Source organism: Myxocyprinus asiaticus, chromosome 32 (assembly GCF_019703515.2).
Source record: "Myxocyprinus asiaticus isolate MX2 ecotype Aquarium Trade chromosome 32, UBuf_Myxa_2, whole genome shotgun sequence".
Lineage (NCBI taxonomy): Eukaryota > Metazoa > Chordata > Actinopteri > Cypriniformes > Catostomidae > Myxocyprinus > Myxocyprinus asiaticus.
This window is the reverse complement of record NC_059375.1, coordinates 21,157,134-21,273,943: the sequence shown is the minus strand read 5'-3', so window position 1 is coordinate 21,273,943 and position 116,810 is coordinate 21,157,134. Positions and strand designations below refer to the sequence as shown.

Below are 116,810 nucleotides of genomic sequence, written 5' to 3'. Positions count from 1 at the left end.
ATGTATTATTATTCATCATTTTACATAGTGGTTTGTCCATCTATCACTGAATATCACTTTTGAGTTGAAATTTTGTATCCTTCAGTGTTTTAAAAAATGTCCTGCTTTGTAATTTTGTAATTAAATGCCCTGTTTGCCCACGGCCTGTCTTCTGTGAGGGCAGCAGGTAACTCTGCAGCCTGATCTCATAGTGGAATCAGAAAGAGTAGACCGACTTTTCTTTTGTCAAAATCGGTATACGGTGACCGAAATTTTGAAACACTGCCCCAGTGGCCAAAACGGTAAGCTGTAGGGCATATGGGCACGTGTGAGCTCCATTTATGTCCAGGAGAGGTTGCCAAAAGCTAGTAATGAAGGTAAGCTGTTTTCAGCTTTACAGGACGTTATACAATGAAGAGAAAAGCATATATTTATAGATTCTATCCCCCAACCCAAACCCAAACCTTACCTTAACCATTAGTGGAGTAAAAAAGTAACGTTAGAGAGGGAAAAGTGAAACCTCTGAATCGAGCTCGTCATTGATTATTCAAATGTTATTTCTACCTGACATTGAACCCCAGTCTCCCACACAGCTGATGCAGTGCACTGCCAATCGTGCCAGGTGGAAAGGTAAACACGCTGAAACCACTGCAAAAATGTCTGATAAGAATGCTGCACATCAGCGCATCGGCATATAGTCACCGATCCTAGGGTACTGAAACTATCGGAAACGTCATGTCGACTTCACATGTGATCATGTTGAACTCTTCTGTGGTGAATTTACATAATTCACTGTGTTGGACAGTAATTATTGAGTGGCAACTTCAACATGGTCTTCAGAGTGATAATTTTCATATTTATTTCAACTTTAATTTTAGTCTATTCATTTGTCTGAATTCCGCTCTCGACTGTCAGTGTGACACTGTGGTAAATTTGTTTTTATATTGGATATTCGTTAGACATAAGGCAGGCAAAGTTAGGGAGTGTCTCTAAAGTATGAAATGGACAAAGACTGGTAAAAAACAGATTACTCTGTGGCTATAAAAAACATGTGTAGCTTAATATTGTCAAACAAGTTAAGTAGAAATTTATGGTACAAAAAACAAACATTTAAAGCCATAAAAGGCTTATTACCTAGGATATGTAATGATGTTATCACAATGTAATGTAACTGAAATTGCATTTAACTTATAGCTAACAGAAACAGATTAATGTCAGACCTCCTATAGCACATGTATACACAACACCTTTCCACCTTACATTACTTTTATTTTGGAATCGTAACTTTATAATTTTTTTTATGATTTGTAACTTTTATTTTCGAAAATAAAATCTGGGTGTGACCTGATGATGTCACACCACCTGTAATATATTTACAAACACCTATAACACATCTTACATGACTTGGATTTTGGAAATATGATTTTGTGTATTTTTTATGAATTTTGGAAATTTTCTAATCCATATATCTTCCTGGTCATGTGACCTGATGACGTCACACCACCTGTTATAACTTTACAAACACCTATAACACATCATACACGACTTGGATTTTGGAAATATGATTCTGTGTGTTTTTTTATGAATTTTTGACATATTTAAATCCACTTAACTTCCTGGTCATGCGACCTAGTGATATCAGACCACCTGTAATGCATTCACACACATCCGACACACATCTTACAGGACTTGGATTTTGGAAATATGATTTTGTGTGTTTTTTATTAATTTTGGAAATGTTCAAATCTATATAACTTCTTGGCCATGTGACCTAGTGATGTCAGACCAACTGTAATGCATTCACACACACCTGACACACATCTTACACAACTTGGATTTTAGAAATATGATTTTGTGTATTTTTTATGAATTTGGGAAATTTTCTAATCCATATAACTTCCTGGTCATGTGACCTGATGATGTCACACCATCTGTTATATATTTACAAATATCTATAACACATCTTACATGACTTGGATTTCCGTAATCGAAAGGGAACAATTGACACTCATGTGAATGAGACCATTTTAAATGTAGGGAAACTTGTTTTCATTGGGTTTTCAATTAATTACAACCTAAACTTTTATTAGTTCCTCACTCAAATGTATATACTTATGCATTATATGGCCTTAGTGACTTTAGCACAAGTTATAAGGACAACTGAGTATTACTCTTTTGCTTCCTGTTTGGAGAATGACATCCATTAGCATCTGCTTTCATTGTATGGAAAACATCTGCTTGGATATTCAGCTAAATAACTTGCATGTAAGTAACTTTTGTGTAACATGAAACAAGCACAATATTAAGGGTTTCACATGAGCATACAATGGTATTAATGACAGAAGTTTTAGTTGTGGGTAAACTGTCCTGTGAATTAGTAATCCAGATGCCATGAAAGCCTTCCAAATCATGTGGAATAAGTGCTGTAGCTCAATGGATAGAGTAGGGTCTTGGCAACATGAAGAGCAGGGATTCAAATCCCATGGCAATCATCATCCAAACTAGAAGTTATGGTCACTTATAAAAAATTTTGATTGCTGTATATTAAATAGCAGCAAAGCAGGCTGAGATGTGGGTAGTGCAAATGTTTTGCCGTGATTCATTAAGGTAGGCATGCTGATAACACAAGCTGTATTCTGGCCTATGTCAGAAGAGGTTGATTGTTTTTAAATATTTTAGAAATTAAAATTAATAAACAATACACAATTTAAACCAAAATCTAAGTCGTGTAAGATGTGTGTCAAGTGTTTGTGAATATATTACAGATGGTGTGACATAATCAGGACACATGACCAAGAAGTTATATCGATTTCAAAATTCAAAAATTCATAAACAAATACACAAAACAATATTTCTAAAATCCAAGTCGTATAAGATGTGTGTCAGGTGTGTGTGAATGCATTACAGGGGGTCTGACATCACTAGGTCACATGACCAGGAATTTATATGGATTTGAAAAGTTCAAAGATTCATAAAAAACACACAAAATCTTTCCAAAATCCAAGTCGTGTATGATGTGTTACAGGTGTTTGTAAATGTATAACAGGTGGTGTGACATCATCAGGTCACATGACCAGGAAGTTATATAGATTTGAAAATTTCCCAAATTCATAAAAAACACACAAAATCATATTTCCAAAATCCAAGGCATGTAAGATGTTTTATAGGTGTTTGTAAATAAATAACCTGTTAATTCTGTATAATTCTAGAATTTACATTCTAGAATATAAAGAGCTCCCAAACTTTGATGGTCCAAAAGGCACATTTGGGCAACATAAAAGTAATCCACACGACTTAATGTCTTAATTAATTAATATCTTCTGATGCTAATCGATAGGTTTGTGTTAGAAACAAATTGATAATTAAAACTTTATTAACTTTAAAAAAATCGCTTCCTGCCAGCACTTGACTCATCATGTAGCTGTCATGTGACGTAAGCGTGTTGGCGCGTTCACACGAGAAGTTGGAAGAGCCACTTTTGACAGAAGCATGATCGTCACACGAGAGTTACATCAATTCATCCAGCATCTGAGCACTGGTTGGAAGCGCCAATTTAAGATTAAAAACTTTTTAATTATCGACTTGTTTCTTACACAAACCTATCGATTCACTTCAGAAGACATTAATTGATCAACTGGAGTCGTGTGGATTACTTTTATGCAACCTAAATGTGCCTTTTGGACTGTCAAAACTTGAAACCTGTTTACTTGCATTATAAGGACAAACAGAGCTCTATCTTCTTCTTAAAATCTTTGTTTGTGTTCTGCTGAAGAAGAAAGTCATATACATCTGGGATGATATGAAAGTGAGTAAATCATGAGAGAATTTTCATTTTTGGGTGAACTATCCCTTTAAGACTTTATATTTTTATGAAATGACCCATTGTTGAAATACAGTTTCACTGTTATTAATGTCTTTTTCTTTTACCTTTAGGAAGGAACTCCTCAACAGAGCAACATCGCAGCACATTAGTAAATGGTAAAGGCTTTCTCTTGTGTAACATGACAATTTTCCACCTTTGCAAGCTTATTGTACAGTAGGGCTGGGTAATATAGGACGATGTAATTGGATATCAGTGATATTTTACAAATTTCCGGATGCCGATTGCAACACTCATTGACAGACTATGATTGACAGTATCGGGAAATGGCAAAACCATGGATCTGTGAAGTCACAAAATATATTAAACAGGGTGTGAAACTTGCACCCGCCAAATGCGACGAGGCTGAATCCATGAATTTCATGCGTGGGTAATTTTGCTCATCTACCCGCAACAGGCAAGTATCACATGATAAGAAATGCTGTTAGTCACAAAGAAACACGCTTGAAGAATCACACTTTATTGTATTTTTAAGAACAGACAAAAGAAAAGCTGTCAGTGCTCCTGTCTGATTCGCTGTTTGTTAAGAGGCATGCAGCACGAGCCTGTCATGCGGAACACACTCTTGTGGAACAAGCGCATGTAAAGAGTTTTCGCTCTTTTTTTCTCTGTTTCATTAATCTGAAAACTGTTTCCAAGAATAATGTCGTCTATGAGAATGCTGCAAATTATCTCCGATCATCATGGGAGGTGCTGTGGATTAGCATGCATTGTGAATGCAACTCTGCAGGTTCAGTAATATATATCTTTGTATTAAAGATACAAAGACAAAAGTGATTAAATCATAAATAACACATGACACGTTCACCTTGAACCTAAAATTGAGTTCTATTTTGTTTTCTTTAGGCAGCATTAACTGTATTACTAAACGCAATACAAACACATTTGATAAGAACACACAACATTATTTTAGGAACACAAGGGAATTTATTAGGCTTATTTATTTAGATTATTATTATTATATTTACATTTATAATTGCCTTTAGTTCTTAATTTGTAGCTATTAGTAATTTTCCACCTGTTGTCATTGACAGATACTTGCGTGATGGAAAATGGGGCCATTAACGGTAAATGTTTGGATTTGGGGAGGTGGTTATATATAATGTTTTTTGATAATTAATACGTTATTTTAATTGCTTTTTCGTTTCGTTTAAAGTGCAATTTGAATTTGGAATTGTCTTTTAAGTTTTTCGTGTTTCAATAAATGAATTTTTTTTTAGGGGGGATTTTTCCCCTTTTTCTCCCAATTTGGAATACGCTCTAAGTCCTTGTGGTCGCATAGTGATTCGCCTCAGTCTGGGTGGCGGAGGACGAATCCCAGTTACCTCCGCGTCTGAGACAGTCAACCCGTGCATCTTATCACGTGGCTTGTTGAGTGCGTTGCCATGGAGACATAGCATGTGTGGAGGCTTCATGCCATCCACTGTGGCAACCACGCTCAATTCACCACGTGCCCCACCAAGAACAAACCACATTATAGCGACCACAAGGAGGTTACCCCATGTGACTCTACCCTCCCTAGCAACCGGGCCAATTTGGTTGCTTATGAGACCTGGCTGGAGTCACTCAGATTCGAACTAGCGAACTCCAGGGTGGTAGCCAGCGTATTTTACCACTGAGCTACCCAGGCCCCTTCAATAAATGAATTTAATTTTTTAAGCGAAATCAGTAAAACAGAAATATTCACCGACCTTCGGCAGGGGGGTTGACGATGTAAACGGATATTGCAGTATTTTTTATGCCGATTATCGATAAAATATTTCTTACATATCACCCAGCCCTATTGTACAGATAATGGAAAAGGAAATAAATGTTGCCACTACACTTACTAAAGCACATGAATTACTGTAGAAAAAATACTTCTTTTATTTTAATATTTTTTAAGCTTGCTAATCTTTAACCCTTAAAAAGGCAAGAACATAAAATTACCTCAAATTACTTTAGAAAAACATACAATAATATATTGCTTTATTCTAACACATTACAGCCCAGATAATACATTTTCAATTTTTCTCTTCAAAATACTGCTTTTATTGACAATTTTACAGCATGTATCTTTCATGAAAATAACATGTTGGAGGTAGGAACATTTGCCATGAATTCAGTGGACTTCTCACATTGCTGCCATGTTACTTTGAATTTAAGATTGTGAGTTGATGAGGAGTTTTAATACAAAATCACATGACCTCAGTATATGCAGGGACCCTTGCAGGGATTTTTAATAATTTTCACAGAAACTTAGCCGACTCACTCACTGCTCCTGACCTCAGCCTCTCAAATGCTTTTTCAAAAAAATGTGTAGGTTTTTACAAGGCATCATAAGAGTTGTTACAGTTATGGGAATACTCCTGTGACCAGATGAGATTTGATACTTTGAAATAGGGATGGCTATGTTTGAATTGCATTGTTTTTATTGCAGGTCTTCTGTGAGCCTCAGTTCACGACACAGAGAACTTAAAGATTTTGGACATAACCAGTTGACAACCTGGACAGATGTCTATTCCAGTCCTACCCTTCACCCCACCAGACTGCTTTTATATGGATGGCTGTTTACTAGCATGTTCATTGCTAGATTCGATGTATGCAAATGTAACTCAAGGACATAAAGAACTAAATATTGCAAGGAATAATTCTCTCATCATTTACTCACCCTTATGCCATCTTAAACTTGTTTGACTTTCTTCTGCGGAACACATTCAAAGATGTCATAATGGAGATATGATATCTATACATACATTCAGTATATTTGTCCACACAATGCAAGTAAATGGGGACCAAATTTTCAAGCACCAAAAAGGGCATAAAGGCACCGTAAATGTAGTCCATACAACTCCAGTTGTATAATCCATGTCCTCTGAAGCGATACAGTCGATTTGGGGTGAGAACAGACCAAAATATAACTCCTTTTTCACAACAAATTTTGCCATCAGCAGTCTACTTGGCAATCATGATTTTAAACTCTGTGCATGCGTGAAGCACTAGGAAGTGTAATCAAGTTTACAATCGTGATCATGCCTAGAGACTACAATGGCAAGATGTACAGGGAAAAAGGGGTAAAATTTTGGTCTGTTGTCTCCCAAAACAGATTCACGAGTTCTCTCATATAGTCCTGGAGCGCATTAAGGTAAACAGATTTGGCATGCTGTCCATAACGAAGGGGCTCGAGTTCAGGACTGGGCTTGCACTCTGAGATCCCCCAGGACTAAGTGACTAGAGCAATAAATAGACAATTTTGAAATTATAATTGGTAAAACTTCTGGTTGCATGGATTACCTTAATGCTGCCTTTAAAATATCTCTGTTTGTGTCTGCAGAAGAAAGTAAGTCATACAAGTTTGAGACGACATATGGTTGAGTAAATGATTTGAGAATTATAATTTTTGGGTGAACTATTCCTTGAATTGCTAAGGAAGAGTTTTTATCCATTCATTTTTTCTGTCCTCTAATTTTAAGGGTATCAATTCTTTATAATGTGCCTACTGTGTGAGGGATAATTTTAAAAAATCCTGTCATTTACTCACAATCCTATATTTCATATGGAGCCCCTTTCTGAAATAGTTTTGCATTCCCTCACATTATGTTTTGTGCTTTCATGCAATAAATGTATCATGGTTTTACTACAGTAATATTGTAGACTGAAGTAACCATGTTTTCTTTTTGTTTTATCACAAATGAAATCTGCCCTTAAGCCGTTTCCATACAGAAATGTGTGTTTATCACTAATTGTGTACCTTTCGCCTCCCAGATGTCCCTAATATTTTTTCCTCCGAAGTTTTGGTAAAATGTGGAGATTATTGAGACAATTCATTGAAATTAGACAGCTCACTGTCATTTTAATTTCACAAATAAATGCAGCCAGAAGAGGAGGAATTGCAATCAATAGGGAACAGTTGTCCTTCTAATAGGACTGTAATATTGGTCCTGATGTTGCGCCTATCGCAGGTTGCCACCGGTTCCAACCCGAAAGCGAATCGTCATGGCCCTGTTCAAGCTGGCAACCTGCACCAAGTAGTGGGGGAAACTTTCAGTCTTAGTAAAAGGACCATCCATTGATGTGTATGTGCTGTGTGCACAGATATTAAAGAAAAATGTATGCGGTGTAATATCAGGGTTTACATATATGATACATTCCTGATATTCAGTAGGCTATTTTTAACAATCATCTAATCTAAAGCATCACAACTGCATTATGTCCCGCAACTTTTAACGACCAACTGAACTTGACTTTCATCTACAATTAATTTTAGTGTCATAAATCATCCGACATTTTCTGAAGAAGCTCAACAAATGCGATCCGAGGTAAAGAGGGTTAGATTTAAAATATTTAAATGTTTTAAAATGTTCAAAAGCTCGTTTTCTGAAAGTTAACTCAGTATTGAACAAATAGTTCTGATAGTTTATAGTCTTGAAAAAAGTGCAGAACATTCTGATAATGTCATTCAGCCGACTTTTTTTTTTTTTGTCTACAGAACAGGGTAAAGCTAATTTAAGTTTGTGTAAAGAAAAGGCATATATATAAATATAGGTCTAAAAATAGTATTTTTTTCGTTTGGTAATTAATTATTTTATTTAATGCTTTATTAATTTGGTAGGCTAATTTATTTTATTTACTACAGAGAATTTTGCCGGCATTTTTTCAAAAGTAAGCTAAACAATAATTTTATAGAATTGGGCTGTTAGTGTTCCAAAAAAAGCACACTGATGTTTTCTCCTAGTATTGTGTGTTTATTTTATTTTTTTGTACTGTGGGCTAATTGCGTGACTGCTGTCTATTATTTTGAATGGTATGGAAAAGCAACTTTAATAAATAAAATAATTTGTTCTCCGTGCACTTGTCGAAGTGCATGATACGAGATATTTGTGTTGGCACTCCTGGAAGTGTCATGTTTGCAGCATCAGATCTGTGCAATGCTGTTCAGATCAATTCATAATCATGTACAATAAATTGTCTTTCAAGGATGTATACTGTCGTCATGATTAACACAGGCTAACGATTGGGGTAAACTCTGTCATGAGTTTTCTCAACAAAAAGTGTTTCCAAACTAGTTTTTCACAACATTTGAAGTATCGACATAGAGTTTATGGGCTACAGTTAAACGGAAAAATATTATGTTGACACTTGTGAAATTGTAGCAATAATTTGCATTTCCATCAGCTTTATTTTGATGCGCTATACTTTTTTCACAAAAAATCCTTGGATGGAAATGTAGTTAATGACAGCTTATTTTGAAAAAGTAAAAGTGACAGTAATGATTATATTGTTACTGATATTTTAAAATGAATATTTGCTGAATATAAGCAACTTGTGCTTGGTTAAAATTTTGTATATTATTTTATTTATACCCCCCTTTGAAATAGGCTTTTGAGGTATATCTCTCAATCACCATTACATTCATGCCCACCACAAAACAAAAACAAAAAAATCACAGAGCTTTGAAAATTCTGACACATTTTATAAGACGTGTGAACTAATACTGTTTTTCTGTGTATTTTCATATATGCAGCCTGCCATGTCATTATAAAGATCTCATTATTTTACATAACAAGCTATTATGATGTCATCTTACCTTAATAGCCCAAGTCTCTCACTCCTGCAAGCACACACTGCTTGGGCGTCTTTAGACTTAACATCATGTTATGTGGGCTGAATGTAATAATTAGCTATTTAATAAATAATTTATTATTTTATTTAAAAATATATTTTTTTTATTACAGATCTGCTTCTTGGTTAGAGCCCGGCAGCATCAAATCTGTCTTAATGCATCATATCTAACAATAATTCAGTGAAGACTTGGAAACAACTGAGAAATTTACATTTTTACCTCAATATTTTCCTTGTATCTGGATTAACCATGCATGTATACATAGAAATAGTTATCTAAAAGGTCTTTAGGATGTCACAGAAGGCAACAAAGAAATGTGTGATGCAGCAGTTTCCTGTCAGAATCGACTAAAAAGAGAGACACCCCATTTTTTGGGCAACAGGAACTTGTGTAATTCTGAATATTTACTGTAATAAACCATTTAGACTTTGGTTTCATTAAAATATATATATAAAATAAACCGGTTACCAGTATTTAAAAATAACTCTGGAACAATTGAAAGGGACTTCGTTCCTGTTTTCAGTTACGTAAAAAATGTCATTCATTTTTGTTTTTTTAGTCCTTGGAACGTTTTCAGTCCCTGTTTAAAACTATAATTTGCCGGAATATTCTGGATTCAATACAAGTTAAGCTCAATCAACAGCATTTTTTGCACAATGTCGATTACTACAAAAAAGTTTTTCAACTCAACCCTCCTAGGGGCAGTGGTGGCTTGGTGGTTAAGGCTCTGGGTTACTGACTAGATGGGCAAGGGTTCAAGCCCCAACACTGCCATGATGCCACTGTTGGGCCCTTGACCAAGGCCCTTGACCCCATCTGCACCATATCATGGCTGACCCTGTGCTCTGACCCCAGCTCAGCTAGGATATGCAAAAGGGGGCAGTGGTGGCTCAGCAGTTAAGACTCTGGGTTACTGACCAGAAGGTTAGGGGTTCAAGCCCCAACACTGCCATGATGCCAAGGGTTGAGCATGGCCCTTAACCCTATAGGCTTCTTTTTCTTCTTTTCATAAAAAAAATTAAAAAAAAGCAGCAAAAATTGAGGTTACAGTGAGGCACTTACAATGGAAGTTTATGGTAACAATTTTTGGAGGGTTTAAAGGCAGAAAGTTGAAGCTTATAATTGTATAAAAGCACTTACATTTAAAGTTGTTTAAATCATAATTTTTTACAGTTTTTTCTAGGGTTTTAAAGTTTACAGCGCTATGTCATCATGGCAACAAAGTTGTAAAATTGCACACAACTTTACACAGAAAAGGTTAGAAAGTGATTTTATCACACTAAAATCATGTTAACACACATATTGTTTATGTCTTGTGGCTATACTTTTGAAACAGCGTGTATTTTTACGCAATGGCCCCATTCACTTCTATTGTAAGTGCCTCACTGTTACCCAGATTATTATTTATTTATTTATTTATTTATTTTTTAAAGAAAAGGAGGGATGAGTCAAAATACATTTTTGTGGTAATCAACATTGTGCCATAAGTGCTGTTGTTTGAGCTTAACTTATTGAACCCGGTATATTCCTTTAATAATGCAGAAAAACTACTTAAGTTTTAGGCTACTATTACTTTTAATATACTACTATTCTTGGGCTCTACCCCTTACAAAAAGTACTATGTTGGTACCATGGTACAGAGATGTTAATACCATGGTACTTTGAAATATATAATGGTACTACATGATTACCATATTCATATACCATGTTATTTACATGGTACTCTAAAATACTTCAAAGAATACCATGGAATCACCATGGTTCATGGTTTATGTTTTTTAGTGACATTGGTAACACTTTACAATAAGGCTTTATCAGTGACTAGGTATGCAGAACTAACAACGAAATAAATATTTTTACAGTATATACTAATCTTTGTTGATTTTTTTTTTTAAATACAATTGTTTATTGAGATAAAAATAAAAATATAAAAATCAGCTTGAAAGGTATAAACCTCAAAAAGATTTCATTTTTTCAGTACATGAGTATCCTCATATTTACATCAAGGTTGCGATGTGTTCAGGTTGTGGAACTACAAAGTCTTGCATTTTAAAATTCAAATAAAGCATCCCTGTTTGAGGGTTTTTTTCTTCTTCTTTTTGCATAAATTGTAAAAGGCCTATGATCAAAGTCTAGTTTTGATGTCACTACTGGGTCACGATAATTCATAACCCAGAGCAGTGTTGTTGATGTAAGCAAATCAGTAGATCAATGAAAGGCCTGCAGTTTGTATCCACAAGCTATGCATAAGCACCAGTGGGAAATTGATTGTGATTCAGAACAGAGAATAGCCCAGAATAATACAATGATCCATTCAAAACCACTGCTGCAGCTGAAAGATTATGACGAGTTTGAGGTTAGAAAAAGCCATTTAAATAGGTGGTTGTAATAGTATAATTAAAATTATGCTAGAATAGAACTTAAATTCTTACAATCCAAGACAAGTTTCTAAACACATCCTTTTCTGACACATATCATTTCATCTGTATTCTCTGTTCAACTTTCATTGTCCCATCAAGCTTCTCTATCTTGATCTTGATCTTCCCAGAGTAAACAATCCCTAAGCTCAAGCATGCCAGCTATTTGCTGTGAATAACATGTAGCTTTTGGATGCTGTTCAGATGTTGGTCCCAAAAGGGAGGCAAGGATATAATTTTAGGTTTTTCTCTCCCCTTTTGCCTTCAAAACAGTCTATCTTTTTCCTTTGTCCACCCGAGTACCCCCCCCCCACCCCGCCACCCCCAGTTCCTCTGCTTCCTTTCAAATAAGTTCAACGCCTTGTTTTTAACGTTATGAGTTTCATCTGATTAGCACGCTCAATCATAATTTGCTCCTCCCTCAGAGCCTGATTTGTTGTTTGCTTCTATAATGAAGTGATAAAAGGAATAAATAGATGTGTCTACTACTTCCATGTGTTTTTCAAGTAATTTCAGTCTCCCATGGTTGCATAGAAACCACTGGTGTTCAGGCCCGTTAACTGTGATTCCTGTCTTGAACGGTGCCAAAAAGGGAACGGGTCCAGCAGAGAATTCTTAGCTTATCATGGCAATGTTTATTGAGTTCAGATTTGATGTCCTGGGGCTGGCTTTCCTCTACGCATGCTACCTCTTAATGAACTCTGGGCTAACAGATAGTGAGTGTTGAAGTTTGTTATATCATGTTTCACTTCAAAAGCTTTTAATAGTCCACAAAGGCATTTTAACATGCATCAAGTTATTTTCACCCATGATTTGATGATGACAAATGTTTTTGAGAAAACAATGTGATTCTTTCTTTCCCACACTTGATGCTTGTTCTAGATTGAGAGGTGATTATTAAGAAATGTAAGATAAGCTTGTAATTGAGCATAGTATACACATTGTTGCAAGTAGTGTTATCAGAGTTTCCACCCATGCTGTTTTCTCCCTTTGGATTTTTGTTTATTTCCTCTATGACAGTGGACATGTTTTGTCCTCTGAAAGCTTGCTTCACTCTCATCCTGTTCTTGTCAAGGCCTATAAGTGTGTTAAAAGTGTATTCTTGCATGAAAGTAGTTTAAATCTGCTCCCCTTACTATCAATCTTGTCTCTGTGTTTAGACTAGGCCATCATCTCTTTGCTGAGATACTGATCATCCTGTAGTTTCCACGATGAGAGTATGATGAGAGACTAATTACCCCATTCCAAAGAGAAACAGCAAGGCATGTCTTTAAGTAGACACACTAGGTTTGTGTCCTCACATGGATCAGTCTTTATGCCCATCCAGTGTTTTGACCATGTGACTGGGTCTGTGTTTTTTTGCTAACAGCAAAATACTGTTATTAGGCCATTAGATGTCAATAATATTAGCTAATGTGTAGTTGTCTTATTCCATCATTGTGACAAGGCTTTGGATAAATTCTACATGCAAAAAGATATATTCAGTTTGCAGGTCTTAACCCTAGAATGCATATACGACTGTACCCCCTAAAATGCAAATGTGGGTCAAAAAAGACCAGGTGAAATTTAGATGCTTAGTCTTCATATAACTACTTTTTTTCATGGAAAATGAACTGTAATGATAATTTTATTAATAATTTATTGAATTATATTAGGACATATTGAAAATGGATTAGGAGTTTTGGGTGACAGAATTAAAATGGTTATTATACAGTTATATGGGCAATTTCCATGTAAAATATATTAAATATCTCATCAACTCTACTTACACAAACATATACATATAAGATAAGATAAGATAATTTTGAAAGTTTATAAGTATAAACTTATAGTTATAAACTTGTGACAACCTTATGTAGGATACATATTGTTATATTACGCTATATTGTTATATTACTCTACGTAGCTATATTTGCTGTTCAGAGTGGTGAGGCGTACTGAAAAAAAGAAAAATCGCAGGTTCAAACACACTATGGAGTGGTCGAGGAGCTCTTACCATTGTGTACTTACTGTAAACTAGGCATCAAACCTCAGGTTGCTCCATGGGGACTGTCCAAATGGGTATAATATCATGCACTTTGTATAAAAGCATCAGCTGAATGACAACTTGCTGTACTTGCATGTTTAACATAAATATGAAAATGAATATGGCATTTAACATACATTTAATAACACAACATATGGAAAATGAAAACCATCAATGTATTACAAGAATACCAGTGTTAAGTGCATTGAATATCACAGTAAATACATAGGGTTCATATACAACCCACATATGCATTCTAGGGGTAGTGAACTAAATTTAAAAGAAGTCAGTTCACATGATCAAACACACCTTAAAAATTCTCTCATAATTTACTCATCCTCATGCCATTCCAGATGCGTATGACTTTCTTTCTTATGCAGAACACAAACAAAGATATTTAGAAGAATATCTCAGCTCTTTAGGTCCATACCATGCATACCAAGTGAATGGTGGCCAGACCTTCTAAGGTCCAAAAAGCATATAAAGGTCACGTAAAAGTAATCCTTATGACTCCAGTGGTTAAATCCATAGCTTAGTTCTGAATGGCATACTACCCATACTACTCTACACTGTAAAACAAAATTGCCAGGATGTTACAAGATTTAACAGTAATTACTTACAATAAAATACAGTTTTCAATATTTTACTGTAAAATCAGTGCAGGCTAGGCCATTTTCTGTCACAACACAACAAATTACTGTGAAAAAATACATTTGAATATCGCACTGCATTATGGGAAAATTGTGTTTTGTTTGAAGTCACCATTATGATGTATAGTGTTCCCTTTGGATGGGAGCTTATCTTATTCATTTCTAATCAAATTTCTCCCAGTTGGTGCAATTGTATTTAAGAACAAAATGTATTGTACTGTAATGTATGGAGAAAATAGTCAATTTCGTGGTTGACTTTATGTTAGCCCATGATGTATAAACTACACCAAATGATGCGTTTGAAAATAAAGAAATAATATTATTTTAAATAAACAATGAGGAAGGGATGTTTGCAAAGCTAGGCTATAATATGGTTGGTTTTATTGCTGATTAACTCTCTGTCATGAATTGTCAATAAGGCACACAAGATATCAACACCCAGCATACAAAACTTAATGTTGGTGACAATTAACAAACACTGATATATATATATATATATATATATAAATACAGATGATCATTGTGATACTACAAAACAGCACTGCTACATTACAGTAATTTATTGTTCCTTTTCATTGTGAAGTTACAGTATACATTTTTCTATTATTTGTAATAAATGATAGAAACAGTACTGTAAAATATACTGTGAAAGTCATGCAACTAGTAGCCAGGAATTTACTGTAAACTCACACTAATTTTTTTTACAGTGTACTATACTGTATTAATCACTGCAATAATAATCAAATTATAGTCTCTTAAGTATCTGCTTATTTAAATCCAAACTGACTTTTTTATTTTATTTTTTTGCCGTAGCAGTGAAGTTCTGTCATATCTATCTATGGCAGAAATATTAAGAGTAGTATGGTAGTATGCCATTCTAAATTCGGCCCATGTCTTTAGAAGCGATATGATAAATGTGGGTGAGAAACAAATCAATATTTAACTCCTTTTTTACAATCAATCTGTCACGATCACACCAGGCTCTCCCTCACTCACTCAGCCTTCACACTCACCGGAATACTAATCATGCACATCTGACACTCATCAGCCCTCATCACCAGCACTATAAAAAGAGCACACACAGCCTCAGTTGTCTGGCCTCGTCTGATGCTACAGACTACTTACCTCAATGCCTACCTCTACATGCTTCTATTGTACCTACCAGCATTGTTACCTTGATCCAGTCATTCCAAGTCATCATCCAGTCATCCCTGTCGTCATCCAGTCTTCCTTTGTCTCCTCGTCTTCTCCCTTGTGTTTGTGTGTGCTCTGGAAACCTGTAAGACAAACCCACAGTTACTATCAGACCATCCTGCATTTCAAGAACCTCTCCATTGATCATCTTACCTGTTTAAATACTGTGTTCCAGCCGATTCATTAATAAACTTACAGGTGCATCTCAATAAATTAGAATGTCGTGGAAAAGTTCATTTATTTCAGTAATTCAACTCAAATTGTGAAACTTGTGTATTAAATAAATTCAATGCACACAGACTGAAGTAGTTTAAGTCTTTGGTTCTTTTAATTGTGATGATTTTGGCTCACATTTAACAAAAACCCACCAATTCACTATCTCAACAAATTAGAATACATCATAAGACCAATAAAAAAAAACATTTTTAGTGAATTGTTGGCCTTCTGGAAAGTATGTTCATTTACTGTATATGTACTCAATACTTGGTAGGGGCTCCTTTTGCTTTAATTACTGCCTCAATTCAGCATGGCATGGAGGTGATCAGTTTGTGGCACTGCTGAGGTGGTATGGAAGCCCAGGTTTCTTTGACAGTGGCCTTCAGCTCATCTGCATTTTTTTGGTCTCTTGTTTCTCATTTTCCTCTTGACAATACCCCATAGATTCTCTATGGGGTTCAGGTCTGGTGAGTTTGCTGGCCAGTCAAGCACACCAACACCATGGTCATTTAACCAACTTTTGGTGCTTTTGGCAGTGTGGGCAGGTGCCAAATCCTGCTGGAAAATGAAATCAGCATCTTTAAAAAGCTGGTTAGCAGAAGGAAGCATGAAGTGCTCCAAAATTTCTTGGTAAACGGGTGCAGTGACTTTGGTTTTCAAAAAACACAATGGACCAACACCAGCAGATGACACTGCACCCCAAATCATCACAGACTGTGGAAACTTAACACTGGACTTCAAGCAACTTGGGCTATGAGCTTCTCCACCCTTCCTCCAGACTCTAGGACCTTGGTTTCCAAATGAAATACAAAACTTGCTCTCATCTGAAAAGAGAACTTTAGCCCAGGTAAGACGCCTCTGACGTTGTCTGTGGTTCAGGAGTGGCTTAACAAGAGGAATACGACAACTGTAGCCAAATTCCTTGACACGTCTGTGTGTGGTGGCTCTTGATGCCTTGACCCCAGCCTCAGTCCATTCCTTGTGAAGTTCACCCAAATTCTTGAATCGATTTTGCTTGACAATCCTCATAAGGCTGCGGTTCTCTCGGTTGGTTGTGCATCTTTTTTTTCCACACTTTTTCCTTCCACTCAACTTTCTGTTAACATGCTTGGATACAGCACTCTGTGAACAGCCAGCTTCTTTGGCAATGAATGTTTGTGGCTTACCCTCCTTGTGAAGGGTGTCAATGATTGTCTTCTGGACAACTGTCAGATCAGCAGTCTTCCCCATGATTGTGTAGCCTAGTGAACCAAACTGAGAGACCATTTTGAAGTGCTCAGGAAACCTTTGCAGGTGTTTTGAGTTGATTAGCTGATTGGCATGTCACCATGTTCTAATTTGTTGAGATAGTGAATTGGTGGGTTTTTGTTAAATGTTAGCCAAAATCATCACAATTAAAAGAACCAAAGACTTAAACTACTTCAGTCTGTGTGCATTGAATTTATTTAATACACGAGTTTCACAATTTGAGTTGAATTACTAAAATAAATGAACTTTTCCACGACATTCTAATTTATTGAGATGCACCTGTATATGATCCATCTCTCTATCGTCATTGTGTCTAAGCCGGTACGTGACAGAAGGCCAGACCATGTCAACGAATCAGGCAGGAACTAATCCTAATGATCCTTTTAAAGAACTTGTTGATGTTTTACATTGAATTCTCACCTCTTCTGTTTCTTCACAGTAACCGAGCACAACCGTCACACTTCCTGGAACCACTTCGTCACTGGTGTTCACCGCCATGGTCAATCCAGCACCCTACTCTGGCTCGGCAGAGGACTGCAATGGCTTTCTGCTTCAGTGTTCATTTGCCCTGGAAATGCAGCCTCAGTACTTCGCTACTGATAGAGCCAACATCCTGTCATTACTTACCGGCAGAGCTCTACAATGGGAAGAATCCTTATGAAATCAATCTAGTCCCATCATACAGTCGCTGGATTCATTCATCGCTCATCGCAACACAAGTTTTCAGACAACCCGCTGGTGACACCACAGTGAGTGAAAAATTAATTAAAATCCGTCAAGGAAAGGATAATATTGTTGATTACTCCCTCAAGTTCTGAACCCTTGCAGCAGCTAGCAGATGGAATGAACCAGCATTACATACCACCTACCACCAAGGGTTGAATCCAGTGCTGCGCCTACGATAACACCATAGGGCAAGAGCGTTTCATTCAGTTATCCATCTGTGTGGCTCATCGAATGAAGGAATGTCTAGAAGACCAGCCAGCCTTGCAGTCACTCCTCACTACCCACCAGCCATTCCGTCAGCTCCTCCAGGGCCAGTCTTAGAACCCATGCAAGTGGATGTGTTTCACCTCTCCCCTGCAGAAAGACTTTGCCAGCTGACCCAGCATCTTTACCTATATTGCGGTGCGAAGGGACACGTAAAATCCTTGTGTCCCGTCTGACCTCCATTACCAGGGGTGAGTGTTGTTTTTTCACCATCAGTAAATAGTAAACCACTTACTACCACTATAACGCTTACTGTCTTTGATGTGTCATCCACAGTCACCACCCTCCTCGACTCTAGGTCAGCCGGCAATTTCATCTCGGGAGCGCTCTGCCAAAGGCTCCAGCTCAAAAAGGAACACTGCTCGTCTGAATACTTCATTCAATCCATAATCGGAATACCCCTGGGGAGAGGCATCATCAAGCACTGTGCCGGTCCCTTGCAACTTCAAGTTGGCAGCCAACATGTGGAAACCATCACCCTACTGGTTCTGGAGCACTCAACAGCTGATGTGATCCTAGGGCGTCCATGGCTCGTCCGACACAATCCACAAATATCTTGGAGTATGGGTGACATGCCTGCCTGTGACCAAACATCTATGTTCACCTGTGTTGCAGATATAATAAACCTCCATTGAGAGCCCTCCAGATCAACTATCTGTGGATATTCATGCATGTTACACCCACTTCCAGGATGTCTTCTGCCTGAGACGAGCCTCTCAGTTTCCACCACACTGACCATGGGACTGTGCTATTGACCTGATTCCTGGTGAACCAGTGCCCAGAGGTAAAATATATCCGTTATCTCTCCCAGAACAGCAAGCCATGGAGGAGTACATTACTGAGGCTCTCAAGCAGGGCTACATCAGACATTCCACATCTCCTGCTGCTTCCAGCTTCTTCTTTGTTTCCAAGAAGGATGGAGGTTTGCGGCCCTGCATCGACTACAGATCTCTAAATAAAATCACAGTCAAGTTCCGATACCCACTTCCCCTCATCCCTGCTGCACTGGAACAGTTGCGTGGAGCTACACTTTTCAGCAAGCTTGACCTGCGCAGCGCCTACAGTCTGATTTGGATCCGGAGTGGGGACGAATGGAAGACCACCTTTGTGACCCCTACTGGCCACTATGACTACCAGGTCATGCCGTACGGCCTGGTCAACGCCCCCTCCGTATTCCAGGGATTCATGAACGAGGTGTTCCGGGAGTACCTCTATCGCTTCGTCCTGGTCTACATTGATGACATCCTGGTATACTCCCGGAACGAGGCCAAACATCGCCACCATGTTCAACTAGTGCTCGCCAAGCTGAGGGAATACCATCTTTACCTTAAGGCTGAAAAATGTTCGTTCCACCAGAGCTCCACCCAGTTCCTCGGTTACATCAGTGCAGAGGGCATCAAGATGGATGAGGGGAAGGTGGAAGCCGTCAAAGCCTGGCCAGAACCCACCACCATCAAAGAACTTCAGCACTTCCTTGGGTTTGCTAACTTCTATCTGCAATTCATACAAAATTACAGCCAAGTCACAGCTCCTCTGATCTCCCTCCTCAAGAACAAGCCCAAGTCTCTATCCTGGTCATCTGAGGCCACCCACGCCTTCAACCAGTTAAAGATAGCCTTCACATCTGCTTCACTGCTCTGCCATCCCAACCCAGAAAGACCCTTCATTGTTGAGGTGGATGCCTCCACCTCGGGTGTGGGTGCCACCCTCTCACAGCAGCAGGGGAATCCAGCCCATCTCCATCCTTGTGTATACATCTCCAAAAACACAAACCGGCGGAGCAAAATTATGACATTGGCAACAGAGAACTCCGAGCAATCAAATGAGCTCTGGAAGAGTGGCAGCACTCGTTGGAGGGGGCCCGTCATCCCTTCCTGGTCCTAACTGATCATTGGAATCTGGAATATCTGAGAGATGCCAAGAGATTGAATCCCTGGCAAGCTTGATGGGCCCTCTTCTTCACCCGGTTTAACTTCTCTATCACTTATCGTCCAGGGTCAAAGAACTGCAAAGCTGATGCTCTTTCAAGATTCTATTCTCCTGAGGAAAGTTCTGACCAACCTGAATCCATCCTGCCGCCCAGTCTGGTGGTCAGCCCCATCCAGTGGACCCTGGATGAGAGGATCGCTGAGGCTGCCACCACTGAGCCAGCTCTGCTGGGCTGCCCACCCAACAAGACATGTGTTCCATCATCACAACGTATTCCTCTTATTGAATCCATCCACTCCTCTGTTGGCACTGGTCACCCTGGGACCAATTGTACCCTCTTGCTCGTCCAGGAATGGTTCTGGTGGCCCAGAATGGCCATGGACATCAGAAGGTTCATCCAGGGTTGTGAAGAATGTGCCATGGCAAGAACATGTCGTCACCTTCCGGCTGGAAAACTCCTCCCATTGCCTGTTCCAAAAAGACGTGGTCACACCTAGGAGTGGATTTTATGACAGATTTACCTGCATCTAATGAGTTTACCTGTGTTCTTGTCATTATAGATCAGTTTTCCAAAGCCTGCCACCTGATCCCTCTGAAAGGCCTGCCCACAGCCATAGAAACCGCAGAATTACTCTTTAACCATGTATTCAGGTACTTCGGTCTTGCTGAGGATATCGTTTCTGATAGAGGACCGCAATTCATCTCCAGAGTGTGGAAAGCCTCCTTCTCACTCTTGGGTGTGACCATCAGCCTCTTGTCAGGATATCACCCCCAGACAAACAGGCAAACGGAGAGGAAAATCCAGGATGTAGGATGTTTCCTCCGAACCTTCTGCCACAGCCACCAGAACTCCTGGTACCGGTTCCTGGCATGGGCCGAGTACGCCCAGAACTCACTCCGCCAACCTGAGACTGGGTTAACACCATTCCAGTGCGTATTCGGCTACCAGCCACCATTGCTCCCCTTGGATGGGGAACCCTCTGAAGTTCCAGCAGTCAGCCATTAGTTTCCATGAGAGCGAGAGGGTCTGGGATGCTGCCCATCATCATCTGCAGCAAGCAGTGCACCGTCATTGTGGGCCACGGCGATGTCCGGAGATCCTCGACTTCCATCTTCCAGCCCGGACAGAAGGTGTGGCTCTCCACCAAGGACATCAGGTTGCACCTGCCCTGCAAGAACTTAAGTCCCAGATACATTGGTTCCTTCACCATCCTGGAACAGGTCAACCCGGTGATGTATAAGCTACAATAACCCCCACTACAGAATTCACCCAACATTTCATATTTCACTCCTCAAAGCCTTCCACCCACCTTGGTCTGCTTCCTCCACAGAGCCTGGCCCAGCAGAAGATCACCCCCTGCCACTGCTTCTGGGGGATTGACCCATCTATGACATCAAGGAAATCCTGGACTCCTGGAGCCGTAGGGGTCATCTCGAGTACCTGGTCAACTGGGAGGGATATGGACCAGAGGAACGCTCCTGGGTACCTTGAGACGACATCCTGGATCCAGCCCTCACTCAGGCCTTCCACCTGAACCATCCTGATCATCCTGCTCCACGCGGACGAGGCCGGCCATGGTGCCGGGGTGTACGGTCCTCTGGAGCTGCCTGTGGAGGGGGGGGGGATAATGTCACGATCATGCACATCTGACACTCATCAGCCCACATCACCAGCACTATAAGAAGAGCACACACACCCTCAGTCATTGTCTGGCCTCGTCTGATGCTACAGACTACTTACCTCGATGCCTACCTGCTTCATGCTTCTATTGTATCCTACCATCATTGTTATCTCGATCCAGTCATTCCAAGTCATCATCCAGTCATCCAGTCATCCCTGTCATCATCCAGTCATCCATCCATCCACATCGTCATCATGTCTTCCTTTGTTTGTTCTGTGTGTGCTCTGGAAACCTGTAAGACAACCCACAGTTACAATCAGACCATCCTGCATTTCTAGAACCTCTCCATTGATCATATTTCCTGTTTGTATACTGTGTTCCAGCCGATTCATTAATAAATGTACCTGTGTTATATGATCCATCTCTCTATCATCATTGTGTCTAAGCCGGTACCAGACACATCCTTCCTTTCACATTCTTCATCTTTAGTTTTTTGTCGATTCACATTCTTTGTGCATATCGCAGAATTTATAGTAAAAAAGGACTGAAATATTAATCTGTTTCTCACCCACACTGATCATTGTTGGGCCTCATGTAGTCAGATAGAAGACAAAGGCAGGCCTAACACAGTCATAAAACCTAACTCAGGCCCCCACATAACAAGTCGTAAATCTTACTGATAAAAACCACGCCAAAATCAAATGAAGGGAGTCCAAAACAGACTACAAATCCCATGAAGCCTTGCTCATTAAAGGATCGAACTCTCAACTCCTATTGGATGAGGCACACAACAGAACGTCCCTCAACCATGACATCATCAGGAGTAGAAATACCTCTGAAATGCTTCCGGGATTTGCTTCCAGCATCTTTGCTCGCCATGTGTAGACGCAGCTCATCGCTGCTCTCAGGTGCAGCCTCGTGGCACAAGGAAGTAACGTCCGATTTGAAACTGTGGCCATACAATCTCCATCTCGTTGGAAGAGTTGAGATTACTCTGTGTTCCACTGAACACTCTAACGGATCCGAAGGAGACCGCCGAGCAATCCGCATCTTCATCCGTTTGCCTGCAGAAGTGAAGAGAAAAGATTTCTCTTCCCTCTTCAATCAAGTCAACGTCACTGATTTCTCCGCCAGCCCGCCGAGAATCAGCAGCCGTACCGCCCGCCGACAGAGCGAGGAAACGGCCTCCCGTCATCACCTGAGCCTCGAGGAACCGAGTCTGAGTTAAAGGACGGATGAACACACATTCTGCATCCTCATGCGATTCAAGTAAGAGGTTTACATCTGGGCAGGGATAGAATATTATAGTGTGTTATTTCTGTGTACCAAGGTTATTGCTTGTACAGTTTACGGACCGCCATGTCCGCTCATTATTAATACTCAGGGTATTAATTATCACGAATTTGATTTGCTGTATTGTGGTCCAACCACATTGGACTGTTGTGCATTTCCGCCATTGCGGGTGAGACCGGCAAACTGAGTTTATCCATTAAAGAATCAAAGAACGCGGGACGGTTTACGAGCCGTCCACCGCGTCTCTGAGTGATAAACTAACAGCTGCTTTCTCTCCCACGATCGCGAAATCAGCTTTGGGGCCGTCACTTAATTCTCTCTCTCGTACTAACCACACACACGCGTGCGCGCGATCCCTCGCAAACATTCTCGGACACATTTTTGGCTAGTAGATAGCTTCGTGATAAAGCTCAGCTTTGTCCCTAAGCTATCGTACAAGCGGATACACGCGGTAACTGGTAGACGCCATTGACTGGTTTCTCTCTGGCCACATTCGTGGCCATATTCTCTGGCCAGAAGTCTCGCGTGACATACTCTCCACGAGAGTTACGTCCGCTATTTTGTGCGCGTCCCTCCTTACACACACACACACACACGCACCCTTATGTGTTATAGGATTATTTTGATTTCCATATCTAATCATATCACTGTTTAGTTTGTAGTTGTAAGTTGGAAGTTTATTGACTGCATTGTATTAATTATTAATTGATATTACTGCATAAATAAAATTTGTTATATTACAAAGAGAAGTGTTTTGGTTTGTTTTGCATACACCTGTGTCATGCTGACGGGATGTCAGTGCTCGGATTCAAGCCTTCATTCATTGTTTTTTCCCGAAAATCGATATTCTTCGGATGTCGATTTTCCTAAGAAAACAATCTAATGTTGAGACTGTTATACTATCTGGTTATTAGTCCCTGATTCCAGGGTGGTGCCCCGTCAATGTTAATCCTTATTAATGTTCTATTGATTTTTGATCATTGATAATTATCTTTGATGATTGTTGAATTTGAATGATCAATAAGCTAGTGTTAATTTTAATTAATGTTTCATCGATGTTAATGATTAGTGATTATCTTTGATAATTGTTGATTTAAAGGATTAAAAAAAACTAACATTGATTCTCATCAATGTTCTATTGATTTTAATAATTATCTTTGATAATTATGAATTATTGCTAATAACCAAACCCGCTCCTAAACGTAGCACACTACATTTACTGGAGCCCCATATGAGGTTTTAATGAGTTAGATTCAATTAATTAATTTAAATATTGATTAATAACTAAAGAAATAATTAATTATTTCTGATAGTAATACTGATCTAAACAACCAGTAAAGCCCTACATCATATAGCTTCTGAAGACATGAATTTAACCACTGGAGTCGTATGGAAATTTTTATTTTTGGGTGAACTATTACTTTAATTGAGGAATACCAGTGTCAGATGAAAAAAAAACACTTAATGAAAAAATGATGTCTTAAAAACAGTATCTAGTTTTCGTTCCACATTTGCATTCTAGGGTTAAACATATTTAGAATTTTCAATTCATGTGCTCCCTTTTGAATGTTCAGTGGGATTTTAGAAAAGCTATTTTTGATTTATTAGTAAAATAAGGTCAGTGGTTAATTAATTTCACAGAGACTTTTACATTTTGTTCTACAACATAAATTACACACAATCATATAAACCTCAAATGTGAATTTTAAAGTCACTGTATTTAACAAAAAAGTAGCTGACAGATTGCTTAAGTACTTTCACTGCCACAAGCATGTGAGTTTACAAGCTTGATGAATCGAACTACTATTGCAGTCCTTGTTTTTGCAACTTGGTTTTTAAAAAAACAGCAGTTTTAAAATTCACATTTTGAGGCATGAATTTGAAATAAAACAGCTATGCATTTGAAAGAAAAGACAGATATAGTTATACCAAAAGCAGATGTTTCAGGTTTTAAGAAACAGGTGGATAATACAGTGAGATGGTTAAGAATCAAAAGCACTTTTAAGTAGTGAGGGTAGAGGAAGTGAGATGGAGGCTGGGGAAAGGGGCTGGTAAAACAGAATGAATAGTTCCTGGTGTAAAAGGACGTCTCCCACGGAAATTATTTTCACACAGGTTACAAAGCTTGCCAAGGTCTAAACTTTGTCAGCATTTCACTCAATTTAACCCACACAGTAAAGAATGTATCAATGCTTTTTTATTTTAAATAACACTCCTGTCCAGGTCTCAGCTGAATCAATATTAAATCAGTGACACAAAGCCATGTAATAGGTAATGGCATTGTGATGACTCACATATTAACACCCTAAAATTGTAGGAGTAAGAAATGTAAAAAAAGTTTTTTTTTAATAAAAAAAAAAAAAAAAAAAAATAGCTCTTTGGCTGAACTTGATTAAATCATGGACAGTGGTTCCACATGTTTAAAATGAGTTTTCTTAACTTAAAACTACTATGTTATCTCAAAACAAATACTTTGTGTAAAAAGAACCTATTTGAATTGGGTTAACCCAACAAAATGAGACAACGTATAAATGAATTAACTAGTGAAAGTGAATGTTAGCATACTAAACACATGTTGGTTGGAAGCACTACAGAGTGTAGTTTAGTAACTATGCCATGACAAGCACAGCATTTGCTCAACAAAACAAGCAATACATTTCATGTGTGACATCTACCTGTCCTCATCGTAAGCTCAAGCTCTACTCTTCACCATAATCATAACCCCCAAATCTCCAACATAACAGAAACTTTTCTAAATTTCAACATAACAAAACATTAAACACAAACAAGTATCCACATTTATATTCATCTAGCACAAAAACACATATAATAACACTTAATTTTAACATTTACTCTCCCTATAGAAACCCATGTAAATTATGCTGGGAAATGGAAATGCCCTTTCCAGCTATATTAACACCACAAAATGTGTTCATGTAGTCCCAACTCAAATTAATTAAGTAAACTTCCAGAGTTACGTGACACCATGTGAGGTTCAGACGTGTGAATGGCGAGCTCTCCTTCGGGACACCTCACCGCTGGACAAACTCACCCATGCCCTGGCTAGTATCCAGGAGACCCATCATCAAGCCCTTCTCACCCAGGAACGACTGTACCAGGAGCTCCTCCAAGCCCAGGCCGAGGATCGGCTGGCTAGCTCCAGGCGGATTCTCCGCCACGACCCCGGAGGCAGCGAAGAAGCCACACATCCTACTCTCCAAGATGGGCCCCCAGGACGATCCGGAGGCGTTCGTGGGCATCTTCGAGCAGTCATTCACCGCCTCCGGCTGGCTACGAGCCCAGTGGGCCCAGTGGGCCCTCCAGTGGGCGGCGCAGTATCTATCAGTTGAGGACTGCCTGGACTATGTGAAGCTGAAGACCGCTGTCCTGCAACGTGTTGGCCGCATCCCAGAACAGCACCGCCAGCGGTTCTGCTTCCTCACGTTGAGCGAAGTCGGCCTCCCATTTGTGTTTCCCAGCAGTTCCGTGATACCTGCCGAAGATGGGTGCAAGCCAGAGAAGGCGTGGAAGATGTTATCAAGTTGATGGTGCTGGAGCAGCTGACAGTACCCCTGCCCCGCAAAAATGAGGAATGAGTCCAGTGCCATCACCCCACGTCAGTGGATGACGCTGTCCAGCTGGACGAAGCCCACATGGTGGCCTACCCAGAAGCCAGCGAGCCGCAGTCCAGTGCTCTCTCTCTGTCTCTCCCTCTTGCTTCTCCTCCTCTTGCCCCTCCCCCTCCCCCCTCTCACCCTATCCCATCCAAACCGGCGCCCCGCCTTCGCCGGCAGCACTATGCGCCGGCCCCCTCCCCTACCCCTCTACGGGTGCAGCCGAGAAGCCTGGGCTGGTCTGTCAGAGTTGCGGGGAGCCGGGTCACGTCCAAGACCAGCGTTCAGTAATGGAGGCGGAGACGTGGATTTCGGTCCTTAACATGCCACAGTCTGCCCCCGGTCGAGCAGGGATGTACAGGATACCGGTAAAAATTAAGGGGCATACATACCAAGCCCTGGTGGATTCAGGCTGTAATCAAACCTCGATCCACCACGGCTTGGTTCATGACGGGACTTTGGGTACAAAACACAAGGTGATGGTGAGGTGTGTGCATGGGTATGTTCACAAATATCCGATAGTGACTACCGTCATTCAGTTTCAGGGGGTAAAGCATAGAGTGGAGGCCACGGTTAATTCCCGCCTCACCCATCCACTGATCCTGGGAACCAATTGGCTGGGGTTTAAAAGATTATTAAAAGTGTTATGTGTGGATGGGTCCTGCAAAGCGAGAACACGATGTGTGATGTGTGACGCGATGGCTGGGGAGGCCGAGCCGGGGCCGTCCACGTCTGCTCAGCATCAGAATGACGCAGGAGGGGAATCCTCCGGTATTCCTGCCCTTAGGGAATTCCCGGAGGGGGACTTCCCTCTAGAGCAACCCATAGGCACGCCTTTGAGTGCTTGACGTCAAATGGGAGGCGTGGGAGGAAGGCCACGTACCCAGTCCCCCTAATTGATGAACTGCTCGATCGCTTGGGTGTGGCTCAATTTTATTCGACACTGGATTTAACTAAGGGATATTGACAGATCCCCTTAACTCCATTATCCTGAGAAAAAAACGGCCTGTTCCACAACGTTCGGATTACACCAATTTGTCACTCTTTCTTTCGGTTTGTTCGGGGCTCCCACCACATTCCAGTGTCTCATGGATAAGATTCTCCGGCCACACGCTGTGTATGCCGCCACCTATTTAGACGATATCATTATACACAGTTATGATTGGCAGAGGCATATGCAGCATCTGAGAGTCGTTCTGAGGTCGCTGAGGTGGGCGGGGCTCACGGCAAACCCTAAAAAGTGCACAATTGGACGGGTGGAAGTACGCTATCTGGGCTTCTACTTGGGTTGGTGACCATGTTCCAAGTCCAAAAAGGAGGTGAGACAGTTCATGGGGCTGGCTGGCTATTACAGAAGGTTTGTGCCCCTTGACTGATCTCACTAAAAAGGGGGCGCCAGATCCGGTCCAGTGGACGGAGGCGTGCCAACAGGCTTTTACGAGGGTGAAATCTGCACTCTGTGGCGGGCCGCTCCTACATGTTCCTAACTTCTCTCTCCCCTTAATTTTACAGACAAATGCATCGGAGAGGGGGTTGGGGGCCGTGCTCTCGCAGGAGGTGGAGGGTGTGGAGCTCCCCATGCTGTAGATTAGTCGTAAGCTCTCGTAGAGGGAGACTAAGTACAACACGATTGAAAAAGAGTGTCTTGCCATCAAGTGGGCAGTCCTGTTGTGATTACTTTGTTGTGAAGCTGGAAACAATTGAATAAAAAGCTGACTTACCTGGACTGCCACCCCGCTTCCTGCTTCCTTCTTGCTGGAACTTTTACAATTACATTTCGATAAGTTACATAAGCTGATTGTCAAAGGTGGGCTAGGCCTACCAAAAATGTTGTTTTATTATTATGCATTCAGTCTCAGACATTTGGCTCATCGGTCGATTCCACCTGAGAGAGCCTCTCCCTGGTTTTGTATTAAACAGTAAGTTCTTGCCCCTATTTCGCCATTGCAAAGCCTTTCTATCAAACTAATCGGAGAAGTTAAGTTACACCCCGTTATCTCGCATTTGCACTCGGTATGGACAAAAGATTCCAGAGTGTTTAATTCGGACATTTATTTAAATGTTGCCTCGTGGTTAATACGCTCGGTGACCTATATGAGAGTGGAGTCTTGAGATCCTTTTAAAATTTGGTTCAACATTTTGGGATTCCCAGATCTCAGTTCTGTAGGTATTTACAGCTGTGCTACCTGCTCTATACTATTTTTGGGAGTAGCACACACCCCCTTAAAGCGGCAGATACTCTGAGAGAGGTGATTACTGCTTTTGGAAAAGGTCATGAGGCATCAATGTATTACTCACTGCTAATTCAGAGTCTGGTGGTTGGAGCTTTAACTTCTATCAAGAGATTATGGGAGAAAGATTTAAACTTGGTATTGGAGGAAGAAGTGTGGGCTAGGATTCTTAAAAATGTCAAGTCTGTATCTGGAGATGCAAGGGTGCACCTTATGCAATTTAAGATTGTACATGGATTCTGTCGGACCACCTCTAGATTGTATAGGCTTGGTCTTAAAGACACACCCACCTGCTGGTGATGCCAATCAGAAGATGGAGACACATCTCATGTTTTTTGGTGGTGTGCTAAGATCCAAGAATTTTGGTTGAAGGTTCAGAGTTTTACATGTGAAGTTTTGGGCACTCAAATTTCATTTTGCCCCAGACTCTGTATTTTGGGCGATGGGGTGGTTATCAATATGGGGGATAAACACATAATAAATTGGGTTCTGACCAGTGTTATGATTGGCAGGCAGATTATTTTAAGGGGATGGAAGTCGGCTGGAGCGCCCTCATTTCCGGAGTGGTGTGTGGAGATGGGAAGGGTGGCAGCTTTCGAGGAGGTGTCCTGTAGAAGGCTGGGGTTTTGGGATTTGTTTGATAGGAATTGGGGCAGTTATTTGGTGTTTTTGGGGGACTCTCGGGGTGGGGCTGTGGAGAGAGAAGTTTAGTTGTAATTATGTATGATTATTATATATGTATATTTTTTTTCTCTATTTTTTGTGTGTGTATGCTTATATATTACCACAGGGGTGTTCGTTGGGGGGTCTGGATGGGGTTGGTGACTGGAGAGGGGTAATAGTGGGGGTTAAATATTGAGTCGATGTATATATGTTGTGTTTTTCTTTGTTATATATCTACGAATCAATTTATTTAAAAAAATATATATATATAAATAAGTAAACTTCCATTTTACAATGAAACACAATGAAATCAAAATACAAAATGTTCTAGAATTGTGTTGCTTTAGTTCATTTTAATTAAGTAAATTGAACAAGCAGCAAAAAAAATGTTTGTGCATTTGAGAACTTGAGAAGGTCTCATTGCTGTTTTGGAGCTTTGAAATAAGAGATTCACTTTGGAATCAATGCTGTAAATGATTAACTTGCTGACCATTACTCAACTGTCATTACTCAACGTTCCAGCTGCCTTGATTTATTAGTCTGTTTCCTGATCTACACCTTCCTTTTACATGTCTAAAGTATACAGTGTCTGATTTGTGTGCATGAGTGGATAATATGTGACTGTCAAGAAAAATGGTGAAGTTCAGTGACTGTCAATTAGACACGAACAATTTACCATTTCACGTCACACTCACAAACTGTTACATTCTGACAGATTTTTCTCATATTTCTCTGTCCAATTTTCCCCTAAAAGCAAATATTTGTTTAATTGTTGCGCCAAGGCACAGACACTGAGCCCAGTGGCCAGATCTCCTATTGAAAGTCCATTAGGAGCTGGAAAGCAGCACTGACTTGGGTTATGAAAGCCAGATGTTGCCTTCTGAGAAGGAAAGCGATTTTCTTGTCTCTCTCTGTTTGTGTAGGTGTTGGGTGGTATGGAGGGGGGTGAGAATGGGGTATTTAATGTGAGGGTCTGGGGCTATTAGAGGATTTTGCACACTGGTATTTAAAATTAACCCAGAAACTAAAGATTGTGCATCTTTAGGACCCTACACACTAAATGAACATGTATTTAGGATAAAGAATAATAAGAGTTATTCGGTCTATAAGTGCATGAGAAGTCAGTCATAATCCTGACTCCACCTGCTTCCTCAACACTAATTCACTTCCTGTTAGGAACATGCCCTTTTCTTGGCACATGGCTCCTTGGAATGGCGGGTGCGATGAAACTGGGGTGGAGGTGTAGCCCAAAGAATTTGTTTGGACTATGTTCGTGCTTCCGTGAATTCTGCCCTGTCAGGAAGTGTGACTCGCCTCAGACAATAGGCAATTGTGAGCCTGGGCCTGAGCTAGCAGGAAACTCAAAAAAAGCGTGCAGATACATACACACATATGTTGGTGCGGCTATCCTTATGAGGACTCTCCATAGACATAATGATTTTTATACTGTACGAACTGTAGATTCTATCCCCTAACCCTACCCCTAAACCTAACCCTAACAAAACACTTTCTGCATTTTTACATAAAAAAAAATAATAAAATAAATAAATAAATAAATAAATAAAACATCATTTAGTATGTTTTTTTAAGCGATTTGAATTATGGGAACACTATAAATGTCCTCATAAACCACATTTATAGCATAATACCATTGTAATTACCAGTTTGTAACCTAAAAAAATTTCCTCGTAAACCACCCACACACACACAGTGTCAAAGTCATACCTTTGGGTTAAAAAAGTCCAAGCAGCAGTCTTCTGCCAGTCCCATTGCATTTTTAACTGTACTTTGTCTCTTTTCACAGCCCACTGTTTGCTTTTATGGTAGCACTGCTAGCAGTCTAGTTGTTTGACAAATGAAGAGGCCGCTGTGGATCCCATGGAAATAGGCAGACATTCCCCTAATCCTGAATCAATCTGCTTGATGTGATAACACTTGGGAAGACAGCTAACATAACTATGTGTGTGTTTATTTAATTTAGCCTGTATTTAGAGTATGTCCAAGGGCTCTAGTAAAAAAAAAAAAAACACAGGTCAAGAGTGTGTGTGTCCGGAGCTGTGAGGAATGTTGTAGACTGACTTCTGACCCCTCTCTGTGTTTGTGTGTCCACGCCTTGCTCGTTTCAGCTCATGCACACACACACGTACACATTAAAATATCTGAAATCTTTTCTTTTAGCCTTTGACAAAGACTAGACAAACAGCTAATGAACAACACCTGAAAGAGTTTACTTCCTAAAACAAACAAATGGACCGTTGTTATCCTCACATATCCTTCATTCTTTTACTGTTACCGTCTCTGTGAATTGCAAATAAATGTTTGTGTCTGTCTGAGTACACATGGGATTTCTAGTCTGTTTCTCTTGGATTCTTTTGCCTGTGCATCTGAAGTCTGTGCATGAATCTCAGTGTAATTATCCTTGTGGTGTGGTAGGGTGAGATCTTAATGGCAGAGTGTATATTTATGTCAGTGAAGGCATACAGCCTGGAAGCAGTCTGGCACTCAAAGTAGTTTTTAGACAGTAGGGACATTTTAAAGTGATAGAATGTTGGATTATGTACTAGTGTGATTTGATCAGTGGGGGTTTGAGTTTCAGCTATGAATGCATTGTCTGTTAACTTTAATACTGCACAACTTACCATGTTAAACTTGACCCTAGAAGTCCTCACAAGGGTGAATCTCTCAAAACCTGTCAAGAACATGTCTGGGTCACATTCCACCCCAAAATCAAAAGAAAGAAATAAGAAGTGATCTTAAATGAAACCTATTTTAGGAAGTTTTGCTTTGTAACCTTATTTTCATGATGCATTTCCCCAATTCTAATAACAGTAATGCAAAAAGAGTATTTAATCATTGTAGCATTTCTTGTATTGCCTTTAAAGTGTTAGTTCACCCAAAAATGAAAATTCTCATAATTTACTCACCCTCATGCCATCTATACTTTAATACAGCCAAAGTGTTTGACTTTCTATTCTGCTGAACACAAACAAAGATTTTTAGAAGAATATCTCTGCTCTGTAGGTCCATATAATGGAAGTTAATGGTGGCCAGAACTTTGATGGTCCAAAAAGCACTTAAAGGCAGCATAAAAGTAATCCATATCACTCCAGTGGTTAAATCCATGTCTTCAGAAGCAATATGAGATGGTGTGGATGAGAAACATGAGAAAGACCTTTTTTACTATACATCTTCACTTTTACTTTCACTACTACATTCTTCTTCTTTTGTTTTGGGTGATTTGCATTCTTCGCACATATTACCACCTACTTGGCAGGGAAGAGAAATTAAAAAAATAAATAAATAAATAAAAATAAAACCTATCATATTGCTTCAGAAGATATGGATTTAACCACTGGACTCACTGGATTACTTTTATGCTGCATTTATGTGATTTTTGGACCTTCAAATTTCTGGCCATCATTCACTTGCATTGAATGAAACAACAGAGCTGAGATATTCTTCTTAAAAGGTTCAGCAGAAGAAAGATAGTCATACACATCTTAGATGGTATGAGGGTAAGTACAGTAAATGATAAAAGAGTTTTAATTTTTGGGTGAACTATCCCTTTAATGCTTATTTAAATAAAAAATAATATATTCCAGTAATGGGAATCACTATCAGTGTTGGGTGTAATCTGAAAGTAATTAAATCGAATTACTTTGCAGTCAAAAGTAGTGTAAAACATTATATTTTAAATTCTTGTAATCAAATTACAGCCACTGACTTTCAAACAATTTAATTAATTTTACATTACTATGGTAACACATATTTCTAAAATAATATAATTTACAGTAGAATATATTTAAAACAGGAATAATGTTCATATGTCCATCTGTTTGTGTTTCTGTGACAGCTGAATGGCGTGTACCCCCGACGAGTCATTTTAGGGAGTAAAATGCTGAGTGTATGACTTCTGTGTAACAGTAAACAAGGAGGAAAAATAGACATTCTTTTGAATTTTTTGAACCGCAAAGTGTTTTAGAATGTAATTTAAAAAGAATTAGTAATGTGATTACTTTTAAATAAAGTAATAAGCAAAGTAATCTTATAATTTTATAGAAGTAATTAGTAACTTATAGTGGATTACAATTATATAAAATTATTATTTTTTAAACATTTATTTTTATTTTAGGGTGACCTGGATATATTTTTGTAAGATTTACCTGTAAATCTATCGAGCTGATATCCATCTGCATCCTTAAGCTGAAATTCAGGGAAAACAAATATTCACAGACAGGCACAATCTGGTTGTTGTGTGGTTACCAGAGCAACAGGGCCCTTGGAGGGCAAGGATGGAGCCTGTGGCCACTGGGCTGCTGTGTGTGAAGGCCTGCTGCTACATGGCTCTTTGCCCAGCACACCCCAGAAAATTCCTTGGTATGGGTAAGCAGTGGAGAGGCAGTTGAAGCCGTATATACACATACAGCCATTTTACTAAGTGCACTGTTAAATGGTTACCTTGCTGTTTTTGCAGACGAATGCATGTAACTAATTTAAGATAAGAATTTATAAAGGATGCACATTCATGTGGTTCCACATGTTGAATAAAATGTTCTGTTTCTTGCACTTGTTTTTCTTGCTGACAAATATTGTGCTAAAATTAAGTCAGAAGCATTACAGTTGTTTCGCTGACTTGTGATATCCATTTATGATGTTACACTGTGCTTAGCCTGTTGTTATGCATGCAACTTTACTGATTACCAAAACCGAGGCATAGTTATTTAATGTCCTGCTGGGCACTTCATGACACCCAGTAACTGTGCTGTTAATTTCACACAGACAACCAAAAACTGACACAGACCCCCATGGGATAATTTTCTTTTCTTTTTTTTTTTTTTTAACCAAAAAGGTTTGTTCTTGCAGATACTGACAAATGTGTGACATGAGGTTAACCACTGTTCAAAGAGTAACATCTGACATCAAGTGAAGGACAAACCCATGCTTAGCAAAAGTTCTACAGCCTCAAGCAGTTTGTTCTTCTTTGACTTTGCCTTTAGCTGTTTTCTTGGTAAACTGTTTATTGCATGCCTAAAATATAATAAATAAGATAAAATAAAGAAACAAATATTAGTCATTGAGGGGATACAGTGGCATCATGATGGATAAAGGGAAAGGAAGTTACCTTTATATCCAATGCTGAAAGAAAAAAAAAAATAAATAAATGGATTTCAGTGTTATGCTGCTCAACAAAGCAATCTGCAATTAATATGCCAACACTGAAATTAAGAAAAATGTATTCTACTTTTTTTATTGTTCACAGAAATGTAGACGATAAAAATTCCTCACTCTCACATTCATAACTCAATTTGACCAAATATGTATTGGTATTTGCTCCATTTTGCCTTTGCACTGCAGTAGACCTATAGTACTCTTTAAATTAGACTGCCACATATACTATTCTATACTATACTAATACTATTTCCCTTTTGTCAAAAATCCAAGGCAGAGTATTTCGTAACAGACTCTCTTACAGAGTTTTATACCTCATTAATTAACTTAATAATGTCAAGATGTTTAATTTCAGGTCAAATCCATCAGGGGGAAAACAGTGAGACATGGAAACATTTGTAGTGGTGCCATATGTGTACAAACTGTTTTATCCCCTGGATGAATCAGAGAGAGAGAGAGAGAGAGAGAGAGAGAGAGAGAGAGAGAGAGAGAGAGAAGGAGCGGGGAGGAACTATAACAACAATGAACAGAACATTGGGGATATAGGCCTACACTCAAACTGAAACATTAGATACAAATAAATATTCATTCATATATTGTCTTATGATTATATTTCAAAACCTCTGGTTTGCCCCGTTGTTTACTGAGAACTTCCTGAGCGATATTTCCTGAGAACTGGCACAGAGTAGAACATTCCACTGCAAGGCACATTTGTCTTCCTGTATAAATTCACACGCTGAAACATACTCCCTACTGCTGATTCTACAACATCTATATTACAAAATTATTGCAAAATACTGTGTTTTAACATGTAAAATGCTAATGTTTGCCAAAGTCAGAAAAGCAGATTGCTGAAAGCTCCACTTGATCTCAGGTATAACTAAGAGCTCCATCCTTAGTGATGGCAGCCTTACTAAAAATGGAGGAATCTTGTTTGTTACAAGACTGCATGTGGCATTCTTGTGTGGTCCAGCTAATAGTGGGCTGTGCGAAGTGTGGAGGTGCAGCTTCTGGGCTTGGTTGGTGGGGGAAGAAGGTAAACAAGTTAAGGTAATTCCCTTCAAGTGACAAGCGGGTATTGGAGAGACTAAGCAAAATATGTACAGCAATTAAAAGTGCCAGAATTGCGGGCAAAATTAATTTTCTTTGAAAGCAACAGACAAGCATGCACAATAAATAGGCTTACAGAGCCTGACTAGTTGATGCTCATGGCATATGTTTCCATATCCTTGGTCCAGGCTCCCTCTAATGGACAAAAAGTACAAGTAGTATGGATAGTATGCAATTCTGAGCTCAGCCATTGTCTTATGAAATGTTAGTTCAAAACACTGATAACAACTGCAGATATCACCCTTGTGAAGACTAAATTTTAATTCATTGCACATTTATTTGGAAACGAGACAGAGAATTTGTCATTCAGACAAAACATCTTCTGTAACTACATGATTTGCATTAGAAGAAATGAGAAAAGCAAAAAAGAAACATGTATAACTGATGTAATCTTATTCTTGAATAGAAACCTCATTAAAGGCTCAATTAATGAGGATGCAAAATGACAAAAGCTGGGTAATGTTTAAATGTTAATTATGCTTCCGCAATAATAACTCTGCCAGGGAAGATCCAGCAGTTTCCCCATGCCTACAGAGCAAGCTATAGATCAGCTTCCGTTGGCACCCAGGAAATGTCAAATTCTTCACTTTTTTCCACAAAGGGAGTAAAGGAGGTCTATCTGTTCAGCATACTCAAATCCTGGGCTGAGTAGAGAAGATGCATATAAAATACACGTTAGTGCTGCAGTGAAGCTTTCCTTTTAATTCACAACAAAATGCTGGTTTTCCACCCTGAAACTTACCGGCCGGGTGTTTCTAGAATCAGAGGGATATTATCCAGTCGAGGCTCATTTACAATTTCTCGGAAAGCAGTAATACCTATTTGGCCATGCCCAATGTCTTCATGGCGATCCAGATGGCAGCCTAATTTTCCTTTTAAAGAAAAATTACCTCATCTCAAAAGGAGTAACAATGTTACTTAAAACAGCCTATTCATATAGGTTACACCTTGTCAAACTGCTATTGTGTTACATGTAAAATGGAGTCATTAGAATACCAATTACAGCAATATTGATAATGTTATTACATATGTCAGTTTCAGCAGTACTGGTCGGTTTAAAATAATGTGGCATACCTTTAGAGTCATTTAGATGAACTGCTTTCAAATGATGCAATCCAACCACGCAATCAAATTCATCAAGCATATTCTTCACTCCCCCAGCTGGTGAAATGTCATAACCTACACATGACAGTTTCATCTTAAATATTTCACAGATATGCAATAAGCAGAAATGTTTTAAAGAAAGTATTACAACAATATGTCATTTAAAGTAAGATATTAACTCTGATCTTTCAATCATGGATCAAAAATATATTTTCTAAAGTAATTATTGGTAATACTCAGGAGCAGTGTTGGGTAAGTTAATCAAAATAAGTAATACACTCCAAATGACTAATTACTTCTCTAAAATGTAATCAGGTTACTGGTTACTTCATCTAAAAAATTAATCATATTAGTAATTATTTTACTTTTAAGTTACTTTCTAAATCACTTTTCCTAGAAAAGATGTTTGTTTTCTACAAAAATTCAAAACGTCTAGATTTCCTCCTCATTCATTGTCGCACACCCTTCAGCTGTCACAGAAACGCTAACAGATGTACATATGAATTCATATTTTAAATGTATTATACAGTACATATTACATTAGAGCAAGAAATGTACCTAAAAGTAATTACTTTAACTGAAAGTCAGTCACTGTAATCTGATTACAAGAATTTAAAATGTAATGATTACATTACTTTATTGACTAAAATGTAATTAGATTACATATTACTTTGTAATCACATACACACAACACTGCTCAGGGGACCTCACACCATACCTGCTGCAAAAGCATGGCAAGTGTCCAGACACACTCCGACACGTGTCTTGTCACGGACCTGGTCTATTATGCTTTTCAGTTCACTAAACTGCCCACCTACAGTGCTGCCCTGACCACTCATATTTTCAAGCACTATTAAGAAAGAAAGAAAGAAAGAATATATATAAATCAGCACAGGCCATAGTGTAATTAAAGTAAATGCACTGGAAAGCGTCTGCACAGCTATTTTAAAACAGCTATGATCAAAGCTATTAGATATCGGATTGTCTAGTTGACCTGTAATGACGGCAGGGGTTTGCTGGTGCGCATAGTTAATAGCTTGGGCAATTTTCTGCATGCACTGCTCAGGGCTGGATTCCATAGAAGCCCCAGGGTGAAAGTTAAACTGGCTAAGGCCCAGTGCACTGCAGCGACTCAGCTCATCCACAAGCATGGCCTGGCTCTTACTGAACACATCTGGATCACAAGAAAGCATTAACTGACATTCTTACAAACAAACATATGCAGTACAGAGAGGCAAAGTACAGGGTCAAATTATACAAATGCAAACCTTATATATTGACTAGATCAACAGAGTTATATTTTAAAATATACTAACAGTGTAGCTTCATCTTTAAATATTCAGTATTTGGTGGGTGTACACAGCCACCGTGTAAACAGTAAGTGCACAGACCTTCTTTGGGGGAGCCACAGTTCATCAAATAAGATCCATGTGGCAGGATGTGCGTCGGATCGAAGCCATGAAGAACACAGGCTTCCTGAAATTTAACTGCAGCAGCTGGATCGAGGGCGGGTCTGGACCAGGAGCGCTGGGAGCCCAAGAAAAGGGCAAAAGCATGACCTCCTAAGGCCACACTTGCTTCAACTGCTTTCCATATTCCTCCTTAAGAATATCTGGAAAATTTACATGTGTTCAGCACAAAACCAGCATTCAGAATAAAGAATGAATGCTCACCTGATATTGAGACATGAGCTCCTATGTATTTTTTGTTTTCCTTTATCTTCCTTTTCAGTGCCATTTCTTCTACTCTTATGCTGCTTGATGTTTCTTCATCAGAATGTTGAAGCTCCTTTGTTTCGGTAACCTCCTCAAGCTTTCTTTTCTTCTCGCCTTTCCTTCGTGGGTCCATATTTTTTCTGAGTCAACAATAAAATTGTGGTTAGACATTCTTGTTCTAAATCATGTCAGAAAATGATGTGGTAAATCCATGTTTATGCAAACATTAGCTACTAATGATGCCCAAGCCCAACCACAAATCTTTTTTGATTTTCTCCCCTTTTCTCCCCAATTTGGAATGTCCAATTCCCAATGTGCTCTAAGTCCTCGTGGTGGCATAGTGACTCGCCTCAATTTGGGTGGTTGAGGACAAATCTCAGTTGCCTCCGAGTCTGAGACCGTCAGTCTGCACATCTAATCACGTGGCTTGTTGAGCACGTTACCGGGGAGATATAGCACGTGTGGAGGCTTCACGCTATTCTCCGCAGCATCCACGCACAACTCACCATGCGCACAACCTAGAGAGAACCACTTTATGGCGACCACAAGGAGGTTATCCCAACGTGACTCTAACCACCCTAGCAACCTGGCCAATTGGTTGCTTAGGAAGCCTGGTTGGAGTCACTCAGCAAGGGATTAGAACTTGCAACTCCAGGTGTGGTAGTCAGTGTCTTTACTTGCTGAGCTATCCAGGCCCCGACCAAACCACAAATCTTAAAATATTCCATAGGCCAATTGATGTAAAGTTGAGTTACAGAGATTTAAAGTGTAATAATAATAATAATAATAATAATAATAATAAAGTTTACTGTTGTGGAGTATAGATTTAAACATGTGTCTTGTTTGTACAGTTCATTATTGATCTGACATTTAACGTGCACTTTTCAAATAATGTTTCATACTGGATTTGATACTAACACATTTTCTATATTTAAATAATACGTGAAATTTGATGTGATAGACTAAGGTAGCCCTCAAACTGTCAGTTTCAATGAATCAATGTATTCCAAAGAGATACATCTCACAATATTTGTTTTATTTTATTTTATTATGACCAAAACAGCCAATTAATGAGTTATTGGACTTTTAATATTGAAGGTCAAAAATCTCCCTCGACTGCCCCCCTTCCGTCAGATCTGTCCAGACACACACATTCGCACCGAGCAGTAAAATGGCCGACCGTCAACCAACTGACTTCACAGCGCTTTAAACATAAGATTCCACCTCTTTCGTTTACATGATCGTATTTCATATTTGAAACTAGCATTATAGAAGGAGTGTTTCCACGACTAGCTCTTAGACCTTGATGGAGTATTGTATCTCACGTTGCCTGAAAACCCAGAATTTCGCACTTATGCACTTTAGCTGTAGCTAGAAGACTAGCTGCAGTGCATGTAATTCCTGAGGTAAGTTCTTTGTTTTAAAGAGCAAATAACATAAATCGACGCTTCCTACGTATTGCATTAGCATGTATTTTAACGGCTTAAGATGTGTAAAAGCATTAATGTGTGAAACAGTTTGTATCTCGTCGACATCTGTTAGCCTTTAGCTCGATTGCTAGTTAAATTAGCCAGGCAGCTAGTTAGCATCTGCTTGTTTGCAACATGAGCTTTCCGCTGCGCCGCCGGTCGATCTTATTAACACTTGCGCTCATTCTACTAGTATCTTTCCTGCATAATATTTGCATTTAAGGGAGAATATCGGACAATAGTTGGATTAACCGTCTAGGTGGGCCAGGTATCCCGACTCTTAGCTCAAATTGCTAACATTCCTCATATTTGATCATATTTGACGTACTGTTTTGACAGTTGCTTACCTTTTAGATTTAGTCCTTGTTATCCCGTGTAAAAGTAACCGGTGATTTCTGGTGAAATTTAGCAGATGATCTGGGATGGAAGTGTATAATATGTTAGTGTTTTCACTGCTAGCCAACTAGCTAACTCTTATGCATCCGAGTGTGCTATAATCACTAAAACATATCTGTTAGTCTTTACGAGACAGGAGTTTAGTTATTGTTGTTTAAACATTCGTCGAATGTTGGGCAAAATTGTTGTTAAATAAATCGTTTAGAACGCTGACGTATGGAATGTTGCATGTTACGCCGGAGGAAATGGGCGGGTGAGCGGAGCGCCTATCCGAAAACTGTGCCCTGCCAACTGACAGACAGACAGCAGTTAAAAGTTTCCACGATCTCCAAGATCGGAATATGATTGTTATCTGCATCCCATGCCTTCAACCTCTTGTTGTCTAATGTATGCCATATGAAAACACAGGATGCGCCTAAACAGAACATGGCATTGAGCAAGTTACATGTAGGCTTCATTGATTTGTTATGTATGATTGGTGCCGCTGTTGTGATTGAAGCTTCTATGCATTTGGAAAATTTGTAGTTTAAGTTAAGGGGTTTTGTAACTGCGGTCCAGGGACTCCCAGGGGACTACAAAGGGGTGCTAGGGGGAAGGGTCCCACAGTTTTTATTAGTTAGAAATAAATCTCTCTTTAAATGTGATTATTTAAATGGATTTAAAACATCACACTTATATATATATAATTTTTTTTATTGATTCCCTTTAACAAATTAAATATAACAGAAAATACGGAATCAAATTATATAAACTTAAACCCTTCCCCCCGAACATTCCCCCCACCCGACACAAACACACACCCCAGTTGTCATAACTATTTAGAAACATAAACATAAACATACTTTCAAAAAACAATAAGAATGCACACACATTTAAAACTACAAATCCCTCTCCAGTGCCCCTCCTCGAGAACCCTCCAAAAGGCCAAATATCTACCTCACTTCCTATTAAACAAATCTAAGTTTCCCAGCCTCCTTCATGTCACCTCCTCGAATGCCGCCACCCCGCCCATCTCTGTGCAGCACTCCTGAAATGAGGGTGCTCCAGCCGATTTCCATCTCCTAAGAATAATCCATCTGCTGATCATAACTCCGGCTAGGACCCAACTTTTTATGTATCTATCCACTATATTAATGACCGCCCCATCACCTAAAATGCGGAGTCTGGGGCAAAATGAAATTTGAGTGTCCAATACGTCACACATAAAACTCTGAACCCTCAACACATATTCTTGGATCTTACCACACCACCAAAAAACATGGATTGTGTCCCCATCTTCTGATTGGCATCGGTAGAAGGTGGGTGTGTCTTTAAGACCAAGCCTGTATAATCTAGAGGAGGTGCAATAGAATCTGTGTAAAATCTTAAATTGCATAAGGTGCACCCTTGCATCTCTAGATGTAGACTTGATGTTTTTTAGAATCCTAGCCCACATCCAATCCTCCAATACCAAGTTTAAATCTTTCTCCCATAATCTCTCGATAGAAGTTAAAGCTCCATCCCTCAGACTCTGAATTAGCAGTGAGTAATACATTGATGCCTCATGACCTTTTCCAAAAGCAGTAATCACCTCTCCCAGAGTATCTGCCGCTTTAAGGGGGTGTGTGCTACTCCCAAAAATAGTATAGAGCAGGTGGCACAGCTGTAAATACCTACAGAACTGAGATCTGGTAATCCCAAAATGTTGAACCAAATTTTCAAAGGATCTCAAGACTCCACTCTCATATAGGTCACCGAGCGTATTAACCACGAGGCAACATTTAAATAAATGTCCGAATTAAACACTCTGGAATCTTTTGTCCATACCGAGCGCAAATGCGAGATAACGGGGTGTTATAATGGGGTGTTAAAATCCAGTTATTCTGATAGAAAGGCTTTGCAATGGCGAAATAGAGGCAAGAACTTCCTGTTCAATACAAAACCAGGGAGGAGCTCTCTCAGGTGGAAGCAACCAATGAGCCAAATGTCTGAGACCGAATGCATAATAATAAAACAAAATCTTTGTAAATCGGCCTATGCAATATACTGGAGTGTAATCTGGGACATTTACCATTCCAAATGAAGGACTTTACTATGCTATCAAATGGCTTGAAATACGAGTGGGGGACATCTATAGGGAGAGATTGTAGAAGGTAGTTGAATTTTGGAATACAATTCATTTTAATAACATTAACCTTCCCAATCATAGATAAATGTAATGAAGCCCACCTGCCCACATCGCTCAAAAACCTTTTTATTAAAGTGTCAAAATTAACGAAATCACACAAATTTGCTGGGAAAAAAATACCCAAATACTTAATGCCCTGTTTGGGCCACTGGAAGGTGCCCGGCTGAAAAGCCGTCGCTGGGCAGTACGCTGTCAGAGGCAAATCTTCGGATTTAGACCAATTGACTCTGTACCCTGAGAACTTAGAAAAGGAATTAATAATTCTGTGGAGGCAAGGCATAGATCTAGTGGGGTCGGAGACGAATAATAAAATATCCTCTGCATAAAGAAAAAGCTTATGTGCCACGCCTCCCGCCATCACCCCTGGAAAATCACCCTCATTTCTTATCGCGGCTGCTAATGGTTCCAGGGCAAGACAGAACAATAATGGGGAAAGAGGTCAACCCTGCCGGGTGCCCCTATGCAGAGTAAAATAATCTGAAATTAATCCATTCCTTTGAACCGCCGCTACCAGGTGTCAATAAAGTAACTTAATCCACCCAATAGAAGTATTCCCGAACCTGTACATTTCCAGAATCTTAAAAAGATAATCTCATTCTACCATAGCAAATGCCTTTTCGGCGTCAAGTGAGATGGCAGCGACCGGAGTCTGATCGTTCGCCACTGTCCACATGACATTAATGAAACGCCTAATGTTATCAGAAGAGTTACAGCCCCGAATAAACCTTACCTGATCTATATGTATAAGAGATGTCATAACTTAATCGGTTAGCCAACATTTTTGACAATATTTTAATGTCTAGCTGTATCAGGGAGATTGGACGGTAACTCTTACACTCGCTTGGATCTTTGTCCTTTTTAAGAATCAGACTGATCCGGGCATGCGTCGTGGTTGGCGGGAGCTTTCCATTCTTTAATGATTCCGTATAAACTTCTAGCAAAAGAGGAGTCAGTTCTGTAGCATACAATCTTAAAAACTCAGCAGCAATACTTGGCATTGGAGGAAGGAGTGTGGGCTAAGATTCTTAAAAATGTTAAGTCTGCATCTAGAGATGCAAGGGTGCGTCTTATACAATTAAAAATTTTGCATAGATTTAATTGGACCCCCTCTAGACTGTATAGGCTTGGTCTTAAAGACACACCCACTTGCTGGAGATGCCATTCGGAGGATGGAGACATGGCCCATGTTTTTTGGTGGTGTCGAGATCCAAAAATTCTGGTCGAAGGTTCGGAATTTTGTGTGCGATGTGGTGGGCACTCGGGTTTCGTTTTGCCCCAGACTTTGTGTTCTGGGCGATGGGGCGGTCATCGATGTGGGAGATGGCCATATTGAGAACTGGGTTCTGACCTGTGTGATGATCGCCAGGCAGGTTATTTTGAGGGGTTGGAGGTTAGCTGGTGTGCCCCCATATCCGGAGTGGTGCACGGAGATGGGGAGGGTAGCGGCTTATGAGGAGGTGTCATTGGGAAGACGCGGTGATTTAGATTTGTTTGTCTGGAAATGGGGCAAGTATTTGTAATTTTTGTGGGGCTCTCGGGTGGGGTATGGAGAGAGTATTGTAGTATAGTTTTTAAGTGAGTGATGATTGTGTGTGTGTGTATGTATGTATATATATATATATATATATATATATATATATATATATATATAAAACATCTTTGTGCACAGAAATATGTTTTTTGTATTGTGGGCTAATTCCGTGACTGCCGTCTATTATTTTGAATGGTGTGGAAAAGCAACTTTAATAAATAAACTGATGTGTACCATGATTAAATTAAACACAGAGAGTGGCCATTCATTTCTTCTCCATGCACTTGTCGATGTGCATGATATGAGATATTTGTGTTGGCACTCCTGGAAGTGTCATGTTTGCAGCATAGGATGTATATGCCGTTAATCACGTACAATAAATTGGCTTTCAAAGATGTATACCTTGTCGTCATGATGAACACAGGCTAACGATTGGGGCAAATTCTATCATGTGACACAAAATTTTTGCATTAATGCCAATTTTCTCGACAAAAAGTGTTTCCAAACCAGTTTTTTGCGACATTTGAAGTATCGACATAGTTTATGCGCTAGAGTTTCCATCAGCTTTTTTGATGAGCTAATACTTTTTTTTGTAAAAAAATCCTGTATTCCTGTCTTCCTAGTTTATCTTTACTCTCTTTGAAACATTTGAATTGTAGATGTTTACTTAAATGACTCTCCTGCTCTTACTTGAGCCAGCACTAAAGGAAAAATGCCCATCCCATATCTTCCCAAATTTTTCAGCTTCCTGCCGGGAAATATGGGTTTCTTGAAGAAACACTATATCAAATTTCTTACGTTTAAGAAAAGAAATAACCTTACTTCTTTTCATGAGGTGCCCCAACCCATTCACATTCCACGTGGAGAGAGATAATCCACTCATACTAACATTTGACATTTTGACATATTAGAAAAAAAAATAGATATTGTGTCAAAAACAAAATTATAAAGACCACATTCCAACATTAGTGCAACAATCAAACCCCAAACTTACCCCAAAACCAAACAAACAGAAAAAAGAAAAACGTGCGCATTAACCCCCGCGCTTGACAGCGCCAACTGGTGTCCATCCCTCTAAACTCAAACAGTCCATGTATGCCTATGAGAGCCCCCGCGACAACTTTGCCGTCGGATTGGATCGGAAGTCCGGTGTTTCTATACAGATTTTGTGAGACAGAATTACACGACAAAAGATAATCTATAAAACAAACTCCAGCCAATAGGTGGGATAAACACAAAGAACGTGTAGATTTATCCACATAACTGTCCCGAAGGTGTGTTCCTCCACAAAACAAGCTTCAGCCGCTAGGCGGATCCAGCACACACACAAAAAAAAGGCCGTTCAGTTTCCTCGGGCAGTCAAACGAATGTTCAGTGAGCCAGACAATTCGACTGTTATTTGAGTGCAGCAAATGACCTAATCACTCCAATGTCCTGCAAGAAATACTCCACAAAACAAACTCCAACCAATAGGAGGCATGAGCACAAAGAATGCGCAGATTCATCCACAACACTCTTCCGAAGTAGTGTTATTCCACAAAACAAACTCTAGCCGCTAGGCGGAACCAACACAAAAAGAAACAAAAAAGGCGCCAAGTTTCCTCGGACCGTCAAGCGAATGTTCAGTGAGTCAGGCCCACTCGGCTGCAACGTGAGCATCACACAATGACTTTATTGTGTCCATTGACTTTATGAAGGATAATGCTTGTTGGGGCCATGTAGATACTTTGCGGCCATCCTTAGCATCTGTTCTCTATTTGGCCAGGAACATCAGTGCAAAAGTGACCTTCCGTTAATGTAAGAGCTTCTTGCATTCCTTGAATCGATCATGTTTCTCTCTTGTCGATTTCGCAAAGTCTGGAAAAAGAAAATGTTGTGGTTCTTCCAAGAAAGCCTTTCTTTACTCCTTGCCTTGTGTAACACGAGATCTTTATTTGATGATCTCAGAAATTTGGCCAGAATTGATCCGGACCAGTCTCACTCAGCAGATTGCCGAGCCGGAACTCTGTGAGCTTGCTCGATTTGCAGCTTATAGCCTGTTATGTCGAGCAGACTCGGAAGGAGCCCGTCCAGAAATTCCACAATATTCTGACCCTCTGCTTGCTCAAGAATTCCAACAATTTGGATGTTGTTCTGCCGACTACGATTTTCCATATCCTCCAACTTTTCCCAGACCCGCTCCAAGCCTGCTTTGGTCGCTAGCGGATTAGCAGCTAATTCCCTCTCTGATGACTCCAGATAATCGATCCGTTTTTCGACATCTGCCACTCTTGTAACCATCTCAGTGAATTTAGTCTCCATAGCAGTGATCGATCGATCGTATTGCAGCAAGATCCTCCAAGTCAGCAACGACCTTCACCAGCATTGCCGAGACGTTCAGCAATTCGTGCCGAATCTCTTTCACCTCTCCGTCCAAATTGACTCCCTGGTCCGAGGCCTCCGGGGGGGCATCAGCTTGAGCACGTAAGTGTCTTTTAATGTCTCCAGAGCCCGAGGATTTTGAATTCTTTGACATGTTGTCTTCCTAGAACAGTTATGGATCAGGGTGTGTCAAATCTCACCGGTTTATTTAATTAAAAGTATCAAAACTAGCAAAGTGTGTAGAGCTCGCCGTTCACGCGTCCGAACTTCGCACGGCATCACGTGACACCCCTTTTTAATTGGTTTTGATTTCAGGCTGTATGGCAAAAAAAAAGTGTGACTATTCCAAAGGGGTATGATGATTTTCTATAGGCACTGCATATTAGGGGGATCATCATAATTCGGGGTCCTTGGCAACAAAACGTTGGAAACCCGCCGGTTTAGTTCATAAAGCAGCACCTCTCTTTACCTGATGTCCTGGACTGGTTGAATGTTAGAGGCCATAAAAGATTTTCCAGAACACTACATAATCAGAACTGGGGTGACAGGGGCCTTGGTAGCTCAGCGAGTATTGACTTTGACTACCACCTCTGGAGTCGCAAGTTCTGGTTGGTTGGGAGGGTAGAGTCACATGGGGTAACCTCCTTGTGGTCGCTATAATGTGTGGTTCTCACTCTTGGTGGGGCGCGTGGTGAGTTCTGTGTGGATGCCGCGGAGAATGGCGTGGGCCTCCACAAACATTACGTTTCTGTGGTAACGCACTCAACAAGCCACGTGATAAGATGCGTGGATTGATGGTCTCAGACGCGGTGGCAACTGAGATTCGTCCACCACCACCACGAGGACTTGGAGCGCATTGGGAACTGGGCATTCCAAATTGGGGAGAAAAGGAGAGAAAAAAAAAAAGAACTGGGGTGACAGAAAAGGGCTGTTTAGACATATTCTCAACACATTTTTGCAGTTGATTGTGTTTGTTTTGAATAAGGTTGTTTTAAATATTTAAAAACATTTCTTTTTTAGAAAAGAAGGATCAGGAAAGGGAACAGCAGTTCATGGAAGACAAGAAAAGGAAAAAAGAAGATAAAAAGAAACGGGAAACCTCACAGAAGGTAAAGGTTATAATACAAGGATACAATTGTAGAGCGCTGTGAATTCTACTCTTCAGGCCAAAGTGTACTTCGGATGTGCACGCTGTGGATCCTTCCGCGCACAGTATGTGTGATGCAAATCAGCACAGCCGCACGGCTTTACCGCACCGCCTAGATTTTCTTGACTCGCGCACGTGGTCTTCTGTGCACATCGTATGTGCATGCGCTGGCCATTGACTGTACTAAAAGAGTGTCACAAACCAGCTGTAGTATGCATGCATCTAACACATTCCTATTCGTTTGTGGTCAGAAAAGTATACTCAAAGGCAACGCGGTCGACCAGGCGCGAGGTGATCCGGAACGCGCAAAAACGAAGTATACCTGGGCCTTTCAGGATTGCTCAGATTACCATTTTGTCAGTTGCAGTGTGTTACATTGTCTTGTCATATCTGTCATGAAGACTGGCGTAGCACAAGTCAATGGATGAATAGAAGCATCAACCAAACAAACATTGTTCTATGCTTTAAGTAATTTCAATATTATACAGTATGTCATCGGTTTGACTTTTCTTTTAAATTTTTCAGGTTGTCGAGCAAAAAAATAAAGGTACAACAACTTTTTATTACCTTTTGTGATTTGTAAAAGTCTTTGCATGTTTTATTGTTTTTCACCTACACTGTGTACTGATCTCCTGATAGCTACAGAGATAATCTGTGATTGTGCTTCACATTCATTCAATTTACTTAAAACACTTTTTAAAATAACATTTTGGCATTCACATGAAAATGTGTATAATTATGTTATAGTCTTTTTATTATTTCTTTACCTGAATTTAGATTTTCTGCAGTTCTGTTCTCACTTGCTTCTTAATTTTTCCACTACACAGTGCCAGAATTGACCAAGCCTCCATCTGCACAGTCTCCTGCCACCCCCAACTCAGCTTCTCCCAGCCCTGGCCCCGTCCCCTCTTCAACCCCATCCGCTGCCACCCCGGCTGCTGGCGCCCTCCCTCAGGGTGGGAACAATGCTAAGCGGCTGGCGGTGGCCAACGGACAGCCCTCCCCCAGCCCCCAGAGTTCTCAGCGCTACATGCCCCGTGAAGTGCCCCCTCGATTCCGTTGCCAGCAGGACCATAAAGTGCTACTGAAGAGGGGCCAGCCACCACTGTCCTCGATGCTGCTGGGGGGAGGCAACAGTGGGGCAGACAGCCCCAATGAAACAGTGGCCTCGGGTAAGGCTCATTAAATGAATAATTTGACTGACAAACACCATCAAACAGAAAGACCAACTTTGAGTTGGGCAACTATGTGAATTAAATTTGCCATGGCTCATTGTTTATTTAGAGAGATGTATGAGGTGGATCAAAGTAGGGCTTAACGATAATGACAAATCATAATTCTCGATTAGTTGCTATGATATTGTAATTATGATTACTTTAGATTGATAGAATTTATATTAATATACTTATTTTATGTGGGGCATCTGGTTTAATCCATGTATTCTGAAGCGATCTAATCAGTTTTGGGTGAGAACAGACCAAAATTTAACACCTTTATCTGTACATTTTACCATTGTGGTGTTTCGGCACAACCATGATTTCGCATTTGACGCATGCGCAGAGCACTAGGAAGTGTACTTGAGCTTGAAATCATGATCGGCAAGGAGACTGCCATTGTCAAGATTTATAGTGTAAAAGGAGTTACATTTTGGTCTGTTCACACCTAAAACTGATTGGATCGCTTCAGAAGATTTGAGATGCACTAGAGAACCACTGGAGTCTTAAGGAGTACCTTTGTGCTAGAGCTGAATGATTTGGACAAAAAAATCTAATTGCATTTATTTAGAAAAATATTGTGGTTTGAACTGTTATATGATTATTAAAAAAAAAGCTAGTGAGTGTTACTTTCCAAAATACCTTAATTCCAAAATTAAGTTATGGGCAAACATGTTCTACTGCCAACAGAAATACTGTTCAAGAAAGGGTGTTCACACATGAATTCTCTTAAAAAGAACCAGACCTAATAAATAAAAAATACAGTGAAACATAAGCTGCCATTCCACCATAAGGTTGAACGGTTGTGAGCACGGTACAGAGCGGTTACAGTAGAATTTCCACATGAGCACGGTTCGGCACATTACCACTGTTAAAACTATAAAACTAAAATTAATACATTTAAATTTTCATAAGGGCAAATGCAAAATACACCATTTAAATTTTTTTTTTTAATACATAGAAATGCATAAAACCTAAAAAAAAAAATAAAAAAAAAATAGGCTAAAATATTTTTGAAAGAAAATATAAGGGGATGAAGTAGGGGGGCGTTCATCAAAAAAAGGTTGAGAACCACTGGTTTAATGTATCTTCCTGATTTTATGATGATGGTTTAACTTGTATTGTAGCCTACATTTATTTTTCATTAGGCAAGTAGGCTAGATTACTAGCTCATTAAAACTCAAAATGTATCAATATATTCTCATATACTATATATTTTCATATAATACTTAATATTTTTTCAATAAATATCTTTTTAAGCTGGTCTGGGAATTTTTTATTTTCTGCATGTTCATGTCCAGTGGAATACACAAGCCTTCTCACACTTTTCTCTTTGCTTTCCTTTTTGTGACATGGGCCATGTCTTTCCTGTGCTTTAGCAGAGTAAAACCAAGGAAAAAAGCAGTCCTAAAAACTGGAATATGCATAGCGCATTCGCTCCAGTGTTTACTTCTCATGCCGTCACCATCAGACAGATCTGTTAAGGACGTTCTCCTGATTTCACTGGGGGAAATACTGATTCACATCATCTTCATGTTGTATCTGTTCTCTGTGTATCTGTTTTTGTCGACTTTGTAATAGGGTCTCAGCTCACTTGTATCATTATTTTTTGGAACCCAGTAAGTTAAGTCAAGAAATTATGGAAATATTTTTTTGTATATTATTAACAAAAGCAACTATTATTATTATTATTATTATTATAATAAAACAGTACCATATTTATGTAATGCATGCAGCATTGCTGTGCAAGTGTGGCAGACAAGCCTCTTGTTCATCAGGAAAAGAGGAAGCAGGAACCGGATTAACAATCAAAAAAACTTTAACATAAAACACTGAACAGAAACATAACAAAAGCGCACACATAAAACACTTCTGCATGCGTTTCTCTCTCTCTGGCATCCCTGGCTCCTCCTCTTATCTCTTTCCCGCTGATTGGGCATGAATCCTCTCGGCCCGACCACGCTCTCCTCCTTGTCACACCGAACCTTTATTTTGGTGGAAGCTTTTATTTTGGCAGTGCGCTGAAGATAGACATGAAGGAAGAGAAATGCTCTCATTCATTCTTCTGTTCTCAAAAACCCGATGTTTTGAGGTTACTTTAGATTTGAATAAAAACTTTTAGCAGCAAAGCATATTTGGATTAAAAAAATTTGCAATTGAGGGGGCCTGGGAAGCTCAGCGAGTATCGACGTTAACTACCACTCCTGGAGTTGCGAGGTTGAATCCAGGGCATGCCAAGTGACTCCAGCCAGGTCTCTTAAGCAACCAAATTGGCCTGGTTGCAAAGGAGGGTAGAGTCACATGGGGTAACCTCCTCGTGGTTGCTATAATGTAGTTCGCTCTCGTGGGGCACGTGGTGAGTTCCGCGTGGATGCCGCGGAGAATATCGTGAAGCCTCCACACTGGCTATGTCTCCGCAATAACACGCTCAACAAGCCATGTGATTAGATGCGCGGATTGACATCTCAGACGCGGAGGCAACTGAGATTAATTTTCCGCCACCCTGATTGAGGCGAGTCACTACGCCACCACGGGGACCTAGAGCGCATTGGGAATTGGGCATTCCAAATTGGGGAGGAAAAAAATAGGAAAATATTTGCAATTTGTGAATCTAGAGCACTGTAAATTTATCACGCTTAGATAATTAGCCTCACTCGTGCTTTGAGTATGTGTAATACTACAGAAAACAGTGCTCTGCGCATGCAGTATATATGCAGAAATAAAATTATTTTTGCAATTTAAAACAAAGGCCCTAGCTAACCCATACTGTTTCACTGGGTACTGCATCTTCCCACAAATTGCATGGTTTCCACTCAAACTAGGTTTGCGCATACATGCACATGTCCACACACACAGTATTTTCAACAGGTAATATGTTAGTAAATAAGTTTGCTAACATAATTTTAGGTGATAGGGTACAATGAGGCTAAATGGTGTCATTTTCATTCATTGTCATTGGATGTCATTTTCCTCAACCACAATAAAACAGATTTTCTTTAAGGGGGTCATTGTACACTAATCAAGAATTTATGCATTTCGAATGGTTATCAATACGGGTCAGAAATTACCCAAATGACAAAAGGAGGGGGTTAGGAGTTTCTTAAGACACTAGGAAGGTTAAAATATCTTTGCGTGGGTTTTCTGCTGAAGAAAAAGTAATACGAGTTTGAGATGACATAATTGTCATTTTTGGGTAAACTGTTACTTTAATGGAATTTTTTTGTGCAACAGGAGTAGACATCTGTAATTTACACTTCATGATTAGTTAATTGTGGCAGCTCTAATTGTAATTTTGTTTATTTATTTGATTCATTGTGCAGCCTTAGATCAAAGTGCTCAGTGCAGGGCGATGATATTTGACCATCTCCATCTTCCAAAAGCCTGAGTATGAAAATCATTTTGGCATTATAAATGGTTTTGTTAGCGATGTTTATTTTGGAATGCCACACATAAAATTACATACCAGCTGATAGATATCACTGAAATTAGTGACCTGAGAAATCACACCTGTCTCTGTGACAGCTCTAGACTTTGTAAATTATAAAAAAGTGTCAGTTGCCTGCACCTTTTTTAGCCATTTGTAAGTGCTCTGTCTGTGAATAATTTTGTGTGTTTGAGTTTGCTGACGTCTGAGAGAGGGTGTGTGGTGGAAGTTAGCAAGATGTCTAAAATTCCTTACAGAACCTTTAAGGCTTAGAAAGCTGTTTGTATCACATTAAATCTAGTTTGTTCTTTTCTGTATGTTATATGCATTTTTTTAAGTTATTGTAATGCCCATGAGGCCCAGGCAGTTGCTGGTTCTGCTCTGAAAGGATCCTGAAGAGTTTTGCTTTGATATTTTGTTTTCAGATCCAGTCCAGGGCCCTGTGGGTCCAGCTGCTCCCTCACTGCCCCATACTTCATCCTCCTCATCAATCGCTGCTTCTACTTCAAATTATGCAAATTCCATGTGGGGGACCAGCTCTGGCAGCCAACCCCTCTCTCAGGGCAGGGAAAAGGTGATAGTGGACCGGTCAGACCTGGAGGAATGGCCCAGTATTGCTGCTGGGGATGGGTTGAAGACAGGGGATACAGCAGGTACTGGAGGCGTGGATGTTAGCGGGATTCTGAACAGCAGCGCCTCATGGGGTGAAAGCTATCTCCAACAGCAAGCAAAAGTTGTGGGAGTAGGGAATGGAGGCAGAAAAGGAGTTAATTCTGACAGCCCCTCCCCACCCACTTCCTCCAGTTCACCCAATGAATGTATGCAGTCTGGTAGTGTTTGGGCTTCATCCTCCCATGAACTCATTGGGGGAAATGCAGTAGCAGCAGGCTCATTGCCCTCCATATCCAAAGCTGCCCCTCTCCCAGGGAACTCTGATGGCTCCCTTGGCATCAGCTGTGGGATTCAAGGTGCCAATTTTACCCCTAATGCTGATCCCTCTGCTTGGCCAGCCCTGGTACAGGATGGGGCTGGTACAGTTGCAACAGAGGGTGGCTCCTCTTCCCTCCAAAGCTCATCATTGTCTGCCAGCAATGCTCTTTCTGTGAATCAATCCTCTCATCAGCACCAACTTCACCAAATGCAATCCAGAGACAGAGAGACATCCTGTGGAAAGTGGGGTAGTGCAGCACTGGAACCAGAAGCAGGACCAAAAAACACAGGAGTGACAGAGGTGGCTGAAATGAACTCTAGAAGCACTGGTGTAGGGGATGCTTCCTCTTCCTCCTCCACCAGCTCCTCATTGTGGAAAACTCAGCCTTTCCCTGCAAACTCCAAAATGGGTGCCTCAAGGACTGAATCTTGGAAGGATGAAGCAGGGGTGAGTTCCATGTCTGCTGAAGGAGGGAATGCATGGCGTTTCACTGGCCAAGAAGATCGTGAAGATTTGACAGGGGCAAGTGCATGGGGAACAGCAAGTGGGGGTCAGACCTCCGGGCTATCTCAGGGAGCATGGGGTGGGGACCAGATGTTGGTTGGGGAATGGGGGGCTTCAGGTGGTGGTGGAGGTGTCAACAATCCAGCTGGGCAAGATGGATTAAGCAGTAACAGCAGCAGCAGCAGTGGTGGCAGTGTTGGCAACCCAGCAACTTCCTCCTCCACACCTTCAACTAAGACAAAAGCTTGGGACAATCAGAAAGGAGTTGGGGATGTAGGGGTAGGAGACTCAAGTGAGTGGGGAGGCCAGGGTAGCAGAGGCGGGGGAGGAACCTCGTCCTCTAGTGGTGGAGGAAACTCCAGAAGTGGAAATCAGCGCCATGGCCACCACCGCTCTCATCAGCCTCCCAACCCTGAAGTGGCCTTAGAGAATCTGCTTAGCCGGTCTGACCTGGACCCCAGAGTGCTGTCCAACTCTGGCTGGGGTCAGACACAAATCCGTCAGAATGTGGCATGGGATTTTGAGGGTGGAGTTGCTGCCACACAAGGTGGAGTCGGTTCCCCTTCTACAATGAAAGCACCTGCCCACACCCAACCATTCTCTGGTTCTACTGGCACCACAACTACTGATCCATCTTCCTCCACTTTGCTCCAAGGAGCAACTCTGAATGCCAACTTGAACTCAAACTCCATCCTTGGACCACCGTCTGGCTCACCTGGTGAGAGCTGGGACAACAGTAGTAGTAGCAGCAGCAGTTCTTCTTTGCACACTCGAGGCCCTCCACCTTCTGGTGTCAATATACAAAACCCTGGCATCTCACAGTCTGTAGGTGGAGGAGGTAATCCAGCTGGTGTGCAGGGCAAGCCATCCGGGGGCTGGGGAGGGACAGCATCATCAGAAGACCAAGGGAAAGGTTGGGATAGCGAGGGACATGAGTGGCGAGAGCACAGAGCAGGGAGTGGGGCAAGCGGGTGGGGAGATTTTCAAACACAGGGTGCTCCAGCAAGTGGAGGTAGTGGCTGGGGAGAAAGTCAGGAGGAGAAAGGATCCCGGGGTTGGAAAGATATGGGGAGAGGGGATGCAGGTAATTGGGGGCAGAGAGCTAGCAGCGACTGGGGAGAAAATGAACCCAAATCATGTAGTAGTGGTTGGGGGGGTGGGAAGGATAGTGGAGGTACTAGTGGGGACTCAGAAGTGGGTAAATGGGGTAATTGGGATGAGGGAGCTCCTAGAGGTGCGTGGGGAGCTGGAGGTAGAGGGGTGGGTGGAGACATAGGTGGTAAATCTCACCAAGGCTGGGGTGGGAAAATGCACCCTTCGCAGATGCCAAACAGCCAATTGGCCTCACAGAAAGGCCCGGCACAGCAGCAGCAGCTACAATCACAGCCCCAACAGTGTCAATCAATGGACACAGGGGTCATGCAAGGGGGCTGGGGAAGACCAGGAGGTCCTTCAGCCCAGAGCCAAAGTTCAGGGTGGACTTCAGGGCCCATACCCCAAATTGCCAGTGGCCCTGGAGACAGTTCGGAGCCCAGTGGTTGGGAGGAGCCTTCTCCACAGTCCATAAGCAGGAAGATGGAGATAGATGATGGAACATCTGCTTGGGGTGACCCTAACAACTACAACTACAAAAGTGTCAACTTGTGGGACAAGAACAACCCCTCATCTGGCAAGGCACAATCAATGTCCCCTCAGCAGGGACCCCCATCCCTGCAACAGCAGCCACCTGGAAGAATGCCAGCAGGCCTTGGGAATAGAGACATGAACCTTACACATTCATCCAGCAAGGGGCAAGGAATAGGTAAGACACTTCTTTGCTTTTCTTTGAAATAACACATTAATAAGTAGTACAGGTGAACCTCTCATAATGAGTTTGTTTTTTTTATTGAGATCTTTGTACCTTATATTTGCAAAACATCTAAACTAATTTTTACAAGAAACAACTTATTTATTATTATTTTTTTTAAAAGGAGCGCTGTGCTCTAGTAAGGTCATGTGATTTAAGTGTCTACACTGAGAGTGAGCCTTGCGATGCAAAGCTGTCTAGAATCCAAGCACTTATGGGAGCAATCTAGTTTTGTCATCCTGCCCCACACCACTTGCTTGCAAAGCAGATGGGATGTAAAACATGTTTAAAATGAATAATCAGATTAATTCACAAAGGTTTTGCAATTAAATAAGTCATATTTAATTTTTTTGTTTTTTTTTTGTTACAATTTTTATTAAAATAAAGTTTTTTCAATATTCATATTCAATGAATCAAAGAAAAGAGGCAATATCAGGTAGGTTAGTTTGACTTAAATGTCTCCTGTGCGCCAACAAAATAGTGTTATCAGTACAATGGCACTGTTTTATTTTAGAGATGGTAATGGCTTTTCGTAATTACATTTTGTTATTGTATTTTAAGCAAATACATTTTCCATACAATTAACGCATTTTCTTCAGTAGTGGCCATCATAATGAGTTGGGTAGGCAACCTAATACAAATTTTAAGCATGTTTGACTTGAGACCAGATTGGTGTTGTGAGAGAGGTGTCATTTGCGCATTTGATTGGCACGGTCCTGAGGCGAGATCAGGCATGCGGTTGTTTGGAAGCCTCAGAGAGCAGTGTGTGGGGGACGCACCCTATGTCGACAGTAGTTTGTACTTGTAACCTAATTTATTTAAAGGATATCTTTATACAATTTTTAATTAGTTGTTTTATTGAATAAAATGAATTTTCAGCACAGTATAAGACAGTCATTTGGACAGTCACTTAAGTAAAATCTGAAAAAAGAACACTGTGGCATTTGACATTATTTAGCTGAACTTTCTGGCAAAATCTTAATTTTCGCATGGCATACCAAAAGACCATACTGAATGACGAGTGTTTATCTCGTAGCTTCGTCTGGATGGGGAGGTAGTGGCTCTCCTTCCAGTCCATGTGTGGACAACGGTACTGCAGCCTGGGGCAAGCCCACTGATGCACCCACTGGTTGGGGTGACCCTGAAGACACTGGCAAGACGTCAGGTTGGGGAGACCCCTCCCCCAATCCAGTGAAGTCTGGTGAGACTTCTATATAAGTTTAGTGCTAGAGAAGATGGTTTTGTATTTTTAATGTGTTTCTCTACATGGGCAGCATATGTGTATCATTTATAGGCACATTTGTAAATGCAAAGATCTCGAAAACATAATTGAAAGTCACAATTATTCGTGCTTCTGAACCTGTTAAAAACGTTTTGTATTTTACAGGTTCAAAGTCTATGCAAGAAGGTTGGGGTGAAGGAGAAGGCTCAGTCAGTGCTTCACGTCACTCCAGCTGGGAGGAGGATGATGAGAGTGGTGGTGTGTGGAACAATGCTTGTTCGCAAGGCAGCAGCTCCTCATACAACTCGGGAGGCTGGGGAACCAAGAAGGGCAGCAAGGTATATGAATGTAAAGCCAGCTGAATTGAAAGCTTTTGGACTGCAAATTTGACACATTAGTTAATAATAATTAATAGACAGTGTTTAGTGTAACAACTTTGTCTGTATCGCGCTTCAGGGCTCCATGAAGGGTGCAGGAGACTCTTGGATGAACCCTATGACAAGACAGTTTTCAAACATGGGAATGCTGGTAAGACCTAATGGAAACACATTAATAATATTATTTTTTTCATTATCACAAAAAATTAATTCAGGATATAATTTTCCTCTTAAAAATGACAGTTTTTAGTAACTTGAGTATACATTTGGATGTCTGTGAGGTTTACTAATGCAGAGATTTTCTTATAGGGAGAGGACCCCAATGGTCGTTCCTTGGATCTGGCCCCTGGTCCTCCGCAGGATAAAAAGATGGAAGGAGAGAAGCGTGGCATGTGCTTGAATGAGTACAATGGAGAGATGCGTAAAGGAGGACGTGGAGGGGGAACAGGAACTGTCTTCCGTTCACCTGGTTCCAAAGAGATTGGGGCTTGTGAACCAGGGCCTTACTATGACAAGGTAGTTGAAAATTATGGAAATCAATATTTCTTGATGTTTTTGTGTACCTTAGTCCTTCATGTCTTATTACCATAACTGGCAGTGTAAACTTTGTAATTACTCTGATCAAGGTTCCTTGCTTTCAACTAATCAGGATGTCATTTGTGTCAGCGGAACTGTTTGCTAATCCTCTTTCTTTTTCTTCAGACGGGTGGTCAGTTGTTTAGTAGCGGAGGTGGGATGGCACAGCCCAGGCACCAACCAGGGGTGTCGCCCATCAACCCATCAGTACGAGCGCAAGTGCCTCATCAGTTCCTGTCACCTCAGGTACTTATAGTGCAGCTAGTCTTAAAGGTACTTGCTGATTGCATTACTATTGCTGGTCTTATAGTTAATAAAGTTCATAGAGTCAGTTTTGATTCTGTGCTGTCTTTAAGCCACAGTAATTTGGACCACAGAAATGCATTGTAAGCTAGGTGGGAGCTTGGTAATGGGACTAAAGAGGCATTCACACAAGACGTGTTCTTGTGTTAAAAACAGCCAGACAGAGCGCAGTGGAATTGAACAGAAGGCATGTTTATAGGCACATTAACTTCTATACGCTGTTGCTAATGCACTCCCTCAATACACTCAAGATACTTATCCTGCCTCCAGATTTATCTGGCCCATTGTTTTAAAATGCTGCCTGTCAAAAGTTCAACTATTTATAACCTGACACTGCATCTTAAAGACGCAGCGCTCATGGCGCCAGACATTGAAAAAACGGCAAGATGCAGCTCAGAAACCAAAACGTAGGAACGCATCCTGTGAGAATGGCCCTTACTGTTTTTCTGTTGTGTTCAAGGTGCCAGGCTCTGTGCTTAAGCAGATGCCTCCTCCCAGTGGAGGCATTGGAGGTGTAGGAGGAGGCATGTTTCCTCCACAGCTTTCCCCACAGCACATTGCCATGCTCAGCGGCATCTACCCCCCACAAATCCAGTTCCAGCTGGTGAGTGATTAGCTGTAGCAATACACTCCGTACAGTTCTGACTTGTGCTAGGTTTTTTCACCCTGTGACTCATGCTTTCTCGCAGGCCTGTCAGCTGCTATTGCAACAGCAACCACAGCAGCAACAACAGCAGCAGCAGCAGCTGCTGCAGAACCAGCGCAAGTTTCCCCCAAATATACGGCAACAAGCAGATCCCCAACAGGTGCTGTTTTCATTACACACAGGACAGTATCCACAACAGTGATTGGTTACTGTCAAAAGAAAAGTCACAGGACTTCACTGATATTACACAATTCTCATTACATTTTAAATTAATGTTTCATCATAACATTTTAAACCAGTACTAAAACCCTTTATAACAAGTCACACATTTTTTACATTAAATGTCCAGATATTTGTGAAATTGTGACACGATCCTCAGCTAATGTGAAATTGTGGTAGCTCCTACTAGAATCTTGCTGCTGTGATGTTAAAACTGTACTTTGTTTTTCCTTCAGCTTGCCAGAATTATGGCTGTTCTTCAGCAGCAGAGACAGCAGCAAGTGGGTGGTACAGGGGGCAGCTCCAAACTCTCTCCTTCTCACCTTAGTGGGAGTGGCCCAAAGATGCCCATGTCAGACCCCCTCTCACACCCTGGCTTTGCAGGCTCTGTAGCAGATCTGCATCAGAAAACACCAGGCACTTATTCTGGTAAGTGTGTTCTTATTTTATAGAGCCCCAAGATTGTACAATTAGGGAGACACCGTTACCACTTTTTCTTTACCGATTCAGAAACCTGAACTCTTAGTCTTGTCCAATCCTGATCCGATATCAGTGCTGTTTTCTTTCTTAATATGTTTAGAATATCTATACCTCACTGTGTGGAACTGATTGGGAGTACTCTTTTATGTATAAAGAAACAAACCTATAACTACAAATGGTTTGATTATAAAATAGAGCAGACAGAAAACAAAAGGTGTTGCCTTTTCTTTTGTTATTAACAATTTTTATTGATTCCATATTTAACAAATAATAAAATAAAATAACAGGAATAATTGGAATCAAATGATATAAATTTACAACCCTTTAAGATTTTGAACATTACCACCCCCACCCGACACAAACAGGCACCCCAGTGATTAAATGCCAATTGACACTGACACACAAACAGCATAAAATATTTGGAAACATAAAAAACAAATAAACATAAGTGTACATTCAAAAACAAAAAAACTAAAAGGTTGCAACACACACATTTAAAACAAGTCTCCCTACACTGCCCCTCCCTGAGAGCCTTCTAAAAAGGCTAAATAGCTGCCCCATTTCTTGATGAACAAATCTATGTTGCCTAGCCTTCTATATGACAACTCTTCAAATGCCGCTACCATGCCTATCTCTGCGTACCACTCACAAAACGAGGGCATTCCAGCTGACTTCCATCCCCTAAGGATGACCTGTCTGCCCCATAACCGCCCCGTCGCCTAAAATACAGAGTCTGGGGCAAAATGAAATTTGAGTACACAATACGTCACACACAAAACTCTGAGCCCTCAACCAAAATTCTTGGCTTTTAACACACCACCAAAAAACATATTAACCTCCCTCACAATCCACTCTGTCCAGCAGAAAGGAGACTTATTAATACATAATTTTGGATTCAGCCATATGCTCGAAGCAACAATTAAGTAAATGTCTGAATTAAACACTCTGGACACTTTTGTCAATACCACGTGCAAATGCGAGATAACGGGGTGTAACTTAACTTCTCCGGTTAGTTTGATAGAAAGGCTTTGCAGTGGCGAAATAGGGGCAAGAACTTCCTGTTCAATACAAAACTAGGGAGAGGCTCTCTCAGGTGGAAGCAACCAGTGAGTCAAATGTCTGAGACCGAATGCATAATAATAAAACAAAATCTTGGGTAGGCCTAGCCCACCTTTGTCAATCAGCCTGTGTAATTTACTGAAATGTAATCTGTGACGTTTACCATTCCAAATGAAAGACTTTGCTATGCTATCAAATTGCTTGAAAGAAGAGAGGGGGACATCTACAGGGAGAGACTGCAGTAAGTAATGGAATTTTGGAATACAATTCATTTTAATAACATTAAACTTCCCAAGCATAGATAAATGTAATGAAGCCCACCTGCCCACATCACTTAAAAACCTTTGTATTAAAGGGCCAAAATTAATGAACTAAATCACACAAATTTGCTGGGAATAAAATTTCCAAATACTTAATGCCCTGTTTGTGCCACTGGAAGGCGCCTGGCTGAAAAGCCGTTACTGGGCAGTACGCTGTCAGAGCCAAAGCTTCGGATTTAGACCAGTTAACTCTATATCCTGAGAACTTAGAAAAGGAATTAATAATTCTGTGGAGGCAAGGCATAGATTTTGTAGGGTCGGAGACGAATAATAAAATATAATCTGCATAAAGCAAAAGCTTATGCACCACACCACCCGCCATCACCCCTGGAAAATCATCCTCCTTTCTTATCGCGGCTGCTAATGGTTACAGGGCAAGACAGAACAATAATGGGGAAAGAGGTCAACCCTGACGGGTGCCCCTATCCAGAGTAAAATAATCTGAAATGAATCAATTTGTTTGTACCGCCACTACCGGGTGTCTATAAAGTAACTTAATCCACCCAATAAAAGTATTCCCGAATCCGTACAAGTGTTGCCTTTTCTTAAACCTTTATTGTTAACTACTGGATAATGCATCAGCAAAATTAATACTAATTTCCGTGAAAATCTTCAGTGGACAAGAAACCAGTTTTCTTTGTAAAAAAAAAAAAAAAAAATGCCCACATGGACTGAGTGGATTCAGATCTCTTTCGTGTTCACTTACGTTGTGATAGGATATCAGTCCACTTTTCATTAACACAGTTATTTTTTGGTCAACTTAAATATTTATGTGATTTGTAATAATAATAATAATAAATATTGGAATTAGATTGTACAATAATAGTATATATTTCAGTCATCATTTTGTAACTCCCTTAAAAACCCTCAGGCTTTTATTTTGGCGGAACACTCCAGGAAGACCTTTGAGTTTCTGTCTGTAGGTCACCGTAGTTTTAATATGCTTCTCGTTCAAAATCTGGTGAAATGCTCCTCTGTTGCCAAACTATCAAGCATCTACATCTCAGATGGAGTTCATGTGGAGCACTCCCATATTGCAAGCCATTGTGAGAGCACTGAAAACAACAGCGCATTTCGAGCACCACGTGTGCATTTTATGATTCACAAAACTATCATATGGCTTCAAGAGACTTTGAATATAATGCACAAGTCACATGGACTACTTTAATGTTGCTTTTATGGTTCTTTTATGTCATTTTCGGAGCCTGACAGAAACGACCATGACTTGCACACAGAATAGGATTTGGATCTGTCTTGTCAGACCGATACCCGATCCGGTATGAAAATATTGGAGCTGATACCAATTCAGGGATTGGTCATTAGTGTCAATGTAACAGATGTTGGCAATTGAAACAAGACTTTATTATGTTGTATTTTTTACTTGTATTTTTACCTTCTCTTTCTGCATTCTGTCTTTTGAAGGGTTTGGGCCGGGAGTGAGCCTCTCTGGTCTGGAACTGGGTCCCATGGTCGGTGGCCAGGCTGGTTTGAAGGACAGTGGTGGACAGCAGTCCCGTTTTAAGTGGATGATGGAAGGTCACTCCCCAGCACCCTCCCCTCCTGATAGCACTCTCCATAAAAATGGTGAGCGGTATTGTTTTGGACACTTATGGGTTTCTGTAATTCATTCAGTGTCTCAAAAATGTCTGGTACAAGTTTAGCAGTCTTAGTGATTTCTTATTGCTTATGTTTGTGTAACGTGTAGGTCCCATTGCTGCTCCTCCCAAAATGAGAGGCGGTTCCCCATATTCCCAGTATGAGCTGCTGGGAAGTGAGGGTTTATGTGTACCTCCACAAGGGCCTTCAGATCACTGGCACCGAAGTCCTGGGAACAAGATGGGCACAAAGACTGGCACATCCAGCTGGCCTCCAGGTAAATGGTGATGCATATCTGGACATTCAGAAAAAGACAACAACATTTTCAGCTGTATTGTTTGTATATTGTTTGTATATAGCATTATCAAAAATATGTGTTTATAATTTTCATCATATCTATTGTGAATATACCCAATATGCATATTATTGTGGTTATCGCTCTTTAGAGTTTCAACCAGGAGTGCCTTGGAAAGGAATTCAGAGTGTGGACCCTGAATCTGATCCCTACATGACACCTGGGAGTATGCTGAACTCATCGATGTCAAGCCTCAACGACACTGAGCACCAGTTGCTAAGAGATAACACAGGTACAGCTCCATACATTTGCTGGTATATATAATGATGGTGGCATTGATTTCTCATTTCAAAGGTAACTCTTCCAGCACAAACACACAGAGCTCCAAGCTTTGAATTTTAGAAGTCATTTACATACCCATGTAAATACTCAAAAACAAGTCTTTTACATTTTTCTGCACAGAATCAAATCCCTCCCTCAACACCTTGCTGCCTTCACCTGGTGCCTGGCCCTACAGTGCCTCAGAGAGCCCCCATAACAATGCACACAACCAAGGTAACAAGCAATGTGTAGCTTTCTCTTGAGGGTTGCATAATTTGCCCCTCCCTTTTGATGTCACATACTATTTGATATGATCAAGAGAAGACATTTCAGACTCAATTTGGTGTAATTTATAATTTTGAGACTCTGTACTGAATTATTTAAATTATTGTGCTTTCTTCACATTCTTACAGCTAAGTACCCAGACTACAAGCCAAGCTGGCCACCTGAGCCCATAGGGCACAACAAGCCTTGGAAGACCAATCGCAACAGCTCACATCTGCCACGCCCACCTCCCGGACTGACCCATCAGAAGCAGCCCTCAGTGTCTCCCTGGGCGGGAGGAGGCCCACGATTAGGTAGAGGCTGGGGTGGCTCTGGAGGCAGCCAAGAAAACAGATTTGGGCCTGGTAATAGAACACCTTAAAAAAACCTATTGCTTTAAAAACTAAAAGCTGTAACACATTAAACAAAAATACAAGAACACAAGTGTTATCTTCTCAACATTGTACCTGCATTCAGGCCTTGTCTAATAGAAAATTAGTTATATACAGTGGCAAGAAAAGTATGTGAACCCTTTGGAATTACCTGCATTTATGGATAAATTTGTCTTAAAATCTGGTTTGATCTTCATCTAAGTTACAATAATGAACAGACACAGTCTGTTTTAACTAATAACACACAAATTATTGTATTGTTCTTGTACATATTAAATACACCATTCAAACATTCAGTGTAGGTTGGAAAAAGTATGTGAACCCCTAGGCTAATGACGTCAACAATAGCTAATTAGAGTCAGTTGGCAAACCTGGCATCTAATTAATGAAACGAGATTGGAGGTGTGGGTACAGCTTCTTTGACATAAAAAGCACTCAAACATTTTGAGTTTGCTATTCACAAGAAGCAACTGCTGATGTGGACCATGCCTCGCAAAAAAGAGATCTCAGAAGACCTACGATCAAGAATTGTTGCTTTGCATAAAGCTGGAAAGAGTTACAAATGTATTTTGAAGAGCTTAGATATTTATTTGTCCACAGTTAGACAAATTGTCTATAAATGGAGACGATCTATTACTGTGGCTTCTCTCCCTAGAAGTGGCCGTCCAGCCAAGATAACTTGAAGGGCACAATGCAGAATGCTTGAGGTAAAAAAGAACCCTAGAGTGACAGCGAAAGACTTGAAGGAATCATTGGAACTGGTTAACATCTCTGTTCATGAGTCTAATATGAAAAGATCATCCCTACGGTGGAGGGAGCATCATGATTTGGTGCTGCTTTGCTGCTTCGGGACCTGTACCGCTTGCCATCTGTAAAGGGAAAAATTAATTCCTAAGTTTATAAAGATATCCTACAGTATAATGTCAGGGTGGCTGTGCACCAGCTGAAACTCAGTTGAAGTTGGGTGGTGCAACAGGACAATGACACAATCCACTACAGAATGGCTTCAAAAAAAGAAAATACACTTTTGGAGTGGCCCAGTCAGAGCCCAGACCTTAACCCAATAGAGATGCTGTAGAATGACCTCAAGAGAACCATTCACACCAGACATCCAAGCAGTTCTGTAAGTAAGAGTGGTCCCAAATTCCTTCTTGAATGTTGAGCAAGTCTAATCCGCAGCTACCGGAAATTCTTGGTTGAGGTTATTGCTGCCAAAGGAGGATCGACCAGTTATTAAATGCAATGGTTCACTTTTTCCACAGCACTGTGAATGTTTAATGGAATGAAAGACATGAAAGATTCTAATTGTTAGAGTGTTGTTAGCTAAAAACACACTGTGTTTGTCTATTCTTGTGACTTTGATGAAGATGAAATCACATTTTATGACCAGATAATGCAGAAAATGAGCTAATTCCAAAGGGTTCACATACTTTTTCTTGCCACTGTAATATGATGGTCTCAGATGTTACTCTAAGATAAATCATTCACAGTAAGCGCCGCTTATTTTAACAATTTGCAATGATCAGAGGAGGATAAATGGTCTCTCAATCTGTAATAGGATCTGGAGCTGCGTGGAGTGATGGAGGAGCATCTAGGGGAAGCTGCTGGCTTGTGCTAAGTAATCTTACCCCTCAGGTGTGCATGTTATGATTTACGCTTGGTAACTTTTAGTCACTTTTCAATAATTTCTCTAATCTCATTGTACTCATTTGGATAATTTACTCCCTACAGATCGATGGCTCCACCTTGCGGACTATATGTATGCAGCATGGTCCTCTGTTGACCTTTCACCTTGGTCTGACCCAAGGTAGTGCTCTGATTCGCTACAGTACTCGTCAAGAAGCAGCCAAAGCCCAGAGTGCACTTCACATGTAAGTGTCTGCACCCAGATCCATTATCATAACACACTTTTCATATCATTTGGATTTTCATGTTCCAGCACCTTGTAGACATCTTCCTAACTAGTGTTTGTCTTATCACAATTGTCTTCCAGGTGTGTTTTAGGTAATACCACAATCCTGGCTGAGTTTGTGAGCGAGGAGGAGGTTGCTCGTTATTTTGCACATTCCCAAGCTGGAGCTGCTGGAAGCAGCAGTGGAAGTGTTGGAGCTGGTGGAGCGGGGTCTGGACCAGCAGGTGTGACAGGGTCATCAGGGGCCGGTGCTGTGGGTACTATCAGTTCTGGGAGTGGCGATAGGGAACGGGCTGGAGTGGGAAGTACAGCAGCAGGAGCAAGTAACAACAGCGGTGGAACGGGGCCCACGGGCTCTAACTGGCAGAGTTTGGACGGTACGGGGAGCTCCCCAGACCCAGCCTCTGCCCAAGGAGCAGGTTTGAGCATTTTTGCCCAGTGGAGCAGCAATGGTGCTGGTGGTAGTGTGGGCAGCAATGCAGGGGTCGTTGATCCTGGCAGGGCAGGTTTGTGGGGGGGCATGACTGCTGGGTACACAAGCAGCAGTCTGTGGGGGTCTCCAGCCATGGAAGATCGGCACCAGATGAGCAGCCCTGCAGCACTGTTGCCTGGAGACCTGCTGGGAGGAGGGGCAGACTCTATTTGACTGATGCAGCAACTTACTGACAAATAGACATGCAACAACACACATGACAGATATATAAATGTAACGAGAAGTTATTCTCCTAATAATATAGGAACATTCATCACAATACAGGCAGTTTGCGCACATACATGCGCCACAGTCACTGGCCGGGCGGTAAATGCATAAAAATACAGCCAAGTATTTAGTATACATTTGTGAAACCAGTGTTCATGAGTTTCAAAGATAAGCACTCAAACAGCAGGTACAGAGTTACACTTAATCTCATATGTGCTGAGAAGCAGACCAACTGCATTACATAAAAAATGCATTAAGACAAAATTATAGACAACACTGGTTACAAATGTTCACACACTGTTTTACATCATTTATACCTGAGCAGTGATCCAAACTCTGTTCCCCATAATCTAGTCTCCATGACACAGCCCGTCCTCTGAAGCATGGAGGAGCAGTGTGTGGAACAGTTTTACACAAGCAAGGCAGTACAGAGTTAGCAACCAATACACACGCACACAAAAACATCCCATTTCTTCTTACCCTTAAATGAAGACTTCTACAGCAAGACTTGAACAGGACACACAAACAGTTGAACTTAATACTGACTCAACTGGATGAATCCTAACCTTGAGGTCATAGAGATCACACTCGCATACTGAGATGCTCTCACTCAGGCATGCACTGTAAAGGACAAACCAGACATAAAAAGGACAAAAATATGCATCATACAATGTTCGTAGAGCACTCAGCGTAAATGATGATACATTGTGTTACAGCTCCATTTTCATGCAGACTTAAATTACTCAAACACTGTTCTGATGTCTGACAAACTGTATGTTGTTGTCTTTATTTGTTTTAAATGACGGTGAAATCCAAAAATGTTGTTTTTGAAACGCTGACCTCGTTTTTTTTTTTTTTGTTTTTTTTAAATCAAGTATGTTGTCATAATGACGATCACTTGGATGTTACTTAGCTGTGCAAGGTGCCCTTTCTGCCTGTGCATACGTGCGTGGGTGAAGTCCCCGGTAGAGGAGGCAACGTTTGGAGTGTTTGCGAGGCATCAATGAATGTGTGTGGCAGCCAGAGATTAACAAGCATGGTGTATTTACAAAGATCAATGCTGGATTAGGGAGGCGAGTAAATGTATAAATGACAGCTTATTTCAGGTGTTTGATGTCTATGTGTGCATGATGTGTATGCTGGTGTGGCTGTGCGTGTGATTGTAGACGGCAAGTTCAAGAACATTGGCACTAATGAATATTTCTTAAGTTGTGATTTTAGCAGCCATTTTTGTTTTATATATTGTCTGAATTGCAATAATAATAATAAAGAAAAAAGATTTTTTTAGAAGATGCAACCAACTGAAGGCATTCATACTGAAACATGAAACATGCCAAACATAATTGTACCAAGCTGAGCTGGATGGTGTTTTAGGAACACTTAAAAGTTACAAATTGTTTATTTTTGTTGTTGTGTACCATTATAAATTAAGGCGGGCTTTATCACACATGTTCAGTTTTTTGTTTGTTTTTGATTTTACAAAAATTACAAAAATTAAAAAAAAAAGAACAAGACAATTAATAAAGGTTGAATTTAATTTTGTTGTGAGTTGTGTGCATTTTTTGTTTTTTATTTAGAATTAAATTGTCATGCTTGGAGAGTACATTCATAATTCTTCAGCAGACTCATATTCTCACACCCAGAATTCACCCTTGTACTGTAATATATATATATATATATATATATATATATACTACTGTTCAAATGTTTGGGGTCACTTGCCTGAAATGTTTCTCATGATCTTAAAAACCTTTTGATCTGAAGGCGTATGCTTAAATGTTTGAAATTAATTTTGTAGACAAAAATATAATTGTGCCACCATATTCATTTATTTCGTTGTAAAAATAAACTTTTATTTAAAAATTTTTTTTTTTTAAATGGATGTCTTGGACCGAATAATTAAGAAAAGCAACCACTAAGTGCCCAGCATATAGATGGGAACTCATCCAGTACTGTTTAAAAAGCATCCCAGGGTGATACCTCAAGAAGTTGGTTGAGAAAATGCCAAGAGTACATGTCTGCAAAGTGTGGCCACTTTGAAGATGCTAAAAGATAACAGTTTAGCTCACCATTGTCAGTCAATCTATGTAAATTATTAAAATGTAATCTGGGATGCTTACCATTCCAAATGAAGGACTTCGCTATACTATCAAATTGCTTGAAATAAGAGGGGGACATCTACAGAGAGAGACTGTAGCAGGTAGTTGAATTTTGGAATACAATTTATTTTAATAACATTAACCTTCCCAATCATAGATAAATGTAATGAAGCCCACCTGCCCACATTGCTCGAAAACCTTTTTATTAAGGGGTCAAAATTAACTCACACAAATTTGCTGGGAATAAAATCCCCAAATACTTAATGCCCTGTTTGGGCCACTGGAAGGTGCCCAGCTGAAAAGCCGTTACCAGGCAGTACGCTGTCAGAGCAAAAGCTTCGGATTTAGACCAATTGACTCTGTATCCTGAGAATTTAGAAAAGGAATGAATAATTCTGTGGAGGCAAGGCATAGATCTAGTGGGGTCGGAGACGAATATTAAAATATAAGCAAAAATTTATGCGCCATACCTCCCTTCACCACTCCTGGAAAATCATCTTCCTTTCTTATTGCGGCTGCTAATTGTTCCAGGGCAAGACAGAACAATAAGCGGGAAAGAAGGCATCCCTGCCGGGTGCCCCTATCCAGAGTAAAATAATCTGAAATTAATTCATTAGTTTGTACCGCCGCTACCGGGTGTCTATAAAGTAACTTAATCCATCCAATGAAAGTATTCCCAAACCCGTATATTTCCAAAATCTTAAAAAGATAATCCCATTTTACCATATCAAACGCCTTTTCGGCGTCAAGTGAGATGGCAGCGACCGGAGTCTGATCATTCGCCACTGACCACATGATATTGATGAAACGCCTAATATTATCAGAAGAGCTACGGCCCCGAATAAACCTCACTTGATCTATATGTATAAGAGATGTCATAACTTTACTTAATCGGTTGGCCAAAATTTTTGACAATATATTTATGTCTAGCTGGGTCAGGGAAATTGAACGATAACTCTTACACTCGCTTGGATCTTTGTCGGAAGCTTTCCATTCTTTAATGATTCCGTATAAATTTCTAACAAAAGTGGAGCCAGTTCCGTAGCATAAGATCTAAAAAATTCAGCTGCAAAGCCATCTGGCCCCGGAGACTTGCCTGTAGGTAAGGCCTTAATTACCTCGCCAAGCTCCTCCATGGTTATCTCAGAATCAAGAGAATTGTTTTGCTTGGTCGTCAGTTTAGGGAGATCTAATGGTTCCACAAAATGTATAATGTCTTCATCAGTAGACGAAGACATGGAACTATAGAGATCAAGATAGAATTCCTTGAAAGCATTATTAATATCAATGGCCGAGGTAAAAATTTCACCACCAGCAGATTTCACTGAGGGAATGGTAGAAAAAGACTCTCTCTGTTTTATATATCTAGCCAAAAGCTTCCCTGCTTTGTCCCCCGACTCAAAGTATGACTGTCTTGCCCTGAATAGCCAAAACTCCACCTTCAGTGACAAAATAGTATTATATCTGTATTTCAATCGGGTCAATTCTCTGAGGCCATCAGACGACATTCGGCGCTTCAGCTCTGCCTCGGCACTTTTAATATCCTTGTACTGTAATATTAAAGGTTTGTAGGGATCTGCTGGACCATTGTTATTTACAACCTATATTTTAAAAGTGCATGACTTGGCTAGCTGATTATGGCCATTTTAAATAGTTTACAGCTATAAATGTAGCTTTCATGTACAGCCAGCTTTAGATACTGTAGCTGAATATTTTTTTCAAGCCTTATCTTGAGAGGCTTATCCCAATTTATAACTGAATTTTTTATTTTGGTAAAATGTGTTTTGTTTTTTTACCTGCAGGGTAAACGGTAGGAAAACTCATTTTAATTCATCTTTCTAGTTTCTAATTTAATTTTTAAAGGGTTAGTTCACCCAAAAATGAAAATTCTCTCAAGGTTTACACACCCTCATGCCATCCCAGATGTGAATGACTTCTGCAGAACACAAACGAAGATTTTTAGAAGAATATTTCAGCTCTGTAGGTCCATAAAATGCAAGTGAATGGTGATCCAAACTTTGATGCTCCAAAAGCAAATAAAGGCAACATACAACTAATCCATAAGACTCCAGTGGTTTAATCCATGACAAGGTTTACATGGGCACCAGAAAGTGGCTTATTGCGAGAAAGCAGCGTTCTGGTTTACATGCACTGTATAAGTGGTGTACTCTACTTAAACTGTACAGAAGTGGTGCAAATTCAGGGTTGGATGAGTTTTAACATCTTTTAATAATTTCTTCCCAAATTTATTTTACATTTGTATTGCACTGTATCTGAAATTTATAAATTCGCTATGGGTGCACTGAAATCTTTTAATGAATTTTCACAATTATTCCTAATTTTAGACAGCGTATTTTTGTCAATACCGAAACATAACAAAAAAACTGTAATAACTACGAAACAACTAAGTATTCTTCATTTTTGTTGATTCAACATAAAATAATCATTTTTTGTAAATTTGTTGGTGCCTATATTAACTTTTAAGTAATTTCAGAACTATTTCTGTTCCCTATTATACTTTAATTTATGCAACTACTGTAAAAATCAATCACTTTTTTCTTTGCTAAATGTAAACTATTGAAGATACCATGTTGATATTCATAGAATACATGTCCCATCCTGGTCACCGTTTAAAAAAAAAGAAATCATGGTATAACGTTCATTGTTTTGTTAAAAAAAAAACAAAAAAAAAATTGTGTTTTGGTTGTGACCTTGATGTTTTGGAATTGACCTTATTTTCATGAAACACACTTATTTGTTTACACATCGTCACTTAATGACACTTTTAGCAAGTGTGTTCAGGTATGTTGTGGTCTGGTGTACATTCACCTTCAATTAATGTACAAGGTGGAGTTGTTTCCCTGCAGAAGGTTTCTAGTTCTTTCTGTGCTTTTATCCATGCCCTATGCTGTTTTTGACTTGCGCTCCATCTTGCACATGTGTATCTCTTCTCCCTGTCTGTCAGTTCTTTTACATATTTAAATGTTCCCTCTTGCTTTTGTCTTAAATTTGTATTCTCTTTCTTTTTGTAAATGAATTGTTGATTTCTTATGGGGTCATCCCTGATACTCTGCCAGTATTCACATAGGCGCTCAGCTGTATTCTTGGGCACATATGCATCTCTTGTGTCTATCTGCCTGTATCATTCTACAAGTAAAAACATACATAGTTTACACTCACTGAGCAATTTATTAGGAATATTATGATCTTAATTAAGTGTCCGACTTGTTCTGCTGTTTTAGGGGACAGCATTTTGCACCACTCCTGTAGAATGACCAATACATGTAGCTTGTGTAAATAACAAACGTCATCAGAGGAAGACTTAGCTATTTTATTCCCCATAGCTTTGCTTTATTTCTAGATATTTCAGAGTTGTTGCTGTTTGTTTCCTTAACTTTCAATCGCATGCTGCAGCAGAATTGCACTGCAATAGTGGGGTTTCCCTCTTATGTAAATCTCTGGAGCACATATATGCAGACGTGAGGGGCTGTCGATATTTTACATTGGCGTGTATAAAATGGTATAGTTTATAGTGTATGTGCTTTTTCCAATGTACTCCCAGAAATGCTGAATTCTTTCCACTGTGTTGACTTGTTGTTGGGCTCCATCCTATGACGTTTGGTATCTGGTCTGTTCACACATATGCACACTCTTCAAACACCCATCAGAACGGCGCTTATGTGTTGACATGACCACATTAAGCCACGTCCTCGAATAGAAACCTGGGTGCGTTAAACCGATTTTTTTAATTCCTTATGTGGCGTAAGGAAATCGCCGTTCTTGTTTACATGACGTTTCAGAAAGCCACGTTCTGCAAAAACCCTGGAATAAACTGTTTTCTTAAGAGCATGTAAACATGGTCATTGTCTTCTGAAGCAATCTAATCGGGGTTGGGTAAAACAACCAGACCAAAATGTAACTCCATTTTCATTATAATTCGTGACATCAGCAGTCTCCTTGGTGATCATAATTTCAAGTTCTATTACACTTCCTAGCGCCATCTAGCGCTCTGCGCATGCGTCAAGCACTAGGAAGTGTAATGGAGCCTGAAATCATGATCATGCCTGGAGACTGCAATGGCAAGATGTACAGTGAAAAAAGAGTTATATTTTGTTCTGCTCTCACCCAAAATCAATTAGATCTGGAGTCGTATGGATTACTTTTATGCTTTTTGGAGCTTCAAATTTTTGGTCACCAATTACTGGCATTTTACAGAACTGAGATATTCTTTTAAAAATGTTCCTGTTCTGCAGAAGAAAGTCCCCTCTTACCTTTTGTATATTTAAAATGATCTATTATGATATTATATACATGTTTCCATTATCATATGTTTCCTCTGATGACATTCTGAAGATAATAAAAAAATTAAAAAAATTAAAAAAACAGTCGCCATCGGTTGTTATAATGGGAGCGTACGTGCTATGTACGTCAAACGCGCGGCCCCTTGAAGTGATCCGGGTCCTTCTGTTAGTTTGTGAATGACATCATTTCTGTGAGAAGTGCGCTGGGATACAAACAAGGGAGGCTGCTGCTCGCTAGCTCGCTAATGCAAGTAGGCCAGTCTGTGTGCTGAGATATGAAATCAAAGATTTAAAAATCTGAGGAGGAAAGCAGTGGTTGGAATTACATTTGTAATGCGACGTTTGAAATTACGCCTGCACTCTTCGCTGTCCAGGGTACTGTCTCAAGAGCGCAAGCCTGTCGATCAGCCTCACTTTACCACCACCCTCACATTAGGTAAGGAAAAATGGTACTGCTTTAATGTCATTTCAGGACGTGGGTGTTTAGGAATTATTTGGTTGTCTGGAATAATAGTAAGTGTCGGCACTGTGAGCAGATAGTGAAACCTTGAGAGTCAACATGCTCTTGGGTGCGGCTGCTACAAAATTGTCTGAAAACCACTGACGACAGATACGTATTGTGTGTTCAGTCATGCAAACGCCATAAAACAGTCCCGCTAAAGGCCATTCTCAACAGATTATTCGTATTTTATCGTTTTAGTATGAGTGCACATTGATGATCTGTGATGGGGCCCAATATTAAATATTAACCTGTTCTATGCAGGCCCAAACGAATTGCACCTACATCACATGACTCAAACTGTCAGATGTTGGAAGCATGACCACCAGTGCTGACTGCATGTGCACATTGGTATTTTGTATGCAGGTGTTAAATTGAACTGAAATAAATCTGAGCTGGTGAAAACCATGATGTAAGAATGCTGAAGTGAGCATCCTGTTTAAACCTGCTGTGTGCTGAAATGCAGGACTGTGTGTGTTGCAGCTAAATGTGGATACATTTTACTTGTAGCTGTTTTAATATTAGGATATATTACTAATATTGTGTATGTGTCTAAGGCTGTTTTTAGGTAAGAAATCATGGAGTTACGTGTTGGGAGTAAATACCGTCTCGGGCGAAAGATTGGAAGTGGCTCGTTTGGTGATATTTACTTGGGTAAACCACATTATTTAAATTTACTGCATATTTAGTTTGATTTCATGAAAGCCTTGCATCCTGACATTGTAAAACTATCATCTTTTAGGTGCAAACATCACATCAGGAGAGGAGGTAGCCATTAAACTGGAGAGTGTGAAGACTAAACATCCACAGTTACATATTGAGAGCAAGTTCTATAAGATGATGCAAGGTGGAGGTGAGAACTCTGTGATGCAGATCGTTTCCCAACTGTTTAATCTGTTATGCTTTCTTGTAATGTCTCTTCAATTTGATTTCAAATGTAGTGGGTATTCCGTCAATCAAATGGTGTGGTGCTGAAGGGGACTACAATGTCATGGTGATGGAGCTCCTGGGTCCAAGTTTGGAGGATCTCTTCAACTTCTGCTCAAGGAAATTCACACTGAAAACTGTCTTACTGCTTGCAGACCAGATGGTAATTGCATTTAAAGTATCCACATTAAAGTAAATCCACATTATTAATGGTGCTTGCTAAGACAATCATCACTATTACTGTTGCTCATACATCGGGTGAGGCATATGAGCAAACCCCTAACCTTAAGTATTAAAGAGATATTTCAGCCCAAAAAAAAAAACCCTGTTTTTCTTCAGGGACACACAAATGGAGATGTTAGGCAGAATGACAGCATGGAAAATAGATGCAATGAAAATGAATGGTGACTGAAGCTGTCATTCTGCCTAACATCTCCTTTTGTGTTCCACAACAGAAAGAAAATCATACGGGAGTAAATTATGACAGAATTTTCATTTATTGGTGAACTAACCATTTCAACTTCAGTGTGTAACGTCCTGCACCATTTGTGCTATGGACATGAATTGTACTTTTCTAAGTTTTCATACCAGGGACTGAAAATGTTCCAAGGAACGAAAAAACGAAAACAAACGTTTACGTTTTTGTAGAAATGTAACTGAAAACGGGAAGGAAGTCCCTTATTTTTATTCCAGAGTGAAAACGTTATTTTTAAAAGTTGGTAACCAGTTAATAACCGGTTAAAGTCTAAATGGTTTATTACAGTACATTTTTGGAATTACACCACTTCCTGTTGCCCCCAAAATTAGGCTTCTCTCTTTTTAGTTGAACATGATAAGCATGCCCTTTAATTCTGAAGGAAACTGCTGCATCACACATTTCTTTGCCTTAATGCACATTATGGATGTAGCCTTATGTGACATGCTAAAGACCTTTTAGACAACTATATATATAATTACAATATATATATGCACAGTTAATCCAGGTAAAAAGTACATTTCTCAGTTGTTTCCAAGTCTTCACTGAATTATTGTTAGATATGATGCATTGATACAGATTTGATTCTGCCGGTGTCTGACCGTGAAGCAGATCTGTAATTAAATCAAATGTGTGTGCATGCATGCAGGAGAGAGAGGTTTTGGCTATTAATTGATTTAAGGTGACCAGATGTATTTTTGAAATAATATTTTATATTAGGAGTACATTTATTGAAAATACTTTTTTTTAGATAGGCTACTGTACTGTATACTTTGCTTGTTATGATTTCTATGCTGATAATTCCACTACATGGGAAAAAAAATTGAATATCTGATTTCCACTTATTTTGGTTGAGTCCCTTATTTTGAGCGTGTTTTTCAAGACAAGGTTCCTTTTTTTTCTTGAGAGATCTGGTAATAATGCAACTGGTATATTGCCCACCCTTAGCACAGTGTACTGTCATTTAAAAAAATAATGTTTTCATCCATACTTTAATTTCATTCTAACCCATTACCATTTGGAAAGGAGGCAGCGCAATGCCAGAACAAAAACGGAAAAATACAGTTTCTGCTCAGAATTAAGCAAAATGAAAAACATTTTGTTGTTAGTCCCTGGTTCAGACTTACAATTTTCACATGGTTCACAATAAATTGACAAATCCCTTAGACTTACAGTGAAGGAGGGATACACACCATATCTAGGGCTCTTTTCACTTGGGCCAATAAGCAACAACCCAGAACACCCTAGCAACCACATAGCAACGTGCTAAAAACATAGAGAACGCCTTAGTAATCACATAGCAATGCCCTGACAAGCACCAAATTGCCTTAGCATTGTGGCGGCCAGTTTTGAACAGGCAAGCACTTTTTCTGAAGAAAATGTAAAAATCTATTTGATTTGATTACGTAATAGTAGTGAACATGAATATACCAAAGATCAACTATATGAAACCTAAATAAATCAAATTGTAAATATGTAGTCGTAAAGAATTTTATCCCAGTTATATAGGTATTTTTTATACTTGGGAATTTTTTTTTTAAACAATAAATAGATTTTCATTTCTTCTTTCCAGATTAGCAGAATCGAGTACATCCACTCCAAGAACTTCATTCACAGAGATATCAAACCTGATAACTTCTTGATGGGGCTCGGCAAGAAGGGAAACCTGGTCTACATTATAGACTTTGGCTTGGCCAAGAAGTACCGTGACGCCCGCACACATCAACACATTCCTTATCGTGAGAATAAGAACCTGACTGGCACTGCCCGCTATGCCTCCATTAACACTCATTTGGGCATTGGTAAGAGTGCAAGCGCGTCACTGCAATGTGTTCAGTTTATAAAAACAAACCATTCTTGCTTTGGACTTTGGGTTATTCCTTATTCTTTTTCCACAGAGCAATCTCGACGGGATGATCTTGAGTCCCTTGGCTATGTTCTTATGTACTTCAACTTGGGTTCCCTTCCCTGGCAAGGCCTCAAAGCGGCTACTAAAAGGCAGAAGTATGAGCGAATCAGTGAGAAAAAGATGTCAACCCCCATTGAGGTTCTTTGCAAGGGCTATCCATGTGAGTAGATGGATGCTGATTGATGTCATGTGTACTGTAGATGTGATCGCAGCTAGACAATGTTATGATCATTTGGTTACTCCGCGTTCTCTTCTCTAATATGTCTGCAGCCGAATTTTCCACCTACATGAACTTCTGCCGCTCACTTCGTTTTGATGACAAGCCCGACTACTCCTACCTAAGACAATTGTTCAGGAACCTTTTCCACAGACAAGGATTTTCGTACGACTATGTATTTGACTGGAACATGCTGAAATTTGTATGTCCTTTAAACATCCTGCATTATTTACCATAGTAAATTATTTGCATTATTTCGCTCACCGTGTGGGTTTTCTGACTGTGTCAGGGCTCCAGCAGGACAGTAGAAGATAAAGAGAAGGAGCAGAGGGGAGAGGCAGAGGAGAGGGATGAGAGAACTGGAGGTGGACCACCGGGTTCAGCAGCTCGTGCTCTGCCATCTGGCCCCAACCTCCCAGCCCCTAACAGGGTCCGCAACGGCCCAGACCCTGCCAGCTCAACGCCAGCCTCCCGTGTTCCACAGTCTGGTGAGTCTGAAGATGGCTGGAGGCAGTTTTGATGTCAGTTCTATTTAGGTCTAAAAGCCTCAGACAACATTGGAAATCTGGGATTTTTTCCATTTAAACCTAAAGGTAAAAGTTTTTAAAAGGTTATTTATTTATTTATTTTAAGTTATGACCTGTAATGAAATTAAGAGGAAATATTTAATATTCTGCACTTTTTCTAGGTCAGTAATCAAATAAGCTAATTTTTGACATTGACATGTAAATTCAGATTTCTTTGCTTCTATTGAAAGACACAAGATGCTCTTTGGAACATTCTCAAATCATGCTGAAATAACATGGATCATCAGGTTTTAGACAAACTTGTGGAGTCCATGCCAGCTTGGGTGCATGCTGTCATTAAAGTAAAAAGGGGGCATACCAAATACTAAGAATATTAGAAATACATTTTTCAACTCACTGTTTTACTTATATTTTGTATGACAGTAATAAAATGATAGAGAAAGAGATTTGTGGTAGAAATCAAGTATATTTCAGCCTATGTAAGGTGCATTTTACCACAGAAGCACGTCAAGTTTTCACTAACACCAAAACGCAGAATGAGACGTTTTTTTCTGCAAGTGCTTTTCATGTGGAGTTCAAAGTGGCACATGATGCTGACGTTGCCACCCTCACACGAAACGTGTACGTGGCTTCACAATTGCTGTAGGAAAGCGGATATCCATAGTCTACCAGCAGATTCATATTGTGGAGGATGAGATTTTAAGAGATTTAATGCCCATTGCAATGCATATGCAACCTATGGGGAGACTAGTTATTTCAATTAGTCAACCTCCCATTTAGACTTTGGGAAATTTTTAATGTTACTTGAATTGGTGCTAATTTAGTGCATTTCTATTTATATACTGTGGAAGGCTTTGTTTGAAAAATGTTCATAAAGCTTTATAGTGTTACATATTTTTTAGTTTTCCTTCCAAAGATTGAAATAAATGCATTTTGATAGGAATATAGTGTCAAATGTCATCACTTTCAAAATCTGCAAATAATTGTGATTAACCACAAAAACAATATGTGATTAATCGCGATTAAAAAATTGAATCGACTGACAGCACTATTTAAAAAAGTATTTTTTGAAAAGAATACAAAACAGAAGTATTCACTAGTGGTTTTAGACTTTCTGTATGTGGTTTTCTCTTGGCGGGGCATTCTTATGACCCTTCTGTTCTGTTGATTTTTGAAATCAGCACTTAAGAGTGCTTTCACATTTGCACTTTTGGTGTGCAATGGGGTTCGAATGACGTCAAAGTTTGGTTCATTGGATGATTTGAATGCTGTTTTCTGAACTCAGTTGTGCACCCGGGAACCGCACCCAAATCTGCTTGAAAAGGTGGTCTGGGGTACGGTTCATGTGAACTCTGGTACGGTTCAGTGCTGATATGAACACAACCGTACCAAATTGCGGAAGTGAACCACTGTTGATGACGTATAATTCATGTCTTTTCAGGCTCACGATCGCAGTTATAATGGTAAAGTGCATTTCTCATACCTGCTTGTGTCCAAATAAATCTTCTTCAGAGAGCAGCTCAAATTCTTCACATCTCTTGCAAAACATCCTCGGGCTCACGGCAGACAAATGCTAACATTCATCACATCATTGCACATTCAATGCATCTGTGGAAGACAAACGTAAGTGTCGTTCCATGCATGTAAAGGTTTGGTGGTAAATCCAAAGAGATGAATACTTTAATAACAGAGTGAAGCTGGGGGCCTGGGTAGCTCAGCGAGTATTGATGCTGACTACCACTCCTGGAGTCGTGAGTTCGAATCCAGGGTGTGCTGAGTGACTCCAGCCAGGTCTCCTAAGCAACCAAATTGGCCCGGCTGCTAGGGAGGGTAGAGTCACATGGGGTAACCTCCTTGTGGTTGCGATTAGTGGTTCTCGCTCTCAATGGGGCACGTGGTAATTTGTGCGTGGATCGCAGAGAGTAGCATGAGACTCCTGTGCTGTGAGTCTCCACAGTGTCATGCACAGCGAGCCACGTGATAAGATGCGCGGATTGACTGTCTCAGAAGCGGAGGCAACTGAGACTTGTCCTCCGCCACCCGGATTGAGGTGAGTAACCGCGCCACCACGAGGACCTACTAAGTAGTTTGAAATGGGCATTCCAAATTGGGGATAAAATAAAAAAATAAAATAAATAACAGAGTGAAGCTGATGTGTTCTTGAGTTGTTACCCAGTTACAGCTGCTGCTTGTACTCACACTGATGACGAAATCGGACCGTGGCTCGCACCCAAATAACAAGTTGTGAACAGAGACCTGCAAAGGCATGGGGAGGGGGGAGGAAACGAACTCTGGTTCAGTCCAAGCAATCGAACTAAGTGTGAAAGCGCACTAAAACTCTCTTTGTTTTCTCTCTAAGGGAATGCATCTCCAAGAGCAGGTCGAGGAGCTGAGCGAGAAAGGAGAGTCTGTTTGAGGCTCCACCGTGGCGCTCCTGCCAATGCTTCCCCTGATCTCCCACTGCGCCATGACCAAATCCGCATCACTCCGCCACAGGTTGCATTCGCAAATTGTTTCTTTTCTTCATTTTCCTAATATGTTTTTTGCTCAAGCCTCCCTGTTACTTCTCCCTTTCTATCTCTCACACAGGTCAGTGTTCCATTCGAACACATGGGGAAATGAGCACTACAAATTCTCTGTCATTTACTGTTTTTTTAGGAGGTAGGTCATACAAGTAAACTCCTTGGTAGCATAAAAAAATGTGTTTTCCACCTTCTAATCCAATGCATCTAAAATGTTGCAGGATTACAACAGACAACTCCCCTAAAGCATTTATATTCATCTTTCTATAAAAAACGGGAGTGTGACACAGAGGTTAAAGTGTAGGCAAGAAGCAGAATGAAAGGCACCACACTTTGTAATGGACAAAGTGCACCCCTGTCCTCATGCACTACTGGTTGTTGCTGTTGGGATGAGACATTGAAGATACAGATGCATGAATCAGTTGTGGACAGTGGATGAGCCGGTTTAATGAGCACCACTAGATCTGGATTCAAACAGTGGAAATAGAAGTGCAAGTTGAAAAGAGAATTTTTACATGCAACCTGATGGCTGTTCTCTGTATTGTCTGAAATGCTGGGAAAGAGAAGGACTTGCTTGTTGGACTGTAAATTTAAAATGTATTATTGATAAGAAATGTATCCCTCGCACTGTTGCTTTAACACTAAAGTGTATGTTGACACCTTACTGATGTATGAGGTTTCGTGGAACCATCTTTTCCATGTTAAATATTAAATATGCAAAAGTTACGAATTTCCAAGAATGTTGTTTCACTTAAGCTGGTGTTTGGCCTGTAAATGTAACTGAATTTGATCTGTAATGATTCTGCATTGAACAGTGAAATTATTGGAGGTTTTAAAATAATTATAGGCCGTAGTGAACTAATTCATTCAATCAATTTAAGCATTATTACAGGCCTGAATTCTTCTTTTACAAAAAATTAGTTGAACAAAGTGGTAAATTGAAAATTTGATATGAAGATATGAATATGAAGATATGATATGAAGACTCCTGCATTGAAATTGGCCATGACAACCTCATTTATAAATAAACACACATTAAAATACTAAGTGTCTCAGATTGTTTACCTTGTTGAACTTTGATACAAAATACAAAAACACGTCAGGAAAATTATTTATTTTTATCATTCTAGCCAACGTCAATGAAAACATTCAGCCTTACATATGTTTTATTATTATTATTTTGTATTATGCATAATCAAAGTAATACATCAGGCAAAATGTTGTAACTCCAGATATACAAAGGAAGAAAATATATATGAAGTAAAATAATTCATATTTTTATACGACGCCAAATACAGATTCATTTTGCATAACAATAGACATATTTTTCCCATTTTTCATTACTTTAAGTGATTGTATTAGAGACAAGTTCGTTACAGAAAGCCTTGAAAGATGGAGAATTTGACATTCTACTTTTGTGAAAAAATTATATAGTTCAATAAACTGTCCATACTTTTGTCTTCATGTTCAAAGTAACAAATAATAACTTAAAAAGACAGTATTATAGACCGTTACCCACAGAAAAAATGATAATATAAGTATATATACTTATACTGTTCTTTTCCAACATCTGTAAACTTAGAAAGTAAAACATTAGTGGGGTAGATTTTTTGTAAAGTCTTTATATGAATTTTTCGCACTTTATTTGAAAGTATTACATAATTATATAAAAATGCAAAAACTGTTGTTGTTACGTCACTCGCGTTGTGACTTTTATTTTGAAATATAAGAAGTTGTAACCCATTTTAGCAAAAAGTGAAAGCTTCTGTTTTAGCGGACTTCACAGCTGCTCTCTAGTTTTATCCACGTTAAACTAAGTCGCTGGAGATTGTGTGTAGTGTCACGGGGAGTGTGAAAAGGAGGAATTGCCTTTCAACGGTAGTTAAACTTGGAAGATTGTATTATTTAAACTGACATCAGCAGCGCTGGAATATAAACACGGATAACGGCCAGCGGCGGTGGCTTTGAGGATTTACGGCCGAATCTGTTTTTGTTTGTTTTCCTTTGTGCACGCCGCATGATTTTGAAGCTGCTTTTATGTTGTTGTAAGTTGCTCACTTCTCTCGTTTGTAGATGCTTTGTTTTGTTCTCTCTCTCTCTCTCTCTCTCTCTCTTTCTCTCTTTCTCTCTCTTTCATTTATATATATATATATATATATATATATATATATATATATGTGTGTGTGTGTGTGTGTGTGTGCGCAGTAATGTGCAAAAGTCTTAGGCACTTAAGATGTTTCACAAAAGCATTTGTCTTAAGATGGTTATTTATATCTTCAGCTTTAGTGTGTCAGTAGGAAATATAAATTTTAGACTCCCAAACATTACTTTTGCAAATAGAAAAGATTAGAATAGAAGAACAGGGAGCCCTGCAACAGATGTCATGGCCCCCACAAAGCCCCTCACTGCACATTGTGTCAGTCTGATATTACATGAAGAGACAGAAGCAATTGAGACAGCCTAAAAAGATAGAAGAACTGTGGTGAATTCTCCAAGAAGCTTGGAACATCCTATCTGCCAACAACCAAGAAAAACTGTATCAAGGTGTACCTAGGAGAATTGGTGCTGTTTTAAAGGCAAAGGTGGTCACACCAAATATTGATTTATCTTTTTTATGTTTACTGGACTTTGTATGATGTTAACTGACATCCTCACTCTGCAACATTTTTCACAAGTGCCTAAAACTTTTGCACAGTATTGTATATACATACACTGGTGGCCAAAAGTTTGGAATATACAGATTTTGCTCTTATGGAAAGAAATTGGTACTTTTATTCACCAAAGTGGTATTCAACTGATCACAATGTATAGTCAGGACATTAATAACATGAAAAATTACTATTAAAATTTGAAAGAAATGTTCAGAACTTCTTAAACTACTTCAAAGAGTTCTCATCAAAAAATCCTCCACATGCAGCAATGACAGCTTTGCAGATCCTTGGCATTCTAGCTGTCAGTTTGTTCAGATACTCAGTTGACATTTCACCCCACACTTCCTGTAGCACTTTCCATAGATGTTGCTCTCTTATCGGGCACTTCTCACGCACCTTACACTCTAGCTGATCCCATAAAAGCTCAATGGGGTTAAGATCCATAACACTCTTTTACAGTTATCTGTTGTTCAGTGTCTGTGTTTCTTTGCCCACTCTAAACTTTTCTTTTTGTTTTCTGTTTCAAAAGTGGCTTTTTCTTTGCAATTCTTCCCATAAGGCCTGCACCCCTGAGTCTTCAGTTTACTGTTGTACATGAAACTGGTGTTGAGCGAGTAGAATTCAATGAAGCTGTCAGCTGAGGACATGTGAGGCGTCTATTTCTCAAACTAGAGACTCTGATGTACTTATCCTCTTGTTTAGTTGTACATCTGGCCTTCCACATCTCTTTCTGTCCTTGTTAGAGCCAGTTGTCCTTTGTCTTTGAAGACTGAAATGTACACCTTTGTATGAAATCTTCTGTTTTTTTTTTGTCAATTTCAAGCATTGTATAGCCTTCATTAACTCAAAAACAAACACAAAGACAATGTTAAGCTTCATTTAATGAACCAAATAGCTTTCAGCAGTGTTTGATATAATGGCAAGTGATTTTCTAGCACCAAATTAGCAATTTAGCATGATTACTCAAGGATAAGATGTTGGAGTGATGGCTGCTGGAAATGGGACCTGTCTAGATTTGATCAAAAATGAATTTTTTCAAATAGCAATGGTGCTGTTTTTTACATCAGTAATGTCCTGACTATACTTTGTGATCAGTTTAATGCCACTTTGGTGAATTAAAGTACCAATTTCCTTCCGAAACAGCAAAATCTGTTTTCCAAATTTTTGGCCACCAGTATGTATGTATATATATATATATATATATATATATATATATATATATATATATATATATATATATATATATATTCACTGATGTAAAACTAGCCTTTATATTTTAAACTGATTCATTTGTATAGATGCAGCCCCATGCTTTGGATGGTGGAAACAGCAATGAGTCAGTGGGAATCACTGTCATATTTTTTACCTCCCATTTCCTTGATAATTGTATGTTCTAATGTTTGAATAAGCTCTACCTGGAGCTCTGGATGATTTTAGTGACAATACATGGCTTTTCCACTCTCTGGAGTACGTCATGTTGCATCATATTACAGGAAATTAAAGAGAATTCATCATGCTGTGATAACCATTCCTCTTTCATTTGTAGTGTGATTCACTCAGTCTTTCTAGCAAGTTAGTCCACTGTCGGCCATTTTTGGAACGCTTCCGGGAGGCTATTTCCAGGCATGCCAGTGCAGCTCCTATCTACTTGAATGGAGGAACACTGAAATTTCAAAAACGGTTGGTCAAGATTATGATAAAAGAGCATATTTTAAATCAGCAGTAAAATCTGACAAAACTGGTATCTTAAATTGTGTTTCTTTACCTCATATTACGATAAAACATGCAGTTTTCCTGGCTTTTGTAGCTAATGTGCATGTGCATTCGAGTTGATTGACAGGCGATGTCAGTATCTAAAAGATGATTGGCTCTTTTACCTGTAAGGTGGGACGTCCTTTCTACATCCGTTGACCGTTGGGCGCTCAGAGCTCCTTGGTTGAGCGTTCCGATTTCTCCCATTCATTTTAATAGAAGTAGCCCACATCTGCTAAATAGTCTCTGGATTCACTTCAGTGGAATTTTGTATTTTTTTCCCCCCCAATGCATCATGTTTGTTCTCCAGACATTCTCACTCAGCATCTTTGATGCTCATGTTGCCATATTACTGATTTTAGCATCCTAATCTCTAAATGTCGCAGCTTTTAAGACGTGACTTGCCCTTGTCCGATCAGTTTAGGGAGGAAGTTGCCAGGATGGCTCCTGGGTCACTAGACACAATGGCCCCTAATGGACCCAACATCTCCTGGTTTCCGGAGGCTCCTCTGCTCACTCCAGAGCAGCCCATCTTCCTCATGACAACCACAGCCCAGGCAGTGTCAGGCTTCTTTGTGTGGACTGCTCTTCTGCTCACCTGCCACCAGGTAACACTAACACACCCCTCATGAATCTCATAAAAACATAAAAAAAAAAAAAGCATAATTGTCATGAAAAAAATATCTTGTCACAATGCAAAAAATCTCAGTGGACTTAGTTTCTTTAAACCAAATATGATTTCTTATTTTAGGTCAAATATGACCTGGACATGTTCTTAAAAGATTTTGTGACCAAACCACCTTCTATTTCTGAAAATCTTAACTCAGTGTTTTGATTTTGTTCTTTTGCAGATCTACATGCATCTGCGTTACTACAGCTCTCCCAAGGAGCAGAGGCACATAGTACGCATCCTTTTCATCGTACCAATCTACGCCTTTGACTCCTGGCTCAGCCTTCTCTTCTTTACCAACGACCAGTACTATGTTTACTTTGACACAGTCAGGGATTGTTATGAGGGTAGGTTTGACTTTCTAGCTCTCTTTGTCTGTAGCTTTAAACATGCCACCTTTGTGCCTGTTTAGGGGCTGACTCCTACAGCAGTAGTGTGGCACTGCAGTCTGTATTTCTAACTCTCAGAATCTTTGGTCAGCTGGGAATTCCAGAATCGATTGTTGCAGTTACCATGTTTAGCACACGTCAGTGGAGAGGATACACTGGAAACCTGCTCATGGTTAAACTAAGTCAAGTCATTTTTATTTGTATAGCGCCTTTAACAACACACATCATTTCAAAGCAGCTTTACAGAAAATCATGCATTAACAGAAAATGAAACTGTAATATCTATGTCTTAGTCATCATTGTGTAGTTTGATAAAATACAATTGTGAATTGTTTAAAAATAAGTACTACACTAAAACTAATACACCAGATGCGCATTTGACACCAGTCTAGTATAGTGCCATACATTTATTTTCATCTGTACTTATTTAGATGGACATTTTTTGCTCTAGCCTGGTATTAATGAACATTTGTATATTTTTAATTCAGAGTTAAACGTATAGTTCACCCAAAGTTGAAAATGCTGCCATCACTTACTCATGCAGTGTCATGTTATTTTAAACCTGTTTGATTTCCTTCGTTCTGTGGAACACAAAATGAGCTGTTTAGCAGTATGTCCAAGCTGCCCTTTTTCATACTGCAAAAGTGTATGGGTACCAGGGACAACTGTGGTCACACTTTCATTGTATGGAAAAGAGCAGCATAGACATTTTACTAAATAACTCCTTTAGTGTTTCACAGAAGTCAGTCAGTCATATGGGTTTAGAATTACTTGAGGGTGAGTAAATGACAGAATTAAAATTTTTGGGTGAACTATCCTTTTTAAATGTTTGGACAGTTTTGATTTTCCCTTAATAGAGCTGTTCAGGTTGTAGTTCAAAAACCTGGAGGAAAATTAGCATTTTCGAGCTATGTGTTAGTATAGATTTTCCTATTGGTTTTGATAATGGCAGTTTTGGATAAAAAAAATAAAAAAGTATGTTACTAACAAATTGCTAGATTAGGACTACAAATACCACAAGCATGTGAGTGAACTTGCCTGACGAAATTGAAAACCGTTGTAGTTCTCATCTAGCAACTTGTTAACAACATTCTTTTTTTTATAAACACGGCGGCTTCAAAATTGTGCACTTGCTATATATAGAGCTGCGTTTCAACCTGCTCTCCCACAAGTAGAGATTCACACATACACTGCTTGACAGAACAAGGGAAGAAGACAAATTAACACCTACTGGGGATGCTAAGGTTATCAGCACAGCTCAGTTGCTTTATAAGGTTATTTCTTGAAATTCAGAGACTACTGCAAATAGTCAAGTCACACATTCAAATTTCAACCTGTTTTGCATGATTGAGTTATATAAAGTTTTATGTTTGAAAATAAGGGTAAAAATGATACAGGGACTGTTATTTAAGTTTATCTTTAAGCTTTAACCTAAATAATTGAACATAATGGCCCTACTCTAAAAGCACTAGCGCTAAGTGCAGCACTATGCAATAAGTTATATGCACACTCAACAGGCATGGCCATGAAGTTTCGGTATTTTCATGAAGCATGCGCTAAGTCTAGGTGCAAGTGGGTTTGGAGAAATTGCATGCACAATATGGATTGTGTCAGGTGATATTTAATTCTGATGTTTTTCTCCAGTTATTCCATCATCTGTGTCTTATTATATAGTCCATTCCCTGTTAAGCACCAGCGATATAAACAAAGACAGCACATTCATAAGAAGTTGGTAGTGTAAATGGGCTGTATGCAATGAATTAGAGGAATAGAAATATGGACTTGCGTTCATTTGTGCATTAACTGCGTTGAATATTAGGCATATTTCAAAGACAGTGACTCGCTCCTTTTATACGCATGGAAAATGTGGTTCTTGTCAGGATTTGGATGTAGGCTCTTTTATTGATTCCATGCAGCAAATCAAATAGACACAATAGAAAATGCAGAATCAAACCACATGAAATCATAATTTTCCCCCCTAACATTAACCCACACCCCCACCCGACACAAACAAGCACCCCAGTGGTCAAAAGCCAACTGAAAAAGAAATAGACAATAAAACAGCAGAAAATACTTAGAAACATAAAAAAAGAACATAAAAAGCATACTTTAAAAAACAAAAAGGTTGCAACATACACATCCAAAACCACTAGTCTCTGTCCACTGCCCCTCCCCGAGACCCTTCCAAAAAGGCTAAATAGCTTCCCCATTTCCTGTTGTAAAAATCCCAGTTCCCTAGCCTTCTACATGCCGCAGTCTCAAATGCTGCTACCCTGCCCATCTCCGTGTACCACTCCTGAAATGAGGGCGCTCCAGCTGACTTCCATCCCCTAAAGATGACCTGTCTACCGATCATAACACTGGCTAGAACCCAAATTTTTTTTTTTTGTACTTATCCCCTATATTAATGACCGCTCCATCGCCTAAAATACAGAGCCTGGGGCAAAATGAAATTTGAGTGCCCAATACGTCACATAAATCTCTGAACCCTCAACCAAAATTCTTGGATCTTAACACACCACCAAAAAACATGGGCTGTGTCCCCATCTTCTGATTGGCATCGCCAGCAGGTGGGTGTGTCTTTTAGACCAAGCCTATACAATCTAGAGGGGGTCCAGTAGAATCAATGTAGAATCTTAAGTTGCATAAGGTGCACCCTTGCATCTCTAAATGTAGACTTGGTGTTTTTTAGAATCCTAGCCCACACTTCCTCCTCCAATACCAAGTTTAAATCTTTCTCCCATAATCTCTTGAGATAAGTTGAAGCTCCCTCCCCCAGACTCTGAATTAGCAGGGAGAAATACACTGATACCTTATGACCTTTTCCAAAAGCAGTAATCACCACTCCCAGAGTATCTGCCATTTTAGGGGGGTGTATGCTACTCCCAAAAATAGCACAGAGCAGGTGCCGCAGCTGTAAATACCTAAAGAATTGAAACCTGGGGATCCCAAAATGTTAAAGCATATTTTCAAAGGATCTCAACACTCCACTCTCATATAGGTCACAGAGAGTATTAACCTCCCTCACAATCCACTCTGACCAGCAGAAGGGGACATATTAATATATAACTTTGGGTTCAGCCATATGCTCGAAGCAACGTTTAAATAAATGTCAGAATTTAACACTGTGGACACTTTTGTCCATACCGAGTGCAAATGCGAGATAACGGGGTGTAACTTAACTTCTCCGGTTAGTTTGATAGAAAGGCTTTGCAATGGCGAAACAGGGGCAAGAACTTCCTGCTCAATACAAAACCAGGGAGGGGCTCTCTCAGGTGGAAGCGACCAATGAGCCAAATGTCTGAGACCGAATGCATAATAATAAAACAAAATCTTGGGTAGGCCTAGCCCACCTTTGTCAATCGGCCTATGCAACTTACTGAAATGTAATCTGGGACGTTTACCATTCCAAATGAAGGACTTAACTATGCTATCAAATTGCTTGAAATAAGAGAGGGGGACATCTATAGGGAGAGATTGTAGCAGGTAGTTGAATTTTGGAATACAATTCATTTTAATAACATTAACCTTCCCAATCATAGATAAATGTAATGAAACCCACCTGCCCACATTGTTCAAATCTTTTTATTAAATTGTCAAAATTAACTCTAACTAAATCACACAAATTTGCTGGGAATAAAATGCCCAAATACTTAATGCCCTGTTTGGGCCACTGGAAGGCACCCGGCTGAAAAGCTGTAACTGGGCAGTACACTGTCAGAGCCAAAGATTTGGATTTAGACCAACTGACTCTGTATCCTGAGAACTTAGAAAAATAATTATTAATTCCGTGGAGACAAGGCATAGATCTAGTAGGGTCGGAGACGAATAATAAAATATCATCTGCGTAAAGCAAAAGCTTATGCGCCATACCTCCCGCCACCACCCCTGGAAAATCATCTTCCTTTCTTATCGTGGCTGCAAATGGTTCCAGGGCAAGACAGAACAATAATGGAGAAAGAGATCAACCCTACCAGGTGCCCCTATCCAGAGTAAAATAATCTGAAATTAATCCATTTGTTTGTACCGCCGCTACCGGGTGTCTATAAAGTAACTTAATCCATCCAGTAAAAGTATTCCCGAACCCGTATATTTCCAAAATCTTAAAGATAATCCCATTCTACCATATCAAATGCCTTTTCGGCGTCAAGTGAGATGGCAGCGACCGGAGTCTGATCATTCACCACTGACCACATGATATTGATGAAATGCCTAATGTTATCAGAAGAGCTATGGCCCCGATTAAACCCCACCTGATCTATATGTATAAGAGATGTCATAACTTCACTTAATCAGTTTTAAGAATTTTTGACAATATTTTAATGCCTAGCTGGATCAGGGAAATTGGACGGTAACTCTTATACTCGTTTGGATCTTTATCCTTTTTAATACTCAGACTGATCCGGTCTTGTGTCATGGTTGGCTTTCCATTCTTTAATGATTCCGTATAAACTTCTAGCAAAAGTGGAGCCAGTTCTGTAGCATAAGATCAAAAAAATTCAGCGGCAAAGCCATCTGGCCCCGGAGCCTTGTCTGTAGGCAAGGCCTTAATTACCTCGCCAAGCTCCTCCAAGGTTATCTCAGAATCAAGAGAATATTTTTGCTCTGTCGTCAGTTTAGGAAGTTCTAATGGTTCCATAAAGTTTCTAATATCTTCATCAGTAGACAAAGATGTGGAAATATAGAGATCAAGATAGAATTCTTTAAAGCATTATTAATATCAGTGGCCGAGGTAAATATTTCACCACCAGCTGATTTCACTGGGGGAATGGTAGAAAAAGACTCACTCTGTTTTATATACAGTTGTACTCAAAAGTTTGCATACCCTGGCAGAAATTGTGAAATCTTGGCATTGATTTTGAAAATATGACTGATCATGCAAAAATCATGTCTGATCATGTCTTTTATTTAAGGATAGTGATCATATGAAGCCATTTATTATCACATAGTTGTTTGGCTCCTTTTTAAATCATAATGATAACAGAAATCACCCAAATGGCCCTGATCAAAAGTTTACATACCCTTGAATGTTTGGCCTTGTTACAGACACACAAGGTGACACACACAGGTTTAAATGGCAATTAAAGGTTAATTTCCCACACCTGTGGCTTTTTAAATTGCAATTAGTGTCTGTGTATAAATAGCCAATGAGTTTGTTAGCTCTCATGTGGATGCACTGAGCAGGCTAGATATTGAGCCATGGCGAGCAGAAAAGAACTGTCAAAAGACCTGCGTAACAAGGTAATTGAGCTTTATAAAGATGGAAAAGAATATAAAAAGATATCCAAAGCCTTGAAAATGACAGTCAGTACTGTTCAATCACTTATTAAGAAATTCGGGGATCTCTTGATACCAAGCCAAGGTCAGGTAGACCAAGAAATATTTCAGCCACAACTGCCAGAAGAATTGTTCGGGATACAAAGAAAAACCCACAGGTAACCTCAGGAGAAATATAGGCTGCTCAGGAAAAAGACGGTGTGGTTGTTTCAAGGAGCATAATGCTTGTTGACCCCTCTCCAAATATAATGCTTATGGTTGTGACCATAAAGTTCTATTTTGGTCTCTTCACTCCAAATTACAGTGTGCCAGAAGCTGTGAGGCGTGTTAAGGTGTTGTCGGGCATATTGTAACCAGGCTTTTTGTGGCATTGGCTTTTTTGTGGCATCTCGTCCATGCAGCTCATTTTTGTTCAAGTATCGTCATATTGTGCTCCTTGAAACAACCAACAATTTCTGCCAGGGTATGCAAACTTTTGAGCACAACTGTATCTAGCCAAAAGCTTCCCTGCTTTGTCCGCTGACTCAAAGTATGACTGTCTTGCCCTGAATAGCCAACACTCCACCTTCCCTGACAAAATAGTATTATATCTGTATTTCAATCGGGTAAATTCTCTGACGCCATTAGACGACATTCAGAGCTTTTTTCGTAAATGAGGCATACTGTATGATCCGGCCCCTAAGAACTGCCTTAAGTGCCTCCCAAGCCATGCCCACAGAGGATACTGAGGACCAGTTGGTCTCCATATAGACATTGATTTCAGCCTTTAGCATTTGTTGGAATTCAGGATTTTGCAAAAGGGATTCATTAAAATGGCAACTATATGATTTCTTTTTCTCCGTATTTGGCAACACCTCTAAACACACCAGGGTGTGATCTGAGACTAAGATGTTTCCAATTGAGCAATCAACAACAGATGAAATGAGGGACTTAGATATATATATATATATATATATATATATATATATATATATATATATATATATATATATATATATATAAAAACTATTCTAGAGTAAATCTTATGGACTGAAGAAGAAAAATGTATAGTCCCTACCATATGGGTTCAAAAGTCTCCAAATATCTGTAAGACCAAGATTTTTACACATCCTGTGAAGCGTCACTGTTGCTCTAGGGGGCTTGCACAATTTTGCTTCACTATGATCAAGGACTGAGTCCATCAAAAGATTAAAATCTCCTCCCAATATTATATCATGAGGGGTGCCAGCGGCTTGCATCATCCCATCAAGATCTATAAAAAAGCCCTGACCACCAACGTTGGGTGCATAAATATTCGCCAAAATAAGACTTTGTCCCTGAATTTCAGATAAAACAATAATGACTCTTCCTATTTTATCTTTACTCTGTTTGAGACATTTGTTTACCCTTGTTTACTTATCATTGTAATGACTCCCCTGCTCTTACTTGAGCCAGCACTATAAAAAAAATGCCCACCCCATATCTTTCCAATTTTTCAGCTTCCTGCGGGGAAAGGTGCATTTCTTGAAGAAACATTATATCATATTTCTTAAGCTTAAGAAAAGAAATAACCTTCCTTCCTTTTTATAGGGTGCCCCAACCCATTCACATTCCACGTGGAGAGAGTCAGTCCATTCATATTAACATTTGACATTTTGACATGTAAGAAAAAATAGATTGTGTGTCAAAAACAGGATTATAAAGACCACATTCCAACATTAGTGCAACAGTCAAACCCTGAACATTCCCCAGAACCAAACAAACAGAAAACAAAAACATAAGCATTAACCCCGCGCACGACAGAGCCAACTGGCGTCCATCCCTCCAAACTCAAATAGTCCATGCACTTCTACGAAAACCCTCCATGACAACTTTGCCGTTAGATTGCTCAAGTCCGGTGATTCTATACAAATTTTGTGAGACAGAATTACTCAGCAAAAGATAATCTATAAAACTAACTCCAGCCAATAGGCAGAATAAACACAAAGAGCATGTAACTTCATCCATAAAACTGTCCTAAAGGTGTATTATCCTACAAAATAAACTCCAGCCACTAGGCAAAACCTGCACAAAAAGAGGGTGCAGATTCTTCAAACAGTCAATCGAATGTTCAGTGAGCTGGTCCACCCGGTGGCAACGTAAGCACCACAACACGACCCATTCATTCCATTGACTTTATGAAGGACATCCCTTGCTGTGGGCATGTGAATGTTTTACGGCCATCCTTAGCATCTTTTTTCAATTAGGCCGGGAATATCAATGCAAAAGTGACCTTCCTTTGATGTAAAAGTTTCTTACATTCCTTGAATCGATCACGTTTCTCTCGTCGAGTTTGCAAAGTCTGGGAATAAGAGAATGCTGTGGTTTTTCCAAGAAAGCCTTCCTTTACTCCTCGACTCACGTAACACAAGATTTTATCAGATGATCTCATAAATTTGGCCAGAATTGATCGGTGCCTGTCTCCCTCAGCGGATCGCCGAGCCTGAACCCTGTGAGCTCGCACGATTTCCAGCTCATGGCCTGCTATGTCGAGCAGACTCGGAAAGAGCCCGTCCAGAAATTCCACCATATTCTCTCCCTCTGCTCCCTCCGGGACTCCCATGATACGGATGTTATTCCGCTGGCTACGGTTTTCCATGTCCTCCAACTTCTCCCAGACATGCTCCAAATCCACCTTGGTGGATCATCGGACAGATAATTCCCTCTCCGATGACTGCAGACAATCAATCCATTTCTCGACATCCCCCACTCGTGACCACATCAGTAAATTTCGCCTCCACGGCAGTGATCGATTGACGTATCACAGCAAGGTCCTCCAAGTCAGCGACGACCTTCATCAGCTTTGCCGACATGTTCAACATCTCTCGCCGCCTTTCCCACAACTCTCCGACCAAATCGACTCCCTGGTCCGCGGCCTTCTCAGGGGTGTCAGCCTGAGCACATAAGTGTCTTTTAATCTCCAGAGCCCAAGGATTTTGAATTTTTTTACATATTGTCCTCCTAGAAGAGTTATGGAACAGAGTGTATCGAATCTTACCGGTTTATGTCATTAAAAGGTATTAAAACTAGCAAAGTGCGCAGAGCTTGCCGTTCACATGTCCGATCTTCGCATGGCGTCTGACCTTTAACAAAGTTGAACAAAGCTCATTAAAAAATATTTTTTCATAAAACGGCTACAACAGTGATTGTCAGGGACATAATTTGATGTTCCATTATATATTCAGAGTTTGGTAATGAACTTCATTAACACCTTCTGGTGGAATCTCCAAAAGGCAAATGGAGGAACTGAGTTTAGACTTTGCGCTGAAAACAGACATGATTTTGAAACATCTTAGTGCAGTTACCTATTTCTCAGGATCTATTTGCCCCACTTCATTCACAGACAAAAAAGCCACAATTTGCGCACATACACCCACAGATAACGTAAACACTCCCTCCCATGCCCACTTGCGCTTTGAGCTAGCACGAAAATTGTGCTTCGAATTGGTGCTCTCACGAAAATTAGATACGTTTTTGCGTATGCTCATTGCACATTGTGCTGTGCCTAGCGCAGTTATGTAAATAGAGCCCAGAAGCTCTTATGTGGTTCTTTGTTCCATTTGAATATTTCCCCATCATTTTATGGACGCTTTTCACAGATTATGACACGTTTCCCACTTATTTGGCAACCTAAATCTAGCAAACTTTTTTTTTTCCAATGTAATTTTTTGGTGTTAATTTAGAACATTATTATTTGTGTTGTATTACCCTGGCATTAAAAACAAAAACAAAAGATAGGGATGGGAGATGGTGTTTCATATTCAGCTGCTGAGGGTTGATGGTAAATTTGACATCTCTTTCTGTTCTAACTGCCAAAATCCATCTCTCTCTGTTTTTTTTTTTTTTTTTACCCTTTTTAGAAAGTCGTGGAAACGTATTAGTGGATTTTTTTATTTTGCCATTGGAACAAATGGAAATGCAAAATAATATTTGCTGTTGTCTTCCATTTACCACTGCAGAAGTTTACCCTGCTATAGTTTACTTCCACATTGCAAAACTGGAAATCTGAAATGGGTCTATTATAATTAACTAGATGGTGGTACTGTCCTGTAATCTCAAAGGATGAAGGATGCTGCTACCGCAGTTCAGTCTTTTTTGTAGCATGGGCTGACAACCACGAGGGATGGTTTGCAGTGCACCGCTGTGTCATTGTTTAGTAAAACTCTTTTGTTGGTGTTTGGTGAAACACTGATGAAGGGATTTAGGCAGAAATGTCTGCTCTGCTATACTGTCTGTGCCACAGTATGAAAAATAATGTTATCTGTTATTGTAGCACAGTTAATCACCAGAATTTATTCTAGCCATTAAAGGAATATTCCGGGTTCAGTACAAGTGAAGCTCAATCGACAGCAATTGTGGCATAATATTACCACAAAAATAAATTTTGACTTGTCCTTCCTTTTCTTTTAAAAAAGCAAAAATCTGGGTTACAGTGAAGCATTTACAACAGAAGTGAATGGGGCCAATCCATAAATGTTAAAATACTCACTATTTCAAAAGTATAGACAAAAGACATAAACAATATGCATGTTAACATGATTTTAGTGTGATAAAATCGCTTACTAACCTCTTCTGTGTAAAGTTATAGCCAATTTTACAACTTCGTTGCCAAGACGATGAAATGTCAACAAACACTAAAACGACTGTCAAAATGAAAATTTAAACAACTTTGCCTTTAAACCCAGCCCAATTCACTTCCATTGGAAGTGCCTCACTCTAATATCGGTTTTTGCTGTTTTTCTAAAGAAAAGGAGGGATGAGTCAAAATAATTTTTTGTGGTTTATCAACATTATTCCACAAATACTGTCGATTGAGCTTAACTTGTATTGAACCTGGAATATTCCTTTAAGGATCTTGCATGATCTGTTTTCAGTGATGTGAAATGAGATGTCATTTCAGTGCTACCAAGTTGCTTCTGTCCATATTTGAAGCATTTCAGTGTTTTTGACTGAAGTTTTTATTGATTGTGTGAGTTATAGATTGTGTTTTTGTTCTTTTGTCCTTAATGGAGATGCCAATCCCTTTGTCTAATTATTATTATTTATTTTTTTTGCAGCATTTGTGATCTATAACTTCTTGAGCCTCTGCTATGAATACCTTGGAGGTGAGAGTGCTATCATGGCTGAGATCAGAGGAAAACCAATTGAGTGAGTGTTTTTTATTAATTATTATTATTATTATAAACGGATACCTCCGAATAAATTGTTCTTATTGATATTTAATGTGACTGCAGGTGTATTTTTGCAACTTCAAAATGAGTGATTCCTTCATTTGAAACCTGTCTTCGTTTGATGCAGGTCCAGCTGTATATATGGAACATGCTGTCTTTGGGGCAAGACCTACTCTATTGGCTTCCTTAGATTTTGCAAACAGGTGTGCTTTTTGAACCCATTGGGGGCATTTGTCTTTAGACTTCATCCCCTGCGTTGAATCAGTTTTTCCAGATTTTTTTAGTCGTTTGTTTGTTTCACAGGCCACTTTACAATTCTGTGTTGTAAAACCTCTGATGGCACTGATCACAGTCATCCTACAGGCCTTTGGGAAATATCGTGATGGGGATTTCAAGTATGTCCTTCTCATGCAGTGTCTGATGTGTGTCTGACAGTTTTATCTAATATAATTTAAGTTTTTATTTGTTTTGGCCTTTGTTTTTGACCCCACAGTGTAGCTAGCGGTTACCTTTATGCGACCATCATCTATAACATCTCCGTCAGCCTGTCCCTCTACGCCCTCTTCCTGTTCTACTTTGCCACCCGAGACCTCCTCAGTCCCTACAGGCCTATGCTCAAGTTCTTCATGGTCAAATCAGTCATCTTCCTCTCCTTCTGGCAAGGTGAGCAGATCACTCTCTGGAACTAGTTTTATTATCTGCCGGTAGTGATACTGAAGGGCGATTATTTTAGGGATGTGCAAAACTGATTGGTTGGTTTTATGAAAGCCCTGAATAGTTTGTGTGCATCAGATGCATTTCTTAGGGCCATTCACAAAGGAAGCGTTCTTGCATGCAAAAATAGCTAGATGGAGTGCAAGAATGAAACAGAATGCAGGGATCTTGAGACATGATTTCAAAAGTTAAACCTTTTTTACCTTGACACTGTCTTAAACAGAATGCTTATGGTGCAAGATTGAAAAATATGAAAAATACAGTGAGATGTGACGTAACCGGCAATGATGTCTGTCTGCATGTGTACATAGACCAACAGTTATGTAAAATTTGGACCGAATGCAAAAATGTGCAGCTCTTCAAAAGGGTGATAGATATACAGTATATTAATCAAATAAGTACACTAAATAGCTATAACCTTTATTGCACAAATCATTATGGACATGGACTTACACATAATAATGGGAACATTGCTCACTGCAGTTGAAGTCTTAAATCCCTCTAAAGGTGCATTTCAAAATTCATCCCCTTCAAAGCACCATCACAAATGGTGCTGAAAATATTACAGGTAGTCAACCTCAGTAATCAACTAGTTGGTTGTTGGATGACTTGATGCCGTGTCAACCATCCTGCCCAACCATAATCCATGTATTTAAGTAAATATGAGTATATTTACAGTTATGGATAAACAGCTTATGAGATTCTGTTGATCGTATCAGGCATGCTGCTGGCCATTCTGGAGAAGTGTGGTGCAATTCCTCAGATCAGCTCTCCTGAGGTTTCTGTTGGTGAGGGAACTGTTGCAGCCGGCTACCAGAACTTCATCATTTGCATCGAGATGTTCTTTGCCGCCTTGGCTCTGCGACATGCGTTTACGTACAAAGTCTACATGGACAAGAGACTGGATTCCCTTGGTGAGATTTTGACAGCAGGTTTACATGAACAAATGTTTGGGGGGTTTTTTCTGCGTAAAACAGGGAAATTCACTAAGAATTAATTGTGCCCGGTAAAAGCGCTGGTTATTTGCATGCACTGTCTAGCACCCAATTCACTAAAGAAATTATGCACTAAGAAATCAGGCAACAGTGCAAATGCGCCCACAAAATCTGTACTGATTACAATATGCGCACAGCAGTTCTCGATCTTGAGGGCCGGTTCTGAGCTCTGTATTGCAGAGGATGCAGCAGACCACTGCCATCTGTCACACTGTGCCAGGACTGTACAGCACTTCTGTAATAAAAAAACCTGAATCATCTCTTAAACATGCCGAAAGTACGCTTAAATACACCACCCATATGGATATATGCCCAGTTATAGCACTCTTCTCCATTATTTGATTACTACTGCCATAATCAACAGAAACTCTACACAAACATCTCTTTTTAAATCAAATAAATTTTATTGCCTGCTTTCCTCAGGCGGTAATGGCATTATGTAAATTGCGCCAGGCAATTTTTGTGAATGTAGCAAAATCTATAATGAGCTTAATTTACATAGAATGGAGGTGTTTTTGCACATAAAGGAATTATAGTTACTTAATTTTAGTACTCAATATGCACAAAAGTGGCACAGCTGTTTTGTGAATTTGCACTTACTGTTTAATATAAGTTTAAACATATTTTTTTTTTTACATTCCAGCGTGTTTTAATGAAATTTAAATCTCACTAAAGTAAAATCTTTCTCTCTTAATATATTGTCACAATGATTAGGGCTGGGTAAATATATAAATTTTCTGATGCATTGTGATCTTTGTTTGAATGATCTCGATACCGATTCTTAAATCCCTAGATCAATTTTCCTCTTTGTGGCAACCCTTTATAATGCCAGAAAATCCCTAGCATGTGCAAACAAATTCCACGCTATGTGACTAAAAATGTCTATGATTAGCCACTAGGAAGTAAATGTTCAGATTTCACTTACCAGTGATTGAGTAGTATAGTGGAGAAGTTATTAGTACAGAGGTCCTTTCACTGCGTGTTGAGAATAAAAGTTTGGTTTAACTCGTTCATGTCATTAGATAATGTCTCTTTTAATACTCTTCCTGTTTTTACAGTGAGTTGTTGATTAAAAACAACAAAAAAAGAAACATTTGATTCTAATCACACATAAATGCGCTAAAGAAATTACGCACATCTTCCTTTGTTTTATGCGCTCACTGGCTGATACCGCTAGCCTTAAAGAGAAAGTACCGATTTAGCACATGTTCTACATAACAATGTAAATACTTGTATATAGCACATTTAGCAAGAAAACAAACTTGTAACATATAGGCAACATAATGTATGCAATTTCAAGACTTTTAATTGATTGAATAGACTGAATTTGAAAAACTTTCAAAAGCTAAATGTGACAAATTGGATGTAAAACTTATGATAAAATATAATTTCGAGCTGTACAAGGACAGGTTGCCTAGAAGGCTCCTTTATAATTAAAGCTGCGCTATGTAACTTTGTTCTCTCTAGCGACATCTGTGGTTGAAACTTAAAATTGCAAGCAATTTGTGGAAGGATTCATTACATCAGTCGTGTTCTGGCACTGCTCTTCTGGCGGATGAATCTCCCAATTTTAGCTTACCTGGACATTGCCTGTGTGTGATGATTGGAGCTGGAGTCATAACGTGCTATTTTCATGTTGATATGTTATATGTTAAACATTTGAAATGGAAATATTACTTTGATGAAGATAATCAACACTCTTATTTACATATTTGAATGAATTTTACATTTAAATCGCATTTCTGACACTACACTCAAAGCACTTTTTTGGGGGGGGGATTTTTCCCCTTTTTCTCCCAATTTGGAATGCACAATTCTCAATGCGCTCTAAGTCCTCGTTGTTGCATAGTGATTCGCTTCAGTCCGGGTGGCAGAGGACGAATCCCAGTTGTCTGAGACAGTCAACCCGCGCATCTTGTTGAGCGCGTTGCCACGGAGACATAGCGCGTGTGGAGGCTTCACGCCATCCACCGCGGCAACCACGCTCAATTCACCATGCGCCCCACCGAGAACAAACCACATTATAGCGACCACGAGGAGGTTACCCCATGTGACTCTACCCTCCCTAGCAACCGGGCCAATTTGGTAGCTTAGGAGACCTGGCTGGAGTCACTCAGCACGCCCTGGGTTTCGAACTAGCGAACTCCAGGGGTGGTAGCCAGCGTATTTTACCACTGAGCTACCCAGGCCCCCCACTCAAAGCACTTTTAAATAGAGAACAGAGGACTCTCCTCAGCCATCACCAGTAGATCTTAATATGATTATTCAAGTGTTTTATCTACTATTAATGTTTGAATTGTACTACAGTTTTCAATTTAAGAGGTTAAACTCGTGATATGGCTGATATGAGTTCAATAGAAGACTTTATTATTTTTATACTATATTGTCCAGCCTCAGTTACTACTATAGCATGTCTGTGCAATGCACACAATAACACTAAACTAAAAACATAAAATGAGGATTCAGTAATGATGGGGATAAAATATACTTTATTAAACATAAATATAATAAGCTTAAATATGCAATATAACAATTACAAGAAGTCAATTTCAGAAGTCATACATATTAAACATGTCTCAGAAACTTCAGTGGACAACGTAGATACATCGTGATCGGTTAACACACGAGTAATGTTCGATTCATACAAGCATGACAATCAATATAAGCTTCAACAACCCTACTAGAAAACATATCCAAGCTTTATAGCAGGTAAACAACTTCGCCAAACGGATAACAGATAAACATCCATCTAGACTGCAGCGATGCTATCCTGAACTGTGTGAGTGTTACTGAATTGAGTTAAACAGCGTAGTTAGTTTCTCCAGCTGGAACATGAGACAGCCGGTGCTTCTTTCTTGTGTGTGCGGATATGATGTAATGATGCACCAAATCGAACCTGACAGCTCAAAATACAAATAATTTTTATAGGCTTACCGTAGAGGATCGGGGTAAGACAAAGACATAGTTTTGAACACTGATTGTTGATGTACTCAATCAATAATGGCAATTTGTTAATTTTTAACCAAAGAATAGTGCAGCTTTAAGAGCATTAGCTGAGAGAGAATTTCTTTCAAATGTAAGCAAAATGGACATTGTAACAGAAATGTACCAATATTAATCGATATCAAATTGAGATCGGAATTGAATCGAGAGCTTGTGAATCGGTTTCGAATTGTAAAATCTGTATCAGTACCCAGCCCTAACAATGATAATGGCTCAGTACTCATGGCTGATTTTGTCTTTTCCTGTTCTGCTTTTATTCTGTGCATCATTATTTATTCACAACTATTTTATTTTTTCCCTGTTCTGTTATTTCAATGTGTTGTCATTTTTCTCGGTCTTTGTCCATCTTGCTTTCATGTTCTTATTCATTTCATTAATATTCCTTACATTGGTTTCATATTCGGTCCCATGCATTACATCCACCCCTTTCCCCCCTTCCTCCATCTCTGTTTCTCCTTTTCATGCTGCGCTATATAGGCCCTGTTCCTACATATGGACAGTACGGTACGCTATAGTTTCTGATTTTATTGTGCTCTCTAAGTGTCAGTCTTTCTCTGAAGCATTGCAACTAAACATTGCTTTCTTTCATGTGTTTTAAAAACAAACGTCTTTATCTGCCTCTTATTAATTTCCTCCTCCTTCTCAAGGTCGCTGTGCCCCCATGAAGAGCATCTCCAGCAGCTTGAAGGAAACGATGAACCCCGGAGACATGGTTCAGGATGCCATCCACAACTTCTCCCCAGCGTACCAACAGTACACCCAGCAGTCCACCCTGGAGCAAGGAGTCACCGCACCACAGATCTCCCGCAATCACAGCTCCGTGAGCTCCCGGGACAATGAGAAAACCCTACTGCTTAGCTCTGATGATGAGTTTTAATGTACTCACCCTCGAAACACTTTGTCCTTAGCAAAGGTTTATAGTAAGGGACCGTATTGTTGCAGTAGTGTAATGATGTAAGTTATTGAAGGACCATCGAAAGCAAGTAGTTTATGGATCCTATTGCATCCGGTAGAATATGGAAATTAAGCTGCTTATACTTGCTTTGTAGTAATATGTCATCTTGCTGCGCTTTGTCTGATAATGTTGTTTATGCAAAGAGTTCAATAATAATACATTCGTCTATACTTTGAATTTTTGTCCAAAACATCCTATGTGTTCTGACATTTTCAGCATTGGAATTTATGTATTTTTTTATGCTTTTAGTTTTACATAGGGGGTGCTTGAACATCCCAGCATATTTATAAAGAGCAGTGTATTTGAGGCCTCCTGTTGTGCAGGAATTTGGCCTAATTACTTTCCTGTTTCTAATTTACAAGTTCAAGTGCACCTTTGCTTTTACGCTTCAACAGTGTTTATAGCTTCCCCAGTGATTTAAAGGGTGGGTGTAGTTGTGAATAAGAGAGTGTAGTGACGGTAGAGGGTGTGCCAGCTGTTTGTAACGCTGCTGTTTTTTGACTGATGAATCAAGGGAGAGTGTAGGAGTGGAGGATAGTCGAGGAGAAGTTGATGGTCAATGATAAGATTACAGATTAAGAGAAATCTGCTCTAGGATTGGATAGGAGTGAGCAGTGTTCGGCTGTCTGGATTATAAGGCTGCAATTGGAGCATTACTTGCCTGGTGCAGATTAGCACAGGCTTTCATCAAAGGGTGGCGGCCATAGACCACTGCAGTAAGTCCACTATCTAGGTTAGTGGTTTAAAAAAAAAAAAATGGAGTATGATAACTTTCGTTTCTCTCTTCTAGCTTTTCACAGAGAACATCTCTACAAAAGAATGGCATTGTAGCACAATCGGATACCATTGGTTTTATCTGTTTGTCAACTTGTGTCCAATTGAGAATAAGAAAAAGTATTATTTGCAATGTATTAAAGCTTCTCAAAATGGGCTCCATTTTTAGATGTCCCACTAGAGGGAGGCTTATCTCAAAGTTCATTTAGAGATACACCAGTCAAAAGTTTTGAAACACTCACTCATTCTTTATTATAATTTTTTTCCCTTCACATTTTAGAATAATAGTGAAGTCATCAAAACTATGGAATAACATAAATGGAACTATGGGAATTATGTTGTGACTAAACAAAATCCCAAATAAATCAAAACTGTGTTATATTTTAGCATCTTCAAAGTAGTCGCCCTTTGCCCAGAATTTGCAGACATGTACTCTTGACATTTTCTCAACCAGCTTCTTGAGGTATCACCCTGGGATGCTTTTTAAACTGTATTGAAGGAGTTCCCATCTATGTTGGGCACTTATTGGCTGCTTTTCTTTATTATTTGATCCAAGTCATCAATTTCAAAAACTTTTATTTATTTTTTATTAAATTTTCGTTTTATAATGATATAAATTAATATGATGGCACAATTATATTTTTGTCTACAAAACTAATTTCAAACATTTAAGCATAAGCCTTCAGATCAAAAGATTTTTAAGATCATGAGAAACATTTCAGTCCAGTGTTTCAAAACTTTTGACCGGTAGTGTACATTAGTTCAAACCTTATCTTTATGGGACATGCCTGTTATCATTGACCCACACCGAAAGTCACAGAGTGTCTCCCTTTCTTAAGAAGCATCCGCTGTTGTGCTGTAACTCTTCAGATAGCACTAAGCCCTCAGTAACAAAGCTTTGTGCTTGTTGTTGGTTAGATAGCATTTCTGGAGTTACATATTTAACTGCCTTCAAATGCTTTTATTGGTACAAAAGAGGCCAGTATAAAAACAAAGAAGCTGGAACAAAGTACAAGTATGTATGGTACCTGCTTCGAGAGTTTAGAGAGCTTAGTGTTTTATAGTGTGTTCTTTATAAGAGGAGGATTTATTTTAATATAGCCAATATTGTAACTTGCACTAAGCAGTTTTTTATATGTAGGGGAAATCTAAATATCCTAGCATATTTTGGCAAGCTACACTATATTGCCAAAAGTATTCGCTCATCTGCCTTTAGACGCATATGAATTTAAGTGACATCCCATTCTTAATCCATAGGGTTTAATATGACGTCGGCCCACCCTTTGCAGCTATAACAACTTCAACTCTTGTGGGAAGGCTTTACACAAGGTTTAGGAGTGTGTTTATGGGAATTTTTGACCATTCTTCCAGAAGCGCATTTGTGAGGTCAGACACTGATGTTGGACGAGAAGGCCTGGCTCGCAGTCTTCGCTCTAATTCATCCCAAAGGTGCTCTATTGGGTTGAGGTCAGGACTCTGTGCAGGCCAGTCAAGTTCTTCCACACCAAACTCGCTCATCCATGTCTTTATGGACCTTGCTTTGTGCACTGGTGCGCAGTCATGTTGGAACAGGAAGGGGCCATCCCCAAACTGTTCCCACAAAGTTGGGAGCATGGAATTGTCCAAAATCTCTTGGTATGCTGAAGCATTCAGAGTTCCTTTCACTGGAACTAAGGGGCCAAGCCCAGCTCCTGAAAAACAACCCCACACCATAATCCCCCTCCACCAAACTTCACAGTTGGCACAATGCAGTCAAACAAGTACTGTTCTCCTGGCAACCACCAAAACCAGACTCGTCCATCAGATTGCCAGATGGAGAAGCGTGATTCGTCACTCCAGAGAACGCGTCTCCACTGCTCTAGAGTCCAGTGGCGGCGTGCTTTACACCACTGCATCCAACGCTTTGCATTGCACTTGGTGATGTATGGCTTGGATGCAGCTGCTCAGCCATGGAAACCCATTCCATGAAGCTCTCTACGTTCTTCTTGAGCTAATCTGAAGGCCACATGAACTTTGGAGGTCTGTAGCGACTGACTCTGCAGAAAGTTAGCGACATCTGCGCACTATGCGCCTCAGCATCCGCTGACCCCGCTCTGTCATTTTACGTGGCCTACCACTTCGTGGCTGAGTTGCTGTCATTCCCAATCACTTCCACTTTGTTATAATACCACTGACAATTGATTGTGGAATATTTAGTAGCGAGGAAATTTCACGACTGGACTTGTTGCTCAGGTGGCATCCTATCACAATACCATGCTGGAATTCACTGAGCTCCTGAGAGCGGCCCATTCTTTCACAAATGTTTGTAGAAGCAGTCTGCATGCCTAGGTGCTTCATTTTATACACCTGTGGCCATGGAAGTGATTGGAACACCTGAATTCAATTATTTAGATGGGTGAGCGAATACTTTTGGCAATATAGTGCATCTCTGTAACGTGACATTTATTCAGAGAGTTATGGCTAATGTGATTTCAAGTAATATAGGAAGTGCTGTTACATTGAATAAAATATTTTGTGGAAACATATTTTGAAGCAACACTAAGATGTTTAAACATTTGTAATGTCATGTTATTGTAAAACAGAGCATTATGTATTACTATGTCAAAGATTGTGCTTATATTTTTTCCTTTGATGCTCTGACAAATACCTAGTAAACAATAAATAATTTTGTCTGTTTCTGTGATTTGTTTTTTTTTCTCCTGTAGATTTTACTCAATGAGCACACAGTTCTACATACAATATATACAACATTTATTTCAATTAAATGATATAAAATATACATAGAATTTACCATAGAAAAATACAGATAATAAATACAAATGTAAATTTTTTTTTTTTTGTTTTGTTTTTTGTGCTCTGCCCTCTTACAAAACATTCAACTTATTTGGAAGCAGAAGTGTGGGCATGGGCATATTACCATTTTAGATGATGCCCAGTATGGACAACAACATAACTAAATACATATCATTAGAAAATCATCAGAAATATCAAAATATTTAAAATCATCAATTATTAACTGATCATACAGTATTACCCACATCTACTGGTGTAAACCATGCTTGAAGTCGGCAAGAACCTTTTTGATGACCATGGGTTAATGTGATGTCCATGTGATACCATTTCTCTTTTCTGTCTCTCTAACTTTCCCTCTGTCACTCCTTTTCCCCGCCCATGTAAGTGCTTACTTTTCATGGCTTCTCTCTTCCTCTTTGTCCTCTATTTTCACTTCTTCCTCAGATTCTCCTTCTACTCCCTCCTAATGGTATTTTGTTTTTAATATTCCAACTGTCCAAAATATTCAGATAAGTTTTTAATCATAAATAGCAAATAATACATATGGTCTTGGTTTTAAATACAAAAATACCACTACAAACAAGCTGCTCTAATATTAGTACAAATACGACCCTCACACATACTGAATCATCTTACAAGTAATGAGGCCATATACCTTACCATTACCACTATTCATTACAACAAGTAAACATTACAACAACAAAAAACATACTCATGTCAAATCCATTACAATATTCAAGAGAATGATCCCAAACTAGTAGTATTTAGACCAATCACAGCACAAATTACCTGTCTTGAACACAAATAAAATAGCTTTCATGTCTGTTGTAGAACATTTGTATTTTATACAAACATTAACATTTATAAATTGCATGTATCAATAGATCTGCACTGACTTAACATTCTACAGTCCCATGATTCATTAATACCAAGGAGATATTCCAGCAAAACTAACAAGCTTCTGAAAAGTTCATGGTCACACATGATGAGTCAAGCTCACACATAAGTCTAGTGAAGACAACTGTGTTGTTAGGACTATTTGCAACATGGATGGCCTCCCAGAAAGCACAGTAATATCAACATGGGCATAATAGCAATAGCTTAATGCAGACTTAAACACTTGTCATTATATTGAGGCCAGCACAACAGTACTGAGATTATTCTTAGACATTTTAAGACTGTATTTACAGTCTGTGTGTGTGTGTGTGTGTATGCCGAAGTGAATAAATGCAACTGTTTTCCATCTGGCATGTGTTTTTGCTCCTGTAAATATGAATATAAATTAATAGGTGTCTGCAACTGAACAAATACGGTCCTGTCTGTCTGTGGGTTCATATTGTGTACCAATGTGTGTCTGCGTCTCCATGTGAGTGAGATGCCCCTAGGATGCTCCTTGCTCTCTAGTGGTGTGCACCTGCTGGGGTGTCTTCACTATAGTGATGACGGAGGCTGTGTTGAGGCGGGGTGTGGTGGCCAACAGGCTACCTCCTCCAGATTCCAAACCTCGGGCGAAGCGCTGCAGTGCAGCAAGACGGGCACCCAACCCTTCCAACTCACGCCGCATGCCTGCGTTCTCGGCCCCCAGCCGCTCCACCTCCCGCTGCAACTCCTTCTTCTGCTGCTCCAGGGCCTCACGCTGGGACACGCGCTTCACCCGGCAGCTCGCTGCATAGCCACGATTCTTCAGCGTACGCCGCCTCTGCTTCAGCTTCTGCACCTCCTCCCTTGACAAACCACGTAAGTGCAGGTTCAGCTCACGCACTGACAGTGACATCAGCTCACTGTCGCTCAGGACTGGGACGTTCTCCCCACATTCCCTTTTCACCTGAAAGCATGGGACAGTTGTTTTCACAGTGTGACTCATAAACTCTTTCATCAATTACTCACCCTCATGTTGTTCCAAACCTGTATGACATTCTTTCTTCCCTGGAACACAAAAGGAGATGTTAAGCAGAATGAAAGCCTCAGTCACCTTTCACTTTCTTTGTATGGAAAAAAGATGAAATGAAAGTGAATGGCGACTGAGGCTGTCATTCTGCTTAACATCTCCTTTTGTGTTCCAGGGAAGACAAAAAGTCACATGGGTTTTCCTATTTGGTGAACTTTCCCTTTAAAGACTTAAATGAAGCTAAATAAAATAGACTTTTTGTAATTCTGGCTTGGGCACTTCATTTCAAGAACATGCCACTGCATATCAAGAAACCCACCTTCTGATATTAAAGGGATAATTCACCCAAAAATGACTTGAAAAATGACAAACATCTGTGATGGCATGAGAGTGAGTAAATTATTTTGAGAATTTTAATTTTTGGGTGAACTATTCCTTTAAGTAGGCTGTCTTATGGCAAAATTAATAAAAGTGTAGTCAGTAAAAGGATCTTTACCTTTAGGGCTTTACTAGCTCTGCCATCTGAAGTCATTGTCTTGTTTAATGTATCCCTTTAACCTGTAAATACCAAATAATCAGATTAAACTTGTACTTTACATAGGCTATATATGGTAAGACTGTGAATACTACATATTTTAAGGAATATTACAGGTTCAATACAAGTTAAGTTCAATCGACAGCATTTGCGGCGTAATGTTGATTACCACAAAAATTATTTAGACTCGTCCCTCCTTTTCTTAAAAAAAGTGAAAATTGCATTTACATTGAGGCACTTACAATGGAAATGATTGGGGCCAATCCGTAAACATTAAAAAACTTTTCTGTCTAAAGTTATATCCAATTTTACAACTTTGTTGCCATGATGGCACAACACCGCAAACCCTAAAACGACCGTAAAAAATAGGGATGGGCATTTCAAGCAATTTTGTAAATAAAAAAAATAAAAAACATTTGCACTCACACATAGAAACATACATTCCAATTAGGGCTGGGTATTAAAAAAGATTTCCTGATTCGATTCAATTCCGATTCACAAGCTCTCAATTCGATTCTCGATTCGGTTCGATTACAATGTCTATTTTGCCTTCATATGAAAGAAATTCTCTCAGCTAATGCTGTTAGTTATACAGGGGACCTTCTAGATACAATTCGAAAATATACATTTTACAAATTATATTTTATTATAAGTTTTTCATCAAATTGGTGACATTTTAGCTTCAAATTATCAAATTCATCTAATAATGTCTTAAAATTGCATATATTGTGTTGCATATATTTTTTTGTTAAATTGTTATTGTTTACTTGCATAATTTGTACTTTTTACAAGTATTTGCATTGATATGTAGAACATGTGCTTAATACTAGACTAGCGGCATCAGTCAGTAAGCGCATATAACGAGCGAAGACGTGTGTAATTTATTTAGCTCATCCATGCATCCAATCATCCTTTTCTGTTGTTTTTAATCAACAACTAACTGTAAAAAACAGAAAGGGTATTAAAAGAGACATTATTCAATGACCTGCGAGTGATTTATTCTCATCGTGTATTGGGGTTGCCACAGAGTACAAGATCTATCTTGGGATTTAAGAATCGATATCGTTCAAACGGAGATTGTGATGCATAGGAAAAAACTATATTTTTACCCAGCCCTAATTCCAAGTCTATTGAAGCAATACAAACACTTTAAATAATGACAGAATTTTCTTTTTGGGTGAACTATTCCTTCAACAACGTCATGCATCCACAGGGCTAACAAATGCATTGAGTTTAACAGCGAGATTTATTTGAGAAAAGCAGTTTCACTGCTGCCCACAGCAGGAAAAGGCACGTAGTAAAATCTAATTGCAATATTCGAGTAGTGTTTTTACTGGTCGAATATTTAAAGCTGAACGAGTACTCGATTAATCGATTACTCGTGTACATCGGATCCCTAGTAAAACCTATGATTTTATCAACTTTACGGCTCAAATAATACATGAGTTTTAACAGAAGAATGAATGTAAGTGCTTTTATAAAATTATAAGCTTCACATTTCTGCCTTTAAACCCTCCAAAAATTGGCCCCATTCACTTCCATTGTAAGTGCCTCACTGTTCCTTGATTTTTGCTTTTTTAAAGAAAAGAGGGACGAGACAAAATTACTTTTTGTATAATCAATATTATGCCACAAATGCTGTCAATTGAGCTTAACTTGTACTGAACCCGGAATATTCCTTTAATGGCTTATTTCTGAGGTTTGTTTTGTTAAAGTACATATGGACCTCCAATTCTTATTTTAACTAGCTAAATCTAGGCATCCAGTATCCTAACAGCGGCACTTTTTCTTGACAGTAAATCATGAGTGGTCGAAGTCCAGATGGAGAACTAAACGCTGTTTCCCGTCATGTGTGGGATGAGCGCCTATCATCCGCGAGCTGTCTCAAATAACCGACCACGAGCTTTTTCACGAGTCACAGTGATTCAGCACAAGTCCATTCCTGTCTTCACAGCAGCTCCTTACTTTAATTTCACCTTTCGTGTTTTAAATCATTTAGAAAGTTCCCAGTAACTCAGTCACAACAAATATTCTCACTCATGCTCATTATTAACACCTACAATTAACACTGTATTTCTCTCTGTATGTATGTATGTATGTCTGAATGTATGTCTGTACTGTATGTGTGTATGTATGTCAGAATGTATGTATGTCTGTATGTCTGAATGTATGTATGTATGTATGTATGTATGTATGTCTGTACTGTATGTATGTATGTATGTCTGTCTGAATGTATGTATGTCTGTATGTATGTATGTCTGAATGTATGTATGTCTGTATTGTATGTATGTCTGTACTGTATGTATGTATGTCTGAATGTATGTATGTCTGTCTGTATGTATGTCTGTACTGTATGTATGTATTTCTGAATGTATGTATGTCTGAATGTATGTCTGTACTGTATGTATGTATGTCTGTATGTATGTCTGAATGTATGTATGTCTGTATGTCTGAATGTATGTATGTCTGTACTGTATGTATGTATGTCTGTCTGTATGTATGTATGTCTGTACTGTATGTATGTATGTCTGTCTGTATGTATGTATGTCTGTACTGTATGTATGTATGTATGTATGTCTGTCTGTATGTATGTATGTCTGTACTGTATGTATGTATGTCTGTATGTATGTCTGTACTGTATGTATGTATGTCTGTCTGAATGTATGTATGTATGACTGAATGTATGTATGTCTGTACTGTATGTATTTATGTATGTCTGAATGTATGTATGTCTGTACTGTATGTATGTCTGAATGTATGTATGTCTGTATTGTATGTATGTCTGTACTGTATGTATGTATGTCTGTCTGTATGTATGTATGTCTGTACTGTATGTATGTATGTCTGTCTGTATGTATGTATGTCTGTACTGTATGTATGTATTTCTGAATGTATGTATGTCTGAATGTATGTCTGTACTGTATGTATGTATGTCTGTATGTATGTCTGAATGTATGTCTGTATGTCTGAATGTATGTATGTCTGTACTGTATGTATGTATGTCTGTCTGAATGTATGTATGTATGACTGAATGTATGTATGTCTGTTCTGTATGTATGTATGTCTATACTGTATGTATGTATGTCTGTACTGTATGTATGTCTGTCTGAATGTATGTATGTCTGTATTGTATGTATGTCTGTACTGTATGTATGTATGTCTGTCTGTATGTATGTATGTCTGTACTGTATGTATGTCTGTCTGAATGTATGTCTGTACTGTATGTATGTATGTCTGAATGTATGTATGTCTGAATGTATGTCTGTACTGTATGTATGTATGTCTGTCTGAATGTATGTATGTATGACTGAATGTATGTATGTCTGTACTGTATGTATTTATGTATGTATGTCTGAATGTATGTATGTCTGTATTGTATGTATGTCTGTACTGTATGTATGTATGTCTGTCTGTATGTATGTCTGTACTGTATGTATGTATGTCTGTCTGTATGTATGTCTGTACTGTATGTATGTATTTCTGAATGTATGTATGTCTGAATGTATGTCTGTACTGTATGTATGTATGTCTGTATGTATGTCTGAATGTATGTATGTCTGTATGTCTGAATGTATGTATGTCTGTACTGTATGTATGTATGTCTGTCTGAATGTATGTATGTATGACTGAATGTATGTATGTCTGTTCTGTATGTATGTATGTCTGTCTGTATGTATGTCTGTACTGTATGTATGTCTGTCTGAATGTATGTATTCTGTACTGTATGTATGTATGTCTGTCTGAATGTATGTATGTCTGTATGTATGTTTGAATGTCTATACTGTATGTATTCTGTACTTTATGTATGTATGTATGTATGTAGGTCTGTCTGTCTGAATGTATGTATGTCTGTATGTATGTCTATACTGTATGTATGTACTGTATGTATGTCTGTCTGAATGTATGTATTCTGTACTGTATGTATGTCTGTCTGAATGTATGTATGTACTGTATGTATGTATGTATGACTGAATGTATGTATTCTGTACTGTATGTATGTCTGAATGTATGTCTGTACTGTATGTATATCTGTACTGTATGTATGTATGTCTGAATGTATGTCTGTACTGTATGTATGTATGTCTGAATGTATGTCTGTCTGTACTGTATGTATGTATGTATGTATGTCTGAATGTATGTATGTATGTACTGTATGTATGTATGTCTGAATTTATGTATGTATGTCTGTACTACAGCAGGTTCGCTAACATCCTTCCGTTTCCTTAGCGTAAACAAACGTCGACAGAAGAGAAAAAAAAAAGAAAAAGAAAAAAAAAAAGAAAAAAAAAAAAAACTGAATATCTTACCTGGTGTTGATTTCTCTTCTTCGCCTTATTTCACACGTCGCCGATTATCGAACAGGATACGATTCTCACCGCTTCTCCGGTATTTCAACTTACTTACGTTAAAGCAGTACGGCCCGTGTTTAGACGAGAGAGCAAAACGCCCTTTTCCCGGAATCACTTAACCATCAGAGGGCTAGAAGCTTTCATTCATAAAAAATAAAAAAAAACAACAACAACAACACAAGATGACTCGAGGCTTTAAGAATGAGGGCGGGACCTTCAGTACACACACAGAAATATCTGTCAACAACCTTGTATAACTCTCATAGTAGGCCCCATGATTTTTATTTCACCGAGAAGTGATTCGAATCGTACGTGACGTGTGTGTTCACACGTTAGAATGATAAAATCAGAAGGAAATGTGTCAGTGAAAGCAAGGGTGAGTACGTTAACCTTCTCCAGAAATAGATTAACCCCATTAGGAGTTGTTTTTATGTAGGGTAATAAATGTGTTGATGAAAAAGCTAACGTGACCAGAATTTGTGTAAAAACTTTACTAAATATATATTATATAATCCATAACGCAACTATGAGCTGACTGCGATTAGACCTCCATGTCCATAGGTGGCGCAATGTGTCTTTGTGCTTCCTTACAAGAAACCGGTGTGGTACTTCCGCCACACATGTAACCCAAGTGACCTCAGGTTTCAGTGCGTGCGCTCTGGGTCTAAATCGTTGTGAGCCAGTGAAACGTACCTTTAACAACAGCCGCTTAGTCTGTACACAGTTATAACCAAAACTTAGTTAAAACTCTCTTTTAAATGGCTACAATTCAGGAGCTCTCTCCAGACTCGGGCCGTGTGGAGACTCGACCCCCTGAAGGCGAGATCGAGGGAGATGATGAAGATGAAGAGGTATGCCTTACTTGGTCACGGAAAATTGCAAAGATAAGGAAAAACAGGTCAAATGTCGTATGTTTTGTGCTTGCATATGATGTGCTACCCACACTATCAGTGGCATTTTGAGCTGTTTGAAGGTTTTATGTTAGGTTTTTATTGTATTTCAGAGGTTTGTTTTTCACAACTGTGCTAATTATGTCTCTTAAGTCGTTCATTAACGTATAAATGACTCTATTATGCTATAATTTGTGTTAAGTCACTAAGTAATAACATGCATATGCTTTTCAATATCAGACAAAGCACATCATATTTTAATATTCCACATTTACCAAGCTCTGTAACTTGAACCTTTAAAGGGACAGTTCGCCCAAAAATGAAAAATCTCTCATCAGTTACTCACCCTCATGCCATCCCAGATGTGTATGACTTTCTTTCCTCCTTCTGTAGAACACAAATGAAGATTTTTAGAAGAATATTTAAACTCTGTAGGTCCATACAATGCAAGTGAATGGTGACTACAACGTTGAAGCTCAAAAAGCACATAAAGGCAGCATAAAAGTAATCCATATGACTCCAGTGGTTATTTCTGTGGCTTCTGAAGCAATCCAATAGACAGACCAAAACATAACTCCTTTTTCATTATAAATCTTAACATCATTTCCAGCTTGATTACACTTCCTAGTAACATTGAGTGCTTTGTGCATGCATCAAGCACTAGGAAGTGTAATCAAGCTTGAAATCATGATTACCAAAAAGACTGCAGATGTCAAGATTTATATTGAAAATTGAGTTACATTTTGGTTTGTTCTTACCCAAAATCGATTGGATCACTGCAGAAGATATGGATTTAACCACTGGAGTCTTATGAATTACTTTTATGCTGCCTTTATGTGCTTTTTTGGAGCTTCAAAGTTCTGTTTACCATTCACTTGCATTGTTTGGACCTACAGAGCTGAGATATTCTTCTAAAAATCTTTGTTTCTGTTCACCAGAGGTAAAAAAAAATGTCATACACATCTGGGATGGCATAAGGGTGACACATATGTGTTAATGTATGCATTGCATGTTCTTGAAATGTAGTGCCCAACCCAGAATGACAAAGTCTAGATTTTTTAAACAAGATTTTTTTTTGTATTTAAATGAGACCCCTTTGTTCTCTTTTTTTCAAATTTCTTCTTTCACAGCTGGATGAAACGTTGCTGGAGAGGCTGTGGGGACTTACTGAGATGTTTCCAGATTCAATGCGATCAGCAGCTGAAGTATCTGCACAATGTTCGCTGTCTGTAGCAAAAAAACTTTACAGGTGAGCTGCTGGCTGTTGTTGACCTCATTAAAACAGTCAAATCATTAAATTTTAGACTTGACATGTAAGGATACATTTCCTCCTCCTGTGCTTTCCTTTAGTTTCTCTCGCTCAGCTCTATGGGTTGGTACAACTTCCTTTATGATTCTGGTTCTGCCGGTTGTCTTTGAGACCGAGAGGTTACAGCTGGAACAACAACAATTACAACAACAGAGACAGGTACAAAACAGCAGTAACACCAAAGTGCTGCATAAATATGAACACTTTCTTGGGACAACTTTTCCAGCTGACTCCTGGGATGTATTCAGTAGGGCTGTCAACAGGGCTGAGAAACTAAATTAGAATTTTTCACTAAAATATTGCCAAAATTCAAAATATACCACAGACTATTTAGCAGAGACAGGCCAGTTCTATTAAAATGAATGGGAGAAATTGGATCACCCAACAGTCAACAGATGTAGAAAGGAAGTCCCGCCTTACAGGTAAACAAGCCAATCACCTTTAGATACAGACATTGTCTGTCAGTCAACCCGAGAACGCGCATGCGCATTAGCTGGTATCCATAGAAATAGCTGCCCATCCTGCCCGGGAGCATTCCAAAGATGGCCGCTAGTGGACTGACTTGCTAGAAAGACTTTGATTATATTCAAATTTGAAAAACATTTCAGGTAGGGTGAAAAATCCACAAGACATCTGATTTTAAATCAGTGTTGTCTCCTGCGTCCACAAGAGGGTGCAACAAATCAATATAAACCAGTCAGCACCATGTGGTAGCTATTGATCATAGCAAAGAACATATCCGGCTGTGAACAAAAGTGTTTAAAATGATAGTCAAAAGATTGAGCAAGTTCATATTCTCAAATCTTAATGAAAAAGTAAAATGAATAGAATTTACATTAAAATGCTTATTTTGTGTGGGGCAACTGTATGCCATATAGTTTATGTAGGCTACACAGCTAAAACAAGCTTAGAGTTGTGTTCCTGAACTACTGTATGTTTTTTACATCAGTAAATAAAGACATCTTCACATTGGCCCTCTTAGCAACACGATAAAACTTTTTATTATTTTCAACTTTTACACAAATCGAGCAACGGTTACTCTATCTCTGCAAAAAACATATTATAAGTAGAACATTTTGACAAAACATGAGTAGACCTACATTGACTGCTGTAATTGACACTTTTCAAAATTAGTTAATTGTGGCAACTGTAATTGTAATCTTGATTATTTATTTGATTCATTGTGCAGCCCTACATTGAAGAGATGTCATTGAAAATATAAATTTTTATATATTTATATTTTTACATATTCCTTTTGTGTCATTTTTGAGTAAAATTCTAATTTTTGTTCTACTTTTGTAGATTTTGCTGGGTCCAAATGCTGGCATGTCTGGGGGAATGGCTGGAATGATGCCTCCTGCTCCTGGAAAGCTGTGATGACGTATATAATGTAACATAAATGAGTTGTACAACATTAATTTGTTTGGAGACCTGTAGAAGAAAGGAAAAGAGAGAGGGAGGAGAAACTGGAGAAAAGATGATGAAGTGGTTGGTCAACATGAAGTCATTACCTTGAAAGTGTTGTGTGTTCAAAGGAGAGCTTGATGACTTTACATGAACTTCCCTCTTTCTTTGCCTTTCTCACAAAAAACATCCTATATAGACTAACATCCAAGCTCTGACCTTTTACATAATTTTTTTTTATAGTTATCTGATAATGTGTCTTTCAGAGAGAGACGATATCAGCTGTTTGAGAGTATTTTGACTGTGTTGTAGATGCATTGTATTTCCAAAGGACTGTTCAGTTTATGACGCAACGTTGGCCATTGTAACACACTGTATCAATGCTTAAGTTGTAGAGAATATTGGACATAATTTAAAAGATCTCCAATTTTTTTTTTTTTTTACGAGGGCACATCTAGCCCTGTGTTGATTGTGAAATTATCTCTGTCTACAGATTATGGTGGTTTCTTATTTGTTGATTCAGAAATGTTACATCTTTGGAAGTAGCTATTTACCAACAGTGTCTTTTACAGATAGAACTAACATCATGCAAAGCTTCTAAAATGTGACTCCTGAGATAAAAGCCATAGTGTGCAGAATCATTGTGAAATACATTACAGAAATACTGTTGTTTCAAAACATACTGTCAATGTGACATTCAAATTGAGTCATCAATGGCATCAGGAATAAAAACAAGTCCATCTCTGTTTTTGGCTTTTGGTGTGATGTATTCTATATTGCAGAAACTAAAATGGTATTTGCATTTCATTCTTATGTTTAAAAGTGAAATACTTAAGATGCAGAGACCGAGCCCAAGAATCTCTGGAAAAGAGCCTGGCATAAATAAAGTGAAGTTCTCCACAATCAGCACATTAAGGCAAAATAAAAGTCGCAATCCTCAGTTGGACACTACAATGCAAAAAAATTGGATAGGGATTTACCTAAAAAAAACAACAACTAGGAACCTATTTCCATGCAGAAATTGCTAGAAAATTTAACAGACCATATTTAAAAATAAAATTTACACAAAACACCATGACAGTAAAAAAAAATTATTTTTTTTATATACAGTACTGTACAAAAGTCTTAGGCACATAAGATGTTTCACAAAAGCATTTGTCTTAAGATGGTTATTTATATCTTCAGCTTTAGTGTGTCAATAGGAAATATAAATGTTAGACTCCCAAACATTACTTTTGCAAACAGAAAAGATTAGAATAGAAGAACAGGGAACCCTGCAACAGATGTCATGGCCCCCACAAAGCCCCCACTGAACATCGTGTCAGTCTGATATTACATAAAGAGACAGAAGCAATTGAGACTAAATAGATAGAAGAACTGTGGTGAATTCTCCAAGAAGCTTGGAACATCCTACCTGCCAACAACCAAGAAAAACTGTGTCCAGGTGTACCTAGGAGAATTGGTGCTGTTTTG

General features: G+C 39.4%; 6 protein-coding genes and 1 long non-coding RNA gene across 16 annotated transcripts; 5 read left to right on the top strand and 2 right to left on the bottom strand.

Annotated features, from left to right (window-relative positions):
* Nucleotides 1–12,337: 12,337 nt before the first annotated feature.
* Nucleotides 12,338–19,401, top strand: LOC127423465 (uncharacterized). Its single transcript, XR_007894322.1, has 3 exons — nucleotides 12,338–12,594; nucleotides 17,652–18,393; nucleotides 18,479–19,401. It is a non-coding gene; the product is annotated as an uncharacterized LOC127423465 (long non-coding RNA).
* A 16,650-nt stretch (nucleotides 19,402–36,051) lies between these two features.
* si:ch211-141o9.10 (probable endonuclease 4) lies at nucleotides 36,052–41,433 on the bottom strand. Its single transcript, XM_051667777.1, has 8 exons — nucleotides 40,469–41,433; nucleotides 38,611–38,792; nucleotides 38,329–38,538; nucleotides 37,932–38,111; nucleotides 37,656–37,787; nucleotides 36,908–37,012; nucleotides 36,576–36,705; nucleotides 36,052–36,477 (listed from the first exon to the last, which is right to left on the bottom strand). Exons 2-8 carry the CDS (start codon nucleotides 38,783–38,785, stop codon nucleotides 36,417–36,419), a joined length of 993 nt encoding a protein of 330 aa, XP_051523737.1. The 5' UTR covers nucleotides 38,786–38,792; nucleotides 40,469–41,433; the 3' UTR covers nucleotides 36,052–36,416.
* Nucleotides 39,812–67,865, top strand: LOC127423452 (trinucleotide repeat-containing gene 6B protein-like). 4 transcript variants are annotated; one of them, XM_051667755.1, is made up of 21 exons: nucleotides 39,812–40,058; nucleotides 47,597–47,685; nucleotides 48,249–48,270; nucleotides 48,551–48,895; nucleotides 52,787–55,597; nucleotides 56,679–56,843; nucleotides 57,030–57,202; nucleotides 57,321–57,392; nucleotides 57,551–57,757; nucleotides 57,944–58,063; nucleotides 58,581–58,724; nucleotides 58,810–58,926; nucleotides 59,222–59,414; nucleotides 62,267–62,428; nucleotides 62,550–62,717; nucleotides 62,887–63,027; nucleotides 63,198–63,290; nucleotides 63,470–63,685; nucleotides 65,271–65,347; nucleotides 65,444–65,583; nucleotides 65,706–67,865. In XM_051667755.1, exons 2-21 carry the CDS (start codon nucleotides 47,629–47,631, stop codon nucleotides 66,268–66,270), a joined length of 5,988 nt encoding a protein of 1,995 aa, XP_051523715.1. In that variant the 5' UTR covers nucleotides 39,812–40,058; nucleotides 47,597–47,628; the 3' UTR covers nucleotides 66,271–67,865. The 4 variants fall into 4 exon arrangements, with proteins under 4 accessions (XP_051523715.1, XP_051523718.1, XP_051523717.1 ...); XM_051667756.1 differs by lacking the exon at nucleotides 39,812–40,058 and adding an exon at nucleotides 44,398–46,678; XM_051667758.1 differs by lacking the exon at nucleotides 47,597–47,685.
* Nucleotides 67,866–72,895: 5,030 nt separating this feature from the next.
* csnk1e (casein kinase 1, epsilon) lies at nucleotides 72,896–80,838 on the top strand. 3 transcript variants are annotated; one of them, XM_051667769.1, is made up of 11 exons: nucleotides 72,896–73,160; nucleotides 73,792–73,877; nucleotides 73,966–74,076; nucleotides 74,165–74,313; nucleotides 76,199–76,427; nucleotides 76,524–76,694; nucleotides 76,805–76,953; nucleotides 77,041–77,239; nucleotides 79,638–79,774; nucleotides 79,868–79,939; nucleotides 80,022–80,838. In XM_051667769.1, exons 2-10 carry the CDS (start codon nucleotides 73,802–73,804, stop codon nucleotides 79,898–79,900), a joined length of 1,254 nt encoding a protein of 417 aa, XP_051523729.1. In that variant the 5' UTR covers nucleotides 72,896–73,160; nucleotides 73,792–73,801; the 3' UTR covers nucleotides 79,901–79,939; nucleotides 80,022–80,838. The 3 variants fall into 3 exon arrangements, 2 of the variants coding, with proteins under 2 accessions (XP_051523729.1, XP_051523728.1); XM_051667768.1 differs by having other exon boundaries at nucleotides 73,781–73,877; XR_007894321.1 differs by lacking the exons at nucleotides 79,868–79,939; nucleotides 80,022–80,838 and adding an exon at nucleotides 78,720–78,901 and having other exon boundaries at nucleotides 73,781–73,877; nucleotides 79,638–79,775.
* A 718-nt stretch (nucleotides 80,839–81,556) lies between these two features.
* Nucleotides 81,557–104,845, top strand: LOC127423458 (transmembrane protein 184B-like). 4 transcript variants are annotated; one of them, XM_051667771.1, is made up of 10 exons: nucleotides 81,557–81,845; nucleotides 83,998–84,131; nucleotides 84,623–84,811; nucleotides 85,055–85,220; nucleotides 95,615–95,705; nucleotides 95,856–95,931; nucleotides 96,032–96,123; nucleotides 96,222–96,391; nucleotides 97,162–97,356; nucleotides 101,088–104,845. In XM_051667771.1, exons 3-10 carry the CDS (start codon nucleotides 84,644–84,646, stop codon nucleotides 101,315–101,317), a joined length of 1,188 nt encoding a protein of 395 aa, XP_051523731.1. In that variant the 5' UTR covers nucleotides 81,557–81,845; nucleotides 83,998–84,131; nucleotides 84,623–84,643; the 3' UTR covers nucleotides 101,318–104,845. The 4 variants fall into 4 exon arrangements, with proteins under 4 accessions (XP_051523731.1, XP_051523734.1, XP_051523732.1 ...); XM_051667772.1 differs by having other exon boundaries at nucleotides 81,570–81,678; XM_051667774.1 differs by lacking the exon at nucleotides 83,998–84,131.
* Nucleotides 104,846–104,903: 58 nt separating this feature from the next.
* Nucleotides 104,904–111,841, bottom strand: LOC127423463 (transcription factor MafF-like). Its single transcript, XM_051667780.1, has 3 exons — nucleotides 111,693–111,841; nucleotides 107,347–107,408; nucleotides 104,904–106,787 (listed from the first exon to the last, which is right to left on the bottom strand). The coding sequence occupies exons 2-3, from the start codon at nucleotides 107,380–107,382 to the stop codon at nucleotides 106,344–106,346; spliced, it is 480 nt and encodes a 159-aa protein (XP_051523740.1). The 5' UTR covers nucleotides 107,383–107,408; nucleotides 111,693–111,841; the 3' UTR covers nucleotides 104,904–106,343.
* Nucleotides 111,842–111,962: 121 nt separating this feature from the next.
* tomm22 (translocase of outer mitochondrial membrane 22 homolog (yeast)) lies at nucleotides 111,963–116,083 on the top strand. Of its 2 annotated transcripts, XM_051667782.1 has the most exons (5): nucleotides 111,963–112,110; nucleotides 112,508–112,585; nucleotides 113,755–113,873; nucleotides 113,975–114,092; nucleotides 115,236–116,083. In XM_051667782.1, the coding sequence occupies exons 1-5, from the start codon at nucleotides 112,072–112,074 to the stop codon at nucleotides 115,308–115,310; spliced, it is 429 nt and encodes a 142-aa protein (XP_051523742.1). In that variant the 5' UTR covers nucleotides 111,963–112,071; the 3' UTR covers nucleotides 115,311–116,083. The 2 variants fall into 2 exon arrangements, with proteins under 2 accessions (XP_051523742.1, XP_051523743.1); XM_051667783.1 differs by lacking the exon at nucleotides 111,963–112,110 and having other exon boundaries at nucleotides 112,154–112,585.
* Nucleotides 116,084–116,810: the final 727 nt, after the last annotated feature.

What these genes read in the sequence shown, in the direction of transcription:
- csnk1e (XM_051667769.1), top strand. Translation starts at nt 73,802, where the DNA reads ATGGAGTTACGTGTTGGGAGTAAATACCGTCTCGGGCGAAAGATTGGA. An exon ending in CTCCCGTGTTCCACAGTCTG is followed by an intron (nt 77,240 to 79,637) that starts GTGAGTCTGAAG and finishes TTTCTCTCTAAG; the next exon opens with GGAATGCATCTCCAAGAGCA. An exon ending in TCCGCATCACTCCGCCACAG is followed by an intron (nt 79,775 to 79,867) that starts GTTGCATTCGCA and finishes TCTCTCACACAG; the next exon opens with GTCAGTGTTCCATTCGAACA.
- si:ch211-141o9.10 (XM_051667777.1), bottom strand. Translation starts at nt 38,785, where the DNA reads ATGGACCCACGAAGGAAAGGCGAGAAGAAAAGAAAGCTTGAGGAGGTT. An exon ending in AGCTCATGTCTCAATATCAG is followed by an intron (nt 38,539 to 38,610) that starts GTGAGCATTCAT and finishes GATATTCTTAAG; the next exon opens with GAGGAATATGGAAAGCAGTT. An exon ending in ATTCTAGAAACACCCGGCCG is followed by an intron (nt 36,478 to 36,575) that starts GTAAGTTTCAGG and finishes TTCTCTACTCAG; the next exon opens with CCCAGGATTTGAGTATGCTG.
- LOC127423463 (XM_051667780.1), bottom strand. Translation starts at nt 107,382, where the DNA reads ATGACTTCAGATGGCAGAGCTAGTAAAGCCCTAAAG. An exon ending in GAGCTAGTAAAGCCCTAAAG is followed by an intron (nt 106,788 to 107,346) that starts GTAAAGATCCTT and finishes CCATGCTTTCAG; the next exon opens with GTGAAAAGGGAATGTGGGGA.
- tomm22 (XM_051667782.1), top strand. Translation starts at nt 112,072, where the DNA reads ATGATAAAATCAGAAGGAAATGTGTCAGTGAAAGCAAGG. An exon ending in GAGATGATGAAGATGAAGAG is followed by an intron (nt 112,586 to 113,754) that starts GTATGCCTTACT and finishes CTTCTTTCACAG; the next exon opens with CTGGATGAAACGTTGCTGGA. An exon ending in AATTACAACAACAGAGACAG is followed by an intron (nt 114,093 to 115,235) that starts GTACAAAACAGC and finishes CTACTTTTGTAG; the next exon opens with ATTTTGCTGGGTCCAAATGC.
- LOC127423452 (XM_051667755.1), top strand. Translation starts at nt 47,629, where the DNA reads ATGGAAGACAAGAAAAGGAAAAAAGAAGATAAAAAGAAACGGGAAACC. An exon ending in TTTCAAACATGGGAATGCTG is followed by an intron (nt 57,393 to 57,550) that starts GTAAGACCTAAT and finishes ATTTTCTTATAG; the next exon opens with GGAGAGGACCCCAATGGTCG. An exon ending in GTTGCTAAGAGATAACACAG is followed by an intron (nt 63,028 to 63,197) that starts GTACAGCTCCAT and finishes TTTTCTGCACAG; the next exon opens with AATCAAATCCCTCCCTCAAC.
- LOC127423458 (XM_051667770.1), top strand. Translation starts at nt 84,581, where the DNA reads ATGTCGCAGCTTTTAAGACGTGACTTGCCCTTGTCCGATCAGTTTAGG. An exon ending in TTCTGCTCACCTGCCACCAG is followed by an intron (nt 84,812 to 85,054) that starts GTAACACTAACA and finishes GTTCTTTTGCAG; the next exon opens with ATCTACATGCATCTGCGTTA. An exon ending in AGTCAGGGATTGTTATGAGG is followed by an intron (nt 85,221 to 95,614) that starts GTAGGTTTGACT and finishes TTTTTTTTGCAG; the next exon opens with CATTTGTGATCTATAACTTC.